We start from the raw sequence: 144179 nt of genomic DNA, 5'->3' as shown, positions 1-144179 counted from the left end.
AGAAATAAAACGGCTCTAAGGTCAGCACGTGACAGAAGTAGTGAAAATTTGACAAAACAAGTGGCTTGAGTGAGAGAAGGGGAGACGTTGAGAGGGAAACAGCAACAGGACTGTGTGAATAGAATAGTGAAAGAGACTGACTGACTGACAAACATACATACAAACTGAAAGAAAAGAGAGTCAGTGAGTGAGTCAGTGTCAACATAAATAAGAAAATAAAAGAACAAAAATTTTGCAGGCACTGTAAGTAGACCTGGACTGGCTCCCATTTTCATTTGGACTTTGTGTGCAACAAAACATAGTGAGTGAAAGTATAGTGACAAGAGACTAGAAACTCAAAGACAGATTCCCTGAGTAGTGAACCATACTTTGAGTTGAGAAGGGGGCCAAACACATTTTTTGTTTGTTTTGGTGTTAAAACTGTGTCAGTCAAGAGTCTACCCCAGTGAGTCACAAGTTCTTCCTGTGAGTGTATATCATGTCAAACTCAATAACCTTTCACTGTTACGGCTTTACGCCGATGCGTAGCAGAAACTGATGTACCATTACTCACTCTAACCAGCAGTTATTACTGAATGGGCTTAGCTAATGGCAGATTAGCCATGGAAGGAGAGAGAGATCGAGAGAGAGAGAGAGAGAGAGAGAGAGAGAGAGAGAGAGAGAGAGAGAGAGAGAGAGAGAGAGAGAGAGAGAGAGAGAGAGAGAGAGAGAGAGAGAGAGAGAGAGAGAGAGAGAGAGAGAGAGAGAGAGAGAGAGAGAGAGAGAGAGAGAGAGAGAGAGAGAGAGAGAGAGAGAGAGGTTAGGAGTTAAGTGGGAGATGGCCCAGAGGTGATGTGTAATCTAACATGCAGGTAATGGAAGATATGGAATAACACCGCTGGGCACTGATCTAATTTACACTGAGAGAGATGGAAATGGAGAGAGGATGGAGAAAGGGAAAGGTAGGGGGAGGTAGATATGACGAAGGGGGGACAAGATTAGATAGCGAGAAGGTAGAAGAGAGAGAGAGAAATTGTCAAGAGCAGAGACAGACCTAGAGAGAGAGTGTTTGAGTGAGAGAGATTTACGTGACATTTTAGCCATTTAGGAGATGTTCTTATCCAGAGCAATTTACAGTAGAGATGTACAGAGAGAGAGAGAGAGAGAGAGAGAGAGAGAGAGAGAGAGAGAGAGAGAGAGAGAGAGAGAGAGAGAGAGAGAGAGAGAGAGAGAGAGAGAGAGAGAGAGAGAGAGAGAGAGAGAGAGATGGGTTGGGTTGGGTCGAGTCATGTAAATGTTAGTTTACAAATGGATGAAAATATACGATGTGGATCTGATATGTCGAAACTGTACTATAGAGTAGTGTGTAAATTGATCATGGGTCAATGAAAGTACATTAATGTGAAAATATTTGTTTTGTTTATTTCCCACACAAACCTTTGTCCGTTTGTAGTGTGTGTGCGTACATGCATGCATTGGCGTGTGGGCGTGTGTGCGTGAGTGAGTGCGTGCGTGAGTGCGTGCATGTTCCTAGCGAAGCAGGATAGAGATATGAACCACTGCATTGAACTATTATCTAATCTGTCTGTGCCTACTGACTAGAGGTAGTATGAAATTAGATCAGAATCCATTTGTTCATCATCTCTCCATGGGTGTAGGATGTCATTCAATTCATTAGACCGGGAGTGAGGTCATTCTGGGCCTACAACCTACTATCTTAAAGTTTCAAAACAAGAACCTAATTGAACAAAACTAAACCACCACAACCTGTGAATAAAACAATAATGTTAATAAACGTCCGGCAAGGACATTGGTAAAATACCCATGACCACTCTGTGATGAACACGGATCGTTTTGGCCTGCAGCGTGTCATCAGAAAGCACCGCTGATCTGAGTCCTTTAGACAATCCCAGAACCCACTGGGTCATATCATTACCCTCTGATGGGTTCTGATGTTGCCATGGCAGGGCAGGTATCTAAGGGTCTGGCGGGGAATATGTTGAATTTTGATGGAAAGGAGGAATGTTAATTGTCTTGATATGGCAGAAATGTTGAGTGTTTTGTGTGTGTGTGTGTATGTGAGCGTGTGCGAGTGTGTGTGTGTGTGTGTGTGTGTGTGTGTGTGTGTGTGTGTGTGTGTGTGTGTGTGTGTGTGTGTGTGTGTGTGTGTGTGTGTGTGTGTGTGTGTGTGTGTGTGTGTGTGTGTGTGTGTGTGTGTGTGTGTGTGTGTGTGTGTGTGTGTGTGTGTGTGTGTGTGTGTGTGTCTTTGTGTGTGTATGTCTTTGTGTGTGTGTGTGTGTATGTCTTTGTGTGTGTGTGTCTTTGTGTGTGTGTGTCTTTGTGTGTGTGTGTCTCTGTGTGCGTGCGTGCGTGCATATGTGTGTGTCTGCATAGTCTGAGTTTGAATGAGTGGAATAATTTGGGCCTCAGGCTATAGATAGGTGAGTATGGGGTTGATGGAGGGATGAGAGGGGATGCATCCCAGTGGCAAACAACAGCCTGGGGGTCCCTGTCCTAGAGCAATCAGCTCTCTCTCCTATCAATCAGCTCACCCCTCTATCTTCCTATCCCTCTCTCTCTCTCTCTCTCTCTCTCTCTCTCTCTCTCTCTCTCTCTCTCTCTCTCTCTCTCTCTCTCTCTCTCTCTCTCTCTCTCATTGACATAGTATGCCCCAAACTGCACCTTCTGCTTGTTATGTAGTAGTTAGGCAGGTGTTGGGTGGGGGAAAAGGTCAGAACCAGACAGATTGCTCATTGCACCTTCCAGCTCTCTTGTATTACAGTAAATCATCACAAGATTGTACTCAGAGACAATAACTCAAAGATTGAGTCCTAAATTGATAGTTGGATATTTGGAGTGTTCTAGAATACACCTCTGTATTCTGGAATGAATCTCTTCAGAGTGTTAACAATGTTCTAGAATAGACCTCTGGTAATATAGAATACTGAACCTTCAGGGACATGGCAGTTGTCTAGAATATAGCCCAGTCAATTAAAATTGTCTTGAATGAACCTCAGCATTCAAGAATGTTCTAGAACAGACCTTGAGTCATTTAGAATGCTGTAGAACATCTAAGGCAGTGTTCTAGGATAAAGCCCTGGTTAGTTATTCACATTGTTGGAGCCAAAGTGGGCGCCTGGGCCTTGTTTGGTTTTAGCGCACTTCACTCATTAGAGCCGAGGAGATTGAGGCGCCAATCTCTCCAGCCTGGTGCCAACGCCGACTGCCTGCCAACTCTCATTCATCTCATTAACTCAAACACACTTCCCTCCAGATCTTCGCTGTCTATCTATCCTGCCTTCCACCCAATCCCTCGCTCCATCTCTCCTGACACCTGACTCCCACATGAAATAATACTACAGTTTACTATAGAATATAGCACTTACTATGGAATTCTGTAGTAAACTGTAGTATATTGTAGAATACTATACTGCACACTGTAATACAGTATATCTCGTTCATGTATAGTTCTTACCAGGGATTGAAAACCAATTTCAGAGGTTTAAAAAGGAACAGAAACAAACGGTTCAGAACTTTATTTGGCTGGTCAGAGCAGTGGAATGGAATAAAAACAAACAATGGTTCTGTTCAGAACGAAACGATTGGAAAATAATTTTGGTTCCAACCCCTGGTACTTACTATAGAGTGGTATAGTATACTGTAGAATAATATAGTAAATACAACATTATAAACTGATTGGTTCAAGCCCTGAATGCTGATTTGCTGACAGCCGTGGTATATCAGACCGTTTGACAAAACATTTATTTTTACTGTTCTAATTAGATACGTTGGTAACCAGTTTATTATAGCAATAAGGCACCTCTGGGGTTTGTGGTATGTGGCCAATATACCACGGCTAAGGGCTGTATCCAGGAACTCCATGTTGCATCGTGCCCAAGAACAGCCCTTTCTCAAGGACAAAGCCCCCACTGCGATGTCAAAGATAATAAAACAAAAATGTAGTAAATACTACAGTAAATACAGCAAAAACACTACAGTAAATACAGCATACTACAGTCCTCAAAATCACTACGGTAATTACTATAGGTGTACTACCGTTTTTTTTTCATACTACAATATTTATACTATAGTAAACTTTAAATACTACATTATACTACTGTCATGTCCACAAAAATAGAGTAAATACTACAGTATTCATTGTAGTGTTTCTGCAGAATTTAGTCAGCAAAAACACTACGGTGAATACTATAATAAAGTCTGCAAAAACCCTACAGTGAATACTATAGCTTTTAATGGCTGTATTTGCCATACGACCCATGAATTAAATCACATTTTAATGTTATTTAACAAAGGCTTTTTATATTATAGTAATGACTTTATTTTTTTCATGTGGGCTGTGTGGCCAGATAATCAGAGATGGAAGGATGGAGGGAAGGATAGGTGGATGTAGCGGGGTGAAATAATTTTAGGAAATGGGGGAGACGAAGGTGTTATGAGGTAGACAGAGAGGCGATGTAGCTATTACATCTGTGATGCTGATGGATGGCCCTGCTTTGCTTTGCGTTGCTGGCCGAGGTGTATTTCCCTGGCCGGTTTAAGCAGACTCCTTTGGAGAGTGTTGTTGAATAGGAATTGTCTCAGGCCAGGTAAGGCCAGGATTGGGACAGAGACGGATCATTAGGGGTACACTGACAGCTACTAAGCATTACGTGTTGAATCCATGAATGAGAGCACTGGATTGAATGGGAACCGTTGAACCGCTGCTCTGTAGCCGAGTGGTCTATAACTTTAACCATCTCCATGTTCCTAACTCTACGTTCACTTTGAGGTGGGGGTTTTTTTTCAACTACTACAAGTTGTTAATCTGCATAGCTGCTAGGTTGTGGGTTTTTCTACCTGACCTTTCTACCTTTCCTTGTTGCATTGATTTGCTTTTAGTATTAATGCCGATGTTTTGTCAGACACTATTTGTAAGGAAATAGTCTATAGCCTACAAATAAATGTGGTTGATTCATTAAGCGTTTGATCAACTTACTTGAATTCTCATGTTCAGGTCTAAATGGGCTTCTAAACAGTCAGTAATGAGGATAAGATGAGTTGTGCATTAACTCTATGTTCTGGTGTTAGCACGGCCTGTTTCTAACTCCCTCTTTCATTAAAGCCCTATTACTGTTTCTGAAGCTTGTTCATTATCGCTAGGCTAATTTGCCAAAGGAATTCCCATTACTGGGAGATAACTTTATCACTCAACAATCCCCTCCTGCTCTCCTCCTCTTTTTCTCCGCTTTCACTTCCTACCACTCTCTTTTCTATTTCACCACTGTGTGATCACAAGGGTTCTGATGGTACAGATGACGCTCGGTGTGTAGATTGCTCATTTGGATGTACCAAAGTCTTCTCTTTCCAAGGGAATCAAACCCCATTCTCAACCACTTATTTTGGTCATTGTCTGTATTTCTCATTCCTTTATTGTTTATCTTTCTCATTCTCATTGTCATTCTCCCCTCCCTCCCCTCCCCTCCCCTCCTCCCCTCCCCTCCCCTCCCCTCCCCTCCCTCCCTCCCTCCCCTCCCCTCTCTATCTCTCTCTCTCCCTTTATCTCACTTTATCTCCCTCTCCCTCCCTCCCTCCCCTCCCCTCCCCTCCCCTCCCCTCCCCTCCCCTCCCCTCCCCTCCCCTCCCTCTCTATCTCTCTATCTCTATCTCTCTCCCTTTACCTCCCTTTATCTCCCTCCCCTCCCCTCCCCTCCCTTCTCTATCTCTCTCTCTCCCTTTATCTCCCTTTATCTCCCTTTATCCCCCTCCCCTCCCCTCTCTATCTCTCTCTCTCCCTTTATCTCCCCCTCCCCTCCCCTCCCCCCCCCTCCCCCTCTCTATCTCTCTCTCTCCCTTTATCTCCCTCTCCCGGTCTCTCTCTCTATTTTCCATAGAAAGAAGACATATTGTCTCAAATCTATGCCCTCAGTGGAACCCATGCCCTCAGTAGAACCCATGCCCTCAGTGGAACCCATGCCCTCAGTGGAACCCATGCCCTCAGTGGAACCCATGCCAGTGGAACCCATGCCCTCAGTAGAACCCATGCCCTCAGTGGAACCCATGCCCTCAGTGGAACCCATGCCCTCAGTGGAACCCATGCCCTCAGTGGAACCCATGCCCTCAGTGGAACCCATGCCCTCAGTAGAACCCATGCCCTCAGTGGAACCCATGCCCTCAGTGGAACCCATGCCCTCAGTAAAACCCATGCCCTCAGTAGAACCTCTTATACTACATACAGGCATTCAGGGGCCAGGCATAACAACATGGACATTTTCACTGCAGGATCATAACACTCTCAGGCTTTATCAACCACATGTTCTGTTTTTCTTCTCCTCTTCTCCCTCAGTGATTTCATCAAGCTTAACATGGAACTAGTCTGGATGTGGAACTATATTTGGACCCTGTGTCTTCCTATCTCTCTTCCACTGATGGATAATTGTTCCATTAAAGTGAGATTGTTCCTTGTACTCCATCACGCCTCTATGGCTGGGCGGCATGGGGTAGAGGAGAATACGAATGAGAGATGGAGGGAAAGGAGGGAGAGGGGGATAAGAGGGGAAAAGTGCAGAAATCTGAGAGGTGTTGAGGTGTTGCACGCATTGAGCTGTGGCGGTTACGGGGGGGGGGGGATGACAGGATGCGAGAAGGTGGAAAGGGAGGGAGAGAATAAAGGTCTGAAAAGCAACAGCAGCACGGTTATTTTATGGAGGGAGAGGATCGAGAGATACTCTTGAGAAGGAAGAGGAGGATGGGGAGTAGGGAAAGAGAGGGAGGAGGAGGTGAAAGGCCAAAGGAAAAAATGAAGAGAAGAGAGGTGTAACAGTAAGGGAGATGCAGGGGATAAATTATTCAGAGAAGGAAACACATAGTAATATTCACCATCAACAGTCATATCGGAAGATGCTGAATTTCACGCTTGTCAGTCGACTGTAGTTTTCTCTCTGTGTGTGTGTGTGTGTGTGTGTGTGTGTGTGTGTGTGTGTGTGTGTGTGTGTGTGTGTGTGTGTGTGTGTGTGTGTGTGTGTGTGTGTGTGTGTGTGTGTGTGTGTGTGTGTGTGTGTGTGTGTGTGTGTGTGTGTGTGTGTGTGTGTGTGTGTGTGTGTTTGTGCCGAAAGCAGTGAACAGTGGGAGTCTGTCGCCACCTATTGGTGGATGCTCACCATTAAAACAACTACATTGTACCATCATTTACCTTGACAGTAGTCCACAGCTCATATGATTGCAATTTCTGATCAGTTTCTGTCTGAATAAAATCTATTGCTTTGAAATCTCTATGGTGTCTTTACTTGTCTTTTTTTCTAACACCTGCCATCTTCTAACTCTTCCCCACTCTTCTCTTTTTCTCTTCTACTATCATCATCGCTCCTCTCTTGTTCTTGTGTTCTCATCTCTCCCTCTTCTCTTCTCTGCTATTCTCTTCTCTCCGTGTCTCTGTCCTAGTTGGTTGCGTTGCTCCTCTCCTCATCCAATCATGTGATAGATTTTATCTGGTCATATCAGAGAGGAAGAGGCGAAGCGAGAGCACTTACTCCGCCCAAAATCTGTCTGCGTGAGATTAGCCTTCTTTTGTCTGGAGGTCTATGAGAGTGTGTCGAAATACTATGATGGACCATCATGATTTCACTTCACAGTCGTAAATGAGTTCGAGCTCAATACAAAATACCAATACATAAACAACTCAGAAAGTCCAAAACAAAAAAGAAATGCATCCCCTTTACAGTAAACATGTATCAAGAATGAATACAGGTGGAAGATATATGATTGCCATCCCCATGAGTGTACCACCCTCCTTCAGGCCATGGATGAGGCATGAAATGATTTCAACCCAGACCTATGTCAGGCTTGGATTCACCATGCCGAAAGTTTTTTTTCCCCAGGTGCAATGAGGATATTTATTGCGATTTCGATGAGAACCTATGGCTAAATGCTCAAGACAGGCTTGATGCAAACGAGTGCCTGCTTAACATTGTTTCTTTCATTTATTTTATTTGATTCCATTGTGAAAGATGTCTTCAGTGATCACATGGGATAGAAATGATGGACATTTTAATGGGTAGTGCAACTGTATTGCCGATGTGAAAACGGTGTAATGTCCTGTTATTTACAGCACTGTAGCATACTACATTCAAAGGGCAAATACAGTATCTTGCGTTTTTTGCTATTAATTGGTTGTTAAAATAACTAAATTGAGAAGATATCATTATGTTGTGTTTTGGTAATTAAACCAATGTACTCATTATATTTCACAGTAAACTTATATTTTGGATCAATGGTTGAGTTGCAAAACCCTTAATTTGCATTCATTTTGTTTGTAGACATCTTTCATGTACGACCATCTGCGTAACAAGTGTTACCTGTTTTTAGTTTTGAACTAAGAGTTTAATTCCCCACGTACTTGTGAAAATAGTACCAAAGCGATTTAAAAAACGATAAAACCCAGTTGGATTATCGACTTTCTCTCCTTATGGGATCGATCACTGTGTGTGTGTGTGTGTGTGTGTGTGTGTGTGTGTGTGTGTGTGTGTGTGTGTGTGTGTGTGTGTGTGTGTGTGTGTGTGTGTGTGTGTGTGTGTGTGTGTGTGTGTGTGTGTGTGTGTGTGTGTGTGTGTGTGTGTGTGTGTGTGTGTGTGTGTGTGTGTGTGTGTCCAGTCAGTGTCAAGGGAGCTCAGGCACAGAAGACTCTATCCGCTCTTTCGCTGGATGTGACTAATCCTCTTCGGACCATATTAACAACTTTGGCCCTGTCCCCACAGTTACCTGAGATAGAGATACACCTGTGCTGTAGTCTATACCTGGCACTGTCATAGAATACACCTGTAGCATAGGTTCTACCCCAGTTGGCACGAAGATCTATGTCCTAGTTAACTGAAACTCAAATAGGTTATTACAAAGTCACACACAAAATCAAATGTTATGGACTGTAGCAGGAACTGGCCAAATGTAACCATGGCAGAATACCTACCCCAACCCCCTTCCACAAAACACCATACTATATATCCCCTGCAATCACACATACCCTGCACGTACCCTTTCTCTCTCTCTCTCTCTCTCTCTCTCTCTCTCTCTCTCTCTCTCTCTCTCTCTCTCTCTCTCTCTCTCTCTCTCTCTCTCTCTCTCTCTCTCTCTCTGCTCTCGCTCTCTCTCTCTCTCTCTCTCTCTCTCTCTCTCTCTCTCTCTCTCTCTCTCTCTCTCTCTCTCTCTCTCTCTCTCTCTCTCTCTCTCTCTGTCGCTCTCGCTCTCGCTCTCGCTCTCTCACCCTGTAATGATTGGCTGTGTGTTGGCGTAAACAGGGTCTTACGACACAGTAAGTGGTATAACTCAGCATCAGGGTTCGTTGAGTGGATGACAGGTTGTTGTTGTTTTTACGCTGACCATTCCATCATCCTGCTAATGCTATGATTGGAAGTGACACATTACAGGGGGAGGGGCAAAGAAAGTGCACTCTTTTGCTTCAAGATTTTATCATAATCTAGATGAGAAAATGTTAGGCTTTCGCGGTTCCTGCATTCGCAGTCAATGACTGAATCAAAGAAAGTAAGGACAAACAGAGGTAGATAGCGAGAAAGTGATGGATAGAGTGTGGGTGGGCAAGGGGTAAACAAAGAAGAGAGAGAGGGGGTTGGACAGGAATGTGATAATCATTCTGACTCAGTGACGATACCGAGTCATTGGGTCAGTTCACCTGTCAACACCAGAGGCCTGCGGAAGTGTGTAATGATTTCATCGTTTTCTTCCCCCCAAATAGCATATCAGAATACTTACAATCAATAATACTAAAGCCTAAGTGGGCTTCTCCAGCTTCACTGGTTCTGTTGGATTGGTTATGGGATCCGGAATACAGGTTCTTGGTTCTGGGTTCTCTAAGGTTCTCAAGGTAATAGATATTATTTGACAGGAGAAAGGTTGTCTCGTCGAACCTTGATCTTCAGTTCTTCATTCAGGCCCTTGTTTTGACCCTTTGGGTCTTCTCTGCTTCCTGAGAAAAAGTTATCTAGGTTTCTGCGGGTTCTGCAGGCTAATCCCAGCCTCACCCTTTCAGCGAAGCAGGAAGTGCTGTCCTACACACTCTAACCGCTTCTGGGATGACGGGCCACTGTTAAGACCCTCAGGTAAGTCCTAGCACCGTCACCCTTACAGAAGTCCCCCTATGTGTCCTCAAACTTTTGTTAGACTCCTTACAAACCCCAGGTAGACCAGTGGGAGAAAACCCTGGGTCAGCAGAGTTTTGTTCCAGGGCAGCGCTAGCACACCTGATTCTGCTAATCAAGGAATTGAGGCCAAGGGTTGGTGACCACAGGTGTAGACTGTATCTGTAGCATACCATACCGCTAACAAGAGACTACCGCTAAAAAGAGACTGTTAACTAGACCAGTCTTTGTTATATGTTTGCGAAATGTATACATGTCTTCCAAATAGTATCTCCTAGTACTTGGTGGGTGTCCCCTCAGTGGTTTGTGGCTGTTGTGTCTCTGTGGTATAGGCCCACAGTGTAGCTCTGTTTTTGTTTTAGGGAGAGACGTAGACGTAGCTTTGGAACTGAATTGTGCGTCTTTGTAATGGTAAGACGAGTTGATGTAAGAAATGAGTATCGCTGGTTGGCAACATTTGCAGGCACATTTTCTTTATCAAAACCGTAGGTCAGAGTCTCTTAATCCTGGTCCCGATCACAAAGGGGTGCATATTTTTTTTGTGTTTGCCCTAGCACTACACAGCTGATTTAAATGATTAACTCATCAGTTAATGTGGCCACTGCAGCGTACGTTCAAACGGGTGTGATTAGAGCACTAGTTACAATTGATGCAACAGTCAGCGTTTGGGCTGGCTGCACTGATTTTTCACAGAAACAATTTGCACAAACACAGTCTTTACAATGTTATTTTCAGACATTCACAAAAATAGCAACAGTTCCCATCGTAATCAGAAAATGTAGGCTACATTAGTCCTAGCCCTGAGGAAAGAGTGAGCTAACGCAGGCGGTCATATTTAGCTAACTCTCGGCTGACAGAAACCATAATATGAAGTAGCTAATAGCAATGACTATTTACAATTCATCACATCACAGGTCAGCTCACCAGTGATGGAAATAACTGAGTAAAATACTTTCTTAAAGTCTAAGCTTGTGCCCTCAGTCATTTTGGGGTTTTTTCAACCAAAAATAAGAAAAGGTGACAAGATGTGTCGTCTACCATCATTCACTTCCCATCATTCTCTTTTGGAAGTTTACTCAGAAAAACAAGTGAACCATCCCTTCACTTCGTTTTTTTATAAGATATTTGGTCTGACAGATGTTTACTTGACACCCATAATGCACTGTATGATGTCAACTAACATGGCTCCACACATAGCTGGCAATCAAAACATTATTTCACACATCATATTTGTCCATTACAATCTATTGCAAGAATGGGACTGCATGATTTGTCATCAGTACTTGAAAATGTGAATAAAAGATTAAATAAATAAATGATTACTACACAAACCATTTTCTGATAATGATTTATTGATCCAAATGGCGTGTGCTAGCAATCAATCATGTAACCTCTGACTCTCACTTGGAGCCATTCAGTGTTGTTGTTTGTGTATGTAGCTAGTGGGCAAAGCTGTAGCATCTTGGCCATGTACTGTTATAATCTCCACCCAGCACATCCAGAAGAGGATTGGCCACCCCTCAGAGCCTGGTTCCTTTCTAGGTTTCTTCCTAGGTTTCTGCCTTTCTAGGGAGTTTTTCCTAGCCACCGTGCTCCTGCATCTGTATTGCTTGCGGTTTTGGGCTTTAGGCTGGGTTTCTGTATAGCACTTTGTGTCATCTGCTGATGTAAAAAGTGCTTTATAAATACATTTGATTGATTGATTGATTGATTGATTGATTGATTGATTGATTGATTGATTAGAAATGACTTTCAAATGTAGACAACTCATAAATGCAGAAAATCTGGAGATTGTTGTCAATTCTGACAATGAGTCTGAGTATGAAAGTGAGGAATCAGATTCTGACAGTGACCGTGAGCAGCTGCCACCCAACCTTGTGGTCATTGAGAACCCTGAAACCGAGGACCGCTTGCCCACCGACAAAGTCCCAGGCCCCTTAGAAAATGCTGGTGGTGAAGTACGAGAGTACTCAATAGTGGGTAAAGTTCGAGAGGTCTGCGGTTGCTGGAAGGCTACCAGCCATTTCACCCCTCCTGGCTCTGTTGTTGGTTTTGATGAGTCCCCGTCTGGATTGCAAAGACCCATTCCATCTCCTTCTGAGGCAGAGTGCTTCAAGCTGTTTCTGACAAAGGAGCTGGTGGGAGATAGTGGAGGAGATCAATCGCTATGCCTTGGAAATACAGGAGAAGAAATAGACAGGAGTGAGGGGGAAGCTCGCTAAATGGGTGACAACCACAATTAGTGAAATGTATACCTTCCTGCTGACAGTCTTTCTCAGGGGAATAGTGAAGATGATCTCCCTAAGGGAATACTGGAGCACAGATCCTACGTCGGCAACTCCCTTCTTTGCCACTCTCTTTTCCCAAGACCGCTTTTAGTTCTGCGGCGATGCCTGCGTTCCATCAACAATGTCACTGTCAACCTAAATGACCCCTTACACAAAATAAGATTCTTAGTAGCCACTCTCGACTACGGCTCTCTCTCTTCTCCAGTTGTTTTCCCCTACAAATCTAGAGGATGTGTTATTCCGTTTTGTCTGTTTCTGTTAAGTCGCTTTTTTGGGACATCAGCATTTTGTCAGGTCTTTGTGCCATACAAGGAGCTATGTATTGATGAGTCCCTGGTTTTAGGGCAGGGTAGATTGGCGTTCAATCAATACATTCCCTCCTCAAGGTGATGTGAATACACGATTTGTCCAGGACATTAGAGCCTACACAGGGTCCACCTGAAAAATAGTAGCAGCATGAGAGAGTCATTTGAGAGAGTCATTTGAAAAGAGGCACTGCAGATAGTGCCGATGACTGGTCCATCTGAACCACGCATGGACAAGGGAATCTATATACGGAGAGCATGATTCTGTCCTGTCCTTGACATTGGTGCAGGGCATGTGATGTCCATAGATTCTTAGTCGCAAAACTCCCTGATCTTCTTAAAAATATTTGTTTGTCTAGCTGTGTCCAGTCCAGGTGGTGCTTTTATGGGTGGAAGGATGTCAGCTTTGTGCAGCAGCTGAAACCTGGTCCCGACTGAGTCCGAGCACTCCTTGGCGACAATAACACCAGGCTCCAGAGCATCGAAGCTGGAAAACAGGAAATAACAAATAAAGACATTACAACCTTGCACAACATCACTTAATCAGCCAGCCATAGTTTTCCACCAAGTCCTCATGCTTCAGGTGTAACCTGTGCTTGCTTGGGCCAGCCTTCTTTTTGATGGGAGGCATTAAACCATTCTCCTTGTATGACTGGTGGAGGAGAGTCAGGCGTGTTCTACTGATGCTGAAAAACAAATTCCAGATACTGACGTTACACACACTTCATACACATGTAAGTTATTGTTAGCTAGCAAGCCAGCCATCTCACCTCCGCTAACTTTGCTAACAGCAAGGGTTAACTTGAGATTTTTGTTTAGACATGTAACGTTAACGTTAGCTAGCAATTTTTTAAACTAAAATCCCAATCCATAGAGTAACGTTAGCAAGCCAGCCATCGAACTCCAGCTGGCAAGCTTTAACTAGCAATACAAACCGATTGTCATAGCTAGATAAAGTTAACCAAATAGGTTCAATGTTAGATTATGTTGCAAACTGCAACCCCTTTTATTAAATAAGACGTACTATGTCGTTTCCGTATAGTTTGATCAGCTTGTTTGACCCGTTGTGTCAAGTCAGTCTGGTTCACACTGACCGTGTGCAATGGCATATGAATCATCAGATCTTTCTCCCTCTGTCACCGATGCCATGGTTGCCCTTAGTTTGAAGATATAATCTGGAGAAATTTGTTTTAAACAACAGCCTTTTCGACTCCCTATGCATTTGCAATCAAACGCCAAAATTCTATTAATCTCCTTATCATACTCAGCTTCTACCAGACATTAAACTGATTTCAAAACTCGGTAAACTTCTTCCCTGACAACAACACTGTTGATTTTCACCGTTTATTCTCCATCACTGTCATTAGAATAATCTTCAATTTTTTTTTTTTACCTAAATCAGTGATTTCCTCATCATCTGATTCATTTTCAGAGTCAGAGAGTCAGCATGGCACGATCGTCCTCCAGAAAGTAGTCCATCATTTTTCACACGGACCTTTGTCGATGGCGCCTGATAATTTCAGGGTAGCAATGTTATTGAGAGGAGTAGCAACATATTTGCAGTTCTCCGTGGCTAACGTTATATCTTTGAAAAAAACTGCAGTAGAAAGGATTGTCTACGCATTACGATCAGCTCATTTTATAGACACAAGATGCTACACCGCAGACCAATCCAAACTCATCTCTCGGCATGTCTAGCCCACTCATTATCTCAGCCAATCATGGCTAGCGGGAAAGTTGCTGACTTTTTCTGTGGTTAAACCAACTAGGCTCATAATTTAACCTGTCTAGGACACACGTTCCGCTAGCATATGCATATGCATATATTAGCATCTGGGACAGAGTAGGAGGCAGTTCACTATGGGCACGCAATTCATCCAAAGTGAAAATGCTGCCCCCTATCCCTAAAAAGTTAACAATTGTATTAATATTTACAGATGGCATACAAGTTTGATATTAAGGCACATGAATGTTCACATGTTCGAGAAAGGCATTTCTGCCAAAAAAACGCCTCTTCTGTGAAGTCGTGACCTGCGACACATGCCTAGTTTCCTGAATCGAGTCACATATGGAGGAATTGCAACGTCTGCCTGTCCAGCACCAGGAGCAGGGAGCAGAGGAAGTTGTCAAATGCATGTGTTTAGCATGTGACACACCCCTGTGTGTTGTGCCATGCTTTTTGGAGTAGCACACGCTCAAGCACTATTGAGCACATCTGCAGCAACTACTGAGTGACTGACTTGACAGGTGACCTGTCACGATGCTATGCCTTTAGGGTTGAAGGGTGGGATTGCAGTGTTTGTTGTTCAATCACTATGTGAATATTGAAATTAAATGTCAGTAGTCAGTCTTGTAGTTTTCTCCTTCTATTAAAACTTGTTTTTGTTATTCAACTACTACAACTGTAATAAAATAGACAACCATTACATATATGTATTTTCTTTCTGTTTTTTTCCATCAAGTACGTCATTTCAACGCCATGCCCAGTGGGATGTTGCTAGCATACAAATACTGGCCGCAAGAAAGATGTCCAGTCATGATGTTGGCAAATAATGTTCAGTACTGTTTATGGGTGTGATTTCTGAAAGTACAGAAAAAAAGAAGAACATAATAATGAATCATTAGAATACAATATCAGGATAATGTAACGGGTGTCGTCGTCGGATGAGGAGAAATCGGACCAAAGCGCAGCGTGGTAAGTGTTCATGACTTTTATTGGACTGAACACTGAGACAAAATAACAAGGTGAATAAATGAAACCGAAACAGTCCTTTCAGGTGAAGAACACTAAACAGAAAACAACTACCCACAAAACATAGGTGGGAAGAAGCTACCTAAGTATGGTTCCCAATCAGAGACAACGATAGTCAGCTGTCCCTGATTGAGAACCCAGCCAAAACAAAGAAATACAGAACACAGAAAAAAGAACATAGAATGCCCACCCAAATCACACCCTGACCAAACCAAAATAGAGACATAAAAAGCTCTCTAAGGTCAGGGCGTGACAGATAAAGCACTAAAACAATATTGCAAATAAAAAATAATAAGTTGCATTGACAACATCACAATTATGAATGGTATAGGCCCTACACAAGAAATATTAAGAAGCAGTAACTGAAGAGCTCCACAAGAGCTCCACAAGGGGGCAGAGCAGAGCAGAGAGCTATGTTAACAGGCCAAATGAATCCACAGGCCATGCTCATGACAAGACCAGGGCAGCTTAAAAAGACACGACACAAGCAAATACTTATCTGATGCCATTAGCATTGTTTTACAAAGCTAGTAGAAGAGTGTAGCTACATAAGCACAGGTTATGAAATGAGTACCTTGCGTGTCTGCAGTTATACAGGAATACGCACAGAATACATGATGCTACATACACAGCTACATATGGTGCACTACAGTAGAAATGACCCAACACGATGTACAGAAACTATTATGATAACGTAATAAGGCAGTTACTTTGATAGGAACTCACACATGTCTAAAGTAATTATTTGTAAGGAAAACAACAACGAAGGCAATGCAGGCGCCAGCAGGAAAATGTGCCAGGGGCAGGGGAGTTTGGGAAGGTTCTGTTCTGACTGGAGATGCACAAATGTCTGCATACTTGACCTGGGGAGACACCAGGGGAGTGCTTGAGCTCTCATCGACAAGAGAAGTTTGTCAGGCTCATCTAGTTCATCTCGCTCATTTGAAATGTACGAACTGAAACACAGCCTATAAATCATTGCCATGTGTTAGGACAGTGCAGGTTAACTGTCCTGTTGCATAACAATCACATTGTTGAACAGTGAGCGCATTCTGACATAACGCACATGAAAATAAAAACTCACGCTGGGGGGACAATTACAAATATTTGGAATTTACGCGTGAAAAGCTTAAGAAGCACTGCTGTAGGGGATTATCTCCTCACATGGGGCACCACCATATGTAGGGAATTGTACTCACGGGCCTCCATTATGTAGAGAAATGTCTTCACAAACTCTACAATACTTGTATGCCTACGACAGATTCATCTGCATATTAAATCAATAAAGGTGTAATTGGAAACAGTATTTGGTATTTTTAAACATCAAGACTGTCTTGTGAGCCATTTAGAGTACTGTGTTAAGAGCTCCTTACCAAACATGGCCGCAAACACCCCTCTATCTACCATGCTCAGGTGGCAGGACCCTATCCAGGACATACAGTAGATTAGACAGAAATGTTAACAAGCTAACAAAGGAGGGGAGGAAATTACAGGAGAAGTACAGCAAAGAGATAAGGAAGGGTTAGATGGAGAGACAAACAGTCCAGCAGGACAGGGACAGGCAGGTTAACAAGCTAATAGCAGGGTAGAGAGGAATAGCAGAGGTAGGGTAAGGAGATAGAGGGTTAGAGAAATAGACAGACAGCACAGCAGGTATCTGGCTGCGTGCCCAGATTGACTCACATATACTCAAATACTTTAAAGTGGCAATCAGCTGTTGAAACTATTACAAACATTTTCACATTTGGGGTTCTGATGGGGTACAACAGTTGAACTAAGCTCTTGAGGCAATTTATAAGTTGGTAAATTCAGTTGATTGGACATGAGTTGGAAAGGCACACACCTGTCCATATAAGGTCCCACAGTTGACAGTGAATGTCAGAGCAAATACCAAGATTGAAGGAATTGTCCGTAGCGCTCAGAGACAGGATTGTGTCGAGGCACATACAGTGTATCTGTGGAAGGGTACCAAAATAATGTCTGCAGCATTGAAGGTCCACAAGAACACAGTGGCCTCGGTGATTCTTAAATGGAAGAAGTTTGGAACCACCAAGACTCATGCTCTACAACATCCGCAGAGTACGACCCTGCCTCACACAGGAAGCGGCGCAGGTCCTAATCCAGGCACTTGTCATCTCCCGTCTGGATTACTGCAACTCGCTGTTGGCTGGGCTCCCTGCCTGTGCCATTAAACCCCTACAACTCATCCAGAACGCCGCAGCCCGACTGGTGTTCAACCTTCCCAAGTTCTCTCACGTCACCCCACTCCTCCGCTCTCTCCACTGGCTTCCAGTTGAAGCTCGCATCCGCTACAAGACCATGGTGCTTGCCTACGGAGCCGTGAGGGGAACGGCACCTCAGTAACTCCAGGCTCTGATCAGGCCCTACACCCAAACAAGGGCACTGCGTTCATCCACCTCTGGCCTGCTCGCCTCCCTACCACTGAGGAAGTACAGTTCCCGCTCAGCCCAGTCAAAACTGTTCGCTGCTCTGGCCCCCCAATGGTGGAACAAACTCCCTCACGACACCAGGACAGCGGAGTCAATCACCACTTTCCGGAGACACCTGAAACCCCACCTCTTTAAGGAATACCTAGGATAGGATAAGTAATCCTTCTCACCCCCCCCCTTTAAGATTTAGATGCACTATTGTAAAGTGACTGTTCCACTGGATGCCATAAGGTGAATGCACCAATTTGTAAGTCGCTCTGGATAAGAGCGTCTGCTAAATGACTCTTCCTAGAGCTAGCCGCTCCATTAAACTGAGCAATCAGGGGAGAAGGGCCTTGGTCAGGGAGGTGACAGAGCTCCAGAGTTCCTATGTGAATATGTGGGACATTCCAGAAGGACAACAATCTCTGCAGCACTCCACCAATCAAGCCTTTATGGTAGAGTGGCCAGACGGAAGCCACTCCTCAGTAAAAGGCACATGACAGCCCACTTGGAGTTTGCCAAAAGGCACCTAAAGTACTCTGTAAGGGGTTCACCTAGGGGTCATGATAGGGGCTGTTCCAAATGTTTGATGTATTATAATAATTGATTATGCTTATGTTGTATTATAGAAGGGTAGGGGTTATAAGACCTCGCCCTCCTTACATTTATAGGGTCCTAGACTACAGATGAACAATATATATATATATTCATTGTAGAGGATTAGTATTGTTCCACAGTTGTGTTCTGGTCTCTTTGCCTCTTATAAAAGAGACCACTTTGAGAAATATGTGACTGTGAAGACAGAACTCTGCAGGGGAGTGTAAGAGATAAGAGATTAGTCAGACATTCCACTATAAATCAACTTGGACATTTACCGCTAAGCTTTTAGATAGCTGTATAAACAAGAGTTTTAGTGTTGAGTCGACTTGGTGTTGATCTCATGAGTAAAAGATAATGACGTAGGCAGTGACATCACTAAAGCTGGACTTCGGGTATCCTATAGCAGAATGCCATTGAGCCCACATAACACAGCGTGGGTTGTGACAAGCATGCATAGATTGGTAAGCTGCAGAAGGATGAGCAGGCTACTATTCCCCATCATTTATCAGTGCAATTTTGACAGTCAACTACAAGCTGAAAAAGTCTGAGAGTGTTTATTTGCTCTTGCCTGGTTAGATTGTAGTTTATCTCGCTCTGGCTAACATTAGTTGTTTATCTTAGGTAGTGAGAGAGAACCTACCTGTTCATTCTTTTTAATCAATAGAACTGTAAAGTTTCCAAATGAAGAGGACTCCTGTGGTATTGATATATTTGCAGAAATTCATTTAGGTGTGGTCTAATGGTCTAAAGTTGTGCCTGTAAACACACAGTCCAGTTCAAAGTGAATGATGTCTGGGCCTTGTGGCCGATGTCTGGGCCTCCAGTCCGCGTGATCAAAACAATCTTGGAGCGTGGCTTCTGATTGGTCAGACCAGCAATGAATGGATCTTGTCACTGGTACAACCTGTTTGAGTCTTTGCCTATAAGCTGGGACGGGTTTCATGATGTGGCCCTTTTTGGGTATAGCTAGTGCCCCCCACCCCTCTCTCTCTCTCTCTCTCTCTCTCTCTCTCTCTCTCTCTCTCTCTCTCTCTCTCTCTCTCTCTCTACACCCAGGTTCTGTTATCTCAGGTTGTAAATTCCTGGAGGAGACTATCTCCCCCTGGCCATGCAGAAAGAGACACAGAGAGAACAAAGGATTTCACATGGCAAACTCCTAAATCCCCAAAATAAGGATTTGATACAAAATGTCCACTTGTGAGAAGGTGGGAATGGTCCGTGGACACTTAATGGATGGGTATGACGAGTGTGTTTCATTTTGTGACCGCAGAGAGGACAGAAAACACACATGACATATCTCTGAATATGTGCATTTCTCAATTATGGGGTTTGCATCTAATTCTTGAATAAAATGAATGAAAATGAAGACTATTTGTGAAATGATGTAAGGTGATGTTAAACCTTTAATGAAAGAGAATTGTATTCCCTTTCAAGTTCAACTAAGTCATTGGCATGCCCCCGTGAGCACAGACATGATCTGGCGTCATGGAACTGCCCTTTCTACTGTTACGAATAAAACCCCCTTCTGAGGAAATCCTCTTCAGAACACACGTATCTCGGTCAGGTGAGGGGGCAAAGGTTTGCGTAGAGACTAAGCAAACCCACAGCGTGAGCTGTGATTGTGAATAGTTATTGAATTCCTAACCATACCACGTGGAGCATTGGCTACACGGCTGGAAATGGTTCAACTCTCAGACTATCAATCCCTACAGAATAAGAGCAAATCTTAGATACTAATTACTAGTCTGCAGCTAGAAATTATGTAAACCTGGGATTGCGAATGCTGACAAGCGCCTAAAAATCTATTCTATGAGAACATTTCTGAATGGTACTCTGAAGTAACGATTCTAACCACGGAAAGACTGATCTTCAGGGAAGCAGAGGGAGAGACGATGATGATCCGACTCTCCAACAGAAGGACTGACGATTCCAACAGAGATCACGACTACACTCTGGGCATAAATATATATTAATTGCAATTATTCTCGAATGAGAAAGCATTCATGTGCAAAGGATTAGCATTTCAATTCATATAATTATCAACTGTGTAGTGACTCCTTTTGTCTTTCCCTCCCTTTTCAGTCCACACCCACTTCCATTTGTCCACCAAACCGTCATATCGGCTTAGCCCACTGTGGAACCTCCCCTATCATTTCCTTGTAACCATATCCACTGTGTTGTTTGTTTATACATTTCTGTGATTATTAGTTAGTTAAGTAAATAAACGATTAAGACAATTGGTGTATGGATGATTCATAGTAAAGGCTGGGTTTGTCCAGATAACTCTAACGAAATTTACGACGTTTGGAATGAGACTAACGTGAGGTAAAGAATAATTCATTAATAAGAAGACTAATTGATCAGATATTAAAATATCTGAAGTTATATGAGGAAAATTACAACTTTGTAATCTGAAGATTTTCCTTGGTTCCCCAACTTCATAATAATTATATTTACATGATTAGTTTAATCACGTAATAATAATTACATAGAATTGATTTGATAAAATAACAGTCTTCACTTTAATGATGCAAAAGACATGACACGAGCAAGATGGCATCGCGGTCAGATTTGCTGAAGGGAACGCAGGGGAGGACTTTGTATGCATCGCGGAAGTTAGAGTAGTAGTGGTCGAGAGTATTAGCCCTACGTGTCGTGCAATCAATATGCTGATCAAATTTAGGTGACATTGATCTCAAATTTGCTTTGTTAAAATCCCCAGCTACAATGAATGCAGCCTCCAGGTAGAGTATATGTCATGTTTTGTCTTAGATTGTCTTGTCATTTTGCTTTTCCCTCTGTTCATTTTCCCCCTGCTGGTCTTTTTAGGTTCGTTCCCCTTTTTCTCTCTCCCTTCCTCTCTCTCTTCTCTCTATCGTTCCGTTCCTGCTCCCAGCTGTTCCTATTCCCCTAATCAATCATTTAGTCTTCCCACACCTGTTCCTTATCTTTTCCCCTGATTAGAGTCCCTATTTCTTCCCTTGTTTTCCGTTCCTGTCCTGTCGGATCCTTGTCTATTGTTCACCGTGCTGTGTCTGTGTATCGCCCTGTCGTGTCGTGTTTCCCTCAGATGCTGCGTGGAGAGCAGGTGTCTGAGTCTGCTAGGTTCAAGTGCCTTCCCGAGGCAACCTGCAGTTCTTGATCGAGTCTCCAGTCTGTTCTCGTCATTACGAGTGGAATTATGTCTTATGTTTGTAGAATTACTTTACTGGATTAAAGACTCTGTTTTCGCCAAGTCGCTTTTGGGTCCTCATTCACCTGCATGACAGTATATAGTTTCCGGTTTACATAGAGTCCGGTGAAGTTCCTTGAGGGCCGTCTTGGTGTTTGCTTGAGGGGGGATGTAGACAGCTGTGACTATAACTGACGAGAATTCTTTTCGTATGTAGAATGGCTGGCATTTGACTGTAAGGAATTGTAGTTTGGGTGAGCAGAAGGACTTGAGTTCATGTGTATTGTTATGATCACACCATGAGTTTTTAATCATAAAACATATACCACCGCCTTCCTCTTCCCAGAGAGGTGTTTATCTCTGTCGGCGCAAAGCATTGAGAAGCCCGATTCCGACAACATATCCAGAGCCATGTTTCCGTGACACAGAGAATGTTACAATCTCTGATGTCTCTCTGGAAGGCAACCCTTGCCCGAATTTAGTCTACCTTGTTGTCAAGAGACTGGACATTGGCGAGTAGTATATTCGGGAGCAGTGAGCGATATGCCCGTTTACGAAGCATGACCAGAAACTCTGTTGTTCATTTGTTTACAGAGAAGTAGCATTGAGAAATCGACCGAAAAACGCCAAACTCTTTTCAAAATTAGCTACATAATATCGACAGAAACACGGCAAACGTTGTTTAGGATCAATCCTCAAGGTGTTTTTAACAAATATATTCGATAATATATCCGTCGAGGCAGTTGGTTTCTCATAAGAAGCGATTGGAAAAATGGCTACCTCAGTATTTTACGCAAGGTTTTCTGCGGGAGACACCATGTGACCACATGCCATGGATGGTCCCTTACAGCCATTCTTCAAGGGAAATGCCTAAAAAGACGTCACAATGCTGTAGACACCTTGGTGAAAACGTGGAAAACGTAAGCTCATTCGTAGCTCATTCACAGCCATATAAGGAGTCATTGGCATGAGGCGGTTTCAAAAAATGCGGCACTTCCTGGTTGGATTTTTATCTGGGTTTCGCCTGTAACAGGTGACACTCACAGACAATATCTTTGCAGTTTTGGAAACGTCAGAGTGTCTTCTTTCCAAAGCTGTCAATTATATGCATAGTCGAGCATCTTTTTGTGACAAAATATCTTGTTTAAAACAGGAACGTTTTTCATCCAAAAATGTAAATAGCGCCCCCTAAATCCAGCTTTAACACTTCAATAACACTTAACACATAAGATCTTCTCTAAGCATTACAGGGATATATATGGCTCTGAATATATACAGCAACACCTCCCCATAAGCATTTCTGTCTCTTCTATACATGTTATATCCTTGTATTGCTACTGCTATATCATCAACTGAATTATCTTAGTGAGTCTCAGAAATGGCTAATATATAAAAGGGAAAGAGAAAGGGGGATTCCTAGTCAGTTGTACAACTGAATGCATTCAACTGAAATGTGTATTTAACCCTCTGAATCAGAGAGTTGCGGGGGGATGCCTTAATTGACATCCACGTCATCAGTGCCCGGGGAACAGTAAATGTTTTCTGATGTTAGCAAGTTATTGATTTTATGAACCTTATTTCTAAGGTTACATATATTAATATGCACTATTTTCAGCCCTTTACTAGGTAGCTTATCAGAGATAGACATAATATGGAAAAGAGCAAACAAAAAATATGCATTCAGCAGTCCATTAATCAATTGGTGTGTGTGTGTGCTGCGGGGTTGAAGCTACGAACCATTAGGCTTGGCTCTCTCATCCCTTCCAAGCTTCTGGGAGGGGGGGGGTGCACAATGAGCCTGCTATAGCGGATGCAATCAATGTCCTCACGTGCTCTGGCAGCTTTCATGGCTGGGATAAGTTTTTGGCCATTGAAAATAAGAAGTGTTTTCTTAACTGACTTGCCTAATTAAATAAAGGTTAAACAAATGCTTGTAGAGCTATTTTTGTTTGTTTATTTAAATACGATCCTTCACCTGTGATAGAGAGACATCACTGTCCTCAATGGTACTCCCTCCAGCTTTGGTCTTTGTCATGGTAGCTAGCAATGTCGGTTACTGTCACGCCTTGGTCATTGTATTTTGTGTTTTTGTTATATGTTTGGGTAGGCCAGGGTGTGACATGGGTTTATATGTTGTGTTTCGTATTGGGGTTTGTATTATTTGGGATCGCGGCTGATTAGGGGTGTGGTATAGGCTTGGCTGCCTGAGGCGATTCTCAATTAGAGTCAGGTGCTTATCGTTGTCTCTGATTGGGAACCGTATTTAGGCAGCCTGAGTTCGCTTTGTATTGCGTGGGTGTTTGTTCCTGACTTTGTGTAGTATTCACCAGATAGGCTGTAATTAGTTTCACGTTCCGTTCTGTTGTTTTGTAGTTAGTATCAGGTATTTCATGTACCGCGTTCTTTCATTAAAGTCATGAGTAACCTACACGCTGCATTTCGGTCCGACTCTCTTTCTTCAACAGACGAACGCCGTTACAGTTACGCTGTTATTCCAGTCCTCAAAGATCCAGACAGGGCAGGTCACAGGGAAGATTGAAAACAACAAACAGCAGGGATCTAGACAGCCACAAACCCGGGACAATCCGCAGTCCCAGCCACAATGGCTAACCGCGTCACGGATTGCATTGGATTGACAACTAAGAAATATGTATGCTAACTGCGTTTAACAGTTATTCAAGTTCAGCATATTTAACTAGCTAGCAAAGCAATTCACACTTCTTGCTAGCTAACCAAATGACACCTGCATTCTCTAGCTGTAGCCAACAAAAGACGATACGAGGAGATAAAGTCGGCCACTCACCCACTCGTCCTATGACATGACATCTTCCAAGCAGCTAGCTAGCTAGTGTAACAGGGTTATATTGGTGATTCCCCTTGCCACTTTATTGTTAAGCCAATGGGTTTTTGGTTTGAGTTTGTCTTGCCTTCACCTACTCAACATGGCATCTTATTGGCTGGTTTGCGTAGCTTGCTTACGAGGGGGGATGTTCCAGTTAGAATCGTCCCAGTGAACAAGCACCAAACCAGCGGTAAGTTGTTGGTTACAAAGCACCGTACGTCAAAAGTGATTTTATGCTCCCAAGTGATGATTTAAATGTACAAGTTATATCAAATTGTTTGTAAATGTTCACACACAAGATGCAGCGGTTTTTGGAGAATATTTGTTGTGCATTTTGTTGTAGAGAATTCCCGCCAGTATTAGCTAGCAACTTACTGTGTCTTGTGGGGGGGTTCATATATTTTGTACAGTGCGTGAGTGCAGAGTTGGATGGTGAGACGGGCATTGCATGACGTGCAATTTTGTGTCGTTCTTATCAGGTACATTGTTAAAGATATTATATTGTATATAGTAATTGTATTATTTTGGTAACTGCCCAGTGAACAAGCACCAAACCAGCGTGCGTGAGTGCAGATTTGGATGGTGAGACGGGCATTGCATGACGTGCAATTTTGTGTCGTTCTTATCAGAATAAAGCTACATGATTGGTGCTACATATTGGAGTTCCATGTCGATGACTGATGTACACAACGCCAGAAGAGTACTGTTACACTAGCTAACGTTAGGCTCTGTGTTTTTAGCTTGCTAAATAAATAGCTACATAAATAGATATGCTAGCTTATTAGCCACGTTATCACTGTATTGTGATCATTTCCCCTGCTCCCTCAAAACTTGAGACATTTGTGGTATTGTGTTGTGTGACAAAACTGCACATTTTAGAGTGCCCTTTTATTTTTCCCAGCACAAGGTGCACATGTGTAATGACCATGCAGTTTAATCAGCTCTGGATGAGTTATCTTGTCAAAGGAGAAATGCTCAGTAACAGGGATGTAAACACATTTGTGCATACAGTTTGAAAGAAATACGCTTCTTCTGCAAAAGGAACATTCCTGGGATCTTTTATTTCAGCTCATGAAACATGGGACCAACACTTCACATGTTGGTTTGTATTTTTTTCAGTATTCCTTGTTTACAATTTGTGATGAGTTAGTGTGTTGTTGTAGAAATAAATATGCCTATGCTCAAACATTTTAAGGGAAACAATTTTTCAACTTCATATTCATCATCTCCAGCATAAACATCATATCTGAAAATGGCGCGTTTCTATGTTTGTAGTAAAAAAAAAGATAGAGGAAGATAAGTGTTTCTAATGACATTATCAACCAATCAGTAGACCATTAGTACGCAATGCCATCTCATAATTGGTTAAAATCACATGATGCACACTGATTATGTAATTGGAAAGACTTATCTTCCTCTAACTTTTTTCCTACAAAACATAGAAACATGCCATTTTCACATACGGTACATTGATGTTGGGGTGGAGATCATGAATATGAAGTTGAACAATTTCAAAATGTCCCTTTAACTTTTTATGGCTGCAGGGGCAGTATTGAGTAGCTTGGATGAAAAGGTGCCCATTGTAAACGGCCAGCTCCCCAGTCTCGGTTGCTAATATATGCATATTATTATTAGTATTGGATAGAAAACACTCTAAAGTTTCCAAAGCTCAAAATATTGTCTGTGAAAAATAGAAAATATTCCTGAGAAAAATCTAAACAGAAAGTGGCTTCTATTTTGAAAACTCCATAGCCTCCCTTTGTTCCATAGCCTCCCTTTGCTGGATTTAAAGGGATATTAACCAGATTCCTTTTCCTATCGCTTCCTCAAGGTGTCAACAGTCTTCAGACATAGTTTCAGGCTTTTATTTTGAAAAATGAGCCAGAACGATAACATCGCGTCAAGTGGTCACATGAGTTTTGCTCGCGCAACAGAGTTTGGATAGGTATTTCTTTTCCCTCTCCTACTGTGATAGACATTTGCGGTTGACATATTATCGAGGATTGATAATATAAAAAACGTTTGACATGTTTCTGTGGACATTATGGAAACTATTTGGAATTTTCATCTGCGTTGTCATGACCTCTCTTTCCTGTGGATTTCTGAACATAACGCGCCAAACAAACAGAGGTATTTTGGATATAAAAATAATCTTTATGGAACAAAAGGAACATTTGTTGTGTAACTGGGAGCCTCGTGAGTGAAAACATCCAAAGATCATCAAAGGTAAACAATTCATTTGATTGCTTTTCTGATTTTCATGACCAAGCTACCTGACGCTAAGTGTACTTAATGTTTTGTCGTGCGATCGATAAACTTACACAAACGCTTGAATTGCTTTCGCTGTAAAGCATAATTTCAAAATCTGACACGACAGGTGGATTAACAAAAGGCTAAACTGTGTTTCCTATATTGTACTTGTGATTTCATGAATATAAATATTTTTAGTCATATTTATTGTATGTAGCTCTATGCTATTCAGCGGTTGTTGATGACACTTATCCCGTTAGTGGGATTGCAGCCAGTTTTAAAGGCAGCTAGTATGTTGTCTGACTGGACTTTAACATTAATCTGAAGACTGTTATTTATCTAATTAACAAACTATGTTTAATTGTTACCCAATTAAATCAATCATGTAACAACTAACTCATTAGGATCTGGAGCACCACGAGAGAGGTTCTTTAAAGAGTTACCATCTTTCGTATGAAAATCTAAAAGGTCTTCTCCTATTACATCTATAAACAGTCATAACCACGTATCATATCACCATTCTGAACAGTCGTAACCTCATTGCATCTGCAAAGACCAGAGCCTTACTTATGATTCCGTACTACAGAAATTGGTTTCATTATTTATTTACTAGTTCATTAAATGGGAAAACAGGATAAACACACTACACCTGTTATTGACTGGAGACGCTGAAAACAGGTCCATAGCGGAATGACAACAACATGGATATTTGTTAAAGAAGAGAGGGAGAAAGAGGGACAGAGACACTTAACATTGCCACATTCAGAAACTACTCTCACCAAAAATAACCAAATACTTTGCACACGAACCACGGCTGCTTTGAGCAAGAAATCATGAATGTATTTATGTGAAATGCCTGGGTCTGCCGGGGACCTCTCGGTGAACAGGGCAGCCTTGGAAAGGGGGTTGGAGCATTTCGCGGCACGCTTATAAGGCTCTGATTGTCCGAAATGGTTCCAACATACCTTCTCCTGATGGCCTTCTTCTTAGTTGTCAGGTGACTTGTAGTGTAGTCCTGAAGAGAACTTCACGCTTTTTCTGGTCCCATGTGTTAATTTCTTAACCCATCATTTATACCTTTTGCTCGAAAGGGGCGGTCCCGGCAGGCTGGCATGCTCCCGTAGGGGATTACTCACTGTGCAAAGTTATGGAAAACATGTATCTCTTATAACTTCTCAAATCACATCCTTCTCTTAACAAAAACACTTTCATCATTTTCCATATTACATGCACAATCCGTATGTATGGAAACTTCATCTATGTATTGTGTACAGTGGTTCTTCCTTTAAAAGTTGTGTCATACTGCAGCACACCTTGCAGGCTGTCACAGAATTATATGGCATGTTATTTAAGTGTCAGCCATTGTTGTCATTAATGCTAGTTAGCGCTAGTTTGACCATCAGAGGGCATCTTTGAGAAGCATTTGACAGTCTTTAATACAGGCTGTACTAGAGAATTTTAAACATGTTTTCTTGTAAGAACATAGTATATGGGATTGATTTTAAGAAATGTTGCTTAATTAATTTGATTAATATTATGGGGGTTTTATTCCAAAAAGAAAAAAAATGGTTTTCCATTAGGAAAATATGGCACTGTACAACATGACCATTGTATTGTAATTCACCATATTACAATACATTCACCCCATTACAATAAGCTGCCATGTCTTTAACATGAAATAATAATGCAGTGCACCATTTGCTCATTTCCTCATTATTCAGTTGAGGAATTCATCTTTATTAGATGTCGGAGATGCATGTCACCAAACACTGCATAAATATGTTCTACATATGACTATGACTATCAACATGCAACCGTTTTAGTCATTGCTGACTGTTGTCTACAATTGACATAGCTCGTGAAATCCCATGGTAAAACAGAGCGGGGCTGTTGTAGATTCTCTGGGGACAAACGCATGTACAGTATTTGTATGTATGGCTGATCATATAGGAAGTGCATCGGAATGAGAGCCTTGGGGCTACTGACGAGCGAAGAGCAAAATAATCCTAACATTTCCACACCTTAATTATAGGCTAACCAATACCCAAATGGAGATTAATTGAAAGTAGAAATGTCATTGATTTATCAAGACCAGTCCCCATGTTTGTCTCGGAGCAGCACAAAACGGTACTGAAATAGTTGACCACACGTGGGTAGGCTATTGCTTCAAATCCTATTATAACAATTGTATGACTTTGGGAGTTTCCGTAAGCAACAATTAGTTGCTTTCATTAGCCTACTTTATTCCAATATTTAGGTCACCATTCAGATCATGCAAACCATCCAGTTGTTACACACATAGAGCTAACAATATAGAAGCTGATGTCATAGAGCCCCTATTCATCAGAATGCCAGAATTTGTCAGCCATAAAATAAGGAAAAATAAAGCTTGCAACACACATTGTATTATTCAATAAGAACTTCACATTCTGCAGAAATAGGCATGGATCAAAGCTGGCGAGACATTCAATGATGTCATCAAGAGATATGCTGGACCCTATGTCAGAGAGATGTTTTAGGGACCACGTCGTGTCTATTGTCCTGCTAATAGCCCTTGCAAAAAATAAGTGTTTGAAAACTTTTTCCCCCTTCCACTTGCTTCTTCCATTTTGGGTAAAGCAGACATTTCCATATAGTTGTGTTAGCTGCATGTGTGACATAACTCCACCAGTTGTATTTATGATATCATTTAGAAAGATTATACCTTCTTTTTTTTTTACAAAAAAAAAGTTGTTTTATCAATTAGTATATTTGAGTCTAACCACAATATTTGTTGTGTTATTTGTGCTGTCTTTTCTGGTAGATTAAACTGAAATTGCAACCAACAATTTATGGCTTGTTAAGAAACCCTGTTGCTTGACAATTGAAGGTGTCCGTATTGATTCCAATATTAGTAAATTACATTTGTTTTGTGACATGATTTTGTAGACAGAGATATGGGTTAAATTAATGAGAATGGTTTGATTCAAATAGGTGTGGGAGTTCTTAGCTGCAATAGAATTCACATATATGGGTGCTTTGGCTTAGTTGGTTGAAGTGCCTGTCTAGTGAACAGGAGATCCTGAGTTCAACTCTCAGCGGAACCTTTTCAAGCATTTGATTGTACACATTGTTGAAGAAGGTCAGAGGGGAGGGCCCAAAACATAGCTTAAGAAACACTGTTGCTTGACAATTGAAGGTGTCCGTATCGATTACAATATAAGTCAATTACATTTGTTTTGTGACATGATTTTGCAAGACTGAGATCTCAGCAGTACCTTCAAATCTCAGCAGTACCTTTGCAAGCATTTGATTGTACACATTGGTGGAGAAGGTTAGAGGGGAGGGCACTCTGGTTTACTCACCAATGGGTTTAGAGAATTAGGCAAGTGGAGAGGAGAGAAGATGTGAGGAGGATACAATTGAGATATTCCAATGTTACAGAAAAAGGGCTCTTTTTGAATGAGTTAAACGTACCGACTGTGGAAAACGCAACTGGGTCTTCAGTTTATTCATTACCGAGGCCCAAATGAAAAGAGTTCAGCCAGCTTGTACACGTCACTTTCAAAGGATGAGTAGGCTCTACACGCCAGCTCTTGAAGCCAGCAGTGATGATCGGTTAGTATTCTGAGTTGTGGCCTCAGCAACCCTGGTCCAAATCCGGGTCACCGCACTGCAATGTCATTTCAAAAGGGTTGTATTTTGAACGAGATCAAACTTCCTGTGTAAGCGAAGAAACTCAACAACTGTGCTATTTGACCAAGACCCCATATCATGGTAGGTTAATTACTTACATTATTACATTATCTCCTGTGTTAGAGGATATTACCATTTTCAAGCTTGACACCCAAATGTGAATTGTGGTGTCCTCGAACAACCAAAATAATATAGAAATAATGTATGATTCTGAATGTTTACTGATATCTTGCGACCCACCTTTCACATGTTAATAACCGCTTTGGGTCCAAAATCGTTGTTTAAGAATCCATGTCAGAGGTTCTTGAGTTTATTCATCTCGAGACCCAAATGAAAATTGTGCTGTCCTCGAATGACCATAATTAAGAAGAAATAGTATGCGATTACAAATGTTTACTGATATCTCATTACCCACCTTTCACATGCTCAGGCCCACTTTGGGACCCAAAACATAGCTTAAAAAAGAACGATATTTCCGAGATGATTTTGTTTTCAAATAACCGAAAGGAGCGGTTGTAATCTGAATAAAGGGAAAAAGGCCATTCTTGAACATGGGGTGAGACATTCTTACTCATTTGCTAGAGAACCAGTTCAGATTGGATGACTTTGGGTGTTCCAGTAAGCAACAATTAGTTTACATTCATTAGCCTACTTTATTCCAATATTTCAAATCAAATCAAAGTTTATTTGTAACGTGCGCCGAATACAACAGGGGTAGTAGACCTTACAGTGAAATGCTTACTTACAGGCTCTAACCAATAGTGCGGAGAAAAAAGGAAAGAAAGGTATTTGTGTGTGTGTGTGTGTGTGTGTGTGTGTGTGTGTGTGTGTGTGTGTGTGTGTGTGTGTGTGTGTGTGTGTGTGTGTGTGTGTGTGTGTGTGTGTGTGTGTGTGTGTGTGTGTGTGTGTGTGTGTGTGTGTGTGTGTGTGTGTGTGTAGAAATAAAGCAACAGTAAAAAGGCATTTGAAAAAAGAGTAGCAAGGCTATATACAGACACCTGTTAGTCAGGCTTATTGAGGTAGTATGTACATATAGGTATCATTAAAGTGACAATGCATATATGATGAACAGAGAGTAGCAGAAGCGTAAAAAGAGGGGTTGGCGGGTGGTGGGGCACGATGCAGATAGCCTGGTTAGCCAATGTGTGGGAGCACTGGTTGGTCAGGCCAATTTAGGTAGTATGTATATGAATGTATAGTTAAAGTGACTATGCATATAAGATAAACAAAGAGTAGTGTAAAAGAGGGGTTGGGTGGGGGCACACAATGCAAATAGTCCGGGTAGCCATTTGGTTACCTGTTCAAGAGTCTTATTGCTTGGAGGTAAAAACTGTTGAGAAGCCTTTTGGTCCTAGACTTGGCACTCTGGTATCGCTTGCCATGCGGTAGTAGAGAGAACAGTCTAAGACTGGGTAGGCTGGGGTCTTTGACAATTTCTAGGGCCTTCCTCTGACACTGCCTGGTGTAGAGGTCCTGGATGGCAGACAGCTTTGCCCCAGTGATGTACTAGGCTGTACGCACTACCCTCTGGAGTGCCATGCGGTCGGAGGCCGAGCAAATGCCGTACCAGGCAGTGATGCAACCGGTCAGGATGCTCTCGATGTTGCAGCTGTAGAACATTTAAGTCATTTAGCAGACGCTCTTATCCAGAACGACTTACAAATTGGTGCATTCACCTTATGACATCCAGTGGAACAGCCACTTTACAATAGTGCAACTAAATCTTTTAAGGGGGGGGGTGAGAAGGATTACTTTATCCTATCCTAGGTATTCCTTAAAGAGGTGGGGTTTCAGGTGTCTCCGGAAGGTGGTGATTGACTCCGCTGTCCTGGTGTCGTGAGGGAGTTTGTTCCATCATTGGGGGGCCAGAGCAGCGAACAGTTTTGACTGGGCTGAGCGGGAACTGTACTTCCTCAGTGGTAGGGAGGCGAGCAGGCCAGAGGTGGATGAACGCAGTGCCCTTGTTTGGGTGTAGGGCCTGATCAGAGCATGGAGGTACTGTGGTGCCGTTCCACTCACAGCTCCGTAGGCAAGCACCATGGTCTTGTAGCGGATGCGAGCTTCAACTGGAAGCCAGTGGAGAGAGCGGAGGAGCGGGGTGACGTGAGAGAACTTGGGAAGGTTGAACACCAGACGGGCTGCGGCGTTCTGGATGAGTTGTAGGGGGTTAATGGCACAGGCAGGGAGCCCAGCCAACAGCGAGTTGCAGTAATCCAGATGGGAGATGACAAGTGCCTGGATTAGGACCTGCGCCGCTTCCTGTGTGAGGCAGGGTCGTACTCTGCGGATGTTGTAGAGCATGAACCTACAGGAACGGGCCACCGCCTTGATGTTAGTTGAGAACGACAGGGTGTTGTCCAGGATCACGCCAAGGTTCTTAGCGCTCTGGGAGGAGGACACAATGGAGTTGTCAACCGTGATGGCGAGATCATGGAACGGGCAGTCCTTCCCCGGGAAGCAGCTCCGTCTTGCCGAGGTTCAGCTTGACGTGGTGATCCGTCATCCACACTGATATGTCTGCCAGACATGCAGAGATGCGATTCGCCACCTGGTCATCAGAAGGGGGAAAGGAGAAGATTAATTGTGTGTCGTCTGCATAGCAATGATAGGAGAGACCATGTGAGGTTATGACGGAGCCAAGTGACTTGGTGTATAGCGAGAATAGGAGAGGGCCTGGTGAGGAGACAGATTCTCGCCACGCCACCTGGTAGGAGCGACCTGTCAGGTAGGACACAATCCAAGCGTGGACCGCGCCGGAGATGCCCAACTCGGAGAGGGTGGAGAGGAGGATCTGATGGTTCACAGTATCGAAGGCAGCCGATAGGTCTAGAAGGATGAGAGCAGAGGAGAGAGAGTTAGCTTTAGCAGTGCGGAGCGCCTCCGTGATACAGAGAAGAGCAGTCTCAGTTGAATGACTAGTCTTGAAACCTGACTGATTTGGATCAAGAAGGTCATTCTGAGAGAGATAACGGGAGAGCTGGCCAAGGACGGCACGTTCAAGAGTTTTGGAGAGAAAAGAAAGAAGGGATACTGGTCTGTAGTTGTTGACATCGGAGGGATCGAGTGTAGGTTTTTTCATAAGGGGTGCAACTCTCGCTCTCTTGAAGACGGAAGGGACGTAGCCAGCGGTCAGGGATGAGTTGATGAGCGAGGTGAGGTAAGGGAGAAGGTCTCCGGAAATGGTCTGGAGAAGAGAGGAGGGGATAGTGTCAAGCGGGCAGGTTGTTGGGCGGCCGGCCGTCACAAGAGTCGAGATTTCATCTGGAGAGAGAGGGGAGAAAGACGTCAGAGCACAGGGTATGGCAGTGTGAGCAGAACCAGCGGTGTCGTTTGACTTAGCAAACGAGGATCGGATGTCGTCGACCTTCTTTTCAAAATGGTTGACGAAGTCCTCTGCAGAGAGGGAGGAGGGGGGGGGGAGGATTCAGGAGGGAGGAGAAGGTGGCAAAGAGCTTCCTAGGGTTAGAGGCAGATGCTTGGAATTTAGAGTGGTAGAAAGTGGCTTTAGCAGCAGAGACAGAAGAGGAAAATGTAGAGAGGAGGGAGTGAAAGGATGCCAGGTCCGCAGGGAGGCGAGTTTTCCTCCATTTCCGCTCGGCTGCCCGGAGCCCTGTTCTGTGAGCTCGCAATGAGTCGTCGAGCCACGGAGCGGGAGGGGAGGACCGAGCCGGGCCTGGAGGATAGGGGGCATACAGAGTCAAAGGATGCAGAAAGGGAGGAGAGGAGGGTTGAGGAGGCAGAATCAGGAGATAGGTTGGAGAAGGTTTGAGCAGAGGGAAGAGATGATAGGATGGAAGAGGAGAGAGTAGCGGGGGAGAGAGAGCGAAGGTTGGGACGGCGCGATACCATCCGAGTAGGGGCAGTGTGGGAAGTGTTGGATGAGAGCGAGAGGGAAAAGGATACAAGGTAGTGGTCGGAGACTTGGAGGGGAGTTGCAATGAGGTTAGTGGAAGAACAGCATCTAGTAAAGATGAGGTCGAGCATATTGCCTGCCTTGTGAGTAGGGGGGGAAGGTGAGAGGGTGAGGTCAAAAGAGGAGAGGAGTGGAAAGAAGGAGGCAGAGAGGAATGAGTCAAAGGTAGACGTGGGGAGGTTAAAGTCGCCCAGAACTGTGAGAGGTGAGCCGTCCTCAGGAAAGGAGCTTATCAAGGCATCAAGCTCATTGATGAACTCTCCGAGGGAACCTGGAGGGCGATAAATGATAAGGATGTTAAGCTTGAAAGGGCTGGTAACTGTGACAGCATGGAATTCAAAGGAGGCGATAGACAGATGGGTAAGGGGAGAAAGAGAGAATGACCACTTGGGAGAGATGAGGATCCCGGTGCCACCACCCCGCTGACCAGAAGCTCTCGGGGTGTGCGAGAACACGTGGGCGGACGAAGAGAGAGCAGCAGGAGTAGCAGTGTTATCTGTGGTGATCCATGTTTCCGTCAGTGCCAAGAAGTCGAGGGACTGGAGGGAGGCATAGGCTGAGATGAACTCTGCCTTGTTGGCCGCAGATCGGCAGTTCCAGAGGCTACCGGAGACCTGGAACTCCACGTGGGTCGTGCGCGCTGGGACCACCAGATTAGGGTGGCCGCGGCCACGCGGTGTGGAGCGTTTGTATGGTCTGTGCAGAGAGGAGAGAACAGGGATAGACAGACACATAGTTGACAGGCTACAGAAGAGGCTACGCTAATGCAAAGGAGATTGGAAGGACAAGTGGACTACACGTCTCGAATGTTCAGAAAGTTAAGCTTACGTAGCAAGAATCTTATTGACTAAAATGATTAAAATGATACAGTACTGCTGAAGTAGGCTAGCTGGCAGTGGCTGCGTTGTTGACTTTGTAGGCTAGCTGGCAGTGGCTGCGTTGTTGACACTACACTAATCAAGTCGTTCCGTTGAGTGTAATAGTTTCTACAGTGCTGCTATTCGGGGGCTAGCTGGCTAGCTAGCAGTGTTGATTACGTTACGTTGCGTTAAAAGAACGACAATAGCTGGCTAGCTAACCTAGAAAATCACTCTAGACTACACAATTATCTTTGATACAAAGACGGCTATGTAGCTAGCTATGTAGCTAGCTACGATCAAACAAATCAAACCGTTGTACTGTAATGAAATGAAATGAAAATGTGATACTACCTGTGGAGCGAAGCGGAATGCGACCGGGTTGTTGAGTGCGGAAGTTCTATTCGTTAGACGTTGGCTAGCTGTTGGCTAGCTAGCAGTGTCTCCAACGTTAAGGACGACAAATAGCTGGCTAGCTAACTTCGGTAAATTAAGATAATCACTCTAAGACTACACACTCTAAACTACACAATTATCTTGAATACGAAGACAGCAAAGACAACTATGTAGCTAGCTAACACTACACTAATCAAGTCGTTCAGTTGCTTACGGCTGGGATCACAGCGTAGTGACCCATGCCAAATCTTTTTAGTTTCTTGAGGGGGAATAGGCTTTGCCGTGCCCTCTTCACGACTGTCTTGGTGTGTTTGGACCAATCTAGTTTGTTGTTGATGTGGACACCAAGTAATAAGAAGCTCTCAACCTGCTCCACTACAGCCCAGTCGATGAGAATGGGGACATGCTCGGTGTTCCATTTCCTGTAGTCCACAATCATCTCCTTAGTCTTGGTTACGTTGAGGGATAGGTTGTTAATCTGGCACCACCCAGCCAGGTCTCTGACCTTCCCCCTATAGGCTGTCTCGTCGTTGTCGGTGATCAGGCCTACCACTGTTGTGTCGTCAGCAAACTTAATGATGGTATTGGAGTCGTGCCTGGCCATGCAGTCGTGGGTGAACAGGGAGTACAGGAGGGGACTGCGCACGCACCCCTGGGGAGCTTCAGTGTTGAGGATCAGCATGGCAGATGTGTTGCTACCTACCTTCACCACCTGGGGGCAGCCTGTCAGGAAGTCCAGGATCCAGTTGCAGAGGGAGGTGTTTAGTCCCAGGATCCTTAGCTTGGTGATGAGCTTTGAGGGTACTATGGTGTTGAACGTTGAGCTGTAGTCAATGAACAGCATTCTCACATACAGTGGGGTAAAAAATATTTAGTCAGCCACCAATTGTGCAAGTTCTCCCGCTTAAAAAGATGAGAGAGGCCTGTAAACTTTCATCATAGGTACACTGTAACTATGACAGACAAAATTAGAAAAAAAATCCAGAAAATCACATTGTATGATTTTTAATGAATGTATTTGCAAATTATGGTGGAAAATAAGCTCAGGCTAATTTTCAAGTCCTCTGGTGGTTACAGTCCTAACCTTGGAACGGGTAGCACCATAGAAAGAAGCTGGCTTGATGAAAATGATGTCTGTAAGCCAGAAAAGGGCCTAAATAAGGGTCCTCATTGCAAATGAGGGCATAAACTGGGTCAAGACTCCAGCAGAGTAAGTAGTCCTTTATTTAGTCAAATAAAGGTTAAATAAAATAAAGAAAAGACCTACAACACCTACAGTATATCTAAAAAAAATTATCTCTACTTGTAGATCTCCTGATTTAAACCCGATCGAACTTGTTTGGCATCAACTGAAAACATTCATCCCTAACTCTGCCAAGCCTACAATACAAGCAAAGATGAACTGGTGACGGCCATCAAGATGTTTTGTCTTGAGAAATTGACAATGCAATTCCCCCCCTACTACCCTCCTTCTTTGCAAGAGTCCATTGTCCTGCTAATAGCCCACAAGGGGTGCTGGATGGCTTATTTTGTATTCCGATGTATTGAATGAATGTATTAATTAGAGTAATTTACCATTCTCATTCTCGGACTGGAAACATTGTTTGCAGAGTTCACAATCTCATTTTCAAGTCCTTGTTTAAAAAATAATGATATTTTGGAGATGATTTCGTTTTCAAATATCAGAAAGTGAGCGGTTGTAATCTGAATCAAGGGGGAAAAAAGGCCATTCTTGAACATGGGGTGAGACAATAGGCCATTTTCATTTTCTCTGGCTTGCCATTCCAAATATAATTGAATATTTTTTGCTCATATAATTTAAACTGTTTAAACTGTCGCTGTTTACATTTTCTCTCTAAAAGGATGCATTATGAAAGGAAAATGACATGCGCAAGAAAAGGTGGTCATATGCCTACCTGGTTAAATAAAGGTGAAATAAAAAATAAAATATATATTGAAAAAAATCATTTTAGAGACAATAATACATGCATCCAGGTCAGGATAACCAATAATATACACAAAGCACTAATCCCGACTCTCGTTTTTTAAGTGTTCATAGTTCTAGGTCTATATATTCCTGGTGTTTGTTTTTAGCAAACATTCCTTATTTTAGTTAAAAAGATCACAATTTTCACCTAAAATGACACACCCAATTTGAACTGCCTGTATTGATACCATTTGAAAGGAAACACTTTGAAGTTCGTGGGAATGTGAGATGAATGCAGGAGAATATAACACGTTATATCTGGTAAAAGATCATACAAAGAAAAACAACATTTGTTTTGTATTTTTCTTTGTACAATCATCTTTGAAATGCAAGAGAAAGAGCATAATGTATTATTCCAGCCCAGGCACAATTTAGATGTTGGCCACTAGATGGCAGCAGTGTATGTACAAAGTTTTAGACTGATCCAATGAACCATTGCATTTCTGTTCAAAATGTTGTATCAAGACGGCCCAATTGTGCCTAATTGGTTTATTAATATATTTTCAAGTTCATAACTGTGCATTCACAAACAATAGCATGGTATTATTTCACTGTAATAGCTACTGTAAATTTTACAGTGCAGTTAGAATAACAAATCAAATCAACTCAAATCAAATGTATATATATAGCCCTTCGTACATCAGCTGATATCGCAAAGTGCTGTACAGAAACCCAGCCTAAAACCCCAAATAGCAAGCAATGCAGGTGAAGAAGCACAGTGGCTAGGAAAAACTCCCTAGAAAGGCCAAAACCTAGGAAGAAACCTAGAGAGGAACCAGGCTATGTAGGGTGGCCAGTCCTCTTCTGGCTGTGCCGGGTGGAGATTATAACAGAACATGGCCAAGATGTTCAAATGTTGATAAATGACCAGCATGGTCCAATAATAATAAGGCAGAACAGTTGAAACTGGAGCAGCAGCACGGCCAGGTGGACTGGGGACAGCAAGGAGTCATCATGTCAGGTAGTCCTGAGGCATGGTCCTAGGGCTCAGGTCCTCCGAGAGAGAGAAAGAAAAAGAGAAAGAGAGAATTAGAGAGAGCACACTTAAATTCACACAGGAAACCGAATAGGACAGGAGAAGTACTCAAGATATAAGAAACTGACCCTAGCCCCCAGACACATAAACTACTGCAGCATAAATACTGGAGGCTGAGACAGGAGGGGTAAGGAGACACTGTGGCCCCATCCGAGGACACCCCCAGACAGGGCCAAACAGGAAGGATATAACCCCACCCACTTTGCCAAAGCACAGCCCCCAGACCACTAGAGGGAAATCTTCAACCACCAACTTACCATCCTGAGACAAGGCTGAGTATAGCCCACAAAGATTTCCGCCACGGCACAACCCAAGGGGGGGAGGGGGCAACCCAGACAAGACGATCACATCAGTGACTCAACCCACTCAGGTGACGCACCCCTCCCAGGGATGGTATGAGAGAGCCCCAGTAAGCCAGTGACTCAGCCCCTGTAATAGGGTTAGAGGCAGAGAATCCCAGTGGAAAGAGGGGAACCGGCCAGGCAGAGACAGCAAGGGCGGTTCGTTGCTCCAGAGCCTTTCCGTTCACCTTCCCACTCCTGGGCCAGACTACACTCAATCCTATGACCCACTGAAGAGATGAGTCTTCAGTAAAGACTTAAAGGTTGAGACCGAGTTTGCGTCTCTGACATGGGTAGGCAGGCCATTCCATAAAAATTGAGCTCTATAGGAGAAAGCCCTGCCTCCAGCTGTTTGCTTAGAAATTCTAGGGACAATTAGGAGGCCTGCGTCTTGTGACGGCAGCGCACGTGTAGGTATGTACGGCAGGACCAAATCAGAGAGATAGGTAGGAGCAAGCCCATGTAATGCTTTGTAGGTTAGCAGTAAAACATTGAAATCAGCTCTTGTTTGACAGGAAGCCAGTGTAGGGAGGATAGCACTGGAGTAATATGATCACATTTTTGGGTTCTAGTCAGGATTCTAGCAGCCGTATTTAGCACTAACTGAAGTTTATTTAGTGCTTTATCCTCGGTAGCCGGAAAGTAGAGCAAGAATGTAAGCTTTCTGCCAATATCGAATATGTCTATGTCCTGGGAAATGTTCTTGTTACGTACAAAAGCATGTTAATCACATTAGCGCACATTAGCTCAACCGTCCTGAGGTTGGGACACTGATCTGTAGCGATGCTTAAGAGGTTTTAAACGCTCTTCACAGACCGTGCTTATTTGAGACCAAAACTAGCGACCACTTGTAGAGTCTTGACTTTTTATAATCACTTCTATTTTCTATTTTTCACTTATAGACTATCAGAAAGAATGTTGGTACTTGTATATTTTGATCCAAAGCCATGAATGAGTGAGTCACTCAGCTGTATGTAGGTGCCGAGGCTATATGATAACAAGCTAAATTACATTAGTGTTCTATGTACCGCCTCTGAACATTCCCCAAATTCTATGTTCAAAATATAGTTCCAGTATTCGCTTTCTAACGTGTTAGAGTTTCAGCGGGAAAAGGTCTGTTGAGACAAAACACATTCCTTTGGTGAATTTGGCAAGCACGGGCCTGGATCTCCTCCCTTGATTTACAACAGGAAGTGAGTGTCAATCCCCACTAGTTCTTTCCTTCCCCCTCTATGGGGGAAAGGGGGTCCAATTGAAGTTATTTGTTGCAAACCTGCTCTGTCTTATTTGGATACTCGTGGTCAGTCATGACAATGTTATGAATTTCAAGATATGAATTTTCAGGGGTGCACAAACACAAATGCCACATAATGTCAGCACCCCTCCCTTTTAGCCTCAGAGTAGCCTCAACTTGTCAGAGCATAGATTCTACAAGGTGTAGAAAGCTTTCCATAGGAATGCGGGCCCATGTTGACTCCAAAGCTTCCCACAGTTGTGTCAAGTTGGCTGGATGTCCTTTGGGTGGTGGACCATTCTTGATACACGCGGGAATCTGTTGAGCGTGAAAAACGCAGCAGCGTTGCAGTTCTTGAAACAAACTGGTGACAACTACTAGCATACCCCGTTCAAAGGCACATAAATATTTAGTCTCGCCAATTCACCCTCTGAATGGCACACATAAACAATCCATGTCTCAATTGTCTCAAGGCTCAATCCTTCTGTAATAATCTCTCCTCCCCTTAATCTACACTGGATTTAACAAGTGACGTCAATAAGGAATCATAGCTTTCACCTCGATTCACTTGGTCAGTCGATGTAATTTCATGTTTTGTGTTGTCTTCAACTGTTTTACCAACCCCCTCTCTCCGTCTCTGTGTAGTGGTGAGGCTGGAGTGTTGACATGGATCACCCATGGTTTTGCTAATTCTCTTCCCCAGCCTGCTGGGGAGACAGGGACAAGACCAATAAATGACAAACATGACACAGTCATGACAAGGCAGAGCCAACACTGAGGTAAGATCCACTACAGATTTGTGTGAAAGTTACTGCAAGATCGTGTTAAGTTCAATCTCACAGTGCCGTTTGTGACTCTGTTCTCTGTTCATCCTTATCCTTCCCCCCTCCACCAAACAGGTACAGGTACAGAACCAGTGTGTGTGTGTGTGTGTGTGTGTGTGTGTGTGTGTGTGTGTGTGTGTGTGTGTGTGTGTGTGTGTGTGTGTGTGTGTGTGTGTGTGTGTGTGTGTGTGTGTGTGTGTGTGTGTGTGTGTGTGTGTGTGTGTGTGTGTGTGTGTGTGTGTGTGTGTGTGTGTGTGTGTGTGTGTGTGTGTGTGTGTGTGTGTGCGTGTGCAAATTAGTGAGGAAGCCGGATGTGGAGGTCCTGGGATGGATTCTATATAGCGGATGATCTAAATGACTACTTTGACACTGGCAAACAGAGAATCTGAGATGAAACATTTAGGCCGTGTCTTGAATCGATCAATAGCCTAGGTGAGTGGAGATATAAATATTGTACAATATTAGGGGAAATTATTGTCCTAAAAAAGCTTTCCAGTTTCACTGACTCACCTGCAGCTCATTCACCGGTGATGGCTGATGCCCATGTCAAAAACATCTACATGTAAGAGACTAGAAATTGAGCTCAGGTGCATCCTCTTTCCATTGATCATCCTTGAGATGTTTCTACAACTTGATTAGAGTCCACCTGTGCTAAATTCAATTAATTGGACATGATTTGGAAAGGCACAGACTTGTCTATATAAGGACCACAGTTGACAGTGAATGTCAGAGCAAAAACCAAACCATGTGGTCGAAGGAATTGTCCGTTGAGCACTGAGACAGGTTTGTGTCGAGGCACAGATCTGGGGAAGGGTACCAAAACATTTCTGCAGCATTGTATTTCCCCAAGAACACAGTGGCCTCCATCATTCTTAAATGGAAGAAGTTTGGAACCACCAAGACTCTTCCTAGAGCTCTTCCTAGAAACTGATCGATCGGGGGAGAAGGGCCTTGGTCAGGGAGGTGATCAAGAACCCTATAGTCATTCTGACAGAGCTCCAGAGTTCCCCTGTGGAGATGGGATAACCTTCCAGAAGGACAACCATCTCTGCAGCACTCCACCAATCAGGCCTTTATGGTAGAGTGGCCAGGCGGAAGCCACTCCTCAGTAAAAGGCACATGATGGTCCGCTTGGAGCTTGCCAAAAGGCACCTGAAGGACTCTCAAACCATGAGAAACAAGATTCTCTGATCTGATGAAACCAAGATTGAACTCTTTGGCCTGAATGCCAAGTGTGATGTCTGGAGGAAACCTGGCACCATTCATACGGTGAAGCACATTATTCTTTTTAAAATTCTTCAAGCTCTGTCAAGTTGGTTGTTGATCATTGCTAGACAGCCATTTTCAAGTCGATTTAAGTCAAAACCGTAACTAGGCCACTCAGGAACATTCAATGTCGTCTTGGTGAGCAACTTTAGTGTATATTTGGCCTTGTGTTTTAGTTTATTGTCCTGCTGAAAGGAGACTTTGTCTCCCAATGTCTGTTGGAAAGCAGACTTAACATGGTTTTCCTCTAGGATTGTGCCTGTGCTTAGCTCTATTCTGTTTCTTTTTACAACAAAAAAATCCCTAGTCCTTGCCGATGACAAGCATACCCATAACATGATGCAGCCACCACCATGCTTGAAAATATGAAGGGACACATTTGAAGTCTGTGGTGATTTGCCAAATCTGAACCGTTTGTGCTACAAACTAATATGACACCACTGTGGAAAGGGGAAACTCTCATGAACACGATGCTCCGTTTATGCTCTATGATGCCCACAAGTGTCTCAGGACTCGAATGAAGGTAACCCACACAAAGGAATGGAAGGTAGCTTTGTGCCATCCAAAATAAGCTGTTATACAGTATATGTATCCCAAAAATATTAAATATTTCCTGAGCTTTCTTATATCTCCTAGATGTAGGACAGACACTTCAAAACCTTATCCATTATCATAAAAAAATTAACTATCTTTTTTGCCATTTATGAATGTGTATTCAATGCTTTTCTATGAGCTATAGTAGTAAAGGCCAAATTCAATATTTTTTCAAATAATTTGTAATAAAAATATATATATTTATATGAAGGGGTCCTAAGATTCAAACTATATTCCATATGTTAGCTTAGTAGAAATGTTTTACTCCTGAAATTAGTTAACAAACAGGTTGAATACTTATTGTCGCTAGACATTTCAGCTTTTCATTTTTTATTAATTTGTAAACAAAAACAAAAATTAAAACATAATTCCACTTTGACATTATGGGGTATTGTGTTTAGGCCAGTGACACAAAATCTCATTTTAATATATTTTGAATTCAGGCTGTAACACAAAACAATTTGAAAAAGTCAAGGGGTGTGAATACTTTCTGAAGGCACTGTATGTACAATATTGTTTACACTATTACAGCTTCAGTTGGACATGTCTCTTGTATTGTCTTGTGCCACCAATTCCTCATTGAATCAGAGCGAACCTGAAAATGTAGGTTCTAAAATCAAATATAGACTATTAAGAATGACTTAGTCTCGCGAGTTCATATCAAACTCAGACGTTTTTCCTCCAAACCAACCGTTAATCTCCAGGATTAGAGTTGAGGATTATTTGTTGTGAAGGTGAGACCACGCACTGTATATTACACTTAATTTACAATCACAGTCACTGAAGTAGGAGACCACAAAGGCTTTAGAGAACTTCAGAGAGATTTCCCAATGGGTTCAGAGTGAGTTGTGTAACAGGGAACAACAATCTGTCAACATTGTTGTTGAGTTATGGCTGTATCTGTTTCAGTGACAGATATAAATCATTTCCTTACCAGTGGAGAATTAATTATCTGCAATTGTGAGACATTTTCTTACTCTGGATGCCCAGAGTGCATATGCCTATGTTAACGCTGATCCTTCTAGCAAGCAGCTCTAACGCCCTGAACCAGAGCTAGGTGGATGTGTGTTTGTCCTGATTATTTTCTCTGCTTCACTTCCAGCACTAAGACTGTATTGATAGGTTCTCTCAGTGTTTTAACGCTACTCCTATTGGCTATCTCACACAGTAAAGCTGCACTGATTGGACCACACTCCCTCTCCAGGTGCCTGGTGGATGTATGTCCAGCTGAGGAGTTGCCCGAGGTTAAGGCAGAGGCAGAGCCAGTCGATCCAAGCCTCCCAGTGTCTACCCCCAGAGAGTCTTCCCCTGAACCAGAGCCAGAACCAGAGCCAGAACCGACAAAGAAACAGTCTCCCCCAGCGACATAGGCCCCAGCATTGACCGACCAGCCAGAACCAGCCACCCAGAAGGCTCCACCTACTGCCACTCCTCAGGTAGGGAACATTTTAACTGTCAACAGGTAACCTTGTTATTACACTGTAGTTACATCTGTGTTACCAATGCTATTACTTTGGAGAATGGTTTTTATCTGTTCATTGCTCTCATTACAGGAAGAGGAAGGTGTCGACGAAGGAGGGTGTGAAGGTGAGTCTTCCTGCTTCATGTAATATGAGAATATTCATCAATGCTGAACAGTAGTGCACATATGCTACATGGACAAAAGTTTATGGACACCTGCTCATCGAACATCTCATTCCAAAAATCTTGGGCACTAATATGGAGTTGGTCTCCCCTTTGCTGCTATAAGTCACGACTCTTCTGGGAAGGCTTGTTATTTATTTATTTTATTTCACCTTTATTTAACCAGGTAGGCCAGTTGAGAACAAGTTCTCATTTACAACTGCTGCCTGGCCAAGATGAAGCAAAGCAGTGCGACAAAAACAACAACACAGAGTTACACATGGGCTAAACAAACGTACAGTCAATAACACAATAGAAAAATCTATGTTCAGTGTGTACAATTGTAGTAAGATGTAGTAAGATTATGGAGGTAAGGCAATAAATAGGCCATAGTGGCAAAATAATTACAATTTAGCATTAACACTGGAGTGATAGATGTGCAGATGATGATGTGCAAGAAGAGATACTGGGGTGCAAAAGAACAACAACCAAAAAAATAACAATTTGGGGATGACGTAGTTGGGTGTACTATTTACAGATGGGCTGTGTACAGGTACAGTGATTGGTAAGCTGCTCTGACAGCTGATGCTTAAAGTTAGAGAGGGAGATAGAAGTCTCCAACTTCAGTGATTTTTGCAATTCTTTCCAGTCATTGGCAGCAGAGAACTGGAAGGAAAGGCAGCCAAATGGGGTGTTGGCTTTGTGGATGAGCAGTGAAATATACCTGCTAGAGTCTGTGCTATGGGTGGGTGTTGCTATGGTGACCAGTGAGCTGAGATAAGGCGGGGCTTTACCTAGAAAATACTTATAGTGTAACGGCATTCGTCTGTTGAATGAAGAGAGTCGGACCCGAAGCGCAGCGTGTAGGTTACTCATGACTTTAATGAAAGAACGCGGTACATTAAATAACTGATACTAACTACAAAAACAACAGAACGGAACGTGAAACTAATTACAGCCTATCTGGTGAATACTACACAAAGACAGGAACAAACACCCACGAAATACAAAGCGAAACTGAGGCTGCCTAAATACGGTTCCCAATCGGAGACAACGATAAGCACCTGACTCTAATTGAGAATCGCCTCAGGCAGCCAAACCTATACCACACCCCTAATCAGCCGCAATCCCAAATAATACAAACCCCAATACGAATACAACATATAAACCCATGTCACACCCTGGCCTACCCAAACATATAACAAAAACACAAAATACAATGACCAAGGCGTGACATATAGATGACCTGGAGCCAGTGGGTCTGGCAACAAATATGTATCGAGGGCCAGCCAACGAGAGCATACAGGTCGCAGTGGTGAGTAGTATATGGGGCTTGACCTCAACCCCGGATTTCCACTAGATGTTGGAACATTGCTGCAGGGACTTGCTTCCATTTAGCCACAAGAGCATTAGTGAGGTCGGGCACTGATGTTGGGCGATTAGGTCTGGCTCACAGTCTGCGTTGTAATTCATTCCAAAGGTATTCGATGGGGTTGAGGTCAGAACTCTGTACAGGCCTGTCAAGTTCTTCCACACCAATCTCGACAAATAATTTCTGTATTGACTTCGCTTTGTGCACGGGGGCATTGTCATGCTGAAACAGGAAAAAGCCTTCCCAAAAATGTTACCACATTGTTGGAAGCAAAGAATCGTATAGAATGTCATTGTATGCTATCGCGCAAAAAAATTCTTCACCGGAACTAAGCTCGAACAATGAAAAACAGCCCAAACCATTATTCCTCCTCCACCAAACTTTACAGTTGGCACTATGCATTGGGGCAGGTAGCGTTCTCCTGGCATGCCAGATGGTGAAGCGTGATACATCACTCCAGAGAACGCGTTTCCACTGCTACAGAGTCCAATGGCGGTGAGCTTTACACCACTCCAGGCGATGCTTGGCATTGCACATGGTGATATTAGGCTTGTGTGAGGCTGCTCGGCCATGGAAACCCAATTCATTAAGCTCCCGACGAACAGTTCTTGTGCTGACGTTGCTTCCAGAGGCCGTTTGGAACCCGGTGAGCTTGTGTTGCCTAAAACTTTGCGGTTGAGCTGTTATTGCTCCTAGACATTTCCATTTCATAATAGTTGACAGTTGACCGGGCCAGCTCTAGCAGGGCAGAAATCTGACGAACTGAATTGTTAGAAAGGTGACATCCTACTGTATGATGGTGCCACGTTGAAGGTCACTAAGCTCTTTATTAAGGCCATTCTACTGCCAATGTTTGTCTATGAATCTTAAAATGACATGGCTGTGTGCTTGATTTTATACACCTGTCAACAACGGGTATGGCTGAAAGAGCCGAATTGACTAATTTGAAAGGGTGGCCACATACTTTTGTATTTATAGTTTATATAACGGTACAACTACCAGACATTAAAACTATAACTAATAACTACTACTCTAACATTTTCGATCTTATCATGACTTCCAGTTTTGCTCGATTGTTTTGATCTGATTGGCTGTCTGACGGTGCCTCCACCCAGTGCCCTCCAGTTGCTCTCCAATTAGGAGCCTGCTTGTGCATATACCCCACGTCTGCCAGTGCCTCGACAGTCTCACCCAGTTGCTATGCTATGACAACCTGACCCCTCCCTAACTGTCTATGCTCGCCCTGACAGAAAAGCTAACCCTGCTAAAACATGACATGTCCAAGCTACCCAAGCAGGCACAACAGTACTGCCAAATTATCCTCAACAGACTTAACCCAAACACAGTGTCCCAACCCCAACCCCAGGAGGATGCCTCCAAGGAGTAGCACTCCCTTCCTCTGTCCCAACGCCTTCCCCTCCCTGCAGACCTGTAGTTAGATTCATAAAATGAGTGTCAAATGAGATCACCCTTCTCCTCAGAGCACCAAATCAAGTTTCACCTATCCTGAGACTTCCTGACCCCATCCTCACCCCTTGACCCCCGACCTCCACATCTCTCCCATCATGCTCTCTACATTCCACCCTGCTTCATCGGGAAGAGCAGCAGCCATCCACCCACTGCTAAGGTGAACCCGAACCCTCTAAAGGGTGAAATGTCCTGTGCCGTGCTGTTCTGTTCTGTGTTGTGCAATGCTGTATCGTGTTGTGCCACATCAATGACAATAGCCTCTTTATTTTTTAAAACTTTTTCTACATTATAGAATAATAGGGAAGACATCAAAACTATGAAATAACAAATATGGAATCATGTAGCAACCCAAAAAGTGCCAAACAAATCAAAATACAGTTGATATACAGTTTGCTGAGTCTAGCTGTACAGACTTGCTCTGTAGTGATTTTCCTAGGATGACCCTAATATTACTCTCTTTCTTTTTCTCACACATTCAGCAAAGCTGTGGCTACAGAGTAAGTTATGGCAGCTTTGTTTGTGCAGCTATTCTGCCCTTTTCTCTTTGTCTCCTATTGCCTAACTTTGTTTCGCCTTCCCCTCAGGGGCTTGCTCCTCCTGGTAGAAGAGAGAAGTGCTGAAGAGGATGATGTTTGTGTTGTTGATGATTTGGAGATGCAGACCGGCCTCCTGACTGTGGAAGATGAGTGAGTGATGCCACACAGGCAAATGCACAACATGCATGCAAAACCAGTGGAGGCTGCTGAGCAGAGGACAGCTCTTAACAATGGCTGGAATCAATCATATATATTTGCATCTTTATTTAACTAGGCAAGTCAGTTAAGAACAAATTATTATTTACAATGACAGCCTAGGAACAGTGGGTTAATTACCTTGTTCAGGGGCAGAACAATTTTTACCTTGTCAGCTCAGGGATTTAATCCACCAACCTTGCAGTTCACTGGACCAACACTCTAACCACTAGGCTACCTGCCACCCCTCGTTATGGAAGCCACGCACTTGATGTATTTGATACCATTACTATGAGCCCGTCCTCCCCAATTAAGGTGCCACCAAACTCCTGTGATGCAAACACGCATTTACACTTGCACACACACACACTCGCTCACTCACTGATGATGTCATATACTGCAGGGATCGTCCAGCATCAGTGGCCAGCTATGGCAGTGTGAATATCCAAGAGGGAGTGACTACACTGGTCAAGCTGTTTAAGGCGAGGACGGTCCACAAGAAGGAAAAACTGATGGACCCTGATGACTCTGAGGAAGACAGCCCCCAAGCCTGTAGGTTACCATGAAACTTGACCTTTAACTTGTGACCCTGACCCTTGACCTTACAACAAGCAAAATAGACAATTGCCATACGATTTTCTAAAATACACAAATGCAAACCTGACCCACATCCTTTTTCACATAACCTATAACTTTTGACTCCCAGCCCCAGCCAAGGCACCCCCTCCTCCCCTGCCCCCAGAAGAGGATATGAAGGACATCCCAGGCACGGTGGAGGAGGAAGAGGCGGAGGAGTACTGGGACTTGTATCAAAATCCTCAAACTTCACAAAATGCTCCCACTTCCTAGTTGGCTTCAACCCATAGTGGACTATCGTTTCCCATCCAGCATCTATACTGGTGAGTTATAACATATTATACTTAAGCACTAAGGCCCGAGGAGGTGTGTTACTGTGTATGGCCAATATTCCACGGCAAAGGGCTGTTCTTATGCTCATCGCAATGAGTGCCTTGGTACACCCCTTAGCCATGGTATATTGGCCATATACCACAAATGACTGAGGTGCATTACTGCTATTATAAACTGGTTATCAACATTTATTTATTTTATTTTTTTATTTTTTATTTCACCTTTATTTAAGCAGGTAGGCTAGTTGAAAGCAAGTTCTCATTTACAACTGCGACCTGGCCAAGATAAAGCATAGCAGTGTGAACAGACCACAACACAAAGTTACACATGGAGTAAACAATAAACAAGTCAATAACACAGTAGGGTTAGGTGAATAATTACAATTAAGTAGATTAACACTGGAGTGATAAATGATCAAATGGTCATGTGCAGGCAGAGATACTGGTGTGCAAAAGAGCAGAAAAGTAAATAAATAAAAACAGTATGGGGATGAGGTAGGTAAATTGGGTGGGCTATTTACCAATGGACTATGTACAGCTGCAGCGATCGGTTAGCTGCTCAGATAGCAGATGTTTAAAGTTGTAGTGCCTTGCAAAAGTATTCACCCCCCTTGCCATTTTTCATATTTTGTTGCATTACAACCTGTAATTTAAATTTCATGTAATGGACATTCACAAAATAGTCCAGAATGCTGAAGTGAAATGAAAAAAAAAATACTTGTTAAAAAAAATGAAAATAGAATTACAACGGAAAGTGGTGCATGCATATGTATTCACCCCCTTTGCTACGAAGCCCCTAAATAAGATCTGCTGCAACCAATTACCTTCAGAAGTCACATAATTCATTAAATAAAGTTCACCTGTGTGCAATCTAAGTGTCACATGAACGGTCACATGATCTCAGTATATATACACCTGTTCTGGAAGGCCCCAGCGTCTGCAACACCACTAACCCAGCCAGCGGCACCATGACGACCAAGGAGCTCTCTAAACAGGACAGGGACAAAGTTGTGGAGAAGTACAGATCAGGGATGGGTTATAAAAAATATCAGAAACATTTAACATCCTACTGAGCACCATTAAATCCATTATTAAAAAATTGAAAGAATATGGCACCACAACAAACCTGCCAAGAGAGGGCCGCTCACCAAAACTCATGGACCAGGCAAGGAGGGCATTAATCAGAGAGGCAACAAAGAGACCAAAGATAACCCTGAAGGAGCTGCAAAGCTCCACAGAGGAGATAGGAGTATCTGTCTATAGGACCACATTAAGCCGTACACTCTACAGAGCTGGGCTTTATGGAGGTGGGCAGAAAAAAAGCCATAGCTTAAAGACAAAAATAACAAACATGTTTTGTGTTCGCCAAAAGGCATGTGGGAGACTCCCCAAACATATGGAAGAAGGTACTCTGGTCAGATGAGACTAAAATTGAGCTTTTTGGCTATCAAGGCAAGCACTGTGTCTGGCACAAACCCAACACCTCTCATCACCCCGAGAACAACATCCCCACAGTGAAGCATGGTGGTGTGGAGATGTTTTTCATCGGCAGGGACTGGGAGTTTTGCCTTGAAGAATGGGCAAAAATCCCAGTGGCTACATGTGCCAAGCTTATAGAGACATATACCAAGAGACTTGTAGCTGTTATTGCTGCAAATTGTGTCTCTACAAAGTATTGACTTTTGGGGGGTGAATAGTTATGCATGCTCAAGTTTTCAATTTTTTTGTCTTATTTCTTGTTTGTTTCACAATTAAAAATATTTTTTGCATCTTCAAAGTGGTAGGCATGTTGTGTAAATCAAATGATACAAACCCCCACAAAATCTATTTTAATTCCAGGTTACTGCGGTTGAAAATTAGCCGGCTGGCTAAAACCGGCACTTTTACTGAAATGTTGATTAATGTGCACTGTCTCTGTAAAAATAAAATAAACTAAATAAACTAAAAGGAAACAAAATAGGAAAAATGCCAAGGGGGCAGAATACTTTCGCAAGGCACTGTAATTATACAATGAACAAGTAATTTTGTATTTAAGCAATGAGGCACTAGGGGGTGTGGTGTATTGCCAATATACCACGTTTAAGGACTGTTCTTAGGCACGACGCAACGCAGATTGCCTGCATACAGCCCTTAGCCGTGGTATATTAGCCATATGCTACAAACCCAAGAGGTGCCTTTTCGCAATTATAAACATAATTAGAATGGTAAATAAATAATTTGCTGTCATACCCGTGGAATACAATCTAATATAGCACGGCTTTCAGCCAATCAGTATCCAGGACCCAAACTATATAATAGTGGATAGCATCCCTCACCAATTTGACTACCATATACCCCTGTACCATTATACATTCCTATACAACACAATACTTTACCGACATGACCAACTGGCGAATGAGTGCGCCTGTTACAGTCTCATATCACAACTGGATCTTGACAATAAAATATGAACTATCTTTACCAACCTGATCTTCGGCCCTGATACTAATGTAATGAAATCATAATATGCCTTTTATCCCCCACTGAGTTTTTATATTCACGTTGTAGTTGACTCTGCTCTGCTCTGTTTGTGCCTTTCGTCTCCCTGTAGACCTGGTCTACGTGGTGTGGCTGTGCTTTGTGATGATGGCGTGGAACTGGAACGTGTGGCTGATCCCTGTGCGCCGGGCCTTCCCCTACCAGACTGCAGACAACATCTACTGGTGGCTGTTAATGGACTACACCTGTGACCTTGTTCACATCAACGACATCCTGGTCTTTCAGCCCCGCCTGGAGTTTGTACGCAGAGGAGATATTGTGGTAAGGGGATCTGGATACTCGTGTATCCTGTAGGCAACCACATATGCACATGCGTATACAGAGATTCACATATACACAAACAGGCCCTCACACAAACAGGCCCTCTATGGCAAGTATTACTAGAAAATATATGCCATCACAGACAGTCATACACACAGAGTCCCAAAAAAAAATCTAAAACACACATACATGTACATATTTATAAATACAAGGAACAAAATGATGTTCTAATTTCTTATATTTTCCTACAGAGTGACAGCTACATGACAACAGAGTGAATTCAAGGTGAGGCTGAAGCTCCACTGTTTCTCCTTGTTGACTAGGCTAGTAGATAAGTAACTCTATATTTCTAAGATGGACATGAGGAGTGTTGGTTTGTTATAGAATTATTTGTCTTTCAGATGGATTGTAATCAGTATGTTCCCCATGGAGATATTTTACAACTTTACTGGAGTTAACTCTCTCCTCAGATTCCCCCGCCTACTGAAGGTACACACACATACACATACATTCTTTGTAGTGCTTAGATCTTAGTGATTAGTGTTTGATTATTGACGCCTCTCTGTGTCTCTCTCTCTCTCTCTCTCTCTCTCTCTCTCTCTCTCTCTCTCTTTCTCTCTCTCTCTCTCTCTCTCTCTCTGTTGTCTCTCTCTCTCTCTCTCTCTCTCTCTCTCTCTCTCTCTCTCTCTCTCTCTCTCTCTCTCTCTCTCTCTCTCTGTTTCAGTACATGGCTTTCTTTGAGTTCAGCGACCGTTTGGAAGCAGTCATGAAGAAAGCCTACATCTACAGGTACCAGAGAGGGACACATTGAACACATTTTGATCATCAACCACACATACATACTCTACACAGGACATTCGCTCAGCACGTAAACACTCAGCAGAGAAAACGAAGCCAACACACTCAAAACACAATACGCATATTTAGCCAGCAGAGGGTGTTGTAGCCCTTACTGAGCTCAAATAACTTTTTCTCATTCCCCCGCCTCTCGCTCTCTCCCTCTCTCAGAGGGATCCTGACCACTTCCTAATTGTTGTATTCTCTCCACATCAACGCCTGTCTGTTCTATTGGGGTTCTGACTATGAGGGGCTGGGGTCCACTAAGTGGGTCTACGACGGCAGAGGGAACAGGTGAGGAGAATACCGCTACACAGTCACTATAAACAGCCAAAAACCTCATTCCAACCACATTACCACAATACAAAACAGCTTTTTCTAAGTCCTCTTCTGCTATCTCCTTTAAAATGTGTATTTATCCCAGATGTGTGTGTGCATGTATTTGTCTGACATCTGTGTGTATACTCTAAATTTACATTTAAGTCATTTAGCAGACGCTCTTATCCAGAGCGACTTACAAATTGGTGCATTCACCTTATCTCTGTCTGTCTGTGTGCCCAGTTATATCCGGTGTTACTACTTTGCTGTAAAGACCGTGATCACAATCGGTGGTCTCCCGGACCCCACCAACGTGTTCGAGATCACATTCCAGCTCGTCAACTACTTTGTTGGTGTCTTTGCTTTCTCCATCAGGATGGGTCAGGTAGGTTCATTAAGGCACGCTGTAGCAAAACTTTTTTTCAACAGAAAATGGAAAAAAAAGTGTGTCTTGATGGCTGGTATGTTCTTGTTTCTGAGCGTTTTCTTACGTTTCATGCCTACTGAACATAAGGCCTGTTGTTCTGCTGTTGTACCAGATGAGAGATGTGGCGGGGGCTGCCACAGCAGGACAGAACTACTACCGGGCCTGCATGGACAACACCATCAAGTACATGACCTCCTACCACATCCCCAAAGAGGTCCAGAACCGAGTGAAGACCTGGCACGACTACACCTGGAAGATACAGGGCATGCTGGGTGAGGAACGTTGGCTAAATGTTGTGAAAGTGCTGCATGTGAAAACGTTACAAAGAGGCTGTTTCTGTTATGGGCCTAGCTGCTCACTCACCATCCCCCTATCTCTCTCCTTCTCTCTGTCCATCTGTCTCCCTCCTTACCTTTATCCCTCTCTCTCTCTGTCTCTCTCTCTCCCTACAGAGGAGCAGGAGCTGTTGATCCAGCTGCCAGATAAGATGAGGGTGGACATGGCTGTGGATGTTCACTACTACATTGTCAATAAAGTGGCCCTGTTTCAGGTAAGGGGAGGTTAGGAGTCTAATGCAGACACTCAGACATTGCAGCCCTCATCTTTGTCAAATCTTCAATAATACATACTGTACTCTTTCTTCTTCTCTCTCTCTCTCGTGTTTTTTTTATTTCTCCAATTGTACTAAACTCCCTCTTTCATGTCTCTCTATTCCCTGCCTCTATATCTGCCCCCCCTATTTCTCTCTCTCTCTTTCTCTCTCGCTCTCTCTCTATTCCAGGGCTGTGACAGACAGATGATATTTGACATGTTGATGAGGCTCGAGTCTGTGGCATACCTGCCTGGGGACTTTGTCTGTAAAAAGGTAGGCCTGTGGAGTGATGCCCTCACCCTCCCATCACAGCTTTACCCCAAGCTTAGCCTAAATCACTTGCACATGGTCCATTCTCCCTTTGTAAACGATACCTCTAATTGCACCTGTGCGTGTTTGCTATGACCTGCTATAATGTGCTGTGTGTCCAGTGTGGGCAGGGTGAGATCGGCAAGGAGATGTATATCATCAAGCAGGGGGCGGTTCAGGTGGTGGGAGGACCTGATTTGAAAACTGTGTTTGTAACAATCAGGGCCGGCTCTGTGTTTGGAGAAATCAGGTGAGAGCTCCCCCTTAATCCCTGGTCCAAATCTTTTCCTCATATACAGTATCATGTTTTGGAATATCTAAGGGCTGTACATTGTACACAATCCCAATGAACCTGTTTCAGCGCTCATGCGTGAAACAATGTGCATGCTATACCTCTAGCTTGCCTCTAGCATGTCCCTAAGCATGAAGCATGTGTTTAGTGTTTGTTTGGCGTATAACCCATATATGTCCTTGAATTGGACAGCTTGCTGGCAGGGGGCGGGGGGAACAGACGCACTGCCAACGTGATGGCTCGCGGATTCGCTAACCTCTTCATCCCAGATAAGAGGGACCTCTCAGACATCCTGGTGCACTACCCCGAGTCCCAGAAACAAAGTGAGGGGGTGACCTCTCGAATCCAACTTTCTACCTTTTCCACTTCCCCTATCCCTCTCTTCTTACATAGGACACATCCAAAAGGCCCGAGGAGGGAGGTCAAATGGAAAGGCTGGGTTGTGGGATATGAGTCTTGGAGAAGGGAAGGGTGGAGGGGATGGATAACCTACACACAGCCAACACATATCCCACGACATATTGTACACCGATCTTGTGATTGCTCACGTGATAGCGAGGCAAAAGGTGCGCTCTCTCTCTTTCTCTCTCTTTACCAAGCTTCTATCTCTCCGCTTCATCTCTTCATCCATCTAACCCTCTCCCTCTGTCTGTTCGTCCGTTCTTTATCTCGATCTCTTTCCCTCTCTGCTGTAATTCTCTCTCTCTCTCTTTGATAATGGTTAAGAGGAGTTTGAGCTCCTGATGAAGTATTATTGGTTTAAGTGAGAGGCAGGCAGAAGTTCAGAGGGAATCAGATCCGGATAAACAGACAGTCTCATGACCTACTCTAACTCATCCGTGGCATCAATTTATCTCATGAGTGAGGACAGGGCGGTGCAGTGTGTGTGTGTATATGTGTGTGTGTATATATATGTGTGTGTGCCTAAATGTTTCAAGCCCACAAAATGCATCAATGTACACAGTGTATATGCACAGTGAGACCATATCTAAACAGTTCACTTCAGTCTGACTGACCAAAACTTTTCCCTACCTCTCTCCCTTTCTAGGAAAATGCTGACTAAGAATAAGAAGCCAGAGGAAAAGGCAGAGGTGAAGGAGACTGCCGAGATTATCCCAGACAGGCCAGAGACCCCCAAGCTGTTGAAAGCAGCCCTGGTGGTTACAGAGCAGGCAGGCATTAAGGGCACCTTTGCCAAGCTGAAAGAGGGCTACAAACCTACTGAGACTGAGGTAAATAGTACACGCATGCATTTACATGCACACACCTAGTGTCATAAACAGCTGCCTCTGTGTCTGTCCCTTCTCTCCCTTCTCACACCCTCCCTCTTACTCTCTCTCTCTCTCTCTCTCTTTGTGGGTGGATTAAAAATCAAATCAATCTTTGTTCTCTCTCTCTCTCTCACCCCCAACCCCCTCTCCCCCCAGTCCTCTGGACTCCACATACCTCCTCCCTCCCCGATGGTGTACCGTCGCTCCCCCATCCCCCCTACACATCTTCGCGTCGAGGATGACGAAAATGTGGTTTCCCGAGACGACCGACAGCATGATGCTCATCCTCATGACATGCCGTCACAAAAGCGAGGAGCTCCTGTCCATTAAGCAGAAAACTGGAGAGGAAGAGGAGGAGATTGAGAAGAAATAGGAGACTGAAAAGGAAATAGACAGAAAGAGAAGGGGAAGAAATGTTGTGGTCCTCCACTACTTTTCTATGCTCTTCTTGGTATATATTGACATTGAGACTTCAGACCGAAATGGTTAAAAAAAACATTCTCTCTCTATTGCCGCGTTCACTTCATGTTAGAAACTGGACCTCCGAGACAAAATTAACTTAAGTTATTTGCATAGAGCTTCCCATTGGTGGGAAACTCGGGTACCATCTTTTTTATAATGAGTAAGCAAGGTACCATCTTTTTTATAATGAGTAAGCAAGTCGGAAATTTTGGAGTTTCCGACAAGACGTGAACATGACATATGTCCCCCTCGGAAAAGTTCCCTTTACAGATTTATCCTTTAATATTCTGGGATATTCTGTGTACCCCTTCTGTCCCTCACTCCCTCATGGTCTCACTGATGTTGCGTCCTACCTGACAGGTCGCTCCTACCAGGTGGCGTGGCGAGAATCTGTCTCCTCACCACGCGCTCTCACCACTGGTGTCCCCCAGGGCTCTGTTCTTGGCCCTCTCCTATTCTCGCTATACACCAAGTCACTTGGCTCTGTCATAACCTCACATGGTCTCTCTTATCATTGCTATGCAGACGACACACAATTAATCTTCTCCTTTCCCCCTTCTGATGACCAGGTGGCGAATCGCATCTCTGCATGTCTGGCAGACATATCAGTGTGGATGACGGATCACCACCTCAAGCTGAACCTCGGCAAGACGGAGCTGCTCTTCCTCCCGGGGAAGGACTGCCCGTTCCATGATCTCGCCATCACGGTTGACAACTCCATTGTGTCCTCCTCCCAGAGCGCCAAGAACCTTGGCGTGATCCTGGACAACACCCTGTCGTTCTCAACTAACATCAAGGCGGTGGCCCGTTCCTGTAGGTTCATGCTCTACAACATCCGCAGAGTACGACCCTGCCTCACACAGGAAGCGGCGCAGGTCCTAATCCAGGCACTTGTCATCTCCCGTCTGGATTACTGCAACTCGCTGTTGGCTGGGCTCCCTGCCTGTGCCATTAAACCCCTTCAACTCATCCAGAACGCCGCAGCCCGTCTGGTGTTCAACCTTCCCAAGTTCTCTCACGTCACCCCGCTCCTCCGTTCTCTCCACTGGCTTCCAGTTGAAGCTCGCATCCGCTACAAGACCATGGTGCTTGCCTACGGAGCTGTGAGGGAACGGCACCTCAGTACCTCCAGGCTCTGATCAGGCCCTACACCCAAACAAGGGCACTGCGTTCCTCCACCTCTGGCCTGCTCGCCTCCCTACCACTGAGGAAGTACAGCTCCCGCTCAGCCCAGTCAAAACTGTTCGCTGCCCTGGCCCCCAATGGTGGAACAAACTCCCTCACGACGCCAGGACAGCGGAGTCAATCACCACCTTCCGGAGACACCTGAAACCCCACCTCTTTAAGGAATACCTAGGATAGGTTAAGTAATCCCTCTCACCCCACCCCCCCTAAGTTTTAGATGCACTATTGTTAAGTGACTGTCCCACTGGATGTCATAAGGTGAATGCACCAATTTGTAAGTCGCTCTGGATAAGAGCGTCTGCTAAATGACTTAAATGTAAATGTAAATGTAAATGTTGTGTGTGTTAAATACGTTTTAGTGCCTTAAAGTGGCAATTAGCAGTTGAAACAATAAGAAAGTGTACTTCTGCCCCTGTTTCGATAAAAAGCTGAGGGATGGGGCTGAAGAAATGTAACCACTGTCAAAAAATGACCATCCATGATATCAAAATGTAGTGTTATGCTTCTTTTGAGGCTATATAGCGTTTGTTTACGTTTACTTTGCTGATAAACATTGAAGTAAAACAAGCTTATATTTGGGGTTGTGAAATGGTACGACAGTTGAACTAAACTCATGAGACATTTCTAAGTTATATTCTTCAAGAATCAATGGGTACATATCATTCATTTATATGTCCAAAAATGTATGTGCAACCTTATTGATGCTTCATAAACCTAAGGAGCCATTATGGTTATAGAACTCCATTACCCAGGGGGCTTAGCTCCAGGTCTGCTACTGCTTCCTGCTTCTATGTACTGCCATTCTCCCCAAGGACCTGTGACAGAGGCAATATGGCCTTAACCAAACCTAGACGTTGCTGGTTTCTATATTTCTTTAGCCATTTTCTTTTGTAGTCTGTGCCACAAGAGTGAACACTAGTCTTTCACTCTAAAAGAATGCTTAGCATTTAATTGTTGGGAAAACATCTGTTTCTCTTATCTGAGGAATATGGGGGAAAAAACATTTTCTTATCTGAACTCTGAGAAGTGAGTGGTCCTGTGTTGGTTTCCATGGCGCCATGATGCCTCACACAGGTCGATATCTGATTGACTAATTCAGGGTCGTTGCCATGTGTCCTCCTGTCTGACACAGCAGGAGCACAGATGGGTTTCAATGATTTTACTGAGTTATTGAGTTTCGAAGTGTGTGTGTGTGTGTGTGTGTGTGTGTGTGTGTGTGTGTGTGTGTGTGTGTGTGTGTGTGTGTGTGTGTGTGTGTGTGTGTGTGTGTGTGTGTGTGTGTGTGTGTGTGTGTGTGTGTGTGTGTGTGTGTGTGTGTGTGTGTGTGTGTGTGTGTGTGTGTGTGTAAGTAAGATGTGGAAATGAGTGTGTATGAGCAGGAAGAGGTGCAGAAAGCCAGAGGAAGTGTTCATTGTGTCCGTCTCAACCAAACGGGAAAAGGCAGAATAAAAAAGGCGGGAATAAAACAATGCTGAGCAAGCCTCAGAACTAACCTCTGTCCAACATTGTGCTACATCTTAGGCTGTGGGTGTGTGTGCATACTTGTGGTAGGAGTCACATTTTAACTTAACTTTTACAACCCCTTCCCATATCTATCAGTGAGCTAAGGTCATAGACACAGTGGGTTGTCAGAGTGGGTTATTTTTAAACACCATGTCATAGACGCCTAGGTGCTACTAGAAGATTTAGGGCCAGATTAAATCCCTATCGCAGAAGTAGGAAATTGCAGAAGATCTGCGTTATAGCTTGTTTTCAATTTCAAGGCAATGTTCCCGCATTCTCGGATACTAGATTCACGGTAAATGCTGCATATGTCGGCTCAATCAAAAATTACCTTTACATTTTAATGCAGATCTTCCTAGATACTTCTGCGATACGGATTGAATTCAGCCCTTAAGTGTAACGCTCAGGGATCATGCCCATAGTTCATGTTTTTATGAGACTGTTTTTAACATTGACATGTTTCAGTCGACTGGATGTGCTTTTGGTGTCTTTTTCAACTGAAAAAGTATCAGACACACTGAACCATTTTGGAAATGAAAGCTATATATATATATATATATATATACATACACACACAAACACATTTGAAGTCGGATGTTTACATACACCTTAGCCAAATACATTTAAACCCAGTTTCACAATTCCTGACATTTAATCCTAGTAAAAATTCCCTGTTTTAGGTCAGTTAGGATCACCACTTATTTTAAGAATGTGAAATGTCAGAATAATAGTAGAGAGAATGATTTATTTCAGCTTTTATTTCTTTCGTCGCATTCCCAGTTGGTCAGAAGTTTACATACACTCAATTAGTATTCGGTAGTATTGCCTTTAAATTGTTTAACTTGGGTCAAACGCGTCGGGTAGCCTTCCACAATAAATTTGGTGAATTTTGGCCCATTCCTCCTGACAGAGGTGGTGTAACTGAGTCAGGTTTGTAGGCCTCCTTTCTCATACACACGTTTTCAGTTCTGCCCACACATTTTCTATAGGATTGAGGTCAGGGCTTTGTGATGGCCACTCCAATACCTTGACTTGTTGTCCTTAAGCCATTTTTCCACAGCTTTGGAAGTATGCTTGTGGTCATTGTCCATTTGGAAGACACATTTGCGACCAAGCTTTAACTTGTTGCTTCAATATATACACATAATTTTCAAACCCCCGGATGCCATCTATTTTGTGAAGTGCACCAGTCCCTCCTGCAGCAAAGCATCCCTACAACATAATGCTTCACGGTTGAGATGGTGTTCTTCGGCTTGCAAGCCTCCCCCTTTTTCCTCCAAAAATAACCATGGTCATTATGGCCAAACAGTTCTATTTTTGTTTCATCAGACCAGAGGACATTTCTCCAAAAAGTACGATATTTGTCCCCATGTGCAGTTGCAAACCGCTGTCTGGCTTTTTTATGGAGGTTTTGGAGCAGAGGCTTCTTCCTAGCTGAGCAGCTTTTCAGGTTATGTCGATATCGACCTCGTTTTACTGTGGATATAGATACTGTTGTACCTGTTTCCTCCAGCATCTTCTCAAGGTCCTTTGCTGTTGTTCTGGGATTGATTTGCACTTATCGCACCAAAGTATGTTCATCTCGAGGAGACAGAACGTGTCTCCTTCCTGAGCGGTATGATGGCTGCGTTGTCCCATGGTGTTTATACGTGCGTACTATTGTTTGTACAGATGAACGTGGTACCTTTGGGCATTTGGAAATTGCTCCCAAGGATGAACCAGACCTGTGGAGGTCTACAATTTTTTTCTGAGGTCTTTGCTGATTTCTTTTGATTTTCCCATGATGTCAAGCAAAGAGACACTAAGTTTGAAGCTAGGCCTTGAAATACATCCACAGGTACAGTTCCAATTGACTGAAATTATGTCAATTAGCCTATCAGAAGCTTCTAAAGCCATGACATAATTTTCTGGAATTTTCCAAGCTGTTTAAAGGCACAGTCAATTTAGTGTATGTGAACTTCTGACCCACTGGAATTGTGATACAGTGAATTATAAGTTAAATAATCTGTCTGTAAATAATTGTTGGAATAATCACTTGTGTCATGCACAAAGTAGATGTCCTAACCGACTTGCCAAAACTATAGTTTTGGGTGGTTGAAAAACAAGTTTTAATGACTACAACCTAAGTGTATGTAAACTTCCGACTTCAACTGTATATATTTTATATATATATATATATATATATATATATATATATATATATATATATATATATATATTGGTTAAAATATATGCTGAATACAACTGGATACGTAAGCTCCCTTGTTAGATTCAGATTGATTTTTGACAATGAAGAAGAGGAATCTTTTATAGATGATGATTTGCCTAATATTGTTATAGGTATGCGGGTGAATGCATTATATGTAAGTAGCTTGTAAATAATAATAAAAATATTGGCTTAGTGAAGATTGGGTAAAGAGAGAGAAAGAGATTGTCCTCCTGCATCCTACTGCCAGTGTGCCAGCCGCTATAGATCAGAGCTGTGGTAAACTAAAGGTGACAAAGTGATTATTTGATATACATCTTTAATGCTCTCATGATTTGCATTAAGACCACTGGTTGGTAATTAAGACGTTTCAGAGCATAGTGACAACTGTTTTGCTTAAGTTTTGAGCTTTTGACTGGTCTGCTAAACAGGACATTAGCGTGAGTCAACCACAGCACAGATCAGTAAAAAAAAATGCATTCATTGTGCTGTAGGTTTTTGGACCAATGAGGGAACAAGTTGAGGGAAAATATATTCTGTTGACAAATATCATTTGCGAGTCCACAACAACCGAATGTTCTGGTTTTCAGGTTAAATGGAACGAGAGCCCGTGACACGACTTCCGCTTTTGAACGTTAGCAAGGCGTTACTCCAGTTTAACTCCGCATCCACATTTACTGGATTGGTGGAACAAGGCAGAAGATAACCGTCTGCGACCTTGTAAATATCATTGGTCAAATAATGACCTCGGTCATTGGGAAAGTTGAATCTCTTTCGAAAGATATCCAAGTTCCCGACTTGGAATTCCGACGTGGATTACCGTTCAAAACTATTTTCCCATTCTGAGCTTGTCTTTTCCCGAGTACATAGTTGTCTTGAACGCACTTAAGTCAGAAGTCTGAGATTTACGAGTTGGTTTGAACGCGACAATGTCTGACCTACGTCACAGTCTCTGAAGCGCTGTCAGCTGGTGAATTCCACTCCAAATCGCGAGGAGACTTGACTTTGGGCCGTAGCCGAAAAAAAAAAAAAACTTAACGGAAATATTTGCTCCACTGAACTCTGGATAGGCTACTTCAGGGTTTTGGACTCTACAACACAGTCCAACCGCTTTTTGATTGAGACTCTTGATGTTGATTTATTTGGTCAATTCGGGAAATTTACGGATAAAATAACAAGGCGAGGTTTCGCGTGTTGGACCGAGAGGTAAGAGTTACAAACTTTGCACTATTTTCCTTTCCTCTAGCACATTGTTTGCTTTCCATTTCGCAATTTATAGTAAATTATTTGTCAAATTTGCACACACGTTTTTGTTTACACAATAAGTTGTAGTTGCCTTGTCAAAATAATGTTGGTTTGTATTAACAATTTTTTCAAACCGCGAGTTGCACAACTGATGTGGTCGTGCTGTTTAATTAGTGATATTGACTATCAATATTAGGCTACTTGGCAAGGCGCCCTAGACCAGCCCAAAGCCACATTATCAAATTGCCTCGTTTTGTTTTCGGTGTTTACAGAAAATGGCAACGGAGCACAACCAATTCACTGGAAACAGCCGTGGTTCACACCATTCCAGCCGTTTCCACGCTTGTCAAAAAGCCTCCCTCTTCTGTCAAACAAAAATGTTCCCAGCGTTTTCATTTCAGTGCTGAACTGTGGGACAGTGCACGGGATTAGTGTGTGTGTGTGTTCGCACCCACTCGTATAAAATATATATCACACATTACATTACACACACGGTGTCTTCAGAAAGTATTCAGACCCCTTGACATTTTCCACATTTTGTTACAGCCTACTTCTATAAATGATTCAGTAGTATTTGTCCCTTATCAATCTACACACAATACCCCACAATGACAAAAAAATTATTATTTTTTTACCCTAATTTATAAAATACTGAAATCACATTTATATACAGTAACCAGTCAAAGTTGGGACACACCTACTCATTCAAGGGTTTTTCTTTATTTTACTATTTTCTACATTGTATAATAATAGTGAAGACAAACTGAAATGGCACATGGAACATGTAGTAACCAAAAATATATTTGAGATTCTTCAAAGTAGCCACCCTTTGCCTTTATAACAGCTTTGCAGAGTCTGGGGTCTTGAGCACTCTGGAGTAAATCGAATCAAACTATTTGTCACACGCGCCGAATACAGCAAGTGCAGAACTTACTGTGAAATTCTTACTTACAAGCCCTTAACCAAAAGTGCAGTTCAAGAAGAGTTAAGAAAATATTGACCAAATAAACTAAAGTAAAAAAATAAACTATGTAAGTAGTCCAGTGGCCATTTGATTAATTGTTCAGCAGTTTTATGGCTTGGGGGTAGAAGCTCTTAAGAAGCCTTTTGGTCCTAGATGTGGCGCTCTGGTACCGCTTGCCGTGCGGTAGCAGAGAAAGCAGTCTATGACTTGGGTGACTGGAGTCTCTGACAATTGAATGGGCTTAACTCTGAAATTGCCTATTATATTGGTCCTGGATGGCAGGAGGCTTGGCACAAGTGTACTGGGCTATATGCACTACCCTCTGGCGCCTTATGGTCAGATGCCCAGCAGTTTCCATTCCAGGCGGTAATGCAACAGGTCAGGATGCTCTCGACGGTGCAGCTGTAGAACTTTTTGAGCATCTGGGGACCCTTGCCAAATCTTTTCAGTGTCCTGGGGGGGAAAAGGTTGTGTCGTGCCTTCTTCACGACTCTTTGTGTGTTTGGACCATGATACTTCTTTGGTCATGTGGACACCGATGAACTTGAAAATCTCGACTGCTCCACTACAGCCATTTACATTACATTTAAGTCATTTAGCAGACGCTCTTATCCAGAGCGACTTACAAATTGGTGCATTCACCTTATGACATCCAGTGGAACAGTCACTTTACAATAGTGCATCTAAATCTTAAAGGGGGGGGGGTGAGAGGGATTACTTATCCTATCCTAGGTATTCCTTAAAGAGGTGGGGTTTCAGGTGTCTCCAGAAGGTGGTGATTGACTCCGCTGTCCTGGCGTCGTGAGGGAGTTTGTTCCACCATTGGGGGGCCAGAGCAGCGAACAGTTTTGACTGGGCTGAGCGGGAGCTGTACTTCCTCAGTGGTAGGGAGGCGAGCAGGCCAGAGGTGGATGAACGCAGTGCCCTTGTTTGGGCGTAGGGCCTGATCAGAGCCTGGAGGTACTGAGGTGCCGTTCCCCTCACAGCTCCGTAGGCAAGCACGATGGTCTTGTAGCGGATGCGAGCTTCAACTGGAAGCCAGTGGAGAGAACGGAGGAGCGGGGTGACGTGAGAGAACTTGGGAAGGTTGAACACCAGACAGGCTGCGGCGTTCTGGATGAGTTGAAGGGGTTTAATGGCACAGGCAGGGAGCCCAGCCAACAGCGAGTTGCAGTAATCCAGACGGGAGATGACAAGTGCCTGGATTAGGACCAGCCCTGTTGATGATCATGGGGGCCTACAATCAGTTCCTTTGTCTTGGTCAGTTTGAGGGAAAGGTTGTTGTCCTGGCACCACACAGCCTATAGGGAGGTCAGAGAACTGGCAATCTCATCGTTGTCAGTGATCAGGCCTCCCACTGCTGTGTCCACACAGTCATGGGTGAACTGAGAGTACAGAAGGGGACTAAGTACACACCCCTGAGGGGCCCCAGTTTTGAGGATTAGTGTGGGAGATGTGTTGTTGCCTACCCTTAACCTAGGGGTAGCCTGTCAGGAAGTCCAGGATCCAGTTGCAGAGGGATGTGTTTAGTCCCAGGGTCCTTAGCTCAGTGATGAGCTTCGTGGGCACTATGGTGTTGACTACAGTTCAGTGTTCAATGAACAGCATTCTCACATAGGTGTTCCTTTTGTCCAGGTGGGAAAGGGCAGTGTGGAGTGTGTTTGAGATTGCTTCATCTGTCGATCTGTTGGGACGGTATGCAAATTGGAGTGGTTCTCGGGTATCTGGTTTTCATCAAGGATATATCTGTACTTTACTCTGTTCATCTTTGCCTCGATCCTGACTAGTCTCTCAGTCCCTGCAGCTGAAAAACATCCCCAAAGCATGATGCTGCCACCGACATGCTTCACCGTAGGGATGGTCCCAGGTTTCCTCCAGAGAATCTTGTTTCTCAGTCAGTCCTTTACGTGCCTTTTGGCAAACTCCACGCTGACTGTCGTGCCTTTTACTGAGGAGTGACTTGAGTCTGGCCACTCTACCATAAAGGCCTGATTGGTGGAGTTCTGCCGAGATGGTTGTCCTTCTGGAAGTTTCTCCCATGTCAATAAAGGAAATCTGGAGGTTTGTCAGAGTGACCACTGGGTTCTTAGTCACCTCCCTGACCTAGGTCCTTCTCCCCCAATTGTGCAGTTTGGCCAGACAGCCAGCTATAGAAAGAGTCTTGGTGGTTCCAAACTTCTTCCAGTATGGTACCTTCAATGCTGCAGAAATGGTTTGGTATCCTTCCCCAGATTTGTGCCTCGACACAATCCTGTCTCGTCGGAGCTTGACTGACAATTCCTTTAACCTCATTGCTTGGTTTTTGCTCTGATATGCACAGTCAACTGTGGGACCTTTATATAGAAAGGTGTGTGCCTTTCAAATCAAGTCCAATCAATTGAATTTGCCACAGGTGGACTCCAATGAAGTTGTAGAAACATCTCAAGGATGACCAACGGAAACAGGATGCACCTGAGCTAGTACGTATGTAATTTAGTTATTTCTGTTTGTTGAGGGAGACCAGGGTGTGTCTCGTTGTCTTTGCAGACCGTGCCAATGAATGAATGAATTAATGTATAAACTTATATTTTTAGATCATTTATGAGTTATCCTTAAAAAAAATACAGACAAGTGTCAGGGATAGCGATCTTGATTTGACATCGGAGCAGATTTTCTACACGCTGGGTAATGGAGAGCCTGTTGATTGTTACAAATCTTGCTTCAGGAATAACTAAGTATGTGTAACATCATTCCCCTCTTACTGTTAGAAAATGTAATGGCTCAATGTGGGGCGGACTTATTTTGACAGACCACTGTTTTTAAAAGCCCTCCCAGTTGTTACTGCACCAGAAGGGGCTGTGTTTGTAAAATACATAACGCTAGAGCACAGGGAGTACAGGGACAGTACCACTCCTCGCGTCATCACTGGCATGGCATTCCAGAGGCAGGAGTCATGAGCAGAACAAATTGACCCTACCCCTCTCTGTTAGACCTGCATAGCTGAGAAATTATGTAGCTTTAATTCAATTTCATGTTGATGTGAGGGAAGATGGTCTGGGCATGTCGGCTAAGTCTCTAGCTGTTCGGACAGTTATTGTGGGAACTGCTTAGACAGTTCATATGTTATGTTGTACTCCCATAGATGGAGACACAATTCTGCCCCCCTCTAGAACTTAGGCCTCACTCCCCCCTATCTGAGATATCTACTGCTGCCCTCATCCTCCACATACAACACCTGTTCTGCCAGTCACATTCTGTCAAAGGTCCCCAAAGCGCACACATCCCTGGATCGCTCTTCTTTTCAGTTCGCTGCAGCTAGCGACTGGAATGAGCTGCAACAAATACTCAAACTGGACAGTTTTATCTCCATCTCTTCTTTCAAAGACTCAATCATAGACACTCTTACTGACAGTTGTGGCTGCTTTGTGTAATGTTTTGTTGTCTTTACTCTTTGCTGTTGTCTGTGCTGAATAATGTTTGTACCTATGTTGTTGTCTTGGGTCTCTATGTTGTGTTGTCTCTCTCGTCGTGATGTGTTTTGTCCTATATTTTTATTTAATTGATATGTATTTTTAATCCCAGCCTCCGTCCCCGCAGGAGGCCTTTTGCCTTTTGGTAGGCCGTCATTGTAAATAAGAATTAGTTCTTAACTGACTTGCCTAGTTAATAATTAAAAAGATATATAATAATCCTGGTCCCCCAAGCAAGGTATAGTTGGACAAGACACCAGTGTAGGCTGGGAGGGTGTGGAGACAGAGAGCAGACACACACACAGTCTGTGGTTTCCGGACGATGGGCTGGTTGAGTCACAGGCTGTAAAGAGAATAAGAGACTACTCGTGGAAATTACATGTCATGCAGAGTGATTATGTAGCTCCAACCATGTGTGTGTGTGTGTGTGTGTGTGTGTGTGTGTGTGTGTGTGCATAGCTACACATCAGACAATGTATTCCATAAAATATTTGCCCAAGACACTGTATAGGGAAATCTGTTCCGAAACGTGCCATGTCTGTGTTTGCACAAAAGTGCGTGAGCTCACACATGAGGATAGTGTTTGTTTGGATCAGTCAGTCTCTGGTTTGGTGCTCTATTGTAGGCTGTTTGTTAAATAAGTCCTGGACAGTTTGACTTGTTTTGCTGCGGTAGTGGAGATGAGGTTAGGGAGTGGGGCGTGTGAACCACTTTTTGTTCCCTTTCATCATATAAAGGATGGCATGTTGTGACTTCTCCATGCATTCAGGCATTATGTAACTGCTCTGATTGGAAGCATATTATTATAGAATGTGAACATTACCAGATAACCAGTAGGTGGTGCTGTTTGCTGCAGTGTCTGTCACATAGATGGACTACAATCTCTTGGCACTGATGTTGGTTAGCCTACATGGATGGCATGCTCAGGTTAGAAGTTACCCTTTGGCACAGATCTAGGATCAGTTTATCTTCCCACAATTCGTTATGAGGTGAATCACAACTGACCACGAGGGGGTCCAATCTGGCCCCTGGGTGTTTTTTTTTTTTTGTGAAATATACTTTTTCAGGGAGCATCTGCAATTCAAAAACGATGGATTGAGTACTATTTTATTTGTTGCACATTTTGATGGTGAGGAAATGCAACCAATTTTCAACGCTGCCCTCCGGACCTCATTGAAGACTGAATGCGGCCCCTGTGTCAAAATTAGTTTGACACACCTGATCTAGGGAAACTGACAACTTCATCCTACTTAGTCTCATGGTCATTTCAACACAACTGTTAAATCGGATTAGATTCTGAACAAGAGAAGATGTGGAAACGACAGCAGAGCCTCATTTCAGCTGTAGCTAATCTGGTCCAATTAAACTGTGTATGAAAGAGGGGTAGATTTTATATTAGGAAATGTTCATGCCATGTTGGCCACAGCGGATTACTGCCTGACTTCATTCTGCATGTTAATGGCTAAAAGACACAGTAAGAAAATGACTAGGCTATTTTAAGTGTGAGCATGGGTTAGAACATTACATTATATCAGGGGTGTCAAACATACGGCCTGCGGGTGGTTTGAGTAAATAAATTAAAGTTTGTTTTGGGTGTGGAACAAACTCAATATACTTTTTAAATGACAGTGAGTGTCTCAAATTCCTAAAACAATAGCTAGAGGACAATTCTTTTGTACATTTTGACAACAAGCAAATGTAACCCATTTTCATTGCGGCCCTCCGGACCTTGTTGAAGACCAAGTGCGGTCCCCATGCAAAATGAGTCCTAGACCCCTGCACTATATACACGCTCAATTACACTGAAACAAAACCCACACACATACACTTTTACACTCATCATATGCTGCTGCTACTCTTATTCTTACTACTCTGACTCTTATTATATATTATATATTGTGATGCCTATTTGAATTCTCTTGTTAGTATTTTTCTTTTTTATTATACTCAACAAAAATATAATCGCAACATGTAAACTAGTGATGCACCGATATTACATTTTTGGCCGATACCGATATCTGATTTTTCTTCCCAAAAAAATGATACCGATATTTAACATTTTGCTGCCTTTTAAGCATTCTAGAACAGTTGAATAGTTAGACCGCTGTGTCCATGTGTGTGTTAAGGCACTGCATCTAAGTGCAAGAGGCATCACTACAGTCCCTGGTTCAAATCCAGGCTGTATCACATCTGGCCGTGATTGGGAGTCACATAGGGCGGCCCAGCGTCGACCGGGTTTGGCCGGGGAATTTATTCTTAACTGACTTTACTAGTTAAATAAAGGTTACACACACACCACACTGACCAAAACATTATTTTGTTGGCATTTGCGTATATCCCAATTACCAGTAAAACATAATCAAAACCTATTCACTTACTTGCTGTGCTGTTTCGTTGTTAATTTGTTCAGTCGTTTCATTCTCAACAAGGATTTCTATGGAACGCCGTTTGGGTCTTTGCGTGTCAAAAAAGGTATTATTTAACACTATTTGACGTCAAAATCTCAGTATACATTGGCGCGTTACATTCACTAGTTCCAAAAACATCCGGTGATATTGCAGAGAGCCACATCATTTTACAGAAATACTCATTATAAATGTCGATAAATACAATTGTTAGACATGGAAATATAGATGTACCTCTCCTTAATGCAACCGCTGTGTCAGATTTCAAAAAAGACTTTACGGAAAGAGAAAACGAAGTAATAATCTGCGACGGCGATCTGAAAATAAATCAAATGATCCGCCATGTTGGAGTCAACAGAAATCACATTATAAATATTCCCTTACCTTTGATCTTCATCAGAATGCACTCCCAGGAATCCTAGTTCCACAATAAATGCTTGATTTGTTCGATAATGTCCATTATTTATGTCCAAGTAGCTACTTTTGTTAGCGCTTTTAGTACACAAATCCAAACGCTTCGAAGAAACTTGTCAAAATAAGTATAGAATAAAGACGTCTGGCTCTCTAGAGACTCAAAAGCCATGGACACAGGAGTTTCTAAAGACGGTGGAAGTCAAAATAAGTTGACATCTAGTGGTTCCAACCGGAGAATTCCTATGTCTAGGAAGTGCAATCTCCTACACTGGTGTGAACTACCTTCACAGAACAGCACAAACTGCCTCTAACCAGAATGGAAAGAGGAGTGGGAGGCCTCGGTGCACAACTGATCAAGAGGACAAGTGCATTGTCTACTTTGAGAAACAGAAGCCTCACAAGTCCTCAACTGGCAGCTTCATTAAATAGTACCCGCAAAACACCAGTCTCAACGTCAACAGTAAGGAGGTAACTCCGGGATGCTGGCCTTCTAGGCAGAGTTCCTGTGCCCAGTGTCTGTGTACTTTTGCCCATCTTTCTTTTTATTGGCGAGTCTGAGATGTGGCTTTTTCTTTGCATCTCTGCCTAGAAGGCCAGCATCCCGGAGTCACCTCTTCACTGTTTGTTGAGACTGGGGAAAGCGCCTCGGATCCACAAATTCCCTTCCACCAGGTGGCTGATGAGATATTTTGGCACAACTGCCATATTGCATCTCCATCTCAAAGCCTTTGCTTGGAAGTGTACTACGCCAGACTACCAAAAACCTTGCCCTCATCCAGGGCAAAGTGGCGAGACACATAGAAGCTGTTTTTCAGGCCTATCTCAAGGCCATCAGACTGTTAAACAGCCACCACTAACATTGAGTGGCTGCTGCCAACACACTGTCATTGACACTGACCCAACTCCAGCCATTTTAATAATGGGAATTGATGGGAAATTATGTAAATATATCACTAGCCACTTTAAACAATGCTACCTTATATAATGTTACTTACCCTACATTATTCATCTCATATGCATATGTATATACTGTACTCTACATCATCGACTGCATCCTTATGTAACACATGTATCACTAGCCACTTTAACTATGCCACTTTGTTTACTTTGTCTACACACTCATCTCATATGTATATACTGTACTCGATACCATCTACTGTATGCTGCTCTGTACCATCACTCATTCATATATCCTTATGTACATGTTCCTTATCCCCTTACACTGTGTATAAGACAGTAGTTTTGGAATTGTTAGTTAGATTACTTGTTGGTTATCACTGCATTGTCGGAACTAGAAGCACAAGCATTTCGCTACACTCGCATTAACATCTGCTAACCATGTGTATGTGACAAATAAAATTTGATTTGATTTGTTGGTCTCTGCACCAGACAGGATGCTCTTGCCAGCATACTTGGGGTCCAACGTACACTGCGGCGTGTATGAACTTCAGGCAGAAGTCTTTATGCTTTTAGATGTAATTCAGAACTGTGGTTTCCTCTGCTTGGAGCAACAGTGGAGTGGGCAGGGCAGTATGGATTTCTTCTCTTACATCTGCAAGCAGAGTCTGAACATCAGACAGGATGGCATTGTCTCCCTCAATCCGTGCAATGGCTACTGCTATAGGTTTCAGGAGTTTCAGGCTGCTTACCACTCTCTCCCAAAATACATCATCCAGGAGGATCCTCTTGATGGGGCTGTTTATATCGGCAGACTGTGATATGGCCATTTCTTGGAGAGACTCCTCCCCTCCAGTAGACTGTCAAACATGATGACAACACCACCCCCAACGGGTGTTGCTGGGCAGCTTCAATGTGATATTCTTCTCACTTTGCTTGGTGAGATAGATTGCTGCTACAACTTGATGACCCTTCACATACCTAACCATTTCCTTGGCTCTCTTGTAGAGTGTATCCATTGTTTTCAGTGCCATGATGTCCTTGAGGAGCCGATCCAATGCATGAGAAGCACAGCCAATGGGTGTGCCGTGTGGGTAGGGCTCCTCCACTTTAGACCAAGCAGCCTTCATGTTCACGGCTTTGTCTGTCACAAGTGCAAATACCTTCTGTGGTACAAGGTCATTGACTGCCTTCAGCTCATCTGCAATGTAGAGACCGGTGTGTCTTGTCTGTGCTCTTGAAGAACACTGGTTGAGGGGTGGAGATGTCGTTAATTATTCCTTGCCCACAAACATTTGATCACATATCAGAGGTGATTGCAATAGTCTGCTTTAACTATGATTTGCTTGACCTTCACTTAAACTATGTTGAACTCTGCATCCAGCAAATTTAGTAGATAAATCATGTCTGGTTGGAGGGGTGTATGCTGGGCGAAGAACAGTCAGAAATCTCTTCCAATACTCATTGCCTATGAGCATCAGAGTTGAACCAGTTGCATACACAGCACGAGCACGACATTCATCAGCATTTATTTGACCATGTTCCTCCATTGAGTCAAAAAAAACCTTCTGATTCCAGAAGGACTATGATCTGTTGCTATCGATAAGGTGTCTGATTCATCATTTTCACCTCGAATTGAAATGGAGGGAGCACTGATGATTTGATGGAGTCTTACCCTTTGCAACCCTATTTACATGGTTCCAAAATGTGATTGTAATCTAACAGCACCTGTTTGGCAGACATAATATGCATGCAGCGCTTGCTTCTTACCTTCTTTTTCTTGATCTCCATTATTTTCTACAACTAGTCAAATTTATTCCACGCATCTGACTTCCCCATTTACTTCCTGAGAAACCAGTAAACATTCCCCTGTTTTGGAGTTGATTTGTCATGTCCTCTGCATCCATTTTTCTGTCAATGTGTTTTGATTTTCTGAGTTTATTATAACTTATTTATTCATGTGATTATGATAGACTAACAGGTAACGCCCCATAGGTCGTTCTGTAGCTCAGTTGGTAGAGCATGGCGCTTGTAACGCCAGGGTAGTGGGTTCGATTCCCGGGACCACCCATACGTAGAATTTATGCACACATGACTGTAAGTCGCTTTGGATAAAAGCGTCTGCTAAATGGCTTATTATTATTATTAGGTCACGTGCATTTGATGCATACATTTCACGGTAAAGAGAGCAATTGTTGAGGGAATAGGGAATGTTTTTCCTAAAACGAGGGATTTCGGTAACATTACTTTTCAGTCAGAAATGGCTGTAATTATGTTGCAGCTTCAGCAGCACTGACGGCTCGATAAACACACTTGTTCCTTCCTCTCATGGCTGTTCACATGATGTTCTGTGGTGGTCGCAGTAGCAGGGAGGAGAGGGAGACAATGGGTTCTAGTCACACAGTCCCTACCTGTGTGACTAGCACCCCGGGTCAGAGGTGAAGGTCTCCGACCTCGCCTAACCTATTTGGTTTTTTAGCAGGTTTGTATTTGCATATCTGAAGCAGCGCCCCAACAGCCCAAGGTCCCTCAGCACTAAGCCATGTCTGTGTGCGTGTGTCAGTTCAGAAATATGTAGTTTGTGAGTATCTCGTGAGTCTGACTGTTACCATGGTAGATGCCCAGAAGTGTTGACAAACCTTGGAGATTGATATATTCCCTGTTTCGTGTGCCACTCAGTGCTGCTATGCAGTTGTTGTTCACATAGAGTCCCCTCTGGCCATGAGCTCATGGTGTAGACCTACAGTATATGCAGTTAAGTCTGGCCTGTGTGCGTTAATCACCAGTTTCTTTGAGTGGGAGTTGTCTTGGCATGTGAACAGCCATGAGAGGAAGGAACAAGTGTGTCACATATGTCGAAAAAGGCTGCAAGGGCAAGTCGGTTTTCCACAGGCCTGTTTGTCTGTAAAGTCGAACCATGTGCTGTAACGGGTTGAGAGTGAAACATGTTACGGGCCAACCAGGGAGGGAGCACAGAGACCGGAAGAGGGGGAGGAGGCAGAACCTCAGGGTTCTCTCTTGTGGGATTTTGGCACTCTTCTTTCCTCTCTCTGTCACACTCCCTAGCCCTTTTTCCCCCTTCACTGTTTCTCAACAGCCTCCCTCTGTCCCTTTTCTCTCTCTCTCCACCCTCTGGCTGTCTAGCTGCCCCTCCACCCATCGTCTTCCTCTCAAACCTCATCCTTAGTGGCGTGACGTCAGTGGTGTGTTGGCCACACTGGCAGGGATGGGCCACACTGGCAGGGATGGTCCACCCTCTAACCTGTTATTAAGTGTGTGTGCCTGTCCCTCCCTGCTGTGGTCACTGTAATTTAGCTCTGAAATAGCCCAGTTGAGAAAGATGAAAAGGGTGTGTGTAGTGCATTGTGGGCTAGTCCAAGAGTTAAGATTGAGGCTTTCTGTTGACTGCGCACTGCCTGTTTCTCTCTCATCCTCCCCCCACGTTCTTTCTTTCTTTCTCCCTGACTCCCCCTGCTCCCCTCTCTTTGACTCAGACTAGGGATGGATCGGTGTTATCATAATGTCACAATTAAAATAGTATCATGAAATGTTTTTGGATATCCAGTTTATTTTATTGCACAGTTTTTACCCTGAGCACTGCTGTGCGAGGTAGAGACCCTGTGCTCTTTTGCTGGAGCAATGGGTGGGGTTGGTGTGTAGGAGCTGGGAGTGGAGAGGACGTGAGGAAGAGAGCCAACTCTGCTACAGCCAAGACTAGTTAACTTGTAGCAGCCACAATGTTATTTATCATCCCATATAACAGTGCCTGTCTTGACTGGAGTAGCCTAGAGAAACTAGCTAACTACCTAGGCTAATTTGCAGGCTATGTGCTGCGCTTTCTCCCCAACCCCATTCAGAGATTGATAAACAACATCCTACCTGTTGGTTGCTCGTTGTAGCCTATTCTTTCTCATTTAACTCAGTTAACTTGTAATTCCATCTTGCATTGCATTAGTGAACTCTCACTTTTTGTTACACATTGAGCCTTTGACTGTGGTGCTGCTTTGATTGGCTGACAAAAACAAGCTAAAGAAAGAAGGCTACCGGTCATTTTAAGGGGTGCGTGTCATAAAAACTACATTCAAATGTGTTTTATTAAATTAAGTATTTTTAATGACATGGTTATATCCTTGTAAGTAACAATGTCACATGGATATGTTTATTATATTTAGAAAAGGCCTTTTCATTTTTAAAATATACTTATTTTTTTAAATGAATACTCACAAGTAATCAAATACTGACGTCCGATCAGATATTCGAATATGCCCATCCCTAATTCAGACTGCCTCGAATACCATATTTGGGTGTGGGGTGACTGAGTTAAAGCCTTTACCTAAAGCCATAAAGTGAAGTGTGGCACATTTCCTCCTGTAAGCTGCTTAAACGCCCACACCTGTAGAAATCCACTTTTTCAAGCTGAAAGATGACGGCCAGAGCTTACCCGTGTTGCACAATGATTTAAGTCAAAACGTCATAGTTTTAGTCACAGTATGATACATTTGTGCTTGAAGTGACACATTTGTGTGAATGATATTTCTGCGTCTAACTTTCTCACTCATCATTATTCACGATTCATTCAGGACTACAGTAATCATGATAGCATCCACATTTACAAACTGCTTAAACATATTCTATTGTTATTTACAATAATAGTGACTCCAAAACAGCACTACATCATTTACTATTAATTTCTATTAGGCACAAAATAGTCTGAAACACAAATCCAGGGGGTCTAAGCTACTTAAAGTGAGACCAACTCACACACCTGAGATCTCCTGCCCGCACGCGCGCACACACACACACACACACACACAGGTTTGCACATTCTCACACTTTAGCACATTCTCTCTTTCATACACATTCTCACTTCTAGGCCAAGCGAAATGTTTGTTGACTTCCTGGTTGACTTTTAAAAAAATGTAACCTTTTTTTAACTAGGCAAGTCAGTTAAGAACATTCTTATTTACAATGACGGTGGGTTAACTGCCTTATTCAGGGGCAGAAGGACAGATGTTTACCTTGTCAGTTCGGGGATTCAATCGAGCAACCTTTTTGGTTACTGACCCAACACTCTAACCACTAGGCTTTCTGCCGCCCAAACCACTGCAACCACTATAACACTGGAAACCACTAATACCAAACCACTAATACACAGGAAACAAATCTGATCACTCCACCCATGCCTTATCACCTTTTATGGTTTGATTCAAACTTATCAGCCACTTAATCTGCTATTGAACCTCAGACTTTGTTTATTAGTCTCTCTGGCCTTTCCTTACTCTGTTGGTTGTATATATATATATATCTCTCTATCTATCTCTCTATATCTTCGCATAACATATCTTTTATATATATTTTTTCTCCAAAAACTCAAATTCAAAACACTCTCCTGCAACCCGCTTCACCAATAAATAAAAAGTATTATTTACCTCAAATCTGAAATCCACAATAGAAGCTAGCCAGGAGCTAGCCAGTTTACTGGCTAACGTTAGTATTTAGCCAAACACGGTTGATGGTAATCATCAATCCTTTTAACTCGAAAAGCTCATCTATCCTTTAACTCGAAAAGCTATCGCCAGTTTTGTACAACGCGACTCAGACCAGAATATACCGGACCTATTTTTCTCTCCATATCCCCAGATTTCAACCGAAAGCTCTGAACATTTACACCTGGATCACGCAGCTAGCTAGCTGCTATCCGTGTGACTATTGGCTTACGTCGGTCCCAGAGCAAACTTAAATTATTACGGAGCTAGTCAGCTGAAGAGTTCCATCAACACTCCTGGGCTACAATCACCTATCCGGACTCGTTTTACCACCGGGCCTTCACGACTGTACTACCGACGTTATCTGCACGAGGGAGTTATCCAACTGGCTCCTCCGCGACGTTACCTGAACGGTCATCTGCGGCCCGCTAATCGTTAGCTGTCTTATCGGCTGCTATCTGAATAGGTCTCTCGGACAATTTGTCTTGGGTCACTATTACTATATCTATTTTGCCAATTGGATTGATCCCCTCTACCACACGGAACCCCACAAATCTACTAACGGATATGCACGAAGTGGCTAAAAACAGGACACTGTCCTACGCTAGCTTGCTACCGATGGCCCGGCTAGCTGTCTGAATCGCCGTTACCCCAACCAACCTCACTACTAACTGGACCCTTATGATCACTCGACAAAGCATGCCTCTCCTTAATGTCAATATATATGCCTTGTCCATTGCTGTTCTGGTTAGTGTTTATTGGTTTATTTCACTGTAGAGCCTCTAGCCCTAACATTTATACCTTATCCAACATTTCAGTTCCACCACCCACACATGCGATGACATCACCAGGTTTCAATGATGTTTCTAGAGACAATATCTCTCATCACTCAATACCTAGGTTTACCTCCACTGTATTCACATCCTACCATACCTTTTGTCTGTACATTATACCTTGAAGCTATTTCATCACCTCCAGAAACCTCCTTTTACTCTCTGTTCCGGACGTTCTAAATGACCAATTCTCATAGGTTTTAGCAGTACCCTTATCCTACTCCTCCTCTGTTCCTCTGGTGATATAGAGGTGAATCCAGGCCCTGCAGTGCCTAGCTCCACTCCTATTCCCGAGACGCTCACTTTTGATGACTTCTGTAACCGTAATAGCCTTGGTTTCATGCATGTTAACATTAGAAGCCTCCTCCCTAAGCTTGTTTTATTCACTGCTTTAGCACACTCTGCCAACCCGGATGTTCTAGCCGTGTCTGAATCCTGGCTTAGGAAGACCACCATAAATTCTGAAATCTCCATTCCGAACTACAACATTTTCAGACAAGATAGAACGGCCAAAGGGGGCTGTGTTGCAATCTACTGCAGAGAGAGCCTGCAGAGTTCTGTCCTACTCCCAGGTCTGTACCCAAACAATTTGAACTTCTACTTTTAAAAATCCACCTCAATAAAAACAAGTCTCTCACTGTTGCCACCTGCTATAGAGCACCCTCTGCCCCCAGCTGTGCTCTGGACACCATATGTGAACTGATTGCCCCCCATCTATCTTCAGAGCTCGTGCTGCTAGGCGATCTAAACTGGAACATGCTTAACACCCCAGCCATCTTACAATCTAAGCTTGATGCCCTCAATCTCACACAAATTATCAATGAACCTACCAGGTACCACCCCAAAGCCGTAAACATGGGCACCCTCATAGATATCATCCTAACCAATTTGCCCTCTAAATACCTCTGCTGTTTTCAACCAAGATCTCAGCGATCACTGCCTCATTGCCTGCATCTGTAATGGGTCAGCGGTCAAACGACCTCCACTCATCACTGTCAAACGCTCCCTGAAACACTTCAGCTAGCAGGCCTTTCTAATCGACCTGGCCGGGGTATCCTGGAAGGCCATTGATCTCATCCCGTCAGTAGAGGATGCCTGGTTATTTTTTTTAAATGCCTTCCTCACCATTTTAAATAAGCATGCTCCATTCAAGACATTTAAAACCAGGAACAGGTGTAGCCCCGGGTTCTCTCCAGACCTGACTGCCCTTAACCAACACAAAAACATCCTATGGCGTTCTGCATTAGCATCAAACAGCCCCTGTGATATGCAACTTTTCAGGGAAGCTAGAAACCAATACACACAGGCAGTTAGAAAAGCCAAGGCTAGCTTTTTCAAGCAGAAATTTGCTTCCTGCAACACAAACTCAAAGTTCTGGGACACTAAAATCCTTGGAGAATAAGAACACCTCCTCCCAGCTGCCCACTGCACTGAGGATAGGAAACACTGTCACTACCGATAAATCCACTATAATTGAGAATTTCAATAAGCATTTTTCTACGGCTGGCCATGCTTTCCACCTGGCTACTCCTACCCCGGTCAACAGCACCGCACATCCCACAGCAACTGGCCCAAGCCTTCCCCATTTCTCCTTCTCCCAAATCCAGTCAGCAGATGTTCTGAAAGAGCTGCATAATCTGGATCCCTACAAATCAGCCGGGCTAGACAATCTGGACCCTTTCTAAAATGATCTGCCGAAAATTGTTGCAACCCCTATTAACTAGCCTGTTCAACCTCTCTTTTGTGTCGTCTGAGATTCCCAAATATTGGAAAGCAGCTGCGGTCATCTCCCTCTTCAAAGGGGGGGGGACACACTCTTGACCCAAACTGCTACAGACCTATATATATCCTACCCTGCCTTTCTAAGGTCTTCGAAAGCCAAGTCAACAAATAGATTACCGACCATTTCGAATCCCACCATACCTTCTCCGCTATGCAATCTGGTTTCGGAGCTAGTCATGGGTGCTTCTCAGCCACGCTCAAGGTTCTAAACGTTATCTTAACCGCCATCGATAAGAACCAATACTGTGCAGCCGTATTCATTGACCTGGCCAAGGCTTTCGACTCTGCCAATCACCACATCCTCATCGGCAGACTCGATAGCCTTGGTTTCTCAAATGATTGCCTCGCCTGGTTCACTAACTATTTCTCTGATAGAGCTCAGTGTGTCAAATCGGAGGGCCTGTTGTCCGGGCCTCTGGCAGTCTCTATGGGGGTGCCACAGGGTTCAATTCTTGGACCTTCTCTGTATACATCAATGATGTCGCTCTTGCTGCTGGTGAGTCTCTGATCCACCTCTACGCAGACGACACCATTCTGTATACTTCTGGCCCTTCTTTGGACTCTGTGTTAACAACCCTCCAGATGAGCTTCAATGCCATACAACTCTCCTTCCGTGGCCTCCAATTGCTCTTAAATACAAGTAAAACTAAATGCATGCTCTTCAACCGATCGCTGCCGGCACCTGCCCGCCCGTCCAACATCACTACTCTGGACGGTTCGGTCTTAGAATATGGTTCTGTCTAAGAATAACTACAAATACCTAGTGTCTGGCTAGACTGTAAACTCTCCTTCCAGACTCACATCAAACATCTCCAATCCAAAGTTAAATGTAGAATTGGCTTCCTATTTCGCAACAAAGCCTCCTTCACTCATGCTGCCAAACATGCCCTTGTAAAACTGACCATCCTACCGATCCTCGACTTCGGCAACGTCATTTACAAAATAGCCTCCAATACCCTACTCAATAAATTGGATGCAGTCTATCACAGTGCCATCCGTTTTGTCACCAAAGCCCCATATACTACCCACCACTGCGACCTGTACGCCCTCGCTTCATACTCGTCACCAAACCCACTGGCTCCAGTTCATCTTCAAGACCCTGCTAGGTAAAGTCCCCCCTTATCTCACCTCGCTGGTCACAATAGCAGCACCCACCTGTAGCACGCACTCCAGCAGGTATATCTCTCTCTATCTCACCCCCAAAACCAATTCTTACTTTGGCCGTTCTCTGCTGCCAATGACTGGAACGAACTGCAAAAATCTCTGAAACTGGAAACACTTAGCCCCCTCACTATCTTTAAGCACCAGCTGTTAGAGCAGCTCACAGCTTACTGCACCTGTACATAGCCCATCTATAATTTAGCCCAAACAACTACCTCTCCCCCTACTGTATTTATCTATTTATTTTGCTCCTTTGCACCCCCATTATTTCTCTCTACTTTGCACATACTTCCACTGCAAATCTACCATTCCAGTGTTTAATTTTTATTTATTTATTTTTTTACTTGCTATATTGTATTTACTTCGCCAACATGTCCTTTTTTTCCTTTACCTCCCTTATGTCACCTCATTTGCTCACATTGTATATAGACTCATTTTTCTACTGTACTATTGGCTGTTTGTTTTTACTCCGTGTAACTCTGTGTTGTTGTTCGTGTCGAACTGCTTTGCTTTATCTTGGCCAGGTCGCAATTGTAAATGAGAACTTGTTCTCAACTTGCCTACCTGGTTAAATAAAGGTGAGATAAATAAATAAAAGTGGTGGTGAAATTCTTAACCATTCTGTTTTTGTTAATCAGGACACTTCCTGTGGTTACTCAGCTGGCCTGTCGCGTGCCATGTGTTGTCATGGGTCGCTGAAAGTGCCATTTTGAGTCCCACGATAGTGCTGGTAATTTGGGCCAAAAGGGTGTGGGTAGATTGTGTTACCCAAATGGTCTGTTGCAACACATTTTGGCATAATATTTGGTCTAATTCCTCATTTCTAATTCCTATTTGGTCGGAGCGAATGGGTCGGTCTAGCAAGCCAGAAGTTGTGAGGATGCGTCCGGGACAACTTACATTTTAGCTAACCCTTGTTCTGAACTTAACCCAATTCAGCTAACCTGCTATGTAAATTTCCCTGACATTTGTCCTTTTAGTTCCCCTAACCACCAACATAAATTCTCCCCATAATCCTCCTTTGTTATGGTCCAACAAGCAACCTTGTCTCAGAGAAGGACGTATAATGTGGCGTAACATAATATATCATACTAAATGGAGTGTAACGGATTTACAAACAGAAAATTGTTTACCCTGAGACCACGATGACTTGGTGGGTCACAACTAGTTTGGGTCACTGGTCTGAGCAGTTTGGAATTCATTCAGTCATAGTGTCTTATTCATTGTGTGTAGTAGCTCATCCTAGCCAGCCTCCGTTCTAGGGTCCCCTCCCCAAGTGTGTGTGCCCGGTCCCTTCCCGTCCCCTTCTTTAGGATCCTAAAAGTGACCACTCAAGCGGAGGACTTCACCTTTGGCCCCATAGGACCAAGTTAGGCTAGAGAATCACTCCATGTTTACAGTATGTCACAGAACAATGAACCAGAACTGTGAATGACCAGGACCGCTGGGCACAAAGTGACCTCGCTGACTGCCGTGGACCTCTCATCACGATTCAACCGACGTGATCGACACTGTCAGTTCCCATTGTGGCCTGGTTCCATAGCTGCACGGTTGTCATGGCGTTACCGTGCAGGGTTGTCACGTACCAGGAAGACGGTCAGGCATACAGGACACCAACTAACGAGGTTGCCCCCTCAGAGCCCACAGATCAGTTTGAATTGATATGGTGGAACTCCTAACGGACGAAGGTGGGAAGCTTTTACTCTTTCCGCACTCCACGTTGGTTTTGCTCTTTTAGATACATCCATATCAATAGTGTATTATGTGTTACATCACCAGCGCATGGCCGGCTCTGTCCCATTCCAGTGCTTATCCCGCAGCGACAGATGGACAGAACACAGGAAGGGAGGGTGAGAGCGAGAGTGGATGAAGATACTTTCTCTCTCTCTTTCTGGAGAGTTACAGAACCGCATATGATAGGACCGTAAACTCTGTGCATGAGTGGACCGGGAGATGGAGTGTGACTGAACAAGTGAAGGGGTGTACATATCGCCCCTCTCTCTGTCCAGGGACTTTTCAGGGGGGACTGGACAGTCCCCCGGCTGTTCGCAGCAGGAAAAGGGAAAGGGGAGAGGCATTACTTTGGACCTGTTAATCATTTAATTGGAAACTTCTTTACGCCATCCTGGACTGGACTGTAAACATAAATTAGCAGGGCAGAGGAGGATGAATCAACATCCGAGACATTCCTACACTGTTCGAAGTTTGCAACGGTTTAGGGTTTGTGTGTGTGTTTTGTAAGGGTTTAAGTGCGTGTGTGAAGGTTTAGTGAGTTATCTGCTTGGGTGTAGATTTAATATCTACTAGTTTCTGTGTATGGTTGATGGACAAGGTGTGTCTGTAGTTACCTGGAGGTACTTAGCCAGCCGTCTGCTCCTAGAGGTTTGGGTTACATGAGCTCCACCGGCTTGGCAGAGGAACAGCAATCGCCTTTACTACAGGACAGAGTCCAAAACCTTATTGTTCTGAGGAACTGTACAGGTGGTGTGTGTGCAGTTCTGTGGAAGGGATTAGTAGAGGCACAGGGACAGAGGTGACACAGGTGAGATATAAAAGCAGGTGTGTGTGTGTGACCGTGTGTATCTGAGGATCTCACTCACTCACCTCTCGTCCGTCTGTGTCTGCTGACCAGAGAACAGACTTGGGGATTATCAGACAGTTAATGAGATTTAGGGCACTGCCATTGTCCAGGGGATCAACAACACACACACAGAGGAGAGAAAGTGAGACTCCCTACTGGAACCTCTCTCTCCCTCTGAAGAACACCGGCGTTGTGTATTGTGGTGAATACCGTAAAAGAGGAGAGTAGACTGGATATTTGTAGTCTTTTCGCCTTTGAACTTGGCTGCAGTACAGACACTACAGTCCAGGATAGAACTTTGGAACTGTTCTCGCTGTGGATACACTTGTTGTCATCTCTCGCACTCAGTCTTCAGCTCTCCAACTGATGACAACTATGACCAGACCACAGAAGATACGCCTGGAGCTCTGACTGCCATTCACACCTAGACCTCAACCATGGAACCCCTCCATAACAGCTTATAAGCTATCATAACAACCTGTGTAACTTCAACAGTTCCTGTCCCATTCAAACAAGGGGGACTTTGTTTGGGTGAGAACAGAGCGAACCAACCTGCCCGTCTCCACGGACGGACGGGATCATGTACGTGCTGTGCACTCTGGTGGTACTGAGTATCCACAGCCTCTTTAAGAGCCGACACAAGGCCCTGGAGCCCGGCGATAAAGAGGCTAGAGATGGGGCCACGCTGCATGGGGACAAGGCCCCTCCACTAGGGGAGGGAGGCAGGTCAAGGGACCCCGGGCCTGGAGGTCTTGGAGGGGGTGTGGGGCCAAGGGAGAAGGAGAGAGGGATGACTGTAGCCCTCTCTCAGGATAAGAGGCAGAGGGCTCCTGTTGTAGACAGTAAGGCTGCAGGCTGCAACTTCACAGGCAAACATAGAGGTGACGGGGAGCTGCGCTGCAGCCCGGGCAGGCTGGGATGCGGAGAAGGCAGCCTGGAGAATGTGCCGGACAGCAGAAAACGATTGCAGGTGAGAGGAGGGGAAGATGGGGATAGAGGGAGGGTATGCTAAACAGAACAGGAGGGAGGGGAGAGCACCTACATGTGCAAACCAGCATGTAGGCACAGGTATGTTTGAGACTGGCATGGGATTACAGACATGGATAAGGCACCAATCTAATTAATGAAGTAACAATCATAAATATTGTGGTACAGAAGTCCAAGGTTTGGGGCCTCCCGAGTGGTGCAGCGGTCTAAGGCACTGCATCGTAGTGCTTGAGGAGTCACTACAGACCCGGGTCCGATCCAGGGCTGTGCCGCAGCCAGCCGCAACCAGGAGATCCATGAGACTGAGCACAATTGGCCCAGCGTTGTCCGGGTTAAGGGAGGGTTTGGCTGGCTGGGATGTCCTTGTCCCATCGCTCTCTAGTGACTCCTATGGCAGGCCGGGCACATGCACGCTGACACGGTCACCAGTTATACAGTGTTTCCTTAAACACATTGGTGTGGCTGGCTTCCGGATTAAGCGAGCAGTGTGTCAAGATGCAGCGCGGCTTGGCAGGGTCATATTTCATAGGATGCATGGCTCTTTACCTTCGCCTCTCCCAAGTCCATACGGGAGTTGCAGCACCAATTGGATATCATGAAATTGGCCAAAAATTTGAAAGATTGTTGAAATCCTTTTTAATGAGATGCAGCACCATGTTGGTTTAGTATTTAAGTAATTATGTGCTTGTGTGACCAATTTGGAGAGATAATCTAAGCGCTGCTCCAGCAGTCTTAACCTTTCTGGGCTATTGAAGGAATGTGTGTGTTTGTGGGTGATTATGGACCTTGGCAGTTCACCATTGATTACCTTGAGGTTCACATTAGTGAGTAATGTGATGACCATCGCCCATTCCTACCTCCCTACCGCTCACTTGGGTTTGTATAGCCAAATAGATTTTCCTGTTCTCCATCTCTCCTTTCCCTCCGTCGGACAACCTCCCTTATTCTTTTAAAAGTTTTTCCCCCCTCCTGTCTTTCTTATTCTCACCCATCTTCCCCCAAGCCCAGTCAAATCCCCTCCTAACCTGCTGACTATATATCTATTGGTGGTATGAGAAATGAGTAATGGCAGAATGCGTGCTGATGCTAAAGTGGGCCGGAGTGTCCCTGCATTCCGGGGAAACGGATTCAGATCATCATTTATGTAACCATGTTGTTAATCTGAGGACAGCCTCACTATCTCTGCTCTGTGTGTTTGGGATAAAGTGGGCTTTAATCCCTCACAATGCTGTGATTCTGGCTGTCGGCCCAATGACACATTTCATATCACGGTAAAAAAAAAAGAGGGGGGGGGTGGTTTGACTGTATTTTATGTTTTTGAATAATAAATTATGTATTTTCTTTAAAAATAGTGTCTGACCCTAGGGTGGCAACGCATACATTCTAAGTGATTTTAAATGGGTCTTTCTCCGTTCGGATTGTTTTATACTGTTCAATTCAACTTCAACCCCCCCCCCCATCTGCTAAACACGTATATGTGACCAATAAAATGTCATTTGATGTTCTGCATTGACCTTGCAGTGTCTCGTGGTCGAAGAACAACCGATGTGCTCCTTCAGTGACAGGGCAGGTTAAGGTCTGTGTGAAAAACAGCATGTAGAGAGAGTTCGAACAGGGATGAAGAAGCAAAGTAAAAATGGCATAAACTGTTACACATGGCGTATCATCTTTAACAAACCAAACATTCAAATACGTTATAGAAGGTAAAGTAAAAACACAATACTGTGCATCAATACTGGTATATTGTAAAATACTGTATACTGCCCAGACCTACCTCTACCCCACCCATTCTCTCTCAACCCTAACCCCAATTCCTCCTGGTCATAGGGAGGGCCCTCTCTCTGAATCACCCTCCTTTGACAATTTGTCCCTGTAAATCCCTAAACAACGCTTTGGTTACACAACTAAGACTTTGAGGGAACGCTAAGGTATTTCTATAAAGTAACATCAGAGGGAGCATAGTCACTGTGCTGTCCTCTCATGGTCACTCATCTGATGTCCTCCTACATTCAACATCTGCCACATGATTAATTAGTAAAGGACAAACTACACCAGCAACTTGATAGTGTTATGATAACACCAGAATAATTCCCTGGAGATGTGTTCATGTCTTACCGTTGTGCTCTCGTAGCTCATGAAGCCGGGGTACCTGAGCCAGGGTGTAGTGTGTTTAATCTATAATTCCCTGAGGAACAGTGACTACCCTGAGAACACCTTGTGTGTGTCTGCTAGTTTCTCTGTATATGCAGTTGAAGTCAGAAGTTTACATGCACCTTAGCCAAATTACATTTCAACTCAGTTTTTCACAATTCTTGACATTTAATCCTAGTAAAAAAAATCCCTGTCTTGGGTCAGTTAGGATCACCACTTTATTTTAAGATTGTGAAATGTCAGAATAATAGTAGAGGGATTTATTTCAGCTTTTATTTCTTTCATCACATTCCCAGTGGTACATACACTCAATTAGTATTTGGTAGTATTGCCTTTAAATGGTTTAACTTGGGTCAAACGTTTCGGGTAGCCTTCCCACAATACGTTGGGTAAATTTTGGCCCATTCCTCCTGTCAGAGGTGGTGTAACTGAGACAGGTTTGTAGGTCTCTTTGCACGCACACGCATTTTCAGTTCTGCCCATAAATTGTCTATCGGATTGAGGTCAGGGCTTTGTGATGGCCACTCCAATACCTTGACTTTGTTATCCTTAAGCCATTGTCCATTTGGAAGACCCATTTGCGACCAAACTTTAACTTCCTGACTGATGTCTTCAGGTGTTGCTTCAATATATCCACATCATTTTCCAGCCTCATGATGCCATCTATTTTGTGAAGTGCACCAGTTCCTCCTGCAGCAAAGCACCCCCACAACATGATGCTGCCACCCCCGTGCTTCACGGTTGGGATGGTGTTTTCGGCTTGCAAGCCTCCCCCTTTTTCCTTCAAACATAACGATTGTCATTATGGCCAAATAGTTCTATTTTTGTTTCATCAGACCAGAAGACATTTCTCCAAAAAATTACGATCTTTGTCCCCATGTGCAGTTGCAAACCGTAGTCTGGCTTTTTTTATGATGGTTTTGGAGCAGTGGCTTTTTCCTTGCTGAGCGGCCTTTCAGGTTATGTCGATATAGGACTCGTTTTACTGTGGATAAAGATACTTTTGCACCTGTTTCCTCCAGCATCTTCACAAGATCATTTTGCTGCTGTTCTGGGATTGATTTGCACTTTTCGCACCAAAGTGCGGTCATCTCTCGGAGACGGAACGCTTCTCCTTCCTGAGCGGTATGGCGGCTCCGTGGTTGCATGGTGTTTACTTGCGTACTATTGTTTGTACAGATGAACGTGGTACCTTATGGCGTTTGGAAATTGCTCCCAAGGATGAACCAGACTTGTGGAGGTCTACAATGTTTTTTTTCTGAGGTCTTGGCTGACTTTAATTTTCCCATGATGTCAAGTAAAGATGCACTGAGTTTGAAGGTAGGCCTTGAAATACACCCACAGGTACACCTCCAATTGACTCAAATGATGTCAATTAGTCTGTCGGAAGCTTCTAAAGCCATGACATAATTTTCAGGAATTTTCCAAGCAGGCACAGTCAATTTAGTGTATGTGAACTTCTGACCCATTGGAATTGTGATACAGTGAAATAATCTGTCTGTAAACAATTGTTGGCAAAATTACTTGTCATTCTCAAAGTAGATGTCCTAACCGACTTGCCAAAACTATAGTTTGTTAACAAGAAATTTGTGAAGTGGTTGAAACACTTAGGTTGTCATTAAAACTAATTTATGTAAACTTCCGACTTCAACTGTGTACACACACACCAGCCTTTTTCTCAGTTTCCCTCAGTATGAGTAGTCACACAGACCTGGCCAGGACGCCATTACCCAGCAGCCTCTAGTGAGTGGGGAGGGACTCTGGCTTGAGTGCTAATGAATTGTCAGTGAAGCAGTTCTCACACGGTGTGATATACAGCACTACTTGTTTGGGTAAATATACATTTGAGCGGTGGCAGCCATAGGAGACCATATGATCTTTGTGTGTGCATATTGCAGTGTACAATTATGTATACTGTATGGTTTAGGAACAAGTGTATGGCATGTTACGAGAGCCATTTGCCTTTTTAAGTAATAAATTATGTGTGGAGACAGTGTTTCATAAATTCATATTTGCACGCACACACAGTTACATATTGCAAGCAGGGGGAAGAGAACTGAGAAGAGCCACAATTCATTTGTAGGTAAAATATTTATTCCTCCACTGCAGAGCAAGCGATTAAATATATATATATATAATTAATTAAAGGGAGGGGACTGGGGGAAGAATGAGGGTGGCTCCAATTCTGCTGTTACTAAGGAACAGCGAGAGAGTGTGTGTGTTAGAGAAGGGGGGCTGGCTAGTGACAGTGAGCCGTGGGGTGTGTGTTTCCGCCGCGTAAAGATGGTCTCTACAGCGTTGCAGGGATGATCAGGACACAGAGACTGCAGGGAGGGAGGTAAGTATCCTACCGATTTAAGGAAAAGGAATGGGGGGTTGAGAAATGGAGAGACGGGGGAAGAGAGGAGGGGGACATGTTGAGTGAGGTATGAGAGGTAACCACTCGGGTTAGATGGAGAGAAATAAAAAGCGATAGAATAACTGCAGGAGAAGGAAAGAAAGGGCAGTTATAGTGTTTCTCTGTTGTTGACTGATTGTCCCTGTATGGGAGGATTCTCTCCTCTTCCCACTGTCTTTTGTTAAGGTTTTACCCATACCTAGTAATCCCAGTCTATATGATGTCGTGCTGATGAATTCATCTCAACCGTATTCTGATGCATTGGGTTCTATTCAGATTCATGTCTGTGGTGTGTGTTGGCAGTAAAAACAGCCCTGAACCTCCCAGAGCTGTGTGATTTTGAGCAGACAGTTTCTGACACTTGACGCATGGTGGCTGAGCTGAGCTACCACTGAATGATTTGACCCAGTTTAGTGGGAGGAGGGGGATGAGCGCGGAAGAGAGAGGGGGGAATTGAACCCTGTAAGTAAGGGTTCTGTGATGTGCTCATTATAACAGGAAGCAGATTCCTTCTGTCAGAGTCCTGCCCTTTCTCTGTCTGGCATGCTATGTCTATCCTGTCTGGTACGCTGTGTCTATCCTGTCTGGTACGCTGTGTCTATCCTGTCTGTCTATCCTTTTGGTCTCAGGCGATCTCCTTGTCCACCAACAGCATTTTAGCTACAGACTGTTATGTGCTAGCTATGTAGTTTGTTTTAGAAATGTGCAAAGAACATTAAAAAAATACTCATTTATATAAGGAATTGGCAACTCGTTCTCAATCTAAAAAACGGGCATCTTCTTATCCAGGTAGGCCACTTGATTTCAACATCTAAACAAAGTGAACAGGCTATGTTGTTCAAACAGTTGGAGACGGACAGGAGGGTGTATTCATAGCAGTTCAACTGCTCTACCTTGTTAGCAAGCAAATAGATTAGCTGGCTACTCACACGCATGTGGGCTTGTGCTTGAGAGAGAGTTTTTGGGTGGAATTTCCTTTAACATACAGTAGGTCTCAAACTTTCTATTGGTATGCATTTCACTAGTCCATTGTTGATATAGTCCCAAAATGTTTGGCATGTCAACAATCAAGTTTTCAAGACTACAGCCAATACGATGCAGTTTCTCAAACTTGATTGCTGACATGCAAAACATTTTGTGACTATATCAACAATAGACTAATGAAATAAATACCTAAATTTAGTTTTTGGGTGGGGTTTTCCTTACATTTTCTATAGTACCTGCTATAAGAAGTTGGTCATTATTAGCAGGTTAGTGTTTTTTTTTTTTTGTGAATATTGTTCTGGAGGCAGCTCTTGCAGAGTGGTCACTAGCTGGCACTGCCACAAAGTCATAAAATCAGATTTTTAAACTAACCTAACCCTAACCACACTGCCAACCCTGATGCCTAACGCTAACCTTAAACTAAAGGGATACTTTTGGAATTTGGCAATGAAGCCCTTTATCTACTTCCCCAGAGTCAGATGAACCAGTGGATGCCATTTTTATGCTGTACCTCTAAGAGCAATTTGAAAGAAGTTGCTAACTAGTGTTAGCGCATTTGCTAGCTAGTGTTAACGCAATGACTGGATGTCTATGGGTAACTGCTAGGATGCTAGTAAATACCGTAGACTTCTAGTCATTGCTAAATCTAGTTAGCAATGGCTTGCAAAATTAACTCCAATTTCCTTCATACTGGATGCAGAGACGTACAAATGGTATCCATGAGTTATTCTGACTCGTAGGAAGTAGATAAAGGGCTTCATTGCCAAAATCCAAAGTATCCCTTTAAGAAAAGCACATTTTTGTTTTCATTAATTTTTACAATATAGCCAGTTTTGACACTGCAGTTGGCTTATCTAATGGGAAATCACTCAGTTCTGCCTCCAGGAAAAGACTCATAACAAAGGTCAACCTGCTCATCATTAGTGCATTGTGCATGTTTCTGGTTAAATCTGTAACAAAAAGGTTATTTTCATAGACTTGAAAGCCGGATCAGTGATTATTGCAAAAAAGCAGGTTAAACTATTTTGATAAAATCATTTAATTATTACTTATGATTGTGGAAGGCTTATATTTAGCCTAGGTATAATTTTACAAACCCTGATTAGATTATTCCTGACTGTTTGAAATGCAGCGTATTAACCATGTCACTCATATCTATGCATGTGTGTGTATATATGTTCTAATCTGCGTGATATGTATGTGTGTTGAATCCATGTTTCGGGCTACAGCGACCAAAGCTATGTGCGTCCTTCTGCTACGACAACAGGGAGCGGACCATAGAATGAAAGACACCAGGCACAGTAAACATTGAATGAAATGCAGTCAAAATATTGCAATTAAATAAAGACAATTCATGGCTAAAAAAAAAATCTGAAAAGAGAAAGTCGACCAGCAAGCCCCTTTTCTCAGTCTCATCGTGTGACGAGGACTTTCAGTGTAACACAGCTACAGATCCATGCCCTGTCTGAGCAGGCTCTACCTGGGAACCATAAAACCGGTTATTGGAACATTACTGACCAAGGGGTAAGGATTTGAATTATGAAGTTTGAGTTTTAATAACATCAAAACACGTTTTTTTGAACTCACTCTCCTCTAAGGGTGGCTTTAACAGACGAATGTATGAGGACTGAGGTATATAGTACTCCCAGGCTTTGTATCACTAACAAAGAGCTCTTTAATTTACCAGCCTATAACATACATTATTTAAAACAGACAGGGCCGTAGGGACTAGGAAGTCTGACAGGACAGTTCCAACATGCACAAGCTTCCTGTGTTCAGGTAGTCTGTCACTGTCTAGCTCCTACTGTACAGTCAGATGGCCTGAAGCCCCCCTTGAAGAAGGGCTTGTTGCTATGGCCTAAAAATCATCAATTAAAAAAATATATGGCCAATTCACTATGTGTGTGTGTGTGTGTGTGTGTGTGTGTGTGTGTGTGTGTGTGTGTGTGTGTGTGTACACACACAGTGGGGCAAAAAAGTATTTAGTCAGCCACCAATTGTGCAAGTTCTCCCACTTAAAAAGATGGGAGGCCTGTAATTTTCATCATAGGTACACTTCAACTATGACAGACAAAATGAGAGAAAAAAATCCAGAAAATCACATTGTAGGATTTTTTTATGAATTTATTTGCAAATTATGGTGGAAAATAAGTATTTGGTCACCTACAAACAAGCAAGATATCTGGCTCTCACAGACCTGTAACTTCTTCTTTAAGAGGCTCCTCTGTCCTCCACTTGTTACCTGTGTTAATGGTACCTGTTTGAACTTGTTATCAGTATAAAAGACACCTGTCCACAACATCAAACAGTCACACTCCAAACTCTACTATGGCCAAGACCAGAGAGCTGTCACCAGAAACAAAATTGTAGACCTGCATCAGGCTGGGACGACTGAATCTGCAATAGGTAAGCAGCTTGGTTTGAAGAAATCAACTGTGGGAGCAATTATTAGGAAATGGAAGACATACAAGACCACTGATAATCTCCCTCGATCTGGGGCTCCACACAAGATCTCACCCCGTGGGGTCAAAATGATCACAAGAACGGGGAGCAAAAATCCCAGAACCACACGGGGGGACCTAGTTAATGACCTGCAGAGAGCTGGGACCAAAGTAACAAAGCCTTGAGTATTTGGATTATCCGGAAGAAGATTGGGAGAATGTCATATGGTCAGATGAAACCAAAGTAGAACTTTTTGGTAAAAACTCAACTCGTCATGTTTGGAGGACAAAGAATGCTGAGTTTCATCCAAAGAACACCATACCTACTGTAAAGCATGGGGGTGGAAACATCATGCTTTGGGGCTGTTTTTCTGCAAAGGGACCAGGACGACTGATCCGTGTAAAGGAAAGAATGAATGGGGCCATGTATCGTGAGATTGAGTGAAAACCTCCTTCCATCAGCAAGGGCATTGAAGATGAAACATGGCTGGGTCTTTCAGCATGACAATGATCCCAAACCCATTGCCCGGGCAATGGAGTGGCTTCGTAAGAAGCATTTCAAGGTCCTGGAGTGGCCTAGCCAGTCTGCAGATCTCAACCCCATAGAAAATCTTTGGAGGGAGTTGAAAGTCCGTGTTGCCGAGCAACAGCCCCAAAACATGTCAGCAGTTCCTGCAAGAGGAAGGCATTGATGCTATGGACTGGCCCGCCCGTTCCCCAGACCTGAATCCAATTGAGCACATCTGGGACATCATGTCTCGCTCCATCCACCAACGCCACATTGCACCACAGACTGTCCAGGAGTTGGCGGATGCTTTAGTCCAGGTCTGGGAGGAGTTCCCTCAGGAGACCATCCGCCACCTCATCAGGAGCATGCCCAGGCGTTGTAGGGAGGTCATACAGGCACGTGGAGGCCACACACACTACTGAGCCTCATTTTGACTTGTTTTAAGGACATTTACATCAAAGTTGGATCAGCATGTAGTGTGGTTTTCCTCTTTAATTTTGAGTGTGACTCCAAATCCAGACCTCCGTGAGTTGATAAATTTGATTTCAATTGATCATTTGTGTGATTTTGTCAGCATATTCAACTATGTAAAGACAAAAGTATTTAATAAGAATATTTCATTCATTCAGATCTAGATCTGTTATTTTAGTGTTCCCTTTATTTTTTTTGAGCAATGTGTGTGTATATTTGTGTGTGTGTATTTATAGATAGATGTATAATTATATATATTATAATATATATGAATGAATAAACTCAACAAAAATAATTGTCCTCTCACTGTCAACTGCATTTATTTTCAGCGAACTTAACATGTGTAAATATTTGCACCAACATAAGATTCAACAACTGAGACATAAACTGAACAAGTTCCACAGACATATTTACATTTACATTTAAGTCATTTAGCAGACGCTCTTATCCAGAGCGACTTACAAATTGGTGCATTCACCTTATGACATCCAGTGGAACAACCACTTTACAATAGTGCATCTAAGTATTTTAAGGGGGGTGAGAAGGATTACTTTATCCTATCCTAGGTATTCCTTAAAGAGGTGGGGTTTCAGGTGTCTCCGGAAGGTGGTGATTGACTCCGCTGTCCTGGCGTCGTGAGGGAGTTTGTTCCACCATTGGGGAGCCAGAGCAGCGAACAGTTTTGACTGAGCTGAGCGGGAACTGTACTTCCTCAGTGGTAGGGAGGCGAGCAGGCCAGAGGTGGATGAACGCAGTGCCCTTATTTGGGTGTAGGGCCTGATCAGAGCCTGGAGGTACTGAGGTGCCGTTCCCCTCACAGCTCCGTAGGCAAGCACCATGGTCTTGTAGCGGATGCGAGCTTCAACTGGAAGCCAGTGGAGAGAGCGGAGGAGCGGGGTGACGTGAGAGAACTTGGGAAGGTTGAACACTAGATGGGCTGCGGCATTCTGGATGAGTTGTAGGGGTTTAATGGCACAGGCAGGGAGCCCAGCCAACAGCGAGTTGCAGTAATCCAGACGGGAGATGACAAGTGCCTGGATTAGGACCTGCGCCGCTTCCTGTGAAATGAGGCAGGGTCGTACTCTGCGGATGTTGTAGAGCATGAACCTACAGGAACGGGCCACCGCCTTGATGTTAGTTGAGAACGACAGTTTGTTGTCCAGGATCACGCCAAGGTTCTTAGCGCTCTGGGAGGAGGACACAATGGAGTTGTCAACCGTGATGGCGAGATCATGGAACGGGCAGTCCTTCCCCGGGAGGAAGAGCAGCTCCGTCTTGCCGAAGTTCAGCTTGAGGTGGTGATCCGTCATCCACACTGATATGTCTGCCAGACATGCAGAGATGCGATTCGCCACCTGGTCATCAGAAGGGGAAAGGAGAAGATTAATTGTGTGTCGTCTGCATAGCAATGATAGGAGAGACCATGTGAGGTTATGACAGAGCCAAGTGACTTGGTGTATAGCGAGAATAGGAGAGGGCCTAGAACAGAGCCCTGGGGGACACCAGTGGTGAGAGCGCGTGGTGAGGAGACAGATTCTCGCCACGCCACCTGGTAGGAGCGACCTGTCAGGTAGGACGCAATCAAGCGTGGGCCGCGCCGGAGATGCCCAACTCGGAGAGGGTGGAGAGGAGGATCTGATGGTTCACAGTATCGAAGGCAGCCGATAGGTCTAGAAGGATGAGAGCAGAGGAGAGAGAGTTAGCTTTAGCGGTGCGGAGCGCCTCCGTGATACAGAGAAGAGCAGTCTCAGTTGAATGACTAGTCTTGAAACCTGACTGATTTGGATCAAGAAGGTCATTCTGAGAGAGATAGCGGGAGAGCTGACCAAGGACGGCACGTTCAAGAGTTTTGGAGAGAAAAGAAAGAAGGGATACTGGTCTGTAGTTGTTGACATCGGAGGGATCGAGTGTAGGTTTTTTCAGAAGGGGTGCAACTCTCGCTCTCTTGAAGACGGAAGGGACGTAGCCAGCGGTCAGGGATAAGTTGATGAGCGAGGTGAGGTAAGGGAGAAGGTCTCCGGAAATGGTCTGGAGAAGAGAGGAGGGGATAGGGTCGAGCGGGCAGGTTGTTGGGCGGCCGGCCGTCACAAGACGCGAGATTTCATCTGGAGAGAGAGGGGAGAAAGAGGTCAGAGCACAGGGTAGGGCAGTGTGAGCAGAACCAGCGGTGTTGTTTGACTTAGCAAACGAGGATCGGATGTCGTCGATCTTCTTTTCAAAATGGTTGACGAAGTCATCTGCAGAGAGGGAGGAGGGGGGGGGAGGGGGAGGAGGATTCAGGAGGGAGGAGAATGTGGCAAAGAGCTTCCTAGGGTTAGGATGGAAGAGGAGAGAGTAGCGAGAGTAACATATGTCTAACAAATGTGTCTCTGAACAAAGGGGGTTCGAAATTAGAGGTTGACCGATTATGATTTTTCAACGTCGATACCGATACCAATTATTGGAGGACCAAAAAACGATACCAATTAATCTTCCAATTTAAATGAAAATATATATATAATAATAAAAAATTGTAATAATGACAATTACAACAATACTGAATGAACACTTTTAACTTAACTTTTAAAAAATCAGCAAAGACCTCAGAAAAAAAATTGTAGACCTCCACAAGTCTGGTTCATCCTTGGGAGCAATTTCCAAATGCCTGAAGGCACTACGTTCATCTGTACAAACAATAGTACGCATCTATAAACACCATGGGACCACGCAGCTGTCATACCGCTCAGGAAGGAGACGCGTTCAGTCTCCTAGAGATTAACGTACTTTGGTGCGAAAAGTGCAAATCAATCCCAGAACAACAGCAAAGGACTTTATGAAGATGCTGTAGGAAACAGCTGCAAAATTATCTATATCAACAGTAAAAAAAAGTCCTATATCGACATAACCTGAATGGCCGCTCAGCAAGGAAGAAGCCACTGCTCCAAAACCACCATGAAAAAGCCAGACTACAGTTTGCAACTGCACATGGGAACAAAGATCATACTTTTTGGAGAAATTTCTTCTGATCTGATGGAACAAAAATAGAACTGTTTGGCCATAATGACCATCGTTATGTTTGGAGGTAAAAGGGGTAGGCTTGCAAGCCGAAGAACACTATCCCAACCGTAAAGCACGAGGGTGGCAGCATCATGTTGTGGGGGTGCTTTGCTGCAGGAGGGACTGGTGCACTTCACAAAATAGATGTTGAAGCAACATCTCAAGACAACGGTCAGAAAGTTGAAGCTTGGTTGCAAATGGGTCTTCCAAATGGACAATGACCCCAAGCATACTTTCAAAGTTGTGGCCAAATGGATTAAGGAGAACAAAGTGAAGGTATTTGAGTGGCCATCACAAAGACCTGACCTCAATCCTACAGAAAATGTGTGGGCAGAACTGAAAAAGCGTATGCGAACAAGGAAGCCGACAAACCTGACTCAGTTACACCAGCTCTGTCGGGCGAATTTTGGCCCATTCCTCCTAACTGGGAATTTTGTGGGAAGCTTGTGGAAGGCTGCCCAAAACATTTGACCCAAGTTTAAATAATGTAAAAGCAATGCTACCAAATACTAGTTGAGTGCATATAAACTTCTGACCCACTGGGAATGTGGTGAAAGACATAAAAGCTGAAATAATTCTCTACTATTATTCTGACATTTGACATTCTTAAAATAAAGTGGGGATCCTAACTGACCTAAGACAGGAAATTTTTACTAGGATTAAATGTCAGGAATTGTGAAAAAAGTTTAAATGTATTTGGCTAAGGTGTATGTGAACTTCCGACTTCAACTGTATATGCAGAGAAACTAGCGGGGACACACAGGTGTTCTCAGGGTAGCCACTGTTCCTCAGGGAATTATCATTGAAACACACTACACCCTGGCTCAGGTACCCCGGCTTCATGAGCCACGAGAGCACAACAGTAAAACATGAACCCAGCATCTCCAGGGAATTATTCTAGCGTTATCATAACACTATCAAGTTCCTGGTGTAGTGTGTGTGTGTGTGTGTGTGTGTGTGTACCTACACACATATATTTATATATGTGTGTGTGTGTGTATATATATATATGTGTGTGTGTGTACATATATATGTGTGTGTGTGTGTATATATATACTATTTAATATTTACACTAGTTTATATATAGCTGAGTCTTAACAGGGACAATTGGAACTGGGCTAATGAGATTCACATACTGTGGAGAGGAAGAGAGTAGGGAGGGATACTCAGGATACACTCAAATGGAAGGAGAGCGATAAGAGGGGATAAATACTTGAGGGAGGGATATACAAACAGTAAGAGAGAGAGAGAGAGAGAGAGAGAGGCAGGGGGATGGGGGGAGTCACATCTTATCCTCTCTGCTTTATGTTAAGCCCTTCCTCTGTGCTGTCATCAACTATTAGAATGCTATGCTTTGGCAGGGTGAAGCTAAACACTAGTTAAAGTAGGATGGAGAGTACTGGCTGGGGGGGGGGGGGTGCAACATTAGCTCCTCACAGCTAGCCAGCCCCTCCTGTCATCCCCCTGTTCCACAACAGTAGTCTCCCACACAAGCATATTGATATCACCCACTGTACTAGAGCTAAATAGTTTTTTTGCAATATTCCTGGTGCATAGAGGGGACCGGTGATACTATAGAAGGCAGAGTGCCGACAGGAGTGTGTAACCTTATCCTACACACCATGCCTTGTGCTCAAAGGACCATGGAGAGCGTGGTAACCTAGAAACCTGTCAGGTGTGTGTGTGTATGTTTCTGTGAGGACAATACCTTGGAAGCAGTAAATAACCAGATAAGATGTGACTTTACACTTTTATTTATTTTTATTTTTTATTTTTTATCCTTTGTGCTCATAACACCCTCTATGGGGCTGGCAGAGAACTGCATTTACCACAAAGGCATCAACAACTCTATACTGTATCGCCTCATGTATCAGAAGCTCAGTGTTAAAGTTGCCTTTAACCACAGATCTACACAAACATGACTTTTCTCTACCGACTCCTTTTCTACTACCTAGGAAAAGCCACAGGGGGTGCCTGATTTCACTGGAACATTGTAATAATGAGAACGCTTTTAATTTCTGGCACAACCGTCTTAGGCTCTAACATTCCCGACACTTTGCTCAGAGCTGTGAATTCGGAGTGTAGAAAGAGAGGAAATGAGGTGATAGAGGGAGGGAAGGAAGCAGAGATCAAAAGGCCACCCACCTTTCTCCTGCAGTCAGAGGGAGAAGCAGCAGGTTGGGGTGGACAAGGGGAGACGAGTGAGGACAAAATCCCTAAAGTAAACACACCAGTCTCCCCGGAGAGTATGATGACATCAGTTTTGGATTCCCCCCTAATACTAAAAGCTAGGACTTGAAGATGGGTCCCTGTTGATAGATCTGATCTGTGGTTAGGGACACCTTGATCCTTCTCCTCAGAGGAAGATGAGGTGTTTATGAAGGAGGCCATCTGTTGTGGGGTTTAAAGGATTATGGGTAAATATGTGGAGAAGGTAGAGGTTGCCTCTTACCACTGGTCCAGGGTCAGGTATTATTTAATCAGCCTAATGGTTAAGGTTAGGTTGGGGTGTTAAATAACCCGATCTTAGATCTGTGATTAATGGCAACGTCCATTCTGCGTTTCCTGTGTGTTTGTGGGCGGGACCTAACCCTGTACATACCGCTAGTAAACTATGGCCTGTCGCTACGGATACCGACGTCTTTCTATGGATGCCAAGCGTGTGGTCGGGTTGTAGAGTGAGGATGTTATGATGGCCGCCAGGCCTGGGGAAGGGACTGCAGGTGTGTTCAAGTTGAATTATTTCATTTGGAGTTATTTGGAATACATAGGTGTGTGTAAGAGTGGTCACATGGTAGAGTGTGTGTTGTTCAGGCTGTAGAAGGAGGGTGGCTGCCACAAGTCTGGCTAAGGGGCAGGCAGGATGATTGGCTGGATGGGATCTCTGATCAACAAATGCTGGCTAGATCGAGACAAAGACCACTACTCCACACAGGACCGGATTCTCTCCGGAGTCGCACACAGGGTACGGTTTCATTCAGGGACACAGGATTGGTTCTTAGATTATGTATAGATTGAGGGTGAAGTCTGATATATGCACTCTATGGGAGGGTAGATGGAGGCCCAGAGTATGGTCCAGTTAATTTGGTGCATCGCCATAGTCTGACCTGAAGACAGGTGACAACTCAATGACCGGTGACAGCAACTCCATACATTAGGCATTTGCTTTTAGCTGTCCAGTTTCATCACATCAGTGTACATGAAGGAAATAAGATGAGGAGAGGAAAGGAAAGGAAGACCCATTTTACTTGAGATCCATCCATGGGCTCTGGATCCAGGATAGACCCTGTATGGACCGAACTTAGTATAGTATTGTCGCACTTTGTTGAAGAGCTCTGAGGACCTTTTTACAGTAAACCACTGTTCTGGATATTCTGCTGTAGGAAACAGTACAACATACAGAACATTGATGAACACACACACTTGCTGAATACAGTTCCTTGTGTTCTATGTGGCCAGTACTTTGGGGAACTTCCCGCTGTGAGAGATTAGCCTAGCTAATACAGCAGCACTGGACTGGACCTGCTGACCCACCATATCTCCGACAGAACGGTCAACTCTGGGTCACGGTCAGTACAACCACATACATACAAGGGTTGAACCAGACTGACCACACGATCAGTGGTCACATTCACACATTCACTCACACAATCATGGGACTCGCTAAACACACAGGTGTGAGTTTTGACGTTTCTGCAGGCATTGCTATATTTGCTCACTGGGTGCATTCACATGTTTTGTATCCCACTCTGTAATGTGTAGCTATTGAATAGAGTTGAGTAATGAATTGATGTGGCGTGTGTGTGGTGCAGAGTTTTATGTATACCGTAGTTGAATAGTATTGTATTGCTGTGTGTGTTGTGTGGTGATGTAGTACAACATGGAAGTGTGTGTGTGTGTCTGTCTTGACCCTTACTCTTCCACTGACTCGGTTAATATCAGGGCAGTCTGTGTGGGGCTGTGAACTGTAAACTGCTCATCACTGTCGGTATAATCTGATTTGGTCAGTATTGACCAGTTTGAGGTCAGTCCTGTGTAGTCTGATTGGCTTGACCCTCGTGCCTCGGCTCAGACCAAATCAAATCAAATCAAATCAAATTTATTTATATAGCCCTTCGTACATCAGCTGATATCTCAAAGTGCTGTACAGAAACCCAGCCTAAAACCCCAAACAGCAAACAATGCAGGTGTAAAAGCACGGTGGCTAGGAAAAACTCCCTAGAAAGGCCAAAACCTAGGAAGAAACCTAGAGAGGAACCGGGCTATGTGGGGTGGCCAGTCCTCTTCTGGCTGTGCCGGGTAGAGATTATAACAGAACATGACCAAGATGTTCAAATGTTCATAAATGACCAGCATGGTCAAATAATAATAAGGCAGAACAGTTGAAACTGGAGCAGCAGCACAGTCAGATGGACTGGGGACAGCAAGGAGCCATCATGTCAGGTAGTCCTGGGGCACGGTCCTAGGGCTCAGGTCCTCCGAGAGAGAGAAAGAAAGAGAGAATTAGAGAGAGCATATGTGGGGTGGCCAGTCCTCTTCTGGCTGTGCCAGGTGGAGATTATAACAGAACGTGGCCAAGATGTTCAAATGTTCATAAATGACCAGCATGGTTGAATAATAGTAAGGCAGAACAGTTGAAACTGGAGCAGGAGCATGGCCAGGTGGACTGGGGACAGCAAGGAGTCCTCATGTCAGGTAGTCCTGGGACATGGTCCTAGGGCCCAGGCCAGTTGAAACTGGAGCAGCAGCATGGCCAGGTGGACTGGGGACAGCAAGGAGTCATCATGTCAGGTAGTCCTGGGGCATGGTTCTAGGGCTCAGGTCCTCCGAGAGAGAGAAAGAAAGAGAGAAGGAGAGAATTAGAGAACGCACACTTAGATTTACACAGGACACCGAATAGGACAGGAGAAGTACTCCAGATAAACAAACTGACCCTAGCCCCCGACACATAAACTACTGCAGCATAAATACTGGAGGCTGAGACAGGAGGGGTCAGGAGACACTGTGGCCCCATCCGAGGACACCCCGGACAGGGCCAAACAGGAAGGATATAACCCCACCCACTTTGCCAAAGCACAGCCCCCACACCACTAGAGGGAAATCTTCAACCACCAACTTACCATCCTGAGACAAGGCCGAGTATAGCCCACAAAGATCTCCGACACGGTACAACCCAAGGGGTGGGGGGAACCCAGACAGGCCGACCACAACAGTGAATCAACCCACCCAGGTGACGCATCCCCCCAGGGACGGCACGAGAGAGCCCCAGCAAGCCAGTGACTCAGCCCCGTAACAGGGTTAGAGGCAGAGAATCCCAGTGGAAAACGGGGAACCGGCCAGGCAGAGACAGCAAGGGCGGTTCGTTGCTCCAGAGCCTTTCCGTTCACCTTCCCACTCCTGGGCCAGACTACACTCAATCATATGACCCACTGAAGAGATGAGTCTTCAGTAAAGACTTAAAGGTTGAGACCGAGTTTGCGTCTCTGACATGGGTAGGCAGACCGTTCCATAAAAATGGAGCTCTATAGGAGAAAGCCCTGCCTCCAGCTGTTTGCTTAGAAATTCTAGGGACAATTAGGAGGCCTGCGTCTTGTGACCGTAGCGTACGTATAGGTATGTACGGCAGGACCAAATCAGAGAGGTAGGTAGGAGCAAGCCCATGTAATGCTTTGTAGGTTAGCAGTAAAACCTTGAAATCAGCCCTTGCTTTGACAGGAAGCCAGTGTAGAGAGGCTAGCACTGGAGTAATATGATCAAATTTTTTGGTTCTAGTCAGGATTCTAGCAGCCGTATTTAGCACTAACTGAAGTTTATTTAGTGCTTTATCCGGGTAGCCGGAAAATAGAGCATTGCAGTAGTCTAACCTAGAAGTGACAAAAGCATGGATTAATTTTTCTGCATCATTTTTGGACAGAAAGTTTCTGATTTTTGCAATGTTACGTAGATGGAAAAAAGCTGTCCTCGAAATGGTCTTGATATGTTCTTCAAAAGAGAGATCAGGGTCCAGAGTAACGCCGAGGTCCTTCACAGTTTTATTTGAGACGACTGTACAACCATTAAGATTAATTGTCAGATTCAACAGAATCTGAGGGAGAGTCTGGAAAGCAGTGGGATGACTGAATAGGATGAAGTTCTGGCCCATTTGGGACGGGGGGTGATGGAGCCACCAGAATGGCCTGACAAAGGTTAAATAAAAAATATACAGGCATTTCATTGACTAATGTCCCGATGTCATTACCACATACAGTACAGTACATACCTGAATGTGCTACTTAACCTCCAACTGTCCAGGGCCTGGTTTCCCGGAGTGTTTTTTAATTATTTTTTATTAATGATTCATCTTTCCTACAACATCTGAAGATGTAACATGAGTTTCCCAAAACATCACGCAGAGAGAATGGTCTCTAAGTGCGTTGTTGGAGCATGTGTCGGTACTGATAGGATCAGTGGCGGATTTAGGTATAGGCGACATGGGCGGCATCTTGCCGGGGGCAGCACGGGGCGCCAGCACAAACCCCCCCCCACAAAAATCGGAATGGTGACATTTGCATGATCGGTTTTCTATCGGTCATTTGCACGTCACGTCAATGATATTTCACTGTGGGTCAATTAACCTTGTCGGAGTGGGCGTCCTGATTCTAGTTTGTTAGCTGGAAAGGTCCCCCAACTCAGAAGTACGAGATGGGGAGAGGGGCAGGGGTAGGTTGACCTCAGGTCTCTCCACTGGAAGCCCGAGGTAAGGGGAGCGGGTGAATCTATCAAATAGCGCACCTCTAACTTTGTACAGTTCTAATGCAATTAACTGTGCAATTTAGTTTGTTTCTTGTTTGAAGTGCAAAAGTGTAATAATCAGGTTCTCTTGTTTATAAGTTATTCTATTTGTGTATTTGTGCGATTTACTGTTTTTTGTTAGCAATAGGGTAATAGTGGAATAATTGTATTCTCTTTATTTGTATTTATATACTACAATTTGTTTCTATTTGTCTTTTGTTACTTATTTTTGTATATATTTTTATATTTATATATTTTTGAATGTTATGATTATTTATTTGTGTTTCGAATGTCTGAATAAAAATTACAGTTAGTGCAGAATGGTGCTTTTTTTTGGTGGGGGGTTCGCCCAGGGAGCCATACAAGCTAGAACCGCCACTGGATAGGATCGAAATGAAGGGAGCGCTGCTCTCGGATCAGCTTTCTCCATTCAAATCTGACCTTCAACATTATAAATATTTCACAATACTGACAACGGATCAGCTACTAGAGAGATATCACCACCTACGACTGTAAATATTGGTGCGGATTATTCTAATGCTAAGCCTATAAAAATGCACAATCACAGATTTGGCACATCATTGAGCGCACATGTTAGACTACTAGTGATGAAATGGATCGAGACGCATTACAGACAGTAGCCTACAAGTAGCAAAATAGAATTAAATCAATTGAACATTAAATGTATTTCAATATGACAAATAAGCCTATAGCCTGCCGATTTTATTTTTTTAATGCGGTAATTTCGATTTTCATTTAAAGCATATTTTTACGCATCACTTGTTTTGTATCAATTGCAACAACATTGGAAACTGTATTTGTAGTCATCTTTTGTCTCACGTTATCGGTCGTCACAAAGATGGATAAACCACGTGATTCTATGGTTAGCGGAGATCATCCGTGTATAAAGTAAAGCGAGAGGGCAAAACGCATCTTAATGACACTCTTAGCTTTTCTACGAGTGGTCTGCCTGAGGCAGGCGTTTTAGATTACGATTATTTTCAAGTGCCACATTAATAACGATGGTTTTGGGGAAACAGCTCAGAGATTTAACGATGAATTTAGCCAACCAGGACCAAGTTTTCCAATCATCATAAGGCTAAATTCATCGTTGCAGCCTTCATAGGAGCATCGTTAAATCTGTGCTATTTCTCAAAACAATTGTTTCTAAAGTTTATTTACCGACTGCCTCAGCCCACTCGTAGAACAGATAAAACGTTGTTGGATGCTTTTCATTTGCCCTTCGGTGTCACGTTGGGATGCTGGCCCATGTGACGCCGATGCTTCCCACTTCCAAGTTTGCTGGATGACCTTTGGGTGGTGAATCGTTCTTGATAAACATGGGAAACTGTTGCGTGTGGAAAAACCTAGCCGCGTTTGCAGTTCTTGACACACTCAAACTGGTGCCCCTGGCTAGTTAAATAAAGGTTACATTTATATAATTAAATGTAAAGAGCTTTCCACACCTGGATTGTACAACATTTTCCCATTTTTTTTCTTTCAATTATTTAAACTGTCAAATTGGTTGTTGATAATTGCTATACAACTACTTTAAGGTCTTGCCATAGATTTTCAGCTAGATTTAAGTCAGAACTGCAACTCGGCCACTTGGGAACATTCACTGCCATCTTGGTAAGCAACTCCAGTGTAGATTTGGCCTTCTGTTATAGGTTATTGTCCTGCTGAAAGGGGAATTCATCTCGTTGTCTGGTAGAAAGCTGACTGAACCAGGTTTTCCTCTAGGATTTTGCCTTTCCTCAGCTCCATTCCATTTATTTTTTATCCTGAAAAACTCCATAGTCCTTAACGGTTACAGGCATACCATAACATGATGCAGCCACCACTATGCTTCTAAATATGGAGAGTAATACTATGTAATGTGTTATATGCTTGGTGCAAATTTCAATAACACTTTGTATTCAGGACAAAAATTGAATTGCTTTGCCACATTTTTTGCAGTTTTACTTTAGTGCCTTGTTGTAAACTTGATGCATGTTCTGTACTTTACTATTTATATTTTTGACAACGTTTAATTCACTACATTCCTAAAGAAAATAATGTACCTTTTACTCCATTTTCCCTGACATCCAAAATAACTTGTTACATTTTGAATGCTTAGCAGAACAGGAAAGGGTCCAATTCATCCACCAAATGGTCCAATTCCCTGGTCATCCCTTCTGATCTGGCAGACTCACTGAACACACATGCTTCATTTGTAAATTATGTCTGAGTGTTAGTGTGTTCATGGCTTTCCTTAAAAAAAAATACAAGTGTGCCGTCTAGTTTGCTTAATGTAAGGAAATTGAATACTTAAGTATAGTTTAGCAATTATGTTTACTTTTGATACTTAAGCATATTTAAAACCAAATACTACTTCAGTAAAAGTATTTTACTGGGTGACTTTCACTTTTACTTGCCATTTTCTATTAAGGTATCTTTACTTTTAGTCAAGTATGACAATTGGGTACTTTTTCCACCACTGAATGTTGTTGATCCGTCCTCAGTTTTCGATCACAGCCATTAAACGCTCATTTTTAAAGTCACCATTGGCCTCATGGTGAAATCCCTGAGTGGTTTCCTTCCTCTCCGGCAACAGATTTGGGAAGGACGCCTGTTTTTGTAGTGACTGGGTGAATTGATACACCATAGAAAGTGTAATAGCTTCACCATGCTCAGAGATATTCAATGAGTGTGGTTATATGCACACAATAATTAGATTGTCAGATAATATAATAGTATAAATAAAACGTGTACATGATTTCCCAGAAAGATTTCCCTAATAATCCTGTTTACATTGACACATCAGAAATCAGGCTACCTAATGGCAGAAAATCGGCAATCAAAATGAAATTTCTATCACATCGAACATGTTCATTTTGGGAAGCATATTTGATTCGGAGTTCGGACCTACAAATTTTATATGTGAAACCTACTTTTAAAACGCATACATTCAGTTGTTCTGAAGACACTTCGGTCACACTGAAGAGGGAGGCTCACTTGGCAGATCAAATACACTGCTGGAAAGCCAATTAAGGTGTTTACATGTCCTAATAATTTGAAAGATTGGTCGGGTATTTTAATCGCCGTATGCTTACTCCGATTTTGACCTCACGTCAATTTTAAGATCAGCAGAGTAAGTTGTTTATATGAATATTGCATAATCTGCCTACTGCCATGCAGTTAATATCGAATTATTAGTGTGTATGTAAACTTACTCAATGTCTGCTTATAAGATTTTTACTCCTCTACCAATCGATTCCCTTCTTTGCAAGGCATTGGAAAGCCTCCCTGGTCTTCGTGGTTGAATCTTTTTGAAATTCACTTCTCAACTGAGGGACTTTGCATGTGTGGGGTACAGAGATCAGGTAGTCATTCAAAAGTATTGCACACAGTGAGTTTGACTTGTTAAGAAAATCTTTACTAATTTGTAAAAAATATCTGAAAACATAATTCCACTTTGACTTTATGAAGGTGTGTGTGTGTGTGTGTGTGTGTGTGTGTGTGTGTAGGCTAGTGACAAAACAGTACATTTTAAATTCAGGCTGTAACACAACAAAATGTTGAGGGGTCAAGGGGTGTGAATAATTTCTGAAGGCACTTTAGGTGATCTCTCTAGGAGCTGTTCCATTGTCAGTATTGTGGAATAATTCCCAATGTTAAGGTAAGATTTGAATGGAGAAAGCTGATCTGAGAGCAGTGCTGCATTTTTTTCCCCTTCTCAATCCTATCAGTATCGACACACTGAAAGTTTTCCCTACGTGGTGTTTTGGGAAACGTATGTGAGCTGTTTGGCCATTTTCTAGGAACGATACATCGTTAAGACTACACACGATGAAAAAAAAAGCTTAAGTTCCATTGCTATCAGGGAACCGGTCCCTGGTCAGTATTCATGTGGCTGTAGTAAACCGGTAACTGGTTACCAGGGATGTATTCACTAGGAACCAAGCTGAAGCAAACAAAATGACATGGGGAGGGACCTACCTGAAATTGGCTAATAGTTGCAGAATGTTTTTTCTGTTTGGAGTAAATGGTGTCTGACTAATGAATACAAGCCAGTATTGGCTGTGAATGTGGTTATCACTCATGCAGGAATGTTGTCCATCTCTTTCTCATTTCTCCTGTTTCACCATGAACTCTGAAGGCTGTTCCCACCGCCCGCTGTGTAAACAGATGCACACACACATGCTCTCCTATCTCCAATCACTCTCAAATACTGTACTGTCTGTCTTTTTTTCCTCTTTCAAACACTACTGCTGAACTTTCAATGAGCTTTACTGGCATGACAAGTTCTTATATTGCCAAAGAAGAACCTATTAACTCAATAATGGCAATGAAATTATAACAAAGGGAATATTGACCACAAGCCATCACCCTTGTCTCTCTCTCACGCTGTGTATGTAATCCCATGTATGACGCTTGCAACACCGGGGTTGTGGGTTCGATTCCCACCGGGGATCAGTATGAAAAATGTATGCACTCACTAGTGTAAGTCGCTTTGGATAAGTGCGTCTGCTAAGTGACAAAAATAGAAAGATATATTTACGTCTCAAGCTGTCTTTCTCTCTATCTCATTCTGTCTCTAGCCGGTCCAGAGACCCAGTGCTCTGCTCAGCCCTGCGGTCATGTTCGGAACAAGAAAGACCTGGGACCTTGGCCACACCCCCTGTCTGCAGGAGCTCTGGAAGAAAGACGTCTCATTGGATGGTAAGTGGATTCTGTAGGCCCACCCCATTGGGCATCAAGGAAGTCCCTCTGACACAGGGGTGGGACTAAACCAGTGTGGCTGCATTTTTGGGATGACAAAGAGAGGGAGGGAGGGAGGGAATGGGAGAGGTGTGTGCTGCCTGTCTGACAGGACTCTTACTAAGAGGAGAGGAGCGTGTGACAGATTCCCATGAGCTGTGCCTCTCAGTGAAACTGGGAGGAACAGGAAATACTGGAGAAGAGAAGGAATTCTTGTATCTGACTGAAGAGGAGAAAGGAGGAATATGCCAGCTATCTGAGAAAGCGGTGAGGAGTGAGTGTGTGCCAGGCTTCTTTCTCTACCTCTCTCAGCTGGAGTGCGTCTAGCAGGTATAGATCTTAAAGCTGATCCCCTTACAGCCACAGTTCAGGGACCAGGAGTGCAAACACTGGACCTATTGTATGTGTCCTTGTGTGTGTCCAGCGGTCTGTGGGTGTGCGTTTCTCTGCGTTAATGCTCTTGCAGGACTGCTCAAGGTGACGATGGAGCCGCAGAACTGTGACTGTGCTAGTGCAGAAAAGCAAGCAAGAGAGTGACTGAGAAAGAAAGAGGCAGAGAGAAAGGGACAATGTTGCTAGCGGAGGGCAGAAGGTAGAGAATGAGAGGATCGTAGCGTTAACGTGTCCTGTTGTATAATACTTAACAATGTGTGTCCTAATGGTGTGTGTGAGGTTATGTGTATGTATCGTACGTTTGTCTGTACGTGTGTGACTCTGATGTTGGGACGTAATCTGCTGTGTCATCAGTTACTGAATGCATGCTGTTTTTTTTCCCAGCCTTACAGAGGAACGAGTAAACCTGTGTGTTAAACTGATTTGCGCAGCGTGTACACACAATGTATTTGTGGACTGTGTGGGGGATACTTTAAGCAGTACTTCGCTGAATAAGTGTATTTTTCTTGGTGTGTGTTTGCCTTAGTCTGTGATCCATCGTATGTATGAGGCGCTTTGTTCAGTTAAATTGCCCTTACGTGTGTATTAGGAAATAAACGTGTGTGTGTGTGTGTGTGTGTGTGTGTGTGTCAATACAGGTTCATACTGTAGGGTTGATTGTGTGTAGAATAGACCCAGTGCGGTAGTACAGTGATTGTCCTCAGGTTGATAAGACTGGGCCCCCATACGCACACACACACACACAGGTGAACAGGCCTGTATGGAGTTAATGTATCACCTGCTGGGGCCTGTGTTATCACACTGCTTATCTAGCTGTGCTTGTTTCCATGGTACTGTCTGTGCGAACCTTGGAAGGTCGTGGAGGGAAAATGGGGGAGAGAGGCCTAGAATCGCTCTTGGCTGAGGGGAGGGGAGGGGAGAGGAGATGATAATGGTTAGTGGAAGGAGAGGGGGGAGAAAGGTAAGTGGGGTGAAAAGCAGGCCATAGAAAATGACCTCTCACATGTATAAATGGAGGTAGAGGGAGGGAATGAGAGATTGGGATAAGATGGAAAAGGGTAGAGGAACAAAGATGTATAGAGACTGTTTTCTGACTCAAGTGAATACAGGATCAGCTCTGCCACAGTGGATAAGAACATAATCAACCCATTAGGCTCAGGCTTGTTTGTGTACTGTGTTTAACTGTGAGTCTACAGTGTATGTTTGTGTTTCCAAACTTTGTTTGTCCCTCCCGTGTGTCCGTAGCGAGCTCTGTGGACTTTTTTGAGTGATGGTGAGGAGGACTGCTCCTTCCTGTCTCTACCCGCAGCCGCTTTCCCACAACACACCGCTCTGACCACTACTGACCAATTAGAAACCAGCCAGCACAACCACGACCAACAGCTACTCATACAGGTGAGATGGCGCGCACACACACACTAACTAGGTCAATGTGGCTAGCATATCGTCCATTTTAGTGGGTCTTTTTCCAACATGGCACTTGTTTGTCCTGGTTTCACTGGCTAAACTGGTGGGGGGGGGGGGTTCAGGTCAGTAAGAGCCCTGGGGAGTGAGACTCAGTCGATATCGATCAGGTTTTAATGGGCTTCTAACACACACCAGCCTAATACACACACAGCCTAGCTGTCGTTATCCTGTTATCCTGTTACTCTGTATGTACTCTGCAGAACAAAGAATCCTGTGTCTGCATAGTATCCCTCTTGTAGTTTCATTTCATGTGTGTTTGGGATTGTGTTACTTTGTCTGCCTTTGGAAAAACACAGGGTAGAGCACACACTGTTACAACAACACACCTGTTGTCTGTTCTACAAAGTATATTTCCATCAGAACGTTCCACAATGTTGTGCCCCACTGAACACAGCACAGAGGGGTCTACTACAAAGCAGGATCAATGAGTTAGCCAGCTAACTTGGATAAACAAACATAAATAAGTACTGATTTTCTGGTTCATTAGGAAAGATAAACTAATATGTTTTTGGCTGTTGGGTCAATCAGACATGCCTACTTCAAGCTTATTTTTCTGTACGATAAAAAGTTAACTCAGAATATTTAGCCAAGTTAGCTGGCTAAGTCATTGATCTTGCTTTGTAGTAGATCCCTCAGGTGTGGGTATTCTGCACTGTTCTACCCAACGCCTCATGACAAGCATCCTAATCTGCCCCTATGACAGTTGACAGCCCCAGTGCTGAGTCATAAAGCTCACATCAGCACCTCATAAATTTACATTGGCGCCTCATAGCGACAGGTCTTGCAGATTAAAGATGACTGTGCTGTCCGTTGCCTTTTGACGCGTGGCTTTTGACTGGACACGCGCGAAACTTATGCAAAAAGCAGTCTGTCTCTTCAACAAATCATTGCATTTCTTCCATATTCCATTCATTGTGCTGTTTCTCCTTCACCTCATCGGCCATTCCGCTTTTGTCTTCCTCCACTCCTCTACACCTTTCATTGTTGTACATCTTCCCATCCCTCTCTCCTCTCCCACATTCCGCTTTCATCCACAGAAGGTCACCTGGTCCTGTTCCTGGACATCTGCCTATGTAATGTCCTCATTCGCTCTCTCTACAGTCTAGTTAGATCTGTCTCGCTCTCTGTCGCTCTTTCTGTCTCTGCGTGTCTCTGTTAGAGGTCGACCGAATATGATTTTTCAACGCCGATACCGATTATTGGAGGACAAAAAAAATCAGAGACCGATTAATTGGCCGATTTTAAAATAAAATGTAAAAAAATATATATATTAAAACAAAGTTTATATATATATAGATGTATATAGATATTTAGTCTCAAATAACATGAATGGTGAGTGTTGAAAACAAAAACTGTAATTTCTATATGCAGGAAATCCTATTTTAATAATGGGCATGGTAAGAATTGACAACCAAAGTGCGAGTCATAATTGCTATGACACCTTCTAGCAAAATAATTTATTCCATAGGATATTTTTAGATTCACTTAACTTAAAATAAGGTCTGTGTTTCGTGTAGGCTTACACCACCTTGCCAATTTTATAACTGTGTAGATATCCATAGGACAAAGTAACTCGGATCAATATTGGCTAAATATAAGCGAAGATCATATTTAGAGTGGATTTATGAAAATATTACCTTATCCTAGTGAGATTTACACGGGTATCAAAACGCAGAGGCGGTTTAAGCACGAAACATAGACCTTATTTAAAGTAGATCAAGACATTCTCTATGGAAGACATGAACAGTAAAATAATGAAGGAACCCCTTTCAAGTTCAGCCACAAGTTATTACAGGAAGTTTAACGTGTTGACTATTTCTCTCTAAACCATATACCTTTGACTATTACGAGCCTGCTGCTGCCTACCACCCCTCAGTCAGACTGCTCTATCAAATATCAAATCATAGACTTAACTATAATAAACACACAGAAATACGAGCCTTAGGTCAAATCCCGGAAACGATCACCTCGAAAACAAAACGTTTATTCCGTTCTGTGTTTTATCTAAAGGGTGGCATCCATGAGTCTAAATATTCCTGTTATATTGCACAACCTTCAATGTTATGTCATAATTACGTAACATTCTGGCAAATTAGTTTGCAAAGAGCCAGGTGGCCCGAACTGTCACCCTGACTCTGCGTGCAATGAACGCAAGAGGTGACACAATTTCACCTGGTTAATATTGCCTGCTAACATGGATTTCTTTTAGCTAAATATGCAGGTTTAAAAATATATACTTGTTTTGATTTTAAGAAAGGCATTGATGTTTATGGTTAAGTACACATTGGTGCAACAATGTTTTTTTATAAAATAGGTTTAATGCTAGCTAGCAATTTACCTTGGCTTACTGCATTCTTACCGCGTAACAGGCAGGCTCCTCGTGGAGTGCAATGTAATCAGGTGGTTAGAGCTTTGGACTAGTTAACTGAAAGGTTGTAAGATTGGACCCCCGAGCTGACAAGGTAAAAATCTGTCTTTCTGTCCCTGAACGAGGCAGAACGTTCCTAGGCTGTCATTGAAAATGGTTCCCCAATGGTGGAACAAACTCCCTCACGACGCCAGGACAGCGGAGTCAATCACCACCTTCCGGAGACACCTGAAACCCCACCTCTTTAAGGAATACCTAGGATAGGATAAAGTAATCCTTCTCACCCCCCCCCCTCCTTTAAGATTTAGATGCACTATTGTAAAGTGACTGTTCCACTGGATGTCATAAGATGAATGCACCAATTTGTAAGTCGCTCTGGATAAGAGCGTCTGCTAAATGACTTAAATGTAAATGTAAATGAAAATAAGAATGTGTTAACTGACTTGCCTAGTTAAATAAAATCGGTGCCCAAAAATACCGATTTCCAATTGTTATGAAAACTTTAAATCGGCCCTAATTAATTGGCCATTCCGATTAATCGGTCGACCTCTAGTCTCTGTATGTAGTAGTTTCTTAAGTCTGATTTGAATGACTGTAGGTGGTAGAATAGCAGTTTAATATCTGCATCCGAGTCTAGTTGTATAGACCAGTGGTTTTCAAACCTCTTCTCTGGGACCCCATGCAGTTCCATGTATTTGAACTAGTACACCTGATTGTAATCTTCAATTAATCATCAAACCCTTGATTAGGTGAATTACACCGGTCATTTTATTAGGTACACCCATCTAGTACCGTGTCAGACCAACCTTTGCCTCCAGAACAGCCTGAATTCTTCAGGGCATGGATTCTACAAGGTGTCAAATGTTCTACAGGGATGGCATCACACAGCTGCTGCAGATTGGACAGAGGTACAGTCATGCTGTGAACGTCCCATGCCATCTCATCCCAAAGATACTATATTGGGTTTGGTCAGCAACAATGTTCAAATTGTGGCGTTCAATTGTTGCACAATTGGTATCAAGGGACCTAACGTGTGCCAGGAAGACATTCACCACACCACTGCCACCAGGCAGGATGGGTCCATGGACTCGTGCTGCCTACGCCAAATCTTGAATCTGCCATCAGCATGACACAACAGGAACTGGGATTCGTTGGACCAGGCGCTGTTTTTTCGCTACTCAATTGTCCAGTGTTGGTGATCACATGCCCACTGGAGCTGGTTCTTGTTTTTAGTGGATAGTCGTGGAACCCGGTGTGGTCGTCTGCTGCAATAGCCCATCCGTGACAAGGATTGATGAGTTGTGTGTTCCCGAGATGCCGTTCTGCACACCACAGTTGTACTGCACAGTTATTTGTCTGTCTGTGGGCCCGTCTGTTAGCTTGCACGATTCTTGCCATTGTCCTCCGACTTCTCTCATCAACGAGCTGTTTTCGCCCACATGACTGTCGCTGACTGGATGTTTTTCGACGGCCGTTTTTTCTGAGATACTGGATCCGGCGAGCCTGGGACCGATAATCATACCACACTCCAAGTCGCTTAGGTCACTCGTTTTTCTCATTCTAAGGTTCAATCGAGCAGTAACTGGTAGCCGGTCTTGCTGATTTATATAAAGTCATATAGCAAGTCACAGCCACGTGATTCACTGTCTGTGGGAGCGATCCGTTTTCGTAAACTGGGTGGTGTACTTAATAAACTGGCAGGTGAGTGCAGTTCAGGGCTATATAAAAAAAAAGTGAAATATCTTGGGGTCCCAGAGGAGATGTTTGAACCACTGGTGTAGGGGTATATACATTTGAATTCAATCACTTTTTGACAGCACCCCTTTTGATTTGAATGATATCTACTGTTGTAGAAGTGCTCAGAAAGTGACTTTTTGGACCTGAACGCCAAAACATTCAAGAGATAAAGGTGCTCATAGTTGACCTATTTTGCATACCCCACCATACCATGAGACTTCCATGTCTTCATCACTGGAAAATAAGATAACCGGTTGAGATTGATATAATTTATAAGCTTGCAAACAGGGTTGTCAAACTTAACATTTCTGGGGGGAAAAAAATGTTTTTTTGTTTTTGATACAAATTGTAATTTCTTTACTTTTTCAAGTCAATGATCTAAAAATGCAAAAACTTTTTTTTGAAAAAGGTTTAAAATATAAAATGTTTTAAATGTATATATTTTCAAGAAATAATAGTTTGACACCACTGTTAATAAGCTTTTAAATGATTTAAAACTCATCACTTTTCCAGTGATGAAGACATGGATGTCTCATGGTGGGGTATGCAAAATTGGTCAACATAGAGCACCTTTATCTTCTGAATGTTTTGGCATTCAGGTCCAGAAAGTCCCTTTTTGACCGCTTCTTCCACGGGCAAACATGTATAATAAATGTTGCTTAAATCAAAAAGGATGCAGTCAAAAAGTGATTGAATTCAAATTTATTTTACATATACATATAGACTGACTGGATGGCTCAGTTTTGATCAGACCTGTGAACGTGGATGTAGTTATAAACTGACCAATCCTCCTTGACACATCCTTGTTCCCTTGGAAATGTGAAGCCATTAACGACCTGTCTAGCTTCTAACCTGTGACCTTTGCCGTGTGCATGTGTCTCGACACTGCAGGAGAAAGTGTGCGAGTTCCAGGCGCGTCTGCGACGCGAGGAAGCTTCCCGGTGTCTGCAGCTGCAGAGACTGCAGCAGAGTCACGAACAGAGTCCGCAGGAGAAGACTAACGTCATACACACTCGACAAGAGGAGCTGCACACAGCCCTGCCAAACGGTGAGAGAGGAACGGGGAGATGGATGGAGGGAGAACCGTAATAGAGTATTTAGGAGAACTGCAGATGTAAAAACAGGACTGTGAGTCGTGACTGATACGGCAGTAATTACTGTGAAGTGAATGACTCCGAATGGGTTGTGTCTTGTCAGGACGGTGTTCACAATGCTGACACAAACCAGCCTGTCAACAAGAAGAGAGCTGTGTGTCACGGCTGTGACCGACTGTCAACACGCATTATCCAACACTGTGGGGCTTGGATGGAGTGTGTGTCTGTTTTTAAATTCTGTGGGTGCGTGTATATAATGTGTTATCACTGTCTGTGTGTGTGTTGCAGGTGTTCGGGCAGTGCAGAGGCTGGGTGAGCCACAGGAGCATCAGCAGCACAGCATCCGTCTCATTCAGGAAGGAGAGCAGCTCATCGCAGCGCTGCGCACACAGGTGGGGGAGCTGGAGGAGAAGCTACTAGACCAGAACCAGGAGGTGGAGAGACTGCGCTCGGAGCTGGTGAGTAGAATAGAGAGAGAGGGAAATGGGAGGAGAAAGACTGGTGAGGAGGAAACTAAAGGGAGAATGAGGGCAGATCCCAGCTGGCCTACATTCTTGGGAAGCTTGGGAAAGACAAGCTCACGATAACTGGCACCTATACTTTCAGGTGTAAGATTGCACCGTGACACACTTCTGCTTCACAGGCATTCTAAGGTGTTGCATGTGAGTGAGTGTGTGTAAGAGGGGGAGGTGAGGGAGAGGGGGCAATTGCAATGTTATGTACGTGAATGTGTTGTTTTGTTTCACTGTCTCCTGATGTTTGTGTCCGGGGGGCAGATAATGAACAATAGTCAGAGGGAAAAGTGTGTGTGTGTGTGTGTGTGTGTGTGTGTGTGTGTGTGTGTGTGTGTGTGTGTGTGTGTGTGTGTGTGTGTGTGTGTGTGTGTGTGTGTGTGTGTGTGTGTGTGTGTGTGTGTGTGTGTGTTAATTCCTTCCTGTGTATATTGATATCCCTCTGTGGTGCCTTTGTGAGTGTGATACTGACATGTGCCTGTTTCTTCTGTCCTGTAGGGGGCGACCGACCTGGAGAAGCACCTGGAGCTGCTGGTGGTCGAGAACGAGCGGCTGAAGCAGGAGCTGAAGGCATGCAAGACCTCACTGCTCCAGGAGCCTCCTCCACCGGCCTGTACAACCACTGACTGCCCCCACAGCCAGGTATGGGTGTGGCATGGGCAAATCAAGTGAGGGTAGAGGCTGTAAAAAACATGTTTTTTATGTGTCTATTATAGCTCTGTGTGTGTAGGATACAGAAGCCCTGTTTGGAAAGGTATCTCGTTAGAAGAGCGAAAAGAGGCTGTGTTATAAGCATGTGTGGTGGATTATGTGTTATATAGGATGCGGAGGCCCTGCGTGAAGCGGTGTCTCGCTGGGAGAACCAGGCCAGACCGAGGCAGAAGAGGCTGGCTGAATTGGAGCAGCAGGTCCTGGAGAAGGCCAGCAGGGTGGAGACGCTCAGCCGACAGCTGGAGGAGTCCAAGCGCCACACGGGGGAGATGCAGAGGCAACTGGAGGAGTCTAAGTGTCAGCAGGGGGAGGTGGAGCAGCAGCTGAGTGTGCGGCTCAGAGATTGTGAGGAGGAGCTGGTCAAACAGGCCACCCGGCCCCATCAGGTCAAGGTGAGGAATCTGAAAAACTGTCCCATTTCAAAAACAACCCCTTGCTAGCTCCTATGTTACTTAATGGTCCCTCGTAGATCTGTAATGATAGGATGGGTACGTTGTATGTTGGTAGCTTACCACCTATCCAATGTTTTTGAGTTCTGTGAATGACTGGGATGTTACAAGAGCATTTGCTGCTGAATTGTGTTCCCTGATAATCTTACGATATCAATCTCGCTCTCCTGCTCCCCACCTTTCTCTCTCTTATCCTACCCTATCTATCTCGCTCTCTCTATTCTCTCTCCGTCCAGTATGTGACTGAGATAGTGGAGGTGGAGTCGTCAGACTCTCAGCAGGCCGTAGCCGAGGCCCAGGCCAAGGGTGTCGCCCTGCAGGAGCAGCTATCACTGCAGAGACAGCTGCTCCGAGAGCTGGAGACACAGTTGCACGATTCCCAGAGGACCAGCTCCCAGCTCCGAGCTCAGGTACACACATAAGGAGATGCACATGTACACAGGCGCGCACACACACAACCATCTAACAACACACACATACTACTGTCACACACACGCATAACCAGTTTGTCTTTGTTATTTCTGAAGTTTTCCTCGTTCCTCCCCCTGGTACCAGCATTGGTACAATCCAACTCACCCCCCTTGTAGTAGATTGTGGCGGTACGGTCCTTCACAAAAACACCCTTCCCTCCCAGTAGAGGTGAATGGTTCAACCCTCGTCCAATCCCCTCCCCTCCCCTGTAGTGGCATGGGCCGTGTTAACCCCTCTCTCTTCGCTTACGTTTGGTTCCAGCTGCGTGCGGACCGTGGCCGTATCTGCGGCCTGCTCTCCAAGGCCGTCGGAAGGGGCAATGGCGCGGTCATTTGCAGGTTGTCTAAGGTTGGCCCCCTTTGATAGGCACATTAGGCCCCTCATAGTGCTTCCTGTTTTCTCACTACATCACTTCCTGTGTCTCAGGTACCCTGCTCCCCAAACTCTGCCCATCTGTGTGGTTTCAACCCCTACCAAAAACCTGTGTACTGTAGTGACATGCATAAACTGTACCCTAAATCTCTGAGGGTCCTCCAGTCTTGTATTGGGGGTGCAGTGTGTGGTTTTGGATTAGCTTTTAGCTGTAATGATGGTTCACAACCCATTGTGAACCCATTAATATATCCTGTAGCTGAGAAGAAGCAAACCCGATAGTTTTGCTGGGAGCTAACTTTTAATTACCTCCATGGGTTAGTTATAGGCTTCAGATCTTAACAAAGATGTTAAGGGGCATTTGAAGCCTTTAGTTCAAATGCCCTGGTAGCTATTAGATCTGAGTTCCAGTGCTGTGTTAGCTTTTATGCTAGATTTTTAGCTCTTAACTCCAGGTAGACCACCAAACACGCTCCAGTCCCCCGCCTAGACCAGTATGGTGTGCTGGTACTGTCCCAAGACCTACTCCAATCCCCATGTCCAACCCTCTAACCTCTCTCTCTTTGTCCCTTGTAGATCCTGGTGTACGAGGGGGAGATGGAGCGGGCCCAGGGCCAGTTAGAGGCTGAAATGCAGAACCTGGAGGAGGAGAAGAACAGGGTGATAGAGGAGGCCTTCATCAGGGCCGAAAGTGAGATGAAGGCCGTGCATGAGAACCTGGCAGGTAAGACGAAAGTTTAGGACTTTTATGTTTATGTACTTTTTGCATTTGCGCGTATGCACATTGTAGTCTCGGCAGTATTCATTAGGGCACACTGCGAAACATTTTTCACTTCAGGTTTTATTCAATTTTGCTGTCCTTCCTAATGAATATTACCCAGGAATGTTTGTGTGCTCTGTTTTTTGTCGTTGTTCACTGATGTAACAAAAATGCGTGCGTGTCCCTCCCTGTCCCCAGGGGTGCGTATGAACCTGTTGACCCTGCAGCCAGCCCTGCGTACTCTCACCTGTGACTACAACTGTCTGAAGAGACAGGTTCAGGACTTCCCCTTCATGCTGGAGAAGGCCATCACCGAGGCCAAGCAGGAGATCTGCCAGGTGATAGGCGAGGTGAGCAGTGCCAACCAAGAGCTGCTGAGGAAGTACAAGAGAGAGATGAACCTGAGGAAGAAGTGTCACAACGAGTTGGTGCGCATCAAAGGTACGAGCCCTTGACCGTGCATTCTGAGAGGTGTGTGTGTGTGTGTGTGTGTGGATAGGATAAGTAATCCCTCTCACCCCCCCTTAAGATTTAGATGCACTATTGTAAAGTGACTGTTCCACTGGATGTCATAAGGTGAATTCACCAATTTGTAAGTCGCTCTGGATAAGAGCGTCTGCTAAATGACTTAAGTGTGTGTGTGTGTGTGTGTGTGTGTGTGTGTGTGTGTGTGTGTGTGTGTGTGTGTGTGTGTGTGTGTGTGTGTGTGTGTGTGTGTGTGTGTGTGTGTGTGTGTGTGTGTGTGTGTGTGTGTGTGTGTGTGTGTGATATCAGCCGTTCATACTAGCTAGTGTATAGTGTGTACATCCAGTTGATTCGCTAGTTTTGCTAGCACAGACTGGAATGTGTTCCGAGATTCATCCAATGGCTTTGAGGTGTATACCATCTCAGTCATCGGCTTTATCAGTAAGTGCATTGACGCTCCCCACAGTGACCGTACGTACATATCCCAACCAGAAGCCATGGATTACAGGCAACATCCACATCGAGCTAAAGGCTAGAGCTGCCGCTTTCAATTAGCGGGACACCAATCCGGACACTTATTAGAAATCCCGCTACGCCCTCAGACGAACCATCAAATAGGCAAAGCGTCAATACAGGATGAAGATTGAATCCTACTACATCGGTTGTGAGGCTCCTCGGATATGGCAAGGCTTGAAGACTGCGGACTACAAAGGGAAACCCAGCCACGAGCTGCCCAGTGACGCGAGTCTACCAGACGAGCTAAATGCCTTTTTATGCTCGCTTCAAGGAAAGCAACACTGAAGCATACATGAGAGCACCAGCTGTTATGGACGACTGTGATCACGCTCTCCGTAGCCGATGTGAGCAAGACCTTGAAACAGGTCAACATTCACAAAGCTGCTGGGCCAGATGGATTACCATGACAGGTACTCCGAGCATGCGCTGACCAACTGGCAAGTGTGTTCACTGAAATTTTCAACCTCTTCTTGACTGAGTCTGTAATACCTACATGTTTCAGGCAAACCACCATAGTCCCTGTGCCCAAGAACACTAAGGTAACCTGCCTAAATGGCTACTGACCCGTAGCACTCACATATGTAGCAATGAAGTGCTTTGAAAGGCTGGTCATGGCTCACATCAACACCATTATCCCAGAAACCCTAGACCCACACCAATTTGCGCATACCGCCCCAACAGATCCACAGATGATGCAATCTCTATTGCACTCCACATGGCACTTTCACACCTGGACAAAAGATACACCTATGTGAGAATGCTATTCATTGACTACAGTTCAGCGTTCATCAACATAGTGCCCTCAAAGCTCATCACTGTGCTAAGGACCCTGGGACTAAACGCCTCCCTCTGCAACTGGATCCTGGAGTTCCTGACGGGCCTCCCCCAGGTGGTAAAGGTAGGTAACAACACATCCGCCACGCTGATCCTCAACACGGGGGTCACTCGGGTGCATGCTCAGTCCCCTCCTGTACTCCCTGTTCGCTCATGACTGCGCGGCCAGGCATGACTCCAACACCATCATTAAGTTTGCCGATGACACAACAGTGGTAGGCCTGATCACTGACAACGACGATACAGCCTATAGGGAGGAGGTCAGAGACCTGGCCATGTAGTGCAAGGACAACAACCTCTCCCTCCACGTGATCAAGACAATTGTGGACTACAGGAAAAGGCGCACCGAGCACTCCCCCATTCTCATCGACAGGGCTGTAGTGGAGCGGTCGAGAGCTTCAAGTTCCTTGGCATCCACATCACCAACAAACTAACATGGTCCAAGCACACTGAGACAGTCGTGAAGAGAACACGACAAAACCTATTCCCCCTCAGGAGACTGAAAAGATGTGACATGGGTACTCAGATCCTCAAAAGGTTCTACAGCTGCACCATCGAGAGCATCCTGACCGGTTGCATCACTGCCTGGCATGGCAACTGCTCGGCATCTGACCGTAAGGCTCTACAGAAGGTAGTGGGTAGGCCCAGTACATCACTGGGGCCAAGCTTCCTGCCAACCAGGACATATATACTAGGCAGTGTCAGAGGAAAGACAAAAAAATTGTTAGACTCCCATCACCCAAGTCATAGACTGTTCTCTCTCCCGCACGGCAAGCGGTACTGGAGCACCAAGTCTCGGACCAAAAGGCTTAACAGCTTCTACCCCCAAGCCATAAGACTGCTGAACAATTAATCAAATGGCCACCCGGACTATTTACATTGACACCCCCACCCATTTGATTTTACACTGGTGCTACTCACTGTTTATTATCTATGCATAGGCAGTTTACCCCTACCTACATGTACAAATTACCTCGACTGTACCCCAGCACATTGACTCGGTACCGGTACCCCCTGTATATAGTCTCGTTATTGTTCTTTTAGTATTTACTTTTTATTTAATTTTTTACTTTAGTTTATTTGGTAAAAAATTTCTTAACTCTTCTTGATCTGCACTGTTGGTTAAGGGCTTGTAAGTAAGCATTTCACAGTAAGGTTGTATTCGGTGCATGTGACAAAGCTTGATTTGATTCCACAGGTGCATCTGAGTATGTAACAGATCAATTCTGTTCAAAAGCAGTGGATCTTTTAATGTGTTGTCCCTAAACAGTATTGTAATGCCTCTCTCCTCTGCCTTCACTTCCCAGGTAACATCAGGGTGTTCTGTCGGGTGCGGCCGGTGTGCCAGGGGGAGCATGATTCTGCCGAAAACATGGTCAGCTTTGACCCAGACGACGATGCCCTTCTCTATCTTTCCAACAAGGTCAAACTGATGACCTTTGAACTGGACAAGGTGTTCCACCCTCAGGCCACACAGGAAGAGGTCAGTAAAAGATCATGACTTGGAGTACATCTCAATAGTCTGAAGTGGCTTCCTTGCCTTCGTCTTTACTCATCTGAAAACGTAACCACAGGTAAAAGCAACATAAGACGTTTCTCATCAGCACAGATGAAGGAAATGACATGAGGAAGCCCCTTTTTTTAAGTTGAGATATACCAAAAGGATGTTGCTGTCTCTATATATTCTAATGGTTTACTGTCACCAATCACAATGCCTGTCATCCTAACGGTCCCTCTCTGATTGGCTAACCAGGTGTTCCAGGAGGTCCAGTCCCTGGTGACGTCCTGTATTGATGGCTTTAACGTGTGCATCTTCGCCTACGGACAGACGGGCTCAGGAAAGACCTACACCATGGAGGTATTCGCTGCTAATACACACACACTTACTTTCACTCTCTCTCCTTCTCTCTCATACCACAGGAGATAAATGAAGAGATGTGTTGTAGTGGTTGTTAATAGCAAATGTCTTGTCTGTCCTTTTTTCTTTAGGGTGTGGCCAAGGACCCGGGCATTAACCAAAGGGCTCTCAGACTGCTGTTCTCTGAGGTGACTGAGAAAGCGCCCGACTGGGACTTCAAGATCACTGTTAGCATGGTGGAGATCTACAACGAGACCCTACGGTGAGAGGACACACACACGCACACACACGCATCAGTATAAGGTCAGACAGGGTGAGTAGGTTTGGATTTGAGTGCAGGGGTGGCCTTGCCTCAGGGGTTACACAATGACAGAGGGGAAGCAAAGGGGTCACGTAGTTACAATACGTACCTTTATGAGAAGGCTTCTTTTTTTTTTTTTTTTGATCAAGGCTGAAGCGTTATTTCATTGTGATTTAGACCTAAGCTGTCTTTGACACAGTTGCTGTGTGCATCTGTGTAAGCAATTTGAGTGCATGGGGCCAGCAGTTATATAAGAGTGGATTATATTTAACGTCCTTGGTTCATCTGTTGAACACGAGCTCCTCTCCACCCTCCCTCTATTCCCTTCCTCCCTCTTTTTCTCCCTCTATCTCCTTCCTCCGTCTATCTCACCGTCTCTCTATTTTGTCATCTCTGAACATCTGTGTGTCCTTTCTGCCAAAGCGTGACAGCAGAACTCGCCACGAGAAGAGAATTGGAGGGGTGGAATGTCACAACACATGAGAGAAGCCGTTTTGGCCCCACTTAGTTGGAGAGTTGGCTACAGATTATCTTGATAGATACATAGATCGCTTTTGTTAATTTGAGCTATCCAGTTATCCATCTATCTCTCTGTCTGCCGAATGTTGTTGGGGGATATCATAGGAAATGACACCATACACCTGAAGTAGTGCCGTATGGGTATCATTTTAAGACCGTTTTTTTTATTTGAGTGGGAACCATCTTTGTGACCGTGTGTTACTGTTTCCTGTAGGAACCTTTTGGGGGACATCCAGGGTGAGAAGCTGGACATCAAGATGAACCCGGACGGTAGCGGTCAGCTCTATGTGCCAGGCCTCACGGAGTTCACTGTCCAGAGCCCTGAGGACATCAACAGGGTGAGGCCACCATTCTACTACTGCCACTTGTACTATGCCTGCCACAGGACGTTGGGCTAGTGAGGTAGCTTTGTGCTCTGATCTGCAATCAATGAATCACATTTTGTTTATATGTTACTTACCAATCACAATGTGCCAAATGGTATTCCTTAACGAAACCCTAAAGCAATACATTTCCTTCAGTACTGTTTTCCAATTAAATAGAGGTTTGGAGTAAGATGAACTTGGGCGTTGTTTACAATCATGTGTCAGTTAATAAGACGGCTCCCACGGTTCTTCAGGCCTGAGACTGAGCTCTTGTTTTCTCATCCTGAAATGTCTGTCAGAGCTCTTGTGTTCCCTGAACAAGTGGAATGTGCCAAAGCCTGGATTTGTCTGTAGTCTACAGATTAGTTTGTGTGTTAATGATTTAAATCTTGTCCTGTGTGTGTTCTGCCATGTGCCTGTGCGGATGAAGGAGCAGTTATTCACTTCCAATGACCTTTGACCTCTAACCCCTGGCCTGTGCACTCTGTGTAGGTGTTTGAGCTGGGTCACATGAATAGGGCCACAGCCTGCACCAATCTGAACGAACACAGCTCCCGCTCTCACGCCCTCCTCATCATCACCGTAGCAGGCGTCAACATCTCCACCGGGCACCGCACGCAAGGTACACACACAATTCCTGTACCGGACAAGGTACACAGGCAGACAGACACACACTAATTCAGGATTTTATCTCTGTACACCCTCTACTAGGTAAGCTGAACCTGGTTGACCTGGCTGGCTCAGAGCGGATTGCTAAATCTGGGGCAGAGGGCAGCCGTCTGCGAGAGGCCCAGTGCATCAACAAGTCCCTGTCGGCCCTTGGTGATGTCATCAATGCGTTACGGAGCCGACACTCCCACGTGCCCTTTAGGAACTCCCGGCTCACCTACCTGCTGTCTGACTCACTGAGCGGGGACAGCAAGACCCTGATGATGGTGCAGGTGAGAGAGGGGTAGAGGAGTGAGAGGGGTGGGTGGTAAGGGGTTTCAAATTAAATTGGATATTAGCCTATGATAAAACGATCAATGCTTGAAGCTGTCAATGTTGGACTTCAGGCTAATATCAGAAGGTATTTTCTCTAGGTGTCTCCCCTGGTCAGTAACATGAGTGAGTCTGTGTGCTCTCTGAAGTTTGCCCAGCGGGTACGGACCATCGAGCTGGGCAATGCCACCAGGAGACAGTGGGAGAATTCCTCCACCTCCTCCTCGCCCACCCACGACAGTGTGGAGGTAACCTATGCACGCACGCAATCACCCTGGAGAGAGTGAGGGACGCACTCACACATGAAATCTCACACACGTGCTAGGTCAGCCCAGGCCTTACGTCAAACCTTCCCCAGATCACTGAGCCACATCTGGGGCATCAGGTTTCATTCTGTCCCTCTGCCCTTAATGATCCAGGTCAGGAAACCCACTGTCTTGCACAGAAGATCTAGTAGGCTCAGGATGTTTGAAAAGGTTATCTCCAAAAAGCCTCTGGGTAGTTTGATTTTATTTGATCAAGTCATGACACCCACCATCTGATTGTTCTGAAATTGTTTCTGTTAGAAACAGATAAGAGTAGCATTTCTGCAACATTATTTTGTTGAAATATCAATTGAAATCTGAAAAATCAAGGTCATTGATTGCACCCAAATTGGCTGTATACATTTTTAGGATTCTTATAATATTCAATAAATATAGTACCTAACATCCGATTTAGACCAAACTCTTTTTCTAACAATGAGTATGAGGAATCCAAAGAAATGGCCAAAAGCCATCCAACGCCCAATCCCAACCCAACAATGAGTATACAGTATCAAGTCTTTGTTTGACAAGTAGTATTGAGCTGTGGCTCGTATATTGTTTATTCATCCTATGTAATTTATTCTCAGTGAATTTGGTGATTTGGTGACACATTCAGGAAAGGTGACGAAAATGGTATCTAATAATGGACCATTCCTGATGACCACTTAGTTATGATTAGTTATGCACTTTGTTAATTTAGGAGACACTTTCAACAGATTACCATTCAAACACACTGCTTTCATCAGATGAAAACTCCCTGAGTTAATGCCAGACAGAGCCTGCACTCAAATGCATAATAGATGCATCCAGTCTGGGTTCCAGAAGTGTTTACACCTGAGTAGAAAGTGGAACTCGCAAGCTTGCAGCAGGGTCCTTTCATTTCAGCAAGCCATGACACCCACCATCTCAGATTGTTCTGACACCATCTAGTGGTGAAAACATGGTGATGTCAGGTGTCGGCATAATTTTATTTTCATTAAAATGTCACCAGAACTGAGCTTCAGTCCTACTACATACAAACTATCCCGGGGAGTACCCCGAACCCACTAACCAAGGGGACTGGAACTGGTCAAGCTCACATGTAAATGATCCTCTTTCCCTAAACGCATCATAGTCATGACTTTCTTACATGAAATGGGAGGTTAACTTGGCCCCAGACAATCAATCTAAGATCGTCTTAAGTTTCAGACTGATGAGAGCGAAACCGAAGCAGAGAAACAATCATAATCCAGTTAGACAGACAGGATCCTTAGCGGAATGGGGATCTTGAACTTTGGTATTGATATTTCTATAATTGAACTTTGACCTTTCTGCAGCTGGACTCTCCCCCGGTGACTCCCGTGCCCCTCCCCATCTCTCGGGCCAGCAGTGCCGGCTCCACCCTCTCTGCCTCCTCCAAAACCCCCACCACACGACGGAGGTCTCAGTCCCAGCTCTCTACAGGTAAATGTACACACACACCTATATATACACACATATATACAGTGCCTTGCGAAAGTATTCGGCCCCCTTGAACTTTGCGACCTTTTGCCACATTTCAGGCTTCAAACATAAAGATATAAAACTGTATTTTTTGTGAAGAAACAACAAGTGGGACACAATCATGAAGTGGAAAGACATTTATTGGATATTTCAAACTTTTTTAACAAATCAAAAACTGAAGAATTGGGCGTGCAAAATTATTCAGCCCCCTTAAGTTAATACTTTGTAGAGCCACCTTTTGCTGCGATTACAGCTGTAAGTCGCTTGGGGTCGCTTGGGGTATGTCTCTATCAGTTTTGCACATCAAGAGACTGAAATTTTTTCCCATTCCTCCTTGCAAAACAGCTCGAGCTCAGTGAGGTTGGATGGAGAGCATTTGTGAACAGCAGTTTTCAGTTCTTTCCACAGATTCTCGATTGGATTCAGGTCTGGACTTTGACTTGGCCATTCTAACACCTGGATACGTTTATTTTTGAACCATTCTATTGTAGATTTTGCTTTATGTTTTGGATCATTGTCTTGTTGGAAGACAAATCTCCGTCCCAGTCTCAGGTCTTTTGCAGACTCCATCAGGTTTTCTTCCAGAATGGTCCTGTATTTGGCTCCATCCATCTTCCCATCAATTTTAACCATCTTCCCTGTCCCTGCTGAAGAAAAGCAGGCGCAAATCATGATGCTGCCACCACCATGTTTGACAGTGGGGATGGTGTGTTCAGGGTGATGAGCTGTGTTGCTTTTACGCCAAACATAACGTTTTGCATTGTTGCCAAAAAATTCAATTTTGGATTCATCTGACCAGAGCACCTTCTTCCACATGTTTGGTGTGTCTCCCAGGTGGCTTGTGGCAAACTGTAAATGACACTTTTTATGGATATCTTTAAGAAATGGCTTTCCTCTTGCCACTCTTCCATAAAGGCCAGATTTGTGCAATATACGACTGATTGTAAGTCCTATGGACAGAGTCTCCCACTTCAGCTGTAGATCTCTGCAGTTCATCCAGCGTGATCATGGGCCTCTTGGCTGCATCTCTGATCAGTCTTCTCCTTGTATGAGCTGAAAGTTTAGAGGGACGGCCAGGTCTTGGTAGATTTGCAGTGGTCTGATACTCCTTCCATTTCAATATTATCGCTTGCACAGTGCTCCTTGGGATGTTTAAAGCTTGGGAAATCTTTTTGTATCCAAATCCAGCTTTAAACTTCTTCACAACAGTATCTCGGACCTGCCTGGTGTCTTCCTTGTTCTTCATGATGCTCTCTGCGCTTTTAACGGACCTCTGAGACTATCACAGTGCAGGTGCATTTATACGGAGACTTGATTACACACAGGTGGATTGTATTTATCATCATTAGTCATTTAGGTCAACATTGGATCATTCAGAGATCCTCACTGAACTTCTGGAGAGAGTTTGCTGCACTGAAAGTAAAAAGGGGCTGAATAATTTTGCACGCCCAATTTTTCAGTTTTTGATTTGTTAAAAAAGTTTGAAATATCCAATAAATGTCGTTCCACTTCATGATTGTGCCCCACTTGTTGTTGATTCTTCACAAAAAAATACAGTTTTATATCTTTATGTTTTGAAGCCTGAAATGTGGCAAAAGGTCGCAAAGTTCAAGGGGGCCGAATACTTTCGCAAGGCACTATATGTATGTATATATATATATATATATATATATATACATACGCACACGCACACACATCCCTCCCTCCCCTCCCTCCTTCCCTTAGTCCCAACAGGTACACATGCCTCTCTTGAAATGTCCTGTCACCAAGAACTCTGGGACCCATCAATATACAACACTAACATGTACACACACACACCACCTTATGCCACCATTATTGGGATGATACAAAATATACACAAAGTGAGGTGTGAATCCGTTCACTCCTGTGTCCTGATCCTCTGGTCTGATTGGTTGGTTTGCAGACAGGCTGTTAGGCAGAGCCATCCCATTGGTGGGGGACTGTGGGCAGGTAGGTGGGGTTTATGCTGATTGGTCGCTTGGCATGAAAAGTAAATGCTCAGCATGGCATGGTGCCAAGTGCCCACCCATGTCACCTGGTTAATGCCCACCTATCTAACACACCCCACCTCTAACCCCAGGAAACTGTTTGTGTGGATCTTGACTCTTGCCCCTCTGTCTATGTGAGAGACTGTAAGCTTTGTTTCTCTATCTGCAGATCCATGTGTGTGTGGGTGAATGTGTCCGTACACGTCTGTGACTCTGACTTCTGGCTGTCTGTGACTGACGGTCTGTCTGACTGTCTGAATGCAATTCTTATCTATGTGATCTGTATATTGTATGATGTGAGGGTGTTTATATGTTTTCGTGTCTTGTCTATATGGATTTAGTGTGTGTGGAATCTGTGGATACATCCTCTTCCTTTCCCCCATCTGTGCTGCTCTCTGGCTGGGTTGTAGTGAGCCGTTATTAACACAGGGACACCACTCCCCACTATTCATTTTCCTAAACCTATTACTCTGCCCCTACAGGACGACTGAAACTGTCTGTCTGAAGGCTCCAATGGATTCAGAATGAAACCGGACCCTGATCCAGTCAGCCATTGGGCCATCTGAACAGGAGGGTGTTAACCAGCACCTTGACCCACCAATAGAAAGTCTCTGCTTTGGGAACAACCTATCCACTATCAGCCCTGTCTCCTTCTGCTGATCTCACTCAGCCAATGGGTGAGAGCAACTGGACGAGGCAAATTATCAGATCTGACCAATCGAACGGTGACATTTTAATTTGAAGAGCAGAGGGATAAAGAGGGGGATATGAACTTTGACCCTCGTGGATGGCCGCCTCATGCTGCATACCGAGACTCAGTCCCAATGCTCTCCAGTTCTCAATTTCTTCATTTCCACTGATAGCTGAAAGGAATCAATAGGTGTTCATTTTAGCCAGGACTGTTGTACAGCCCCCCATATCTTAACTACGTGCCCTCGTCTATACCCCTGAAGGAACACAACACACCAGACTTCCACACCTGACTAGGGGCCAAATGGGAGGAGCACCTGAGAGTAACACAGGCCCGTGTCCAAAAAACAACTCTCTCATAAAGAAACTCTTTACCCCTCACAGCCCAGAACAACTCCACACCACCTTTCACTCCTTCCCTTTGACCCTTAAACTGAGCCTGTGATCTATTCTCCCATTGGCCAATGGACTTCCTCAAAATAATGCCACACCCACACCCCTAGTGCTAACTAGTCCCATCATCCACTAACAGTATAGCCCTTCTAATCACAGTATTTCTGGGTAAAAATGCACTTTAAACAAGGCTGTTACCTTCTTGATGTGTTTTATAACAATGCTCCAGTTACAGATTATGATAATATGCATATACAGTATATGTGTGTTTTGAGATGTTTTAATCCCTTAAATCTCCTTTGGTTGTTTTTTTTTGTTTTTTTTACGAGGATTCCATCCTGGTCTCCTTCTACACTTTCTCCCCCTCATCCAATCAGGGTACTCCACATACATGTTACTGTGGAGTACCCTGAGTACCCAATAAGACGCAAGCAATAGAGATGTGAGTGCAGAGAGAGGTTAACTTCCTGTGTAGCCGTTTGTGTTTTAGAGGGCAATACAGAGCTGCCTTAGCACTGCATGGAAATGTTCATGTTATCGTGTTTCTTGTACCGAGCGAATAAAGCTAGACCGATTCAAACGCCATTCCTGTTATTGGATGCTGCCGGTTGGAGTTGCCCAGAGGCACATTTCTAGGATCAGATTATTCAATAGGGACACAACACAAAACTGACCCTAGATCTGCATCCAGGACAGCTTTATCCTACTCCCTATGGCTGACCACAGGCAGCAAATGACAACAGATCGCCTCACGGAGCAGACACATATGTAGCTACAGAAATTACTGCCCCTGCGGGAGTGATTAAGCTTGTGAACTGTTTTTCAAAATGCATCCAGTGTAAATAGGAATGCTTAGTACATTTGATCAGCTGATCGATCAATACATATCGGCTGTGCTTCTTCAATGTTAAACCAATGTTCCCTTCATGTCCAAGGAACATTGAGGACACGCTGCATCATGTTGGTTGTTGATGGGTATCTTTGCTTGCTTTTGTCTTCGTTGTAGCTGCCGTAGGTTTCTACAGTCTTGTTTTTGTACACCCTTTTTAATAAACACTCGATACCAAATGGAACTCAAGTCTTCTTATGCTGTTTCTATAGAGCTCTGAGAGCACAGGACTCTTAAGATGTTTGTTGAAATATATAACCACATCTTTCATCACCATTTACTAAACGGTAGGTTGTACTACACCTACTCGGAGACAATGCTCTTTGACCAACTGGTTCAGGATGGTTGCAGCCATAGCAGGAGTTCCTGAACTTCTCCACTAGGAGAACCCAAGCAGTCACCATGTCTTTCTATGGGCACAAGCACTTCACAACCCTCTTGTTGGCTTTGAGAATTTTGCAGGTTTAAAGCTTCTTTCGTGCATTGCTACATAGTCATGGGGTGCAAAGAAAATGTTGGTTTTAAAGTGTATTGACTGAGTATTCATTGCAAAATTACAACAATCTCTAAACAAGTTACTTTAAAGCTATTCAGAAATGTCAGCTAAAGTATGTGGCAGGTAACCCAGCGCGTCATTCCTCTTTTCAATTTTGAAATGGCACCTTGTTCATTCTATTACATCTTTCAAGAGGAAGTTTAAAGCTGGACAGTTCTCGCATAATCTTTGTATGGAGTCCAATTTGGTTAACAAAAAGATGTAACGACTTGTTTGATCAAATAGTTGTTTCATACTGAGATTGTTACAGGTGTACTGATAAGGACACGTGACATTTCTCTTAAATGCCATTTAAGGTTAGCATTTGGTTCTGACTGGTAACCATTCACATGCATCTGATCTGAACTCTTTCTGGAAAAAAATTGAGATGGCCATGTGCTCAAAATTGCAACTGATTCTACAAGAAACCTTAAACATGGCCTTGTCCTTATAATTTTGGACATCTGTAGCACCTTCCCAACCAGAACAGTGCTGCTCTCTGGAGTGGAAATACACACATCTTAACAAGTGTTGTTCCTTTCAATTCCAGAAACATGCCTACAACTAGACTCCATTCTTTATTTGAAAAACATGTTATTTTAGTGTTAACTACTTTCAAAGAGTGCATCTAGGGTTGACATCTCAGGTACAGAATTTAGAAAATTTAAATCACACAGTATATATTAGGCCGGGTTTCAATCCGATCGTAGGTTAGGCATTACGGCTTTTAAAGGCGATTTCTGATTGAGCCGAAATGTGAAGCTTTTACTGTGAATAAGATTTCCTTGAACATTACCTTTAAAAGCCGCAATGCCTATAACCTACGATCGGATTGAAACCCGGCCCTAGTCAGGTCTGTGGAATTAAAGTGTGTGTGCTCGGCCAGTCAAGGTTACAGAGGACATAATTACTCATACACAGACAAATACAGATTAAGGAATCATAAGTGCCCCGTGTTTAAATAGAGCTACGTCCTCAAAACACACCTACACAGTGATCTCTAACATGGACTCCTTCTGGATACACAGGACTCATATCCCACCCTGTCTCTGACTCCATTGCTTCAGTCCATCCACAAGCAGTGTGAATCTGATTGTCCCCGGATTTACCACTCAGGTGGATGAGAGAATGCAGCTGTCAGTCAGACTCGAGTCCTCACAGCAGTGCTCAGCCATTTTGGGTCTGTGCGTCTCCAGTTGCATAGTCGACTGTCAGTAGTCCAGTGGGGCCAGGAGCAGCTGCAGCTCTTTGAAGGCGCTGCCGTGGCGTCCCACCTGGTCGGCCTTGTTCTTCACCACGTTGCTGAGGTTCTTCAGCTGCTTGTAGCATGCCTTGCACTTCTGGTGGCTGGGCTCAAACACAAAAAAACATTAACTCACAGTATGCAATGGAAATGGCCTGCCTCACTGTATCGGAGTCTTTCTGCAAGCAATATTGGATGAATTACGGAGCTAAGAACCCTTAAGAACAATGGTTATTTAGTGATGGGCTGCATAGTGTCACTCTCCAGGAACAGGATTAGTGACCATTGCATTAATGCACACTTCAGATAGATGGTTAAAAGTTCAAGCCGGTTTAGGTTTCCAAAATGGGGCCTAAACTCACCGTTCCTCCCGTGTTATATCCACTCCAACAGAGGGGGGCGCTGTCAGCGTGTCTGAGATGAGAGGCCAGAAACGCTTCAGGATCAGCTTCAGAGAGGTGCAACCCGTCTGCACGTAACTGACCGCACGGGGAGAGACGATGGGTCAACACATTTATACCCAAACATGGATTTGTTATCACTTTCATCTCTGCTGTCTCACCTCTCATACTTGCTTTGCAGCAGCTCTTCAATCTGGGGCAGGATAGAGGTACACAGGTCCAGTTTCCATAGAGACCTGGGGGGGACAGGTCAAATTACTGGTCATGGTACTCACACCAAAGCCAAGAGTGACCAGTGAAAGTATATGTGTGGCTTGCTTCGCTAAAATAGCTCAGTTGGTAGAGCATGGCGCTTGTAACGCCAGGGTAGTGGGTTCGATCCCCGGGAACACCCATACATAGAATGTATGCACACATGACTAAGTCGCTTTGGATAAAAGTGTCTGCTAAATGGCATATATTATTATAAATAAGATCTGTAGTCTTCTTGTGCGCACGCGTTTCAACATCCACTCACGGTTTGAGGTTAACGATGTTGAGGATGTCCACGACGATAGAGAGATCCTTCATCGAGACGGCCGAGTCCAAGGAGGTCTGAAGACAAGAGCAGCAACCACAAAAAAAAAAAAAAAACACTTAAAGAGGCAGCCAGTAACGTCTCTCCATACTTCATGGCCACAAACAGCTAATCAGTCCAGGATGTTGTCAGAGTTTAACATTGAAAGTCAAGCCATTATTTATTTCAAGTGATGTCAGTGCGGTCTGTTAAGCGCCACACCTTAACGTCCCCGCTGCCCCACACAGCTCTGATGGTGTCCAGGTTCTTGTGTCGGCTGGTGAGCATCACACACATGGTGTCATGGCCCTTTCTGATCTGGGCCAGAGCTTCGTCATCACCCAGCACACTGGGCCGGTTGTTGCGAGCAGGCTAGGACAGAGATACGCAAACATATATAACCTGGTAAATACACACATCTGTTTGATCACACCCTAAACCTACATACATTTAGGGGTCAATTCCATTTCTATGCGCATCTGTTTAAAACATATTTAAGAAGCTGACCATCTTGTTTTTGTAATTGTTTTATGCGTACACAATGTAATTAGGAGATTGGAGCATTTGAAAACTGTACCACTATGGTAGGTTTAATGTTGAGCTGATTTTACATGTTGATCCGTGACTGATATGCATTAAATTACTATTTGTGTTCCATTTCATTCTATGCCCAGTTTATCTTATGGGGCTTGTGGTAGAGACGAAGTCTGAAGTTAAAGACAGTGGAGATGTCAGAGGCTAATAATAGGAGAACTGTACTATTCCACTAATCTACTGGCACCGGCAGCATCATCCAAGTGGGTGCTACTTGTTGGCAGTGAAGGAGTAGCTAGCTAGCAGCCTTTCTCCCTACAAAGTCACGTGGCTAAGCAAAAGGATAGCTGTGAGGGCGGCAAGGTGCTCTCCTGAATCATTCCCGACCCGTCTCCTGACCCACTGTTCCCCCGCTGGCCGTGACCGTCATGCTGCTCCATCCCTGTGACCGTGATTCTGCCTCCCGCCACTCGATGCTACCAAAAGTAGCTGCTTCAGTTCCCATGCCGACTTCCTGACTTTGCTTCAGTAATTATTCTGGCTACTTGCATGTGTATTGTATTAATACATTGAATGCTTATCGATTTCAGTTTTGTATTGAAGGCTATACGAGTGTAATAAAAACATTAACTTGTGTACTAAATTCCAATGACATGACAATTCTAGATGGCAAACAATATTGTAATTTCATGACCTCACAAACAAATCTGCTGCTTTGAAATCATTCCATGGCGATTCTAAACCATAAGAATACATTTGAATGTATAGCAATCTTTGGTTTTGGTGGCAATTTGTTGCTAATTGACTTGTAATAGTTAAATAAATACATTCAAAAGACAACACGTGCCACCAGCATCTGCTATGTAAGACTGGTCGATTTTTCTCAAAAATCAGCTTCTGGCACCAGCAATTTGACCAGTCTATACCAGATGACAGGAGCATCACTATCTTCCTGGGTACACTCCTCACACAGTAAGTAGTGTGAGGAGCACTGTGCAGGTGGCAAAGCCTGAATTTCTGGGAACGCGAGCAGTATGAGCTCAGAAACATAGCGATTATCCGCTGGCACAGTCAGCATGAGCTGGAGCAACTCTGCCTGGCCAACTGGCACATAGAGGTGGAGCGCAGGGTTTACTTTTACAGTGTGAGAGAGACCCAATGCAGACTGCTCCTGCTGGCTCTCTGATGTCACTGATCAGAGGAGAAAGACTTGGGTGAGTGAGGAATGAGGGCCTCTACTGTGAATGGACTGTTGAAATAATAAATGACTTAGTACTATTAGAACTAAGATAAGAAAAGATGTGATGAGATTTTTTAAATTATTCATAAATACATTAGAATTTAACCATACAAAATGTGATATGTCTTTGAGTGAAATTTCTCCATGGTAAATTAAACAAACGTGTGTGTTATGCATGTATATACACACTCACAGGCAGGAAATCTCCCACATTGAGTCCTATTGGTTCATTCCTGGTGGAGAGGATAACGCTGGGCTGGGGTTTGGCCTTCGCCATAGCAACGACCAGTGGGGGGGCTGGGTGGGGTGCGGGGGGGTGGTTAGAGGTCGGAGGTCGTGTGGTTACCACGGGGATGGGACGGGGCGCCGTGGCGACCATGGTAGGCTCCACCCTCAGGACCGGAGTGGACGATGCCACAGGAAGGTTTAACAACAGGCCGGACTGCAGTGACACAGACACATACTAGAAACAAATCTAACTTATTTACAGAGAAACTCACTGACAGACAATCCCACATACACACAAGCATGACAAAAAAAACACAAATCAGTCACACATACAACAGTACAGGTGTAGAGTACAAACCTGCTGTCTGTCAGTCATAAGAGTCATAAACTCCACCAGCCCCTGGTTAGCCCTCACCACAAAACTCTCTGACAAAAAGAGAAAAGAGGAAGAGAGAGAACTTGAATATATGAGTGCCGGAGTCTGGTGAAGCTCCAGCTCGACCGGCTGCGCCCTTCACTTCTTTATCCATCTCCCATTCTTTACTTATAAATAAATATATAAATATTAAAATGCAACAAAACAACTTGAATATGAAACTCAGGACAGCAACACATCTTATACACAACAGATCAATGTGATAGTTTAACCACAAACACAAATGTAATACTGCTCATACTAACGGCTTGGTAGAAGGGACTCACCATCTTCCAAGGGGGCAGGGAAGGGCTCACTCTTTGGGGGGGTGCGAGCTGGAAGGGGGAAACAAGGAAGACTTTTAGTATGAAATTCAAGAATGATTAAGACACTGCTAGATGTTAATGTAGTAATACATGCATTCTAATGTTCGTGTGAACACTGAATTAGATAGCAATGAAACGTAAGGTGTACTATCAGCCTACAGATGGCGCTCTTTGGCTGGAAGATCTCTTTATAGTCCTCAGGGTTACGGATCTCGGCGGAGGACTCCTTCTCGTCCTCGCTACTGGGGCTCCTCCTCTCCCCCTCGGGGCTGCGGCGGTCTGACTCAGAACTCTGCTTTACCCTGGAAGAGCACACCCCCAATTAGTCTGCTTATTACCACAACGGAAACTAACGGATGCTGTTTTGATGCAGTATTTGCTATAACATATGCCATTTAGCAACGTGCATACATCTTATATATGGGTGGTCCCTGGGCATGGAAGCCACCTGGCATTGCAAGCACCATGCCCTACCAACTAAGCTACAGACGACCACATGATTTGAACCGCAACGATTTTAAATCAACTCATAAGTGGTTTTGTTGAAAACAGATTCCGTAGCATTTGGGCACAAACACTAAATCCGAGTTTAGTGTGCCCATCTCACGTTAGAGTTCGCTCCATAGAAAGTAGAATAGCGGCGTTTGGAAGTGGGCAGTACCTCTGTGTGCTGCAGGTGGTCAGGGGTCGGTCGTAGTTGCGTCGCAGCGTGGATCCTTTCGGGGAGGGCTCTGTGAGTGGCTGGTCATCCTGAATTACGCCTTGGATCACAGAGCCAGACTTCTTCACCCGCGTCAAATCCACCACGTAGGACGAAACATTAGTCAGATTGTACGACACGCCAATCTTGGAGAGAGAGAGATGAGGGGGGGGGGACAGTAGAGCAAAAAACACAAGGGGTTGGGTAAAACTAACAGTACAAAGTGACAGTAATAAATGTAAAATCGTCATGCTGACACCACAGATTCACATAAAGAATCCCTAATAGTAATTTAATAAGATCCCTATGGCTCACACACACGCACGGTTGCAGTAACACAGTAGTTACATAGTAATAGTAACATTAAAAGAGTAACCCCCCCACCAATTTTTTTAAAATTATAAATAAACACCAACTCTCGCACTTGTCTTTTCCTACTTGCACTGACTTTGCGGAGGAAAAATGTACTTACAAATGACTGAAATGTGGTTCTCACCGAGCCATATTAAGATGTGTCCGCTAAATTACTCAAATGTTTAAAAAAAAATGTAAAAAGCAATGCCATGCTCACACACCAGCTGGTGGTTGCAGATAGCCAGGTCTGCCACCTTGCCCCAGCCCACTGGCACCACATCAAAGCAGCGGTTGGGCTCCCAGCCATACACACGGAGAGAGTCCACAGCTCCACTATACAGACAGCAGCCATCCAGGTTAAAGGCCAGACACCTGGAGAGAGAAATGGGGGGGGGGGGGTGTAGGGATAGTTTATATACAGTATAGTGTGTTAGTTGCATCTGAACTTCTAATATCGTGGTGTCCTGCCAACCACACTTGTTAATAGTGACGGTAGCCCTCACCTGACTGGTCCCATCTCTCCCTCTGAAGAGCCAATCATCTTGAACTTTTCCAGATCCCACAGTTTGATGGTCCTGTAGGGAACAGACATACACAAAGGCATTCCGCTTTAGTAATGGAGTTGAAGCCATCGTATGCAAATGTTCAGTTACCTCATTCGTATTTATTGACCATATCCCCCCCCCCCGAGTGTGTGTGTGTGTGTGTGTGTGTGTGTGTGTGTGTGTGTGTGTGTGTGTGTGTGTGTGTGTGTGTGTGTGTGTGTGTGTGTGTGTGTGTGTGTGTGTGTGTGTGTGTGTGTGTGTGTGTGTGTGTGTGTGTGTGTGTGTGTGTGTGGATACCATACCGGTCAGAGCTGCCTGACGCTAGCAGATACTCGTTGGGGTGGAACTGGATGATGTTGATGGCTCCAGTGTGTGCTGTAAACTCTGTGATCATCTTCCCTGCAGTCAGGTCCCACAGCTAGGACACACAGGTCAGAGGGCAATATGAGTTCCTGACTGGCACAGCTAGGGATATTGTGACGTTGCCCTTAAGAATCAGGTAAGCTGATATCAGATCTGTGCCTATAGAAGGAGAACTTATATGCAAAGGTGTATAACTACCAAACAGGATCGATGAGTTAGCCAGCTGACTTTGATAAACAACCAGTAACTATTGGTTTTCTGGTTCATTAAGAAAGTTACACTTAGATTTGTGTTTTTGGTTCTTGAGTCAATTAGGCCATGCCCATTTCAAGCTTATTTTCCCAAAAAGTTATTTCAAAATACTTAGGCAAGTTAGCTGTCTAACTCATTAATCCTCTGAACATACGGTTGAGAGTATACAATAGGGCTCTGCAACCCTGTTCCTGGAGAGCTACCCTCCTGTAGGTTTTTGCTCAAGACCGAGTTGTAACTAACCTGACTCAGCTTATCAACCAGCTAATTATTAGAATCAGTTGCGCTAGATTAGGGTTGGAGCAAAACCTACAGGACGGTAGCTCTCCAGGATCTGGGTTGGAGAGCCCTGGTTTACAAACTGACCACAGTCATGTGAGATGAGAAACATGTGAAAGTAAGCTTCTGACAATGTGTAGGTGGGTTCATGCCTTGATGGTGCTGTCATCACTAGCAGAGGCCAACCATTTCCCATCTGGACTGAAGGCCAGGCACCTCACTGCCTGAGTGTGACCCTGCACAAACACACACATTATGCCATATGAAATTGATAAACACACATGGGCCCCCCTACTCCTATCCAGACGGTCAGTCCCCAGCCCCTCCCCCCCAGGCCAGACAAGACAGTGTTCGCCGTCTCACTGTAATCCCTGGCTTAGTCCTGCTGCCAGACATAGACACACAGTATTAGTGCTGATTAGCAGACCCACTCCCACGGCTAACAAAACAATCAGCCACTGACCAGCCAGCAGGCCGCTCACAGAGCGTGAAGGAAGGGGGAGGGGGGGCTTCCTAACCACAAATCTTTAGTCGATAATTAACCTTGGTGCTCTTCAATTGGGCATGAATTACACACAAGTGCAAGTCTTACCTTGTACCTGAACACACAGCCCTTTCTCCGTACATCCCACAGCTGAAAGAAAAAAACTCTGTTTAAGCACAGGTATCACATAACAATCCACATACAGTACCAGTCCAAACTTTCAATACATTTTACTTAATTTCACTATTTTCTACATTGTAGAATCTAAATCAGCACTAATTCGGTGTGTGCAAAGCTGTCATCAAGGCAAAGGGTGGCTACTTTGAAGAATCTCAAATATAAAATGTATTTTGTATAAAATATATGTTTAACACTTTTTTTGGTTAACACATGATTCCATGTGTGTTATTTCATAGTTTATGTCTTCACTATTATTCTTCAATGTAGAAAATAGTAAAAAGAAAGAAAAACCATGGAATGAGCAGGTGTGTCCAAACTTTTGACCGGTACTCTACATAGTAGAGCTCTTAACAACACTCACTAACGCAGCACACATACACACCTTGATGTTGGTGTCCATGGAACCAGATGCCAGGTATTCCCCAAATGGGTGGAAGTCCAAGCTGCAGATATTGGCCTTGTGTCCCATTAGAGTTCTTAGGACTGTGATAAAAATAACAAAAATATTGATATGACATTCTCAGAACAACTGGTAGCCTAGGTCTAGTTGACTCTAGTAGAAACATCTCCACATCCCACACACCTAACCTCTCCATATCCACATCACACACACACACACACACACACACACACACACACACACACACACACAGGTGAAATGCAGTCTCACTCTTTGCAGCCTCCAGGTCCCATACGCGCAGTGATCCGGACTGTGAGCCAGCCACCACCTGCTCCTCAGAGTTATTAAACTTTACACACTCCACTGGGTTATTATGTCCTGTCAGACTCTGAGAAAGAGATAGGGAGAGAGGGAAAGAGATAGGGAGAGAGGGAAAGAGATAGGGAGAGAGGGAAAGAGATAGGGAGAGAGGGAAAGAGATAGGGAGAGAGGGAAAGAGATAGGGAGAGAGGGAAAGAGATAGGGAGAGAAGGAAAGAGACAGGGAGAGAGGGAAAGAGAGGTGGAAATAAGAGTTTTAGTGACAGGCAGCATTCACCAGAAATAAGCAGAGATTAAACTGTACACACACACACACTTATTCCCTAATGGTCTCACTAGTCTGTACCATGATGCAGTTGGGTTTGCTGACTGCCCAGATGTTGACTCGGCAGTCCTCTCCCCCAGTGGCTAGCAGACGGCCTGAGTTCTTCCCCAGTGCCAGACACACCACATTACTGGAGTGGGCTACAATCTCCTCTGGAACAGAAAATGATGCACAACACACCATGATTAATCGCTGGGTCAATGAAACTAATAAAATTGTGGGCCTGAATTAAGGTCTTGAAAGGGTGAGTGAAATGGAGACTCGACTCACGTAATCGCCATGATGTTTTGGTGGTGTTGGCCACAGCCATGGTGATTCTTTAGCGTCCAACACTCAACGGAGTGTTGTTATTATTCACACAGAGCTAGCTGGTTCATGTGTGTTGACTGTAATGATGAGACCTTTAGCTTCTCTCCAATAAATGAACAAGAGGCAAAGGGAAAATATTTTGTATGACAAATTGTTGATGGTGGCACAATTCATCCGCTTCATGTCCCCTGTCGGCTTCTCTTGAAGCGGAGGGAGGATTATTACAAGCTAGATAGTCGAATATACGCGGTTGGCGTTAGCAAGCTGGTTCGCTAGCTAGTTAGCAGGCTTAGTTAACTTAGCTAGCGGGCTATGTATTGTTAGTTAGCTTAAACAAAACAAACAAAGTAACAATTTATTTCGGGCTGCAATTTGGGCAAATGTCAAAGTCATGCAAATTCTACCAACTTTTAGCTAGTTAACGTAACTAGTAAACGCCTTTTCGATGGTTAAACAGTTACGTTGAACTTGATTAACGTTAGCTAGCAACTAACTAGCCAGTTAGCTAAATTAGCATAACCTGCTAACGTTAACAGCTCAATTACTACTGTTTAGTAGCTACCTAATTAGATTGCTCGTCCTGGGCAGTGCAAAATATAATACAGAACATACCTGCATTTTTTAGCTAATTGCTAGGAGAACATCTCTAGCTATGATTGGTGAAAAGAGAACGCTTAAGACCGGTATCACTAGCTAGTTGATGCCAACTACGAAATTGCTTTTTGTCTGGCTCCTTCAGTCCTTGTTGATGTCATGTTTGTGCGGCTGTTTACTATGGAACGCCGACCTCAAACCACACTTGCAGTTTAGCAACTGGGTTTTGCGATGAGATCACTTATTCACTTCCGGATGTCTGAAGTTCAGAGAACAGGGTTGCCAGGTCGAACTAAAATGTACATTCCAATGACTACTCAAAACCCTCACACAGAGCCTGAATCCTAGAACCAGCAAGAGAAGAGTTTTCCCATAACGTTATCGTGAAAATTAAGAAATAATATCGACGCAACTTGTAACGACGACAGATGACAAATTCGGTTTTCCATCCAAATTATAATTATTGCCAACTAAGGTGACTAATAAAATAATTTTTATATGTTGCAATAGAAAATATAATTCGCCCTTATTTTATACTCGCCACATAGTTTTCCATCAATGGATGTCGATTTAACTCGTTTCATTGTAAATAAATCCCTTATGCGCATGTGCAGAACTATAGCTAAATCCAACAGGAGAGTTTGAGGGATGAAAGTTGGACAAAGGATCTCGAGCTCTCTGTGCAAGAACACTCGGATAACCTTCAAAAGGATGTTAGGCTATTTTCTGGCCATTGTGCCATTATTGTATGGCTGATGTTAAGACTACAAGCCATTATACATGGCCAATTAGCTAGATTGATTTGTCATTTCAATAGGCATAGGCTAGGCCTACTACAATCTGGGTTTATGGTTGTAATTCAATTTTGCCATGGTTTGGTTTGCTAGATCCAGGAAGCCTATAGCCCTTGATAGCCTACAGTAGCCTAGGCACGATGTGAAATGAACAATTTAACAGTTTGTTCAATTCAAATGTACAGACTCATTTCCCACCAATACTTATTTTCCACCATAATTTGCCAATAAATTCATAAAAAATCCTACAATGTGATTTTCTGGATTTTTTTCTCATTTTGTCTGTCATAGTTGAAGTGTACCTATGATGAAAATTACAGGCCTCTCTCATATTTTTAAGTGGGAGAACTTGCACAATTGGTGGCTGACTAAATACTTTTTTTGCCCCACTGTATGTTGCCCAATAGCCTGCTGGAATAGACCACTGAGGATGGGGACGTAATTTAAATCACAAATCATTTAAATAATATATTAATTATATGGATATTATCTGAATAGGCCTATGCTTATCATTAACAGTCAGGGTTATTTATTTATTTTTTACCTGTAGCCTGACTAACTGTTACCTTCAATTTAATGCATTCTAACAACAGCTGATGCAAATGCGATAGAACTGTGACCATGATCACAATTGATAACTTCCAATTTCATTAACTAAACATGGCCATTAATAATTGCATAGTAACACAACTCTACAACAAATGTATTGTATCAAATGGTAGGCTACAGTAGCCTCCATAGAAATTAATAGGTTACTTAATGGCCAACAGATGTATCCAGGGGAGCAACTTTGGTTTTAGAAGTGGGGGGGACATATATATATACACATACATATTTTATCCAGTCGGATAAACACGTCAGACTGCTCGGAGGCCTTCGCAATGGCCCTAAAGCACACCTTTGCCTCGTTTTGTATCACATTCCAATGATAAAACTGGGAGAGACAAAAACACCATTTCAGAATGTGGCCTCATCCCTAGTGAAATTTGCACCCCTGGATGTATCATTCTCCACATTCAATGTCAGTTTCATTGAAGCCTTTTCCCCATATCAGAAGCACACGAGGGAGTTCCATAACTTCCATTTACAATTTCCACCCGCGCAGCACTCCAGACCCAAGAAGTGAGGATTCGTATAAGGCGCTCTACACCTAGTCCTTTCCCTGTCCATTGTCACCTTATTTCTTGATGCGCATCAGTTCTAGCGCATTAATATGTTTTATGGAAAGAGGGTTGGAAATATATTTTTCCATAATGACAAATCTAAATAGCCTACCTACAACTGGTAAAAAGTTGTCATGACTGTCTCCTCTCCCTCAAGTGACTCAGCTGCAGCCTCAGGCTTATACACACACCCCTCCGGCCCTCCCCACCACTCAAGCAGCAACAGGCTGCCTCACTACCTGATAGTCAGCAGCAGCAGGTCACAGTGAAATATACATTTTTTAAGAAAACTGCCATTTAGAAGTAGCCCAAAAACCTGCAACCAGTACATTTTCACCCGCTACATGGTTTTCAAAGTCATTTTCGTAGCAGGTTAGGATATCCTTTTCGCAAACCCTAACCCTGTTCAGTCTCCTAACCTGCTACTTCAGTATCGAAGTGGCGTTAAGTGTGTTACCCCGAAGTTCAGACCAGATTCCTGTTCAAACTCTGAACAGAGGAAGAGGTCCATAGAAATACAGGGATTGTGCAAAAATGTTTACAATCTCTTTTTGAATTGGAAGCATTGTGAAGCAAGCTCCATTAAAGCGGCAATCTGCCATTGAAACAATAAGAGGGCAACCCACCTGCTTCGGTAAAAAGCTGAGGGATGGGCCTGGAGAAATGTAGCCACTCTCAAATTCATAGACAGAGCTATGGATGCAAGGACTGAGCATTCATGATATCAAAATTATAGTTTTAACCATGCTTTGAGGCTATATAGTGTTTGTTTACAAACATTGGCGTAAAACAAAGTTATATTTTGGGTTCAAATGTGACACAGCAGTTGAACTAAGTTCGAGGCATTTAGAAGTTACATTCTTCAAAAATCAATAGGTACACATCATTCATTTAAGAGTCCGAAAATGGATGTAGCAACTGCCTTTAATGTCATGTGACCATAAAAGTCCCCCAAATATTAAAACTTGAACGTTAAAGTTTTACAATAAGTTTGACTTGAAATCATGAAAAGGTTATTTTAATATACATTTATTGAAAACACAAACAATATACTTGTTAGATCGTTGTGAAAAAACAAATGACATAAAATGACAGGTTATTGTTTATATACTGAAATCAATTTAATAATATGTACATTAAGACTTTGTAGCAAAAGTATCTAGGCGTACATACAGTACCAGCCAAAAGTTGACACCTACTCATTCCAGGGTTTTTCTGTATTTATCCATTGTAGAATAGTGAAAACATCAAAACTGTGAAATAACACACGTGGGATCATGTAGTAACCAAAAAAAAGTGTTAAATCAAAATATATTTTATATTTGAGATTCTTCACAGTAGCCACCCTTTGCCTTGATGACAGCTTTGCACACTCTTGGCATTCTCTCAACCAGCTTCATGAGGTAGTCACCTGGAATGCATTTCAATTAACAGGTGTTATTTTCATTTGTGGAATTTCTTTCCTTCTTAATGTGTTTGAGCCAATCAGTTGTGTTGTGACAAGGTAGGGGGGATATACAGCAGATAGCCCTATTTGGTAAAATACCAAGTCCATATTATGGCAAGAACAGCTCAAATAAGCAAAGAGAAATGACAGTCCATAATTACTTTAAGACATGAAGGTCAGTCAACACAGAACATTTCAAGAACGTTCAAAGTTTCTTCAAGTGCAGTCGCAAAAACCATCAAGCGCTATGATGAAACTGGCTCTCATGAGGACCACCACAGGACAGGAAGAGCCAGTTACCTCTGCTGCAGAGGATAAGCTCATTAGAGTTAACTGCACCTCAGATTACAACCCCAAAAAAGCTTCACCGTGTTCAATTAACAGACACATCAACATCAACTGTTCAGAAAAGACTGTGTAAAATCAGGCCTTCATGGTCCAATTGCTGCAAAGAAACCACTACTAAAGGGACACCAATTATAAGGAGAGACTTGCTTAGGCCAAGAAACAAGAGCAATGGACATTAGACGGGTCAGATGACCTGGCCTCCACAATCACCCGACCTCAACCCAATTGAGATGGTTTGGGATGAGTTGGCCCACAGAGTGAAGGAAAAGCAGCCAACAAGTGCTCAACATATGTAGGAACTCCTTCAAGACTGTTGGAAAAACCTTCCTCGTGAAGCTGGTTGAGAGAATGTCAACATGTGCAAAGCTGTCAAGGCAGAGGGTGGCTACTTTGAATAATATAAAATATGTTTAACACTTTTTGGGTTACTACATGATTCCATGTGTATTTCATAGTTTGTCTTCACTATTATTCTACAATGTAGAAAACAGTAAAAATAAAAACCCTGGAATGAGTAGGCGTGTCCAAATTTTTGACTGGTACTGTGTTGGCTGATTATAATACGGCAGACATTTCTGAAGAAATCAGCCACCATGTTACCCCTGCTTTGACATGCTTCCATTGTATAGGCATATTGAATCACACAAGTTGCTGCCATTCCTAGCACCTTGTTTATGCTCATCAATGACTCAGGCAATAACTCACTCACTCACTGGGGAAGCATTAGCTACAGGAAGCTGTTTCCTACAATCTACCCTCCATCACGCCCCTTTGAGGATCTGAGATGACAGTTATCATATCTGCATTTTGATGGCTACACTTTGATGGCTATCAAAAGGTATACTAAAGTGCCTTCAGAAAGTATTCATACCCCTTGACTTATTCCACATTTTGTTGTGTTACAGCCGGAATATAAATATTAAATATTCATACCCCCGGGTCAATACTTTGTAGAAGCACCTTTGGGAGAGATTACAGCTGTGAGTATTTCTGGGTAAATCTC

The 144179-nt window shown here is 43.8% G+C and overlaps 4 protein-coding genes across 10 annotated transcripts; 3 read left to right on the top strand and 1 right to left on the bottom strand.

Moving 5' to 3' along the window:
- The first annotated feature begins 48820 nt into the window (after positions 1 to 48820).
- On the top strand, positions 48821 to 52280 carry LOC124033185 (cyclic nucleotide-gated cation channel beta-1-like). Its single transcript, XM_046345149.1, has 4 exons — positions 48821 to 48983; positions 51583 to 51791; positions 52043 to 52076; positions 52193 to 52280. The coding sequence occupies exons 1-3, from the start codon at positions 48917 to 48919 to the stop codon at positions 52067 to 52069; spliced, it is 303 nt and encodes a 100-aa protein (XP_046201105.1). The 5' UTR covers positions 48821 to 48916; the 3' UTR covers positions 52070 to 52076; positions 52193 to 52280.
- A 238-nt stretch (positions 52281 to 52518) lies between these two features.
- On the top strand, positions 52519 to 56628 carry LOC124032966 (cyclic nucleotide-gated cation channel beta-1-like). Its single transcript, XM_046344910.1, has 9 exons — positions 52519 to 52580; positions 52821 to 52922; positions 53190 to 53331; positions 53486 to 53645; positions 53826 to 53923; positions 54155 to 54238; positions 54397 to 54524; positions 55615 to 55798; positions 55994 to 56628. The coding sequence occupies exons 1-9, from the start codon at positions 52519 to 52521 to the stop codon at positions 56165 to 56167; spliced, it is 1134 nt and encodes a 377-aa protein (XP_046200866.1). The 3' UTR covers positions 56168 to 56628.
- Positions 56629 to 61859: 5231 nt separating this feature from the next.
- LOC124033944 (kinesin-like protein KIFC3) lies at positions 61860 to 129025 on the top strand. 6 transcript variants are annotated; one of them, XM_046346468.1, is made up of 22 exons: positions 61860 to 62399; positions 106741 to 106861; positions 108539 to 108688; positions 109798 to 109833; positions 113757 to 113913; positions 114248 to 114417; positions 114970 to 115113; positions 115293 to 115574; positions 115868 to 116041; positions 116364 to 116450; positions 117051 to 117198; positions 117433 to 117675; positions 120357 to 120532; positions 120803 to 120907; positions 121039 to 121169; positions 121942 to 122065; positions 122585 to 122714; positions 122804 to 123033; positions 123175 to 123321; positions 124695 to 124821; positions 126785 to 126831; positions 127352 to 129025. In XM_046346468.1, exons 2-22 carry the CDS (start codon positions 106859 to 106861, stop codon positions 127358 to 127360), a joined length of 2820 nt encoding a protein of 939 aa, XP_046202424.1. In that variant the 5' UTR covers positions 61860 to 62399; positions 106741 to 106858; the 3' UTR covers positions 127361 to 129025. The 6 variants fall into 6 exon arrangements, with proteins under 6 accessions (XP_046202424.1, XP_046202419.1, XP_046202418.1 ...); XM_046346463.1 differs by lacking the exon at positions 61860 to 62399 and adding an exon at positions 83212 to 83380; XM_046346462.1 differs by lacking the exon at positions 61860 to 62399 and adding an exon at positions 87777 to 87886.
- A 916-nt stretch (positions 129026 to 129941) lies between these two features.
- LOC124033945 (katanin p80 WD40 repeat-containing subunit B1-like) lies at positions 129942 to 139952 on the bottom strand. 2 transcript variants are annotated; one of them, XM_046346469.1, is made up of 20 exons: positions 139443 to 139952; positions 138792 to 138928; positions 138543 to 138673; positions 138147 to 138264; positions 137859 to 137959; positions 137405 to 137446; positions 136965 to 137048; positions 136221 to 136336; positions 135877 to 135948; positions 135595 to 135745; positions 134981 to 135165; positions 134479 to 134621; positions 134281 to 134328; positions 133937 to 134004; positions 133544 to 133792; positions 131799 to 131948; positions 131538 to 131614; positions 131182 to 131256; positions 130982 to 131098; positions 129942 to 130723 (listed from the first exon to the last, which is right to left on the bottom strand). In XM_046346469.1, the coding sequence occupies exons 2-20, from the start codon at positions 138829 to 138831 to the stop codon at positions 130588 to 130590; spliced, it is 2103 nt and encodes a 700-aa protein (XP_046202425.1). In that variant the 5' UTR covers positions 138832 to 138928; positions 139443 to 139952; the 3' UTR covers positions 129942 to 130587. The 2 variants fall into 2 exon arrangements, with proteins under 2 accessions (XP_046202425.1, XP_046202426.1); XM_046346470.1 differs by having other exon boundaries at positions 138792 to 139952.
- Between the last annotated feature and the right edge of the window lie 4227 nt (positions 139953 to 144179).

Source organism: Oncorhynchus gorbuscha, linkage group LG04 (genome assembly GCF_021184085.1).
Source record: "Oncorhynchus gorbuscha isolate QuinsamMale2020 ecotype Even-year linkage group LG04, OgorEven_v1.0, whole genome shotgun sequence".
NCBI classification, from domain to species: domain Eukaryota; kingdom Metazoa; phylum Chordata; class Actinopteri; order Salmoniformes; family Salmonidae; genus Oncorhynchus; species Oncorhynchus gorbuscha.
The sequence above is the reverse complement of the archived record's forward strand: the minus strand, read 5'-3'. Positions and strand labels throughout refer to the sequence as shown.

What these genes read in the sequence shown, in the direction of transcription:
- LOC124033185 (XM_046345149.1), top strand. Translation starts at nt 48,917, where the DNA reads ATGCTCCCACTTCCTAGTTGGCTTCAACCCATAGTGGACTATCGTTTC. An exon ending in CCCATCCAGCATCTATACTG is followed by an intron (nt 48,984 to 51,582) that starts GTGAGTTATAAC and finishes GTCTCCCTGTAG; the next exon opens with ACCTGGTCTACGTGGTGTGG. An exon ending in TACGCAGAGGAGATATTGTG is followed by an intron (nt 51,792 to 52,042) that starts GTAAGGGGATCT and finishes ATTTTCCTACAG; the next exon opens with AGTGACAGCTACATGACAAC.
- LOC124033944 (XM_046346462.1), top strand. Translation starts at nt 87,855, where the DNA reads ATGATCAGGACACAGAGACTGCAGGGAGGGAG. An exon ending in ACCAACAGCTACTCATACAG is followed by an intron (nt 108,689 to 109,797) that starts GTGAGATGGCGC and finishes TTTCATCCACAG; the next exon opens with AAGGTCACCTGGTCCTGTTC. An exon ending in TCAGTCCCAGCTCTCTACAG is followed by an intron (nt 124,822 to 126,784) that starts GTAAATGTACAC and finishes GTTGGTTTGCAG; the next exon opens with ACAGGCTGTTAGGCAGAGCC.
- LOC124033945 (XM_046346470.1), bottom strand. Translation starts at nt 138,831, where the DNA reads ATGGCTGTGGCCAACACCACCAAAACATCATGGCGATTAC. An exon ending in GCTGTGTGTTCAGGTACAAG is followed by an intron (nt 137,049 to 137,404) that starts GTAAGACTTGCA and finishes GTGTTTGTGCAG; the next exon opens with GGTCACACTCAGGCAGTGAG. An exon ending in ATGTGGGAGATTTCCTGCCT is followed by an intron (nt 131,949 to 133,543) that starts GTGAGTGTGTAT and finishes TCTCTGTCCTAG; the next exon opens with CCTGCTCGCAACAACCGGCC.
- LOC124032966 (XM_046344910.1), top strand. Translation starts at nt 52,519, where the DNA reads ATGGCTTTCTTTGAGTTCAGCGACCGTTTGGAAGCAGTCATGAAGAAA. An exon ending in TACGACGGCAGAGGGAACAG is followed by an intron (nt 52,923 to 53,189) that starts GTGAGGAGAATA and finishes CTGTGTGCCCAG; the next exon opens with TTATATCCGGTGTTACTACT. An exon ending in GGGACTTTGTCTGTAAAAAG is followed by an intron (nt 54,239 to 54,396) that starts GTAGGCCTGTGG and finishes CTGTGTGTCCAG; the next exon opens with TGTGGGCAGGGTGAGATCGG.